Here is a 130,489-nt window from a genome sequence, read left to right as displayed (position 1 = left end):
CACAAGAAATGTTTCACGCCTGCTACTATCTGACTTCATGTTGATTCCACGTGCGCAATAAAAGTGTCCACTCAGCTTCTTCAACCCACAATGCATTTTCTTTGCTCACTTCCTATACTTGGGTCAGATTGAGGTCAGATCATGTTCACAGTTACCATGCACACGCCGTGTGAGACCAAGACCACCTCGTCATCAAGGTGTCAGTCTGGTTGTTTTGGTTATGAGCTCTTCATCCGCCATATTGAAACACACAGATCATTCAAACACAATCTCAAAACATGGTTAAGAAATAACTACAAACACATGTGAACACAAAAGCCCTGCAGAACTCTAACCCTATATGCTTACTTGTCCACATGTACATGTATGGTCGTATGTACCTAATATGTAGTATTATTGTTTGTACATTATTTTATTTCAGACTACCACTTTCAATGCAGGGTGCATCAGAGACAATCAGACATTTCCTTTTTCATGTGGGCTGCTTGGTATGTAACTTCTCCCTTTATCTCAAGGCTATTATGTTCAACCATAGAGACGAAGCTGTCATGCCGGTCGATGCCTCACTAAGGATGTGTTAGAGTAACACAGGGCATGTTCTGTGTCATACTAGCTCCCGCTCAGCGTCATATTGCATATATCTCGCTTCAGCGTATATACACTGAATACATTTCAAAATGTACCTCTACATGCCAGCATTCATCTGGCCACACCCCCATCCGCTTACCTACATAAGCGGGGATGGGACCACACACTCATCTCCTTCTCAAATTTCATCACAAACAACGTGCTGCTCACATGCCCACTTGACGTGGAGAAAAATATTTACTCTGAGGAAAGGAAGAACAAGGAGATACGTTGACATCATATCTTTATTTTCTCTCTCACTATTTTCGAGAAAATACGGCGATATTGTCTTCGTCACTGGAGTGTCTGGAAGATGGTGATCATTCTAAAAACCTCCACCGGTTTTCGTATTGGGAGTTCACGCCGCTACATGCCTCCCAACTACAGTCCTCCTTGCTGCGGCTGGACGGGGTGAAACCCTCCGACGGTGCAGCTGGACTGTAGTGACGCACCGACTGTTGTGAGAAGCGGTGGGTTCCAGGTTGGTGAGTAATGTTGCTTGCGAGCGCCGCTTGTCTGTTAGTGCTATGGGGGCTAGCTGACAATGTTTACGAAAACCGGCCCCAGATTAGGGTCCTTTGTTCAGCCTCTTAGGCAATGGCGGAGGACCTTGGTCTGAAGCCCATTATAGTTAACTAGTGGGCCACGACCAGTAACACTGGTGATCCCTGTGTTTTCTGGACGAGTGGATGTTTCCGTGTAGGCCCCGTCTTTCATATACAAATGAGAGTATACCCTCACGAGGAAATATGGGCATGGATGTTCGTTATCGGAAGATCCATGTTCAAGTCAGCTACAGCCCAGATGGGACTTGTGCTGGCTCCATCGGATGTTGGTAAAATCACCGTTGTAAAACTATGTTAACATCTCGTTTCTCTTCTCTCTTAAACAGTGAGGAGGGTTTCCTCAGTCGTGGGGTCAGGCCACGGTCTGCTCACCCTGTGCGTTGAGTTGCTTGAGTGCCTCTTCGCACGGTCGGGTCCGTCGCCCTCCTGGGAACCTCCAATAGGGGGGGTGCCCTCCATTAGGGGGGGTCGGGGGGGCTCGGTCCTCCCTGATCTGATGGTTGTGGGGGGCCTCAGCGGGGTTCATTTGTCGAGCTTCTAGCTCCCGCTCAGCTCCTGTTATGCAATATGACGCTGAGCGGGAGCTAGTATGACACAGAACGTTAGGTTATGTATATAACCAAGTTCTGTTAATACTAGTGACGCTCAGCGTCTAGACGCCGCTGCGGGCCTTGATTTTTCATTGTGGTTAAATTTGTTGCGAAGGAGATGAGTGTGTGGTCCCATCCCCGCTTATGTAGGTAAGCGGATGGGGGTGTGGTCAGATGAATGCTGGCATGTAGAGGTACATTTTGAAATGTATTCAGTGTATATACGCTGAAGCGAGATATATGCAATATGACGCTGAGCGTCACTAGTATTAACAGAACTTGGTTATATACATAACCTAACGTTATCCTTAACAAAACACAGACAGATGTGTTGAAAAGCAACAAACCACATGTTGATAGCAACAGTTAACAGTGTTGGCTGCTGTGAACTCTTCTTGTTCAGAAGAAGTTATTATCTAGCATCTAACATGTGTAACATAAGCCTCTAGCATGTTACATACATTTAATTTGAGCTTCAAATGGTTACAAATGGTTACTACTATGCGAGTGTGTGACTTTAAATTAAAACCTGTCAATATGAATGTATAGCCAGAGTGATTATCTATGTGTGCTGATCCATCTGTAACAGAAGTGTCTTGTGATAGTATAGTAATAATAATTGTCAATGTTAGATCGTCATATATATATAATTAACATTAGTCAGTTATGTAATGGTTATTTCGTTTGGTTACAGAAATCATTCATTAGTATTGTACGTTTCCTTTGATTATTATTATCTGTTATAATGAATAGTTGTACTGAGACCAGGCTTGTATCCCCAGATCCTGAAGTAAGCAATAAAGTCATCATTGAATCGACATCTGTGTCGTTGGAGTCCAACGTATTTATTGCACATCGTTGCGGGCAAGACCACCCGCATTTCATTGTATACCTGTATGCCGTGACAATTAAAACTCTTGACTTGACTTGACTTGACCATCATGTCACCGCCATCATCAAGCACAACGCAGAGGCTGTTGGCTGTTAGTAATGTAAAAGGAGATTCAATGGGTTAACTATGTACAGTTACATCAGATCCAACAATAAAATCTGCCTTAAGATCCCACATTCAAGACTGGGCCCCATTCCCCGTACCTGGTTCAACTAAGTCGATCAAGACGTCATTATCCAGCTTCAGTTAACCCGATGTTTGAAGCCGGGATTTTCCTGTTCCTCGAAGGTGGATTCAGTCTCGTTAACTCAAGCCAGACTTGCGACCCAGGCTAAATGCGCGCGGCCGCTTCAGTTGAAAAGCCAGCACGTATCGATAGCAGAGAATCTGATTCTCTAGCGGCATTGATTGATTAATTGATTTAGAACTTTATTAACATATTGCAGTACGGCTCAATCGCCTCGCCGACAAGTTAAATGCGAATTTCAAGTCCCTCATTACCTCAATCAATCAGATTATATTTCTTTAAACTTGCCTGCTGGATTGAATAATCAAATGAGATCTTGCTAGCGAAAATAATTAGTAAAACTGTTATACAGAATAACGATACGGCTCCCTTACCCATTGATTGATGTATGGTCGATCTTTTACTTATCTTCTCTGTGGTCTAACGGGTTGTTCTTTTGACTTTCACGCAGACGACCGGGGTTCGAGACCCAGTCGTCTCCTTCTTTTTGCAATATAGGAATAATTCAATTTGGTGCACGTTGAGAGCTATATAAAGAATGACATCCTCAATGCATGTAGATTTATAATATTTTAACTTAAAACTATGCTACCTTTGCGTATAATCATTAATATTATATTCCAAAAATGTATATTGGAAAGACGGGGTTTCGAACCCCGGTCGCCGGGTTGCCAGGATTGAGCACTACCGCTGAGCCACTGTGCCAGATGGGATAAATTCATTGTTTATACATTAATGAACGAGAGACCCGTGTTTAGAATATTCTTTGTTTTGAATGAAGTTTTATCTCTTTATCCTCATTCATTAATGTGACGTCAACGGCTCATTCAATTTCTCAAATCCGTCAAACAGCGCATCTCATCAGACATCTTAATCCCAGTTACAATTAAAATAACCACATAATGTGTACATCGCACGAGCGAGCGCCACGGTATATATAACGTGCATTATTTAGGACAAAGTGAATTTAGTATCAGCATTTTGGGTCTATTTTACATTTCAAAAGCCCCCTCTGGAAGAATGGAGCACAAAAACGTAATTCAGAATGGTATAATGCAGATCGTAGACTGTGGGAATAATTTCAGGAAACGGGCTGTCACTTCTTTGCGGGGGCGTGGCGATGGTTCAGGCTAACTTGAACTTAAACTCTGCTTTCGACCAGGCTCAAACTTTTGGATCTGTTGTCATGGTGATTTGGAAAATCCAGGTACGGGGAACCGGAAAGTCCGGCTAACTCAGTTATCCAGTTAAAGTTATCCGGCTAACTCAGTTATCCAGGTACGGGGAACGGGGCCTGGTGACGAAGGGAAACCGAGCATTTGCAGTCGCAGCGCTGAAACTCTGGAACAAGCTCCCACTCAACATCAAATCTGCAAACACTGCAAACTTTTAAGGCCATGCTCGAAACCCACCCTTTCGCCATGAAAATCCTTGAGCTCGTTTTATGTTGTAGTATGACAGGTGTATTATGTCTGTCTGTTCTCTGTCTGCTTGGTTGGCCTGCATGTATTCTTTTTCTGTTTTCTTATTGTTTCCTGTCTTTATGTTTTTATTTTTTTTCCCGGGCCGATGTAACTATTGGTTGAGAGAGGCGCAATATAAATAAATGTATCATATCATGTCATATCATACAGTATAGTACAGTGGCTCGGTAGGTAGAGCAGTCATCTGGTAATCCGCAGGTTCCCGGTTCGGTTCCCGCAGCATCCTGATAAGCAGGTCGCCACTGCCGCCGGTGTGCGAGTGAATGGGTCAAATGTGAGCAACAAATTGTAAAGCACTTTGGATAAAAGCGCTATATAAATGCAGCCATTTACACACACACACACACACACACACACAAATAAATTCAAGTTTGGTTTTACAACAGTTTTATTAGGTCAATGAACAATGAATTTACAATGAAATCCCGGCTGAAAACATAACTGAACTTAAAGTTATGTTGCATACAAGTACGATAAAAAAATATTCTAAATAGGTAAAGGGAGCAACTGCCTATTAGCGGTACCCTGCAGAGACATCGTATTCTCCAGAAAGTCACCCTTTCAGGAACTGGGAAAAAACTTTTGGATTTTTCCATTGACACTGATGTATTTTGTACATTTTCTTTTATAATTCATAGTTATAGTTGTCTTGCATGATCCCAGAGTCTTGAAACACGTCTTGAAACACGTCCTGCACACTGAGGACCAGTGACAGCAGCTATTGGCCAAGTTGTAAATACAATGTTTCGCAGGACAGCAGAGATATAATCCATCTACCGAATATATTTAAGACAAAAAGACGTATTTTACAGTCTTCAACGCCATTTTACAACATAATAAGCACTTTGTAGCGATAAGAATGGCTGAAACTCTCTTACCCTCTTTATTTTACATGAATGAATAAACCTTTAAGTCTTCATGAATGATACATTTAGCCTACAAATTCAAAAAGTGTGCCAGGCAGTTACCACAATACAACTCTTAATTGTGATACTCTTGTCCTTGTGAGCTGTTGCCCTTTTCGCCACATAGTGTTAATGGACCATATACTGTATATAACTGTAAACATGGGACAAAAATGTGAATAACATTCCTCCAAAGTTATTATTTTACCTCTATAAGTCACTGTACCAGAACAATGTCTCTGTGACCATTGGGGGAAAGCATCAACTATCATGAAAACCCATACCTTATAATATACATTTTATACAGTCTCCATCCACATGGATATCCATAGGGGTGGAGAGGTAAAGTCATTACAGACCAATTAATTCAAGTCTCTAAATTGATTGGACAGTGAGGTGTGACGCAAGGTAGACCTCCTGATTTAACTCTTGCTAAGCTCCATTTCAGGAGGTAGCAGTGGGGTTGCATTTACTTCCACCATTTTTTCAAGTCCCCAAGAGGGGATGCAAGATGGCTGCAGTAAATTGGCCACTGATGGCCATTAACCCTTTTACTACCACACGACGAAGGGTTAACTCTTTCACAACCACACTACAGACGGTTAACCCTTTCACTACCACACTACAAATGGTTAACCCATTCACTACCACACTACAGACGGTTAACCCTTTCACTACCACACTACAAAGGGTTAACCCTTTCACTACAATACTACAGACGGTTAACCCTTTCACTACCACACTACAAAAGGTTAACCTTTTCACTACCACACTACAGAAGGTTAACCCTTTCACTACCACACTACAAAAGGCTAACCCTTTCACTACCACACTACAGAAGGTTAACCCTTTCACTACCACACTACCGTCTGCAGTATGGTAGTGAAAGGGTTAAGTAAAAACAACAGTCGCCAACAGGTGCGTTTACCGACACTGCATTATAATTCAGTGGAAAATAGGATACAGATATACAATCTTTAATAGTTTTCACAATCAATACAAGAAAATGCAAGACAGCTAAATATCTCAGCCTACACGAGGCCAGGTGTCTCTCGCCGTCCTGGAGGCCTGATTGCTTTTACCAACGCGTTCGTGTTTCCGGGTTCCCGTTTTGCGCTCTGATTGGCCATGCACGTTTCTGGTCATGTGACATGTGCGCCCAATCGTGTGACGGCAAATTATTTCCACGGTTAAGCTTAGGCACTCTTTCGAAGTTGGTTAAGGTTAGAGTTTGTCTTAAGAGCATGGCGATAGAACACCAGGTAGTGCGGCGGTTAGGTGGTCGAGCGGAGATTGCGTTCGTCACCAGCCCCGGAGCCCCGGAGCTGTGAGCTTGGTTCGCCTGTTCGAATCCAGCTCACAGCTCCGGGGTTGTCACCAGCTTGGCTGGCCGTCTGCATTGATACAATTGGCTGTATCAGAGGGTGGGAGAAGCTGGCGGGGTGGGTCCGGGTCGTTGTAAACAGCGACTCCTACAGTTCGGTCGGGGCGCCTGCTAAGCGCGGATTGGACGTGAGGGGGATAGTGTGGTCCTCCCACACGCTACGCCCTCTCAATGAGAATCCGCGCTGCCAGGTGAAAAGAAGCGGTGATTGGCTGGACGTGTGTCGGAGGAAGCACGTGGTAGCCTCCACTCTCCCAAATGATCTGACTGTGGGGGGTAAAGCGCAGCGACCAGGAAGGGACTGGGAATTGGCATACGACTAACATTGGGATGGGAGAAAATCGGAGGGAAATGGAGGGGGAAAAAGACCAAAAAAAAAAAAAAAAAAGAACACCAGGTAGTTTGCAGGCTGTTCGACGTGGAAATGGGCAAAGACACAGCTCGTCACGCGATTGGGCAAACATGTCACATGACCATAAACGTGCGTGGCCAATCAGAGCGCAAAACTGGAACCCGGAAACACAAACGCGTTGGTAAAAGCATAGACGCATCCTGGAGTCCAGGGCCCTGGTGTTCTGAGCGGAGTGGCTGAACAGTGGATGGTGCCGTACGCTTCTGTCCCTCCAGCTCCCAACCCAAAACCGAGGCTCTGGTTTCAAACCCCTGTGTTCCATCTGTCTGAATCAAGCTGCCTCACAGACACCTCTTCTCCCCGTCTTAAGGCCTTCGCCAGATCTTTCAAAAGATTTATAAATAAATAAAATAAAATCGAGTTCCCTATATATAGGATATGAAAGCTAAGCCCCCCCCCCCTCTATCTCCATCTGATAACAAGGTTACTGTCAATGGAATTCAATTAGTTAATTGAATTGATAATAGGCCCATAGAAGACATTTGACTGTAGGTGGAAATTAGCCTCTGGCACATGAAGTGAATAGATAACTTGTCCACCGAAGAGAAAGTGCCTCTCAGTCGTCAGTCTGCCGGCCTTTGGTGCTCAGCTTGTTACAGGTCTGTCTAACAAAGAGCTCATCACAATCATTGACATGTGTTTTTACATTTATAATAGTAATAATAATAATTTATTCAAATGTATTGGTATAGTGTTAATTATTATTATTATTATTAATAATAATAATAATAATTTTGTGGAATTCAATTCTTTTGTAATTATAAAAGAATTCTGACTTTATCACAAGCGTTTTCCTTTGTATTCATATGTTTATGTCAGATACTAGCATTGCTGCTCTTTGTACTTTTATTCTCATGTAAAGTGTCTTTGAGTACCTTGAGAAACGCTACACAAATAAAATGTATTATTATCATCATCATCATCATCATCATCATCATCATCATCATCATCATCATCATCATCATCATCATCATCATCATCATCACCATCACCATCATCAGTATCATTTATATCGATAACATAAGCAGACCCTCATTTGGCCCCACACATGATCAGCCTCCACAACACATGACATCAGCCTCCCCTGGAATGGTTCCATCAGAGCAGGGTCTTGGGGGCCCAGAAGGCCATGTTGATTGATGTGGTAGACAGACGGCATGTTTTCATCACACCAATGTAGAAGAGCCGGGAATGTGGAAACAGAATTATTTTTGTTAAGACCGCGTGGATTTAATTAAAACATCAAAGTAGTATAGAGACAATACACAAATTAATCTACCATACCAGACCCCTGGTACCAATGTGTGAACTCCTTGAGTCGTACATTTCAGCAGCATTTAGGCTACTCTGCCTTCTAACAGTCACCCATCACTCCACGTGCTGCATGGTTCAGAGGGTTCCACACACAACAGAGTTATCTCCCTCGTTGTCATGGTGATCAGGCTGAGACTGTAGGTGGTGGTTAGAGCTACTCAAAAGTCCCAAGAGAGGAAGAGGTGGACATCTTATGTCCCTTGCATGTAGGCTTACAGTTTGCAGTTGTTTAAATTATTCAAGGTAACTTGTGTTTCGCCGCCACGTCTCTCCACCTGCCTCGAGATAACGCCATAGAAACCCACGGTGAAACCAGTAACCAAGCGTGGCGGCATGCCGAGGTCTATAACGGTCTCTTTGGCACCTCGTGTGCATGCGGCAGGCCTACGGGTTAGATGACGGAGTAGGGCTTCTCCACCAGTCTGAGAGCCTCGTGCATGCCTGCGGCCGACAACTTCCGGTTGATGTTCCGGTAGCGGCAGCGCAACAGGTTGCTGTAGGTGGTCCGCAGGTCGCGGTTGAAGAAAGCATAAATGAAGGGGTTAATGAGAGAGTTGGCGTAGCCGAGCCACAGGAGAGTCCGCTCCAGCCACAGTGGCACGCAGCTGCACTCCACGCCGCAGACAAAGGGCCTGGCGGTGGAGACCAGGAAGAAGGGCAGCCAGCAGACGGTGAAGGCGCCGACCACGATGCCCAGGGTGGCGGCGGCCTTCTGCTCCCGCTTGAAGATGGACTGGTTCCTTCTGCTCCTGCGGCGCTGGTGCTCGCCCGTCTTCAGGAGGCGCGAGACCCGCGTGCTGCACTCTCCCTCCACCTCGCGGTGGAGCTTCAACGCGGCGGAGACGCAGTCCAGGCTATCTTTGTCCTCCTCCTCATCCCCATCATCGGCCTCCGTCCCCTCTCCTCCTCCTCCTCCTCCTCCTCCTCCTCCTCCTCCTCCTCCTCCTCCTCCTCCTCCTCCTCCTCCTGCTGCTTCCCTCTGCTTCACGCCCTCCCCTCCTCCTCTCCCTCCTCTCCCTCCTCCCCCGTCCTCTCCCTCCCGGGGGAACCCGGTGATAGTATGCTTGAGGGCACTGAGTTTGGCCGCTCGGTAGATCCTGTGGTACATGATTAGCATCACCGACATGGGAATGTAAAAGGCCACCGCTGTAGAGTAGACGGTGTACCCGAAATCCTGACTGATGAGACAGACCCTTCCATCGTTGACGTTCTGCGCCCAGCCGAAGAGAGGGGGGAGGGTGATGGAGGCCGAGAGGAGCCAGACGGAGAGGACCATCTTGGCCATGCAGCATCCATTCTGACGCACGGGGTAGGTGAGAGGGTTGGTTATCCCCAGGTACCTGAGGAGAAACCATTGGATTAAAGACTCAGCAGTTTGAGGAAATCCCCTCAAATTCAATCTTGTGGTTTAAAAATGTGATTAATCCATTATGCAAATTGGGTTTTTACATAGAACCCTTGCTAGAATATCAAAAGATAAGGTTAGGAATTTGGATGAAATTTGATCATGTTTGCAAAAATGTTGGCCTATCAATATGGCAAATGATTCAAACATCAATCACAGTTTTAATTAAGAATCTCTACTACAGACTAAATCAATGACACGTGCACAAAAGGGAACAAGGTATATGAGGAGAGAGATGCCAAAATAAAATACCAAACCCTACATTTCTTTACAATGTCCAGTGGCCTTGAGGTGTGAACTATCCACACAGTAGAAGTGACCTCCCAGATTTCACCACACTAACATTTGACTCCAAAGATGGTCCACTCTCAACTTAAAGGTGCAACAACACAATGAGCCACTAGAGTTCCCACTAGAGCACCAGCATGTTGGCCTGTCTCAACTAGCAGCACGTTTATCCAATCAGGTGCATTCCTCATGGAGAAATGGGAAGTAGGGAGAGGATACAGAACAACATCCATTTTGGACCCCGCCAACGTTTTTTATGAAAACTTCAAAAATCAATCATTTATTTGTTGCAAAAGCAATACTCTGAACCTTTCCAAACTCTATGTGGATGTATTTTTTTTAATTATTAGTCTACATACATTTTTTATCTATAGCACCTTTAAGATTTAAATAAAACACAGATTCTCAATAACAACCAGGTCAAATCATCCTGCGAATTTAGCTCTGACTTCAACTTTACCAAAATCTGAATTCTTCCGATATTTATCAAATCAGGGATTATCTCCTGAAACAGCCAAACTGGGGTTAAGACCCCTCACACTTTTGGAAAAAAAATCCTAATGAATATTCAGAATGGAAAAACAAGTATCAAACAAATTACAGAGCTATATCAACCAATTGCAGTCCTGATACAATCCAATACAATACAATTGGGAATCTGAATTTGGGGAAAGTATTGATGATGAAATCTGGGAGACACACACAGTCACTCATTCAAACACATGGAAGGACTGAGTACGAGTGAAAAATCATCAGTAGTGTTATAACCCTGACAAATTAACAAAAATAAAACCTGTAATAACTAGTAAATGTTGGATAAAATGTGGGGTAAGAAGCGCATATTTACATACACATATTTTGGCCCTGCCATAAAATACGTATAAAAACTTTGGAAGAATGCGTTTGAATGTGTGAATGGAGTATTTTTTGATAATGACCCCAACAATCGCTATACTTGGGACAATTCCTGAAAGGTTTAAAAACCCTTAACCTCTTGAACATAATGTGTACAGTATGTTTCAGAGCACGTTAATAGAGGAGGACACTCCTACTAGAGGTACCTGTACATGGATTGACAGAGTGAGAGAAATCTATTTGAGGGAAAGGATAACTTTCAGGTTGTGAGAAGGCAGCTATCAGGTAGTTTGTCAGGTTGTGAGAAGGCAGCGTGTCAGGTAGTTTGTCAGGTTGTCAGAAGGCAGCTATCAGGTAGTTTGTCAGGTTGTGAGAAGGCAGCTATCAGGTAGTTTGTCAGGTTGTGAGAAGGCAGCTATCAGGTAGTTTGTCAGGTTGTGAGAAGGCAGCGTGTCAGGTAGTTTGTCAGGTCGTCAGAAGGCAGCGTGTCAGGTAGTTTGTCAGGTTGTGAGAAGGCAGCGTGTAGTTTGTCAGGTTGTCAGAAGGCAGCTATCAGGTAGTTTGTCAGGTTGTGAGAAGGCAGCGTGTCAGGTAGTTTGTCAGGTTGTCAGAAGGCAGCTATCAGGTAGTTTGTCAGGTTGTGAGAAGGCAGCGTGTCAGGTAGTTTGTCAGGTTGTCAGAAGGCAGCTATCAGGTAGTTTGTCAGGTTGTGAGAAGGCAGCGTGTCAGGTAGTTTGTCAGGTTGTCAGAAGGCAGCGTGTCAGGTAGTTTGTCAGGTTGTCAGAAGGCAGCGTGTCAGGTAGTTTGTCAGGTTGTGAGAAGGCAGCGTGTCAGGTAGTTTGTCAGGTTGTGAGAAGGCAGCGTGTCAGGTAGTTTGTCAGGTTGTCAGAAGGCAGCTATCAGGTAGTTTGTCAGGTTGTCAGAAGGCAGCGTGTCAGGTAGTTTGTCAGGTTGTGAGAAGGCAGCGTGTCAGGTAGTTTGTCAGGTTGTGAGAAGGCAGCGTGTCAGGTAGTTTGTCAGGTTGTCAGAAGGCAGCTATCAGGTAGTTTGTCAGGTTGTGAGAAGGCAGCGTGTCAGGTAGTTTGTCAGGTCGTCAGAAGGCAGCGTGTCAGGTAGTTTGTCAGGTTGTGAGAAGGCAGCGTGTCAGGTAGTTTGTCAGGTTGTCAGAAGGCAGCTATCAGGTAGTTTGTCAGGTTGTGAGAAGGCAGCGTGTAGTTTGTCAGGTTGTCAGAAGGCAGCTATCAGGTAGTTTGTCAGGTTGTGAGAAGGCAGCGTGTCAGGTAGTTTGTCAGGTTGTGAGAAGGCAGCGTGTAGTTTGTCAGGTCGTCAGAAGGCAGCGTGTAGTTTGTCAGGTCGTCAGAAGGCAGCGTGTAGTTTGTCAGGTCGTCAGAAGGCAGCGTGTAGTTTGTCAGGTTGTGAGAAGGCAGCGTGTCAGGTAGTTTGTCAGGTTGTGAGAAGGCAGCGTGTCAGGTAGTTTGTCAGGTATAAGGACACTCACCTGTCTATGCTGATTACGCACAGGGTCATTATGGACGCGGTGCAGCACATCACATCCATGGCGATGAAAACGTTACAAAAGAACTGACCGAAAACCCACTGGCCGCCGATTAAATCCGTGATACTGACGAACGGCATCACGGCCAGGGCGATCGACAGGTCCGCCACCGCGAGGGACACGATCAGGTAGTTGGACGGCTGGCGCAGCTTCTTGACGAAACACACGGAGATGACCACCAGCAGGTTCCCGCAGACCGTGGACAGGGTGAGCATGGTGAGAACGCCGCCGATCAGAACTTTCTCCACCCGGCCGTAGTTGAGAATCTGCTCGCCGCACCGGGTCCCGTTCGTCGTCTCCATCACGAGAGGCTGACTGGAGGCTGTCTGTCGGGGAGGAGGTCGCTGCAGCTGCTGCTGCCTCAGCCGCGAGGGGCGAGAGACATAGAGAGCATCACGTCGGTAGAACCCCCGGGATCTCTGCCACCGGCTCCCTCCTCCTCCTCTATCATTAACCCTCTGGATCCCATTGTTCCAAAGCTGGCCCTTGCAGAACCAGAACCTCATGGGTTTGTTATTACATATTAGTTACTTACTGGGCATTTCAAAGTACCTCATATTTGGTACCATATTGAAGATGACAACTAGGGCTTTCAAATGATATAAAATATGTGTATGATTATCATGATTATTATTGTGATTATTAGTCATGTACAGACATCTTTTAGAGTTGAAATTGAACTTCAAACAAACAAATGCAAACAAGACCACTTTACTGACATGGAATATTAAAAAGTAGAGGGTATGGGATTTAGACAATTTTGTGGGCAATCTATAACAGTTGACAGATTAGAAATCGAATGTATTGTTCAAAAGTTATGAATGAATGAATGAATCATAAATGTAAATTTTTGAAAATATACTTCCATATATATATATATATATTTAAATATATATATATATATTTTTATATATATATATATATTTATTAATCTGATCATTTAATGTGTGCGTCCGACCGGCTTCCGTTACTGGCTCCCGCAAAAACCATTGTGTAGCTGTTGTGTTTTATCCAGGGACTTGGAAAGCCTTCAGCTTCAGTTCAAAGGATGTCATTATAAACAAACGCACAGCTGTGCTGCTGTGGTATGAAGAATGAGTCATCTCTCTGACCCGTATCCACTCACAGCGCGCACTGCAGCCTGACATGCGCTCCCATTAGTCTTTCGCACTTCAAGGTCAAGTTTTGAGTTTTGTTTTATTTGTCACATATAATGTACATTACGGTGAAATGCTTGGTTCATATGAGCCTGAGAATGTGCTTCACACAGTAAATAAGTACAAAATAATAAAGTCCAAACACTATACAAAATATACATACAACCTAAAGTACTAAATGAAGTACAAAATAGTTAGTACTTTTTTTTAAATGCAAAAACGAGGTATGGTCCTGGATCATCAGCCTCAATATATATGTTCGTCATCATAACGCATGTGGCGCGAAAGCATGTTCCCATAATTGGGACCTGTTTTTTTTCTTCTTCTGTACTACGGGACACACCTCTGCTGTTAATGTACAACATTGAAAGAAGATGAGGGGGGGGGGGGGGGGGGGGGGTACCAGCATGCGCAATTACAGTAGTTGTTGAGACGCGACGTCAAAGCCAAAGGCATATAGTGGATAGGCTATTATTTAAGCCAGTATACTATTAGGTACGCGACTACCCGCAAAGCTTACGTCAGATCACAAATCATGTCGGCCTGCTTGTAATTTGGGGGAACAAAATGGTGTAAAAAAGGTTTTGGACTATAGTGTCTGAGTGAGTCACAGCCCAAAGTTATACTGTACGCATGAAGAGATGTCCTTTCTGCATATCTCTCTCTCTCTCTCTCTCTCTCTCTCTCTCTCTCTCTCTCTCTCTCTCTCTCTCTCTCTCTCTCTCTCATCACACACGCACACACATACACATACACGTACACAAAGCTATTGCATATTTGTCACTAAACTGATACTGTCATGATATTTTGGCAAGTGATATTTATAATATACTCACTCTGCCAATATATATATATATATATATATATATATATATATATATATATATATATATATATATATATATATATATATATATATATATTTTTTTTTATCCACTTTTTCTCCCCATTTTCTATTTTTCTCCCATCCCAATTTCGTATTTCCAATTCTTCCCTCCCCTGTCTTGAACGTTGCTAGACTATGCCTCCCACTGGTCAGCTGTAGTGAGGATAGAAGCCTTGCATCACGTGTCCCGTCCGGTACACGAGGAGGCAGCCTGTCGCATCTTTTCATCGCAGCAGCGCGATCTCTCAGTGGCGAGGAGTAACGCGTGGGAGGCTCATACTTGTGCCCCCGATACTTCCTGTTTCCGCCGCACCGGCTTCACCCAACCGACCTGTAGGAGTCGCTGTCCACAACGTCCAATCCCCACCCACCGGCTTTCCCACCCTCTAACACTGCCAATTGTGTTAGTATGAACAACCGGCGAAGCCGGTAGCAACGCAGAGAGCTCGGCTCGATACCAGCATATCCTGCGTTGGTGGCGAGCGCCTTGCCCACTGCGCCACTCAGCCGCCCCACTCTGCCAATAATTGTTATAGTGCTGGTTTGGTTCATTCAATGCATTGTTAGCGCTGGTTTGGTTCATGGTTTTATTGTTACAACCAGAGCAGTTAATTCTTCTATAGACAAGAAAAAATACAAATATTAATAGAATAAAATAGAATAGAAATAAAATAGACATGATAAAAGTACTAAGATAAAATACAAAAGGTAATGAGTCCTATACACCATTATACAATATACAGTTATACACAGGGCTAGATCCACAAAGAATGGATTGCACGGTGCTAATTGCACCCTTACTTACAATTCATGATGAATTGAAAATGGTGGACCCTGATGATGTAAACAAGACAAAAGTCTTTCTCTGGTCTGCATCCCCTTAACAATTGTGTGTATTGAGCCGTACTGTATTGTACCCATTCTGCAATGTACCGTACTGTATACACTACTATAGACACTGATGCCCCCATAAAAGTGTGTCTGATTAATGCAGCTGTGGATGAGTTCATGTTTGCTAGTTGGCTTGGAACTGTTTGCATTCACAGAGCCAGCCCCCCCCCCCCCTCTCTGTCACACACATGCACATTCACAGAGACAGCCCCCCCCCCTCTCTGTCACACACATGCACATTCACAGAGACAGCCCCCCCCCCCCTCTCTGTCACACACATGCACATTCAGAGAGCCAGCCCCCCCCCCTCTCTGTCACACACATGCACATACACAGAGATCACACAGTCTTTCTCCACTTTAAGTCAGCCAGAGCAAATGTAAACGCCAACATTGCATTCAGTCAGTGTACTAAATGTGTTCCTCTTTATCTTTTCAAGATGCACTTGAAAGTGACCAGGTTGATTCTCCTGCTTTTGTCCCCAATTAATCTGAAAATGAAGGTTTGTCAAACACACGCGAACACACACAATTATAATTCACTTTTCATCTGCCTACAGAGCCCTCCCTGGGCAAGCCCCCCCCCCTACATCAATGAGCTCATACACCCACTCTCCTCCAGTCGGTCACTGCGGTCTTCCCATCAGGAGCTCCTGGTGGAGCCCTGGACCAGGTCTTCCCATCAGGAGCTCCTGGTGGAGCCCAGGACCAGGTCTTCCCATCAGGAGCTCCTGGTGGAGCCCAGGACCAGGTCTTCCCATCAGGAGCTCCTGGTGGAGCCCAGGACCAGACTCAAGACAGAAGGGGGCCGAGCCTTTGCGGTGACTGCAGCCCCAAGGCTCTGGAACGCCCTCCCTTTAGCCCTGGAAACCGCTCCCTCAGAGCTCACCTTTAAAAGGCAGCTAAAAAAAAAAAAAGCTTAGACGTTTGAATGTCATGACATAGACGTCTACCAAACTTTCACTTTTCACCCCACTTTAGACTTAATTTAGCCTATATGTTCAAACAACGTTTGGTAGACGTCTATGTCATGACGTTCTAACAACGTCTAAGCTTAGACATTTAAACAACGTCTAAAGTGGGGTGAAAAGTGAAAGTTTGTTAGACGTCTAAGCTTAGACGTTGTTTGAACGTCATGACATACAGTAGACGTCTACCAAACTTTCACTTTTCACCCCACTTTAGACGTTGTTTAAACGTATAGCTAAATTAAGTCTAAAGTGGGTGAAAAGTGAAAGTTCGGTAGACGTCTAAGTAGACGTCTAAGCTTAGATGTTGTTGAAGTCTAGGCGGCATGGTGATGTAGTGGTTAACACTGTCGCCTCACAGCAAGAAGGTCCAGGGTTCGATTCCCGCTTGGGGACCAGGTTCCATGATGCCAGGTACTCAGGTGGGGTATCTCCCAGCCTCTCTGTGTGGAGTTGCATGTTCTCCCGGTGCTTGCAAGGTTTCCCCCCCCCGATAAGATAAACCCAATGGAAAAACATGCACAACAGATCGCTAACGCTGTGGCGTCTTTGACAAAGACAGACAGGAGCACTTGGATGGGTCCCCTGGGCGCGGCTCACGTTGACGCCCTATCTGCTCCCGGCTGCCCATGGGGGGAAGGACAACGGGATGGGAAAAGTGCAGAGACATTTCATCTGCGACTCAGTGCATGTGTGTGTGTGTTCCTGTGGGTCGCCCATCTCGCGTGTGTGTGTTAAACTGCATGACAAATAAAGACTTCTAGTCTTCTAGTCGAACCAATTATATTGAACGTCATGACATAGACGTCTACCAAACTTTCACTTTTCACCCCACTTTAGACTTAATTGAGCCTAGACTGCTATGGGCCATTTAGACATATTTTAAACATCTATTCAGCGTAAAATTGTTCAGTGGGTATTGTACCCATTCTGCAATCTGTTAATAAAGTTTTCATTCAATCAATCACCTGCACACAATTGTTAAGGAAATGCAGACCAGAGAAAGACTTTTGTCTTGTTTACATAAGGGTCCGTCATTTTCAATTCATAATGAATTGTAAGTAAGGGTGCAATTAGCACTGTGCAATCTATTCTTTGTGGATCTAGCCCTATGTCACTATGCTATCCTAACTATACAACAACCAAGAGAATGTACACAGTTCATTAGCCCAATTAACTTATATTCTCCATGGTTGTATAGACAAACTAACTATATATATATTCTCCCATGGTTGTCTATAGACTAATTAACTATGTATATTCTCCTGGTTGTCTATAGACTAATTAACTATGTATATTCTCCTGGTTGTCTATAGACTAATTAACGTTAGGTTATGACTATAACCAAGTTCTGTTAATTAGGGGTGACGCTTGGCATCACGCGCACTGAATAAATTCCACAAATGTACCTTTAATACCAGTATTAGTCTGACCACACCCCTCATCAGCTTACCTTCATAAGCAGGTGTGTGGTCACCTGCTCTCCTCCTTCCCAATCTTTCACCACAAGGTGAGGTCAAGGGCTGCAGCGGCTGTCGGATGCCAAGCGTCACCCCTAATTAACAGAACTTGGTTATAGTCATAACCTAACGTTCTGTCTCATTAGGGGCTCTGCTTGGCATCACTCTGCACAAAGGGAGGCCAAGCGGAGCCACTGGCCGAAAAATACACCCCGCTGAAGGCCCCCCACAACCAACAGAACAGGGAGGGCCGAGCCCCCCAGACCCCCCCTAATGGAGGGCACCCCCCCTATTAGAGGTTTACCGGGAGGGCGACGGACCCGACCGTGCGAAGAGGCACTCAAGCAACTCAACGCACAGGGTGAACAGCCGTGGCTTGACCCCACGACTACACACACGCACAACCCGCATGCCACCCGGGAACGAACGGAGGGAAACAACCTCGTTACTGCCCCCAGAATCACGGGATCAAGGGCAAACCCAACCCCGTGGCAAGGCCGTAGCAGCGGAGCGCGAAGGAAGACCCAGACCCACCAAAAGGACTGGACTCCCTGGAACGGGGGCCCGGAGAAGTCCATGATGCCAGCATCAAGACCCCACCAGGTGGGCACTTAGTGACCCCGCCCCCCACATTGCCAGCGTATTCGGACAAAGGCCCCTCAGCCGAGCGGGCCCTGTCCTCCCCAATAGTACACCGTCTGGCACACTGGCCCTGCAACAGGTAGACAGCATGGCCGTAACACACAAGAGTTAACCAACGGAAGCAGGCAGCGCACCGGGAAAAAAGACCAGGCAACAGGCTGTTAACCCTAGCCTGGAGACTGCGGACGAGACAGGCGCCAGAAAGGACAGCTGAACACAGCCGCCCCGGCGGAAGGGGCGTATGCTGGCGTTGTCGCATAACCAAGCCTCCACAGAGAAGGCTGACACGATCGGCAGACGTCATGAACGTGCAGGGGCACCCTCAACCGGTGAACCCGGGAGTTGACACTGCAGCAACACACCAGAGAACCAACCACCCAGGCGTTACCCCATGCAATGGTTGGTCCCATAACCCCTCAGGAAAAAAAAACCAAAACACACCTGCGGCACTGCCGCAGCCCGTGTTCCAGTTTCCAACAGGGTTATCCCGGGCCTACGGGTCAACGAAACATTACCCCGGACCGGGCCCGGTGATACGGGGAGCACAGGGTCCCCAGAGGAGGCTAAAACCACCCCAACAGGCCCCTCTTCGCCATGCGTAAGAGAAGAGCGCAAAAATGGAAGACCAGCCCCAGCACCCCGCACTCGGTAGTCCCAGGAGGTCACCCAACCAAGTACCAACCAAGACCAACCTGCATGGCAGCCGAGATCTGACGAGATCGGGCGCGTACAGGTTGGCACGGCCGTAAGCCATTACGACAGTGTAGAATACAATGTACCCAACAAGGGTTCCATAACGCTCAACCCTGTGACACCCGGACCGACCTAGCATATTTTCCCCCTGAAAAAAGCCCAAGTCCCTCAGGGTACCAGAACAGCAGATCTGCATCCCCGGCGGACAACGGGTGTAACTGATCTGGACCAGCGCGACCAGAACCAGTCCCGTGCCCTAACCACGCCGACCTGCCAACCCCAGGAGAAGGGGCAGATATGCGTGTTGATCCTAAAACATAAAAAAAAGGCGCCACCCAGACGTTTCGGTACGAACCGCGCCCGGCGGCCCACCCCCAGGGCGTGAGACCCTTCCCCATATGTTCAGATCCATTCCGTTATCATCCCCTGATATGAACGGGAACCCATCGACAACCACACAGGGTGTCGGAAGAGGAAAAAAACCCCATCCCAATTGCTTCATAAAAACGCTGTTTTAACCCCAAGCAATCAAGGCGCGCCAGTCAGCCAATGTCCAACAGAACATCTGAGCTAGCACTATGTGTGCGTTTTGACATACCCACATCAACAATAGGCTGTTTAGACCATCTTATTGAATCCCCAAGACGCCCAGGGGAACGACAAGAGGGGCGAGATGCAATCAACTCCATGAATGAATGAATGAATGAAAACTTTACCCAACAGATTGCAGAAAGGGTACAACCCAGTACGGCGCAATACACACAATTGGTTAAGGGGAGGCAGACCTGAGAAAGACGTTAGTCTTGTTTCCATCAGGGACCCTCATTTCCAATCCATATAGACACATCCAACTCTTTATAATAATAAAGAAAAAGCATCACCCGTATGACCCAACTGCACAGCCGGGAGTAAAAAAACTGTTTTCACATGATTTTAATCCAGTCACTCTTTTTAATCAGAGTGTAAGACCAGACCCTCCCAGAAACACCTTCCCACATGAGTTTATAGTCATGAAAAAGACATGCCAACTGTGAGTCACGTGACCAACCGACTCAAGTTTACACACAAATCGGGCGCAGCAGAACTGTGAGCCCTACGCCCTAACTCGACACCTTTAAAACACCATAACTCATGGAAGGCGTCGCCATAGCAACACCGCTACAACGGGCGGGGAATCCTGCCGGCTCCTGTCTTGTAATAGGAGTTTGGCAGAATAACCCTCCCCCCCCCCCCCCCCCCCTGCCAAGACGTCCCACCGGCTCGGCCCTGACTGGCTCAGCAGAAGAGATCAAAAAATCCCCTAAACCAATCAAGTGGGAAAGGAGGGGTTTATTCGACACCCCCTCACGAAAACACACTTCGTTCCCTACACACAGAAAAAACAACCGTAGCCATTTTGAAAACCTCTGGTAGAATGCAATGCATAGCATAAGCTAATACAATGCCCGCTACCCACAAAAATGTGAACAGGATTTTACAACAAAACACAAGTTGCATGTGTGTGAATCCTACACATGTTGACTATGTCGTACATAGCAAAAAACGCTGACCGAGAGTAACGGCTAGGCCGTGGAATGTGCGTGTACGAGCATTACTGCAACTAAACAACACAGCATTGTGAGACACATATACTTAGTTCAAGCAATGGAATAACACCAGTTTCTACCTGCATGTGGAGCATCAAGCTAATAGAACCTATTACTGAGTGTATGTTGCAGACCTTGCTTAACCTCGTAACACAACACGACTCATCTCACAATGTAAAAGTGCAGATTCATATATACACAACCCCACCATATGAATTGTTGAAGAAACACACAGTTTGTTCGGCCAAAACACAGTCCCCCTTATAACGGGGAACTTTTTTATTTACAATGTGTTCTAAGGCACAAAAACATAGAGGGGCCGGGGAGGGTGTAAAAGAGAGGGGATACAGAGGGGAAAAGTCACTCAGCGGCGTCTGCCACCTCGCGCCGCTCGAGTCTTGCCACCCCGAGGAGCCCCAGAGGAACGGTAGGTTACTGTCTGCTGGACACGACGTTCCCTACCGTCTCCTCCGGTTGTGGATGGGCCGGCGATGGCAGAAGCGCCGTCTCTTCCCCTGGCCCTCTTGGAAGGGCCAGCAGCGGCGGCGGAGGCAGTGGTAGCGGCGACGGAGACAGCTCGACGTCGCGGAAGCCTTCTGACTCCACCGGCAAAGACGGGAGGCGGAAAATGGGGTTGAAGAATGGATCTCTCCTCTGCCATCTCTCTGCATGTTGAGGTCATCAACCGCAGGGCCTTCCCGAACAGACCAGCGTCGGAGAGGGCGGCCGTCAGAAGAGGAGCTCTCTTCTTCTCTGGCACACGGGCCTGCTCCAGCCAAAGATGACGCTGGCCCAGGGTGGCCAGGGCACGCACTTTCCCCATGGCTATGGCCAGCACCTGGGTAAGATGCAGGACAGCTCCTGCAGCCTGGGTGATCTGATCGCATTTTACCTCGTTCAGATCCGTGCCGCCCGTCATGATCCCCGATACAAATCTAGCCAGGTGGGCGATGTTAGACGCCGCAGCCAGCGATTGTGTACCAGCGATGAATGACTGGTCACCCCAATAAGCCAATCGCCTAGCCGATTTCCCCTGGAGGACCGGCTTGCATAGGGGTTCCCACACCATATCCGGACAGAGGAGAGCGGCCATCGGACTGTCAAGCCGAGGCACGCCCTCCCCCATACCTTTGACTAACCCCGACACCCGCGTAACTGGTACGTAGGCGGGAGTTAGTCCCATGATGTTGGACACCGCCTGACCCCGACGAACATAGGCCCCCATCGAGGGGAAAAATGGGTAGACAGCGTCCACCCCTCTCACTGGGGGACGCTGCCATGGATGACCTATGAGATCATCAGGGACAGGTGCAGGCAATGGCAGCGGCAGCGGCACGCCGTTTGCGGCGGCGGCTACCGCCATGAGCTCGGGAAACAAAGCCTGCAGTTCCCCCTGCGGACCTTCCTCCACCGACCCCGCATCCCTCACATGCAGCAGGCTGCGACTGGTTAAGGAGCCACAGTCTGATGTGGCCGACAGTAGGGCATCCTGCTGATGAGGCCAAGGTGGTTCCTCGACCTCCTCGAACAGGGAGCCCCATGGAGCCATTTCCCCCCCCTCCGGGGTCTCCTGAGGAGGGATACTCTCCTCCACGGGACCATCATACAAGAACCCGTCCGCCTCTTCCATGAAGTCCTCAGTTTCCATCGGAAATCCAGAGCCGGACGCATCCTCGCTGGTCTCCAGCAGTTCCCCAAACCCAGGCCGTTCGCGTCTGCACGCTACCATCTTGCGACGTGAACGGGCAGACGCGAAAAGTTTGCGTCGCAAATCCTCTGGCTCCAAGACAACCCCCTGTTCACCAACGGGCGATTCCCCGGAACCAGAAGAACCAGAGTCGAGATCAGGCCATCACCGGAGCGACGGCACCGACTCCTCGGCTCTTCGGAGAGGCAAACTATCCATCGGCTGTCTCCTGGGCTGGGTCGGCAACCACGAAAGTGGCAACAGCCCAGCACCAAGGCGCACGACGGAGGCGGGAATGGAGAACCGCTGGTGAAGAGTAGGTCTAGCGGGTCTACTCTCCGCGGAATACATTATGACCCAAACTTTTTCTTTACAACAAATGTGAGAGAAGAAAAAATTAAGCACAATGTAAACTCGTCACAACTCTTTTCAACTAACAACACGTCAAGTGGGGTACTACCAGGCACTTCCTTGTGGTGAAAGCGAGAAGGAGGAGAGCAGGTGACCACACACCTGCTTATGAAGGTAAGCTGATGAGGGGTGTGGTCAGACTAATACTGGTATTAAAGGTACATTTGTGGAATTTATTCAGTGCGTGTGCACGTACGCGAGAGAGTGCAGAGTGATGCCAAGCAGAGCCCCTAATGAGACAGAACTATGTATATTCTCCTGGTTGTCTATAGACTAATTAACTATGTATATTCTCCTGGTTGTCTATAGACTAATTAACTATATTATCAAGTCAAGAGACAAGAGTCAAGAGTCACTTTATTGTCCCATCAGCTGGGATATTTGTCTTGGGCTTACACCCACACTACAGCCACAGACACATACATACAGACATGACACAACACAACTGACTCCAAACAGAGGAGATAAACAATGTAAAATATACAGTAGAGTACCTGCACAGCAGGATGTCTGACAACACCACATATATATAGAATAGTATACCCAAATATTGGTTATCGAATATCGATAATATACAACCAAATATTTATTATTCAATAATTGCCGGACATTTATCTGGCACTATTTAAAAGTTTAACTGAGATCGGAATAAAATAGTTTATATTACTATTAGGGATGCACCGAATGGGAAATTCTTGGCAGAAACCGATACCGAAAATAGGAAACAGTTGGCCGAAAACCGAATGCAGAAAGGCCGAAAATGATTAATATAAATATATATATAATGTATTTTAAAAAAAAATTCAGCTACCTGATTATGGCAAAATACATGATTATGGCAAAACTAAATAATATTAATAATCACTATTATGGGCCCATAAAACATTTATTCAGCACCTTTGAATGCATACATTAATTCCAGACTGACTGCTGAAAGATTGTGTAAGGATTCGTTGTTGGTGGTGTGGACCCAATCGCAATAATAAGAACAAGAGAGATAGATAGGCAGGACACACCGGGGTGTAGTTGGAAAAAGGCTTTACTTGGCTTCAACTACAACAACAAAATAATAAGTACCACAGCATAAGCTGGCAGATAAGGATAACAACGGATGTGACAAGAAACGTTTACGAACCGACAGGGGAGTGACAGGAACAGACAGAATATATAGGGACACTAATCACTAACAAGACACACCTGGACAGAACAAACAATGACAGCAATATCTAACATGACAGTAAGGAACAACAATGATACATACAAATACAACACTAAACCAGACTGGGAAACAGAGTGGGCAACACACACAGGAATACAATAAACACATTGAACATTGAGTTAAACATTGAGGACAACAGGAGATTAAACATATGAAAACCAACGAATAGAGGGAGTAACATGTTGAATCCGCTAGAGCAGTGCTTCTCAAACTTTTTCTGTCAGGCCCCCCTTTGACGGACCAAAATATTTTGGGCCCCCCCCCCCCCTCGCCCCAACAAAATAGTCATGAAATGGGCCATGTTTAAATTTATTGAAATAACACCAATATCGTGACCTTTCAAATTGGCCCTATATTTTGTTTTCAGAGCTGTCATGGATGAAAAGCCAGCTTCACACAGATACTGTATGTGGTGCTGAATGGTATCAACACCTTAACTGCTGCATCATGAGATACTTGGTGGGCCATGAGATGAGATACTTGGTACTCAGCACCACACTCTGAAACTAGCTCTCTAGGTGGTATCAGATGAGATTTCAAAGAGTTCTTCCAAGAGTTTGGATGGAGATGTGTCAGGAAGCTTTGTCTCAATGTTGTCTGTAACGTTTTTTTTTATCCAGAGTAACATGGTGATCCTTTTCTGTGTTTTATTAAATAATGATTTTCAGATTTTGAGAAATGGTATTTTCATGGAGAGCAGTGCAGCTGCAACAGATAGCACTTTAGTGAAAATGTTCTGTAATCCAAAAAAAAGAATAAATAAATCTCAAGGCCCCCCCTGTCATGCCTCTGCGCCCCCCACTTTGAGAAACACTGCGCTAGAGGGAGCTGCAGGACAGGCCTTCTGAGGCGGAGGGATGGTGTGACCAGCCTGGGCATGTGAATACTTTCGGCAACCAACATGCCCTTCCGCGTTGCTCTGATTGGCCAGCGCGTTGCTCTGATTGGCCAGCGATAATGCGCATGCGCGCGTTACCGGCGTAGGGGAAAAGTCACGTGAAACACTGCAGACCACTGATTGGTCAGAAGAGAGACGCGTCACTTGTTGGAGGCTCTCCACAAAAACAGAAAGCCGCCATCTTTAATGTCTCGCATAGGATTTCATTTGCAGCAGGAACAAGAGCAATAAACAAAAAAGGATACAGTCACTGTGTATTCTGCCTCATTTATTGATGAAACAAAACCGACATCAACACAATTTGCCACCGAGCGGAGAGTTTAGTCTCACAAAAAGATCGCTGACTTGTTAAGCTTGTTGTTAGGTTAGGTGCTAATGTTGTGCTAGCGTTTTAGCATGGCTATCGTACATAGCGTGATCAATATAACTCGCTATTGATTGTTTGTACTAGTAACTAATGGTTAATGCTAGTAGAATAGACACAACGTGAGGTAATCACCATCCATTTTAAACCGGTTATTACCTAATGCTAACGTTAGCAGATAGACGCGAGACTGGTGCCGTTACAGCTTGTTAGCCTAATGCTAATGCTAACGTTAACGTTAGCAGATAGACACGAGAGCCTAGGTAACGTTAAAGCAATGAGAGGTAGCGTTAGCAGAATAGACACAACGAGAGTCTCGTTAATGTTATTATTGAAAACTGTGTTTTACTCTGGCTTGCGCCTAGCTCGCGGACATAGCTATGCTGGAGCTCTCAGCTGTACACCAGCGGCCCCCGCCTCCCCACAGGGAGACAAGTACGAAATGCGCATGCGCGCGTTACCGGCGTAGGCAGAAAACGAGCGTAGAGGGCTGGCCGATCGCTGGCCAATCAGAGCAACGCGGAAGGGCATGTTGGTTGCCGAAAGTATTCAGGCAGCCTGGGCAGGAATCGAAACAGGCTGGTAGCGTGGATCCTGACAGATTGTACAATTTAAACATTTTCTCTTTGCATACAACAAAATGTGCATTAAAGTCAAGTGCATTTTCTTTTCTCTGTAGGATAACTACAACAAAGTGCATTCAGAACAAAGCCAAGGTGCTTTAAAACTGCATAAAGATCTGCATAAAGACACACACCTTCTAGCCTACATGGAAAGAGTTGTATTTACTACATCTCCTGTGACTCTTAGCGGGGGATGACGTAGCTTACGAGAGACGGGTCAAAGAGGACTGGAAGCATTGTTAGCTAGCTTAACGCTAACATTAGTTAAACCGGTTTTAACCGCGACAGGCATATAGTAATGGCGAGGATATAAAGCATGTTAAAGACGCATTTATTGGATGTGTTGCTCGCGGAGTTTACATAGAAACAGCGCGACTCCCAAGATGAGTTAGTTATCACAGGCTGCAGAACGCAGGAAGAGCTGCCAAGCTGCTCACGTAGCCGCGTTTTGATTACGTCATCACAACAACACTTTAGGTTACGAACGTTACGTAACCCTGTTCTTTGACATTCAGATATATAATTTCGGTGCTAAAACCCTTTTCGGTGGCCGAATATTCAGTGCATCCCTAATTACTATACTATATTATCCTGGTTGTCTAGACCAGTGGCGAATCCTTATGGAAGCCAACGGAAGCCAGGCCTCCCTATTAAAATATGAATTAATATCAAATGTGAAATATGAAAAAAAAAAAAATATATATATATATATATTTTTTAATATAGTTTACATTCTTTTTCATCTGTGCATCTGTGTTATAATTTTTTTTTTTTTTAATGTCTCCCTCTTCTCCTTCTCACTCCCTCTAACACACTGTCAGACTCACTGTGCTCACTGCAGCTATAGAGGAGAGGAGGCAGGGGGTAGGTCTCTTTCTCCAGCCTCAACCATGTGATTCATGTATGTAGAGTCCAAAACCGATCCTAGCCAATCAGATTCGAGCTGACTGCCACACCTTAAAAGTTTAAAACGGGGCTGTGAGCAGAATCATGAGTGTGTCATCCCCTCTGCACTCTGCACATTTTTCGCCCTGGAGGCGGGGCAGGTCAGAACGTTTCCACCTGACTACCTAACGTGACAACCATTAGTAGTATCAAACTGTCAATCAAACTGTCTGTCGTCACTCAGTCTACTACAGTGCCATTGTAAGAAAAAACACGTCTGAACGTCATCCCCTTGCGGGATTGATTGATTGAAAATTGTATTAACAGAGCGGGCACGTTCGAATCCTCTATTAGTGAATCTAACATTTAGCACTTTAATAGCAACTTATTTTCGCCGGCGGGACATTTACTGAGGACCAGCAGAGCACACCACTGTGGATATTATGATTTAACAAATCTATCTGTCCAAGAGGAGGACCACATTATTGACCAGGTAAGCACTGAGCAGCCTGACTAACTAACTTTCTAACTAACGTTATCAGGCAAGCTTGTAGACCCTTTCATGACTGCAATGCAAGCCAGGGGCTGGAATACGCAGTCACTTATTCCTCCGTAGTAGCCAGGTTAATGTGCACCATCAAGCACTGCTTAAAAGCTAGCGGTGTGTCCAAAATATATCGGATATAAATGTCAAAGGTACCCAGCGTTCCATTAGGGTTTCAAACACAGATGCGGCGGGGTTTGAAAGCTCGGCGTTGCTAATACACATTTTAAATCATTTTTATAAACGAGTAAAACTGAGGCTGAGCTAGCCTTCGCTAAAATGGCTGCTTCCGCATTTTACAGTAGGAGCGCTCTGATGGCTGGGCGCGCCGCGCAACAGACACGTGAATGAATGAATGAATGAATGAATGAATGAATGAATGAATGAATGAATGAATGAAAACTTTATTTAACAGATTGCAGAATGGGTACAATACAGTACGGCTCAATACACACAATTGTTAAGGGGATGCAGACCAGAGAAATACGTTTGTCTTGTCTTGTTTGTCTAGACTCTAGACGTTTGTCTAATAGACAGTCATATTCTCTCCCGGGCGTATGTATATTTCTCTCCCACCCACCCACCCCCTCCTAATGTACAGTCCCCTCCCCATCATATGTATATACTCTGTCAGGATCTATGGGTAACAGTACTGTATATTTGAATATCGTATATGTCACAAATGTAACCATACTAAATACCTGTATGTCATGTATGTCCCTATGCCATAAATGTCATGTATGTTGTGTATGTCCCTATGCCATAAATGTCATGATGTCTTGTATGTCATAAATGTCACTATGAATTGAAAATGGGGGACCCTGATGTAAACAAGACAAACGTCTTTCTCTGGTCTGCATCCCCTTATAAAATTGTGTGTATTGAGCCATACTGTATTGTACCCATTCTGCAATCTGTTAAATAAATAAAAATAAAGTTTGACTGGCCGCCGAGCCATACTGTACATGGTGACTGCTTGACAAAAAAAAAAAAAGAAAAAAAAATTAATACAAATGTTTAATACATAAAAAAATAAATAAAATAAAAGTGGCATCCCCTGTTATTTTACCCACGCGATGCCACTGGTCTAGACTAATTAACTATATTCTCCTGGTTGTCTATAGTATAGACTAATTAACTATGTTTATTACATGGCGTTTTAACATTCGCCAAAATGCTTGATTGCGATTGGTCAATAGCGCTCTGTTGCCCATAGCAGCGGTCAATTATTTCTCGATAATTCACCGCTGTCAGGGGCAACACGCAATAATGACCGCTGTTAGGGGCAACAGAGCACTATTGACCAATCACAATCAAGCATTTTGATCGCAGTCACGAAAGCTAAGCTCAGCATATGCACAGCTGCACTGCATCAGGTGCACTCAAGTCCACACACCTGCCGGCGATGGCAGAGGAGATACAACTGCGTCTGCATTTGACCTCGTCTTGTCGATGGTGTAAAATGAATTTTATCCTGGTTGTCTATAGACTGATTAACTATGTATATTATCCTGGTTGTCTATAGACTAATTAACGTAAGGTTATGTATATAACCAAGTTCTATGAATTATGGTGACGCTCAGCATCATCTGCACTGACTTCACTTCGTGCACGTGCACTGAATAAAAAATTCCACCATGTACCTTTACATCCCAACATTCGTCTGGCCACACCCCTATCCGCTTACCTTCATAAGCAGGTGTGTGGTCACCTACTCGCCTCCTTCCCACACTTTCACCACAAGGCGAGATCAAGGGCTGCAGCGGCGTATGCTGAGCGTCACCATAATTCATAGAACTTGGTTACGTTCTATTTCATTATGGCTTACGCTCAGCATCATCTGCACAATAGGAGCTGAGCGGGAGCCAAAGCTCGACAAATGTACCCCGCTTAGGCCCCCCACAACCATCAGACCAGGGAGGACCGAGCCCCCCGACCCTCCCTAATGGAGGGATACCCTCCCTATTGGAGGACGGGAGGGAGACGGATCCGACCGTGCGAAGAGGAACTCAAGCAACTCAACGCACAGGGTGAGCAGACCGTGGCTTGACCCCACGACTACGCACACGCACAACCCGCATGCCACCAGGGAACGAACGGAAGGAACAACCCTCGTTACTGCCCCCAAAAACACGGGGCCAAGAGCAAACTCAACCCTGTGGCAAGGCCGTAGCAGCGGAGCGCGAAGGAAGACCCAGACCCACTGAAGGGACTGGATCCCCTGGAAAAAGGGGGCCCGGAGAGGTCAATGACGCCAGGCATCAAGACCCCACCAGGCGGTCACTTAGTGACACCGCCCCCCACATCGCCAGCATATTCGGACAGGGCCCCTCCAAGAGCGGGCCCTTTCCCCCCATTAGTACACCGCCTGGCACACTGACCCTGCAACACAGGCAGTCAGCATGGCCGTAAGCATTCAAAAGGTTAACCAACGGAAGCAGGCAGCGCACCGGGGAAACCAGGCAACAGGCTGTAGACCCGAGCCTGGAGTACTGCGGACGAGACAGGCGCCAAAGGGGTCAACTGAAACAGCCTCCCCGGCGGAAGGGGCGTATGCTGGCGTTGTTGAGCACCATGACAAAGCCTCCATCAAAAAAAAAAAAACAGAGGGGTCGAGGCAGAGAAGGCTGACACGATTGGCAGATGTCATGAACGTGCAGGGGCACACTCAACCGGGTAACCCGGGAGTTGACTCTGCTCCAACACACCAGGGAATCAACCACCCTCTTGGTACACAGACGGTGGTTGTTCCTATAACCCCTCAAGAAAAAACTCAAACACACCTGCGGGTATACACCAGCTATACCGCAGTACAAGTGTTTCAGTTTTCAAAAAAGGGTTATTCCAGGCCTACGGGTCGATGAAACATTACTTCGGACCGGGCCCGGCGGCTCGGGAAGCACAGGGTTACCAGAGGAGGTCCAAAGACCACCCCAACAGCCCCCTCTTCGCCACGCGTGAGAGAGGAGCGAAAAGAATGGAGAACCAGCCCTAAGCTCACTGCACTTGGTATTCCCAGGCGGTCTCCCAACCAAGTACTAACCAGGACCGAACCTGCTTAGCGTGTACAGGTTGGTATGGCTGTAAGCCATTACGATAGTGCAGAGTACAACATGTACCCAACAAAGGGTCTCCATAACGCCTAACCCCGTGACACCCGGGCCGACCCGGCATTTTTCCCCCCGAAAAAAGCACAACTCCCTCAGGGTACCAGAACAGCAGATCTGCATCCCCGGCGGACAACGGGTTAACTGACCTGGACCAGCGCGACCAGAACCAGTCCCGTGCCCTAACCACGCCGACATGCCCACTCCGGAAGAGGGGGTAGGTATGCGTGTCGATCTAAAAACATGAAAAGAGGGCGCCACCCAGACGGTCCCATTTGTACCGCGCTCAGTGGCCCACCCCAAGGGCGTGAGACCCCTCTACCTATGTTCTGATCTATTCCGTTAACATCCCCCAGATATGAACGAGAATTCATCGAGACAACCTAGTAAACTGGCGCTCGGAAGAGACAAAACTCCATCCCAGTTGCCCTATAAAAACGCTGTTTTAATAACGAGCAACCAAGGCGCACTTAGCCCCTGCGTGATTCTTAACAGAAACACCCCGAGCCAGCACTATGTACTCGTCGAGACCCAAACACATCAATGAATAGTCTAGCAAGACACCAGACATTGTTCCTCCAAGTCGCCTGGGAGAACGACACGGAGCCGTCGTGCTTCATGTTCCTGCCTCTTTTTATTTAAAAAAGAAAGAAACACAGACTGACATGAATCCCACGTGACGCAGCTGAGGGTAAAAATAGTTTACATTTTTACATCCCGCCACCCTCGCCACAGGGAGGAGACGGTATCCCCAGAGAGACTTCACACGCGAGCTGTATAGATTGAAAAGAATATATTGCAACATTGAGCCATGTAACACTTGGGTTAGGGCTCTCCGAGGAGGAGGCACTGAACCAATACACACTCAATAATCGAATTGAATCGAATACACACAATAGAGCAGAACTCCCTTTTTTTGAAGTTCTACTCACCTTGACAATCTGAGGAGGAGGCTCTGAACTTTGAGGAGGCTCCCTCACTGGGAAGGAGAGTCCGAACTCACAGAAGGCACTTCTCTCTGAGGAGGAGCTTCGTGAGGAGGAGCTCTGACAACTCCCTGAAACAGATCCATAACATGGACCCGAACAACCCACAGAAGTCTTACCACTAGAGACCAGTGTTGGGACTAACGCGTTACAAAGTAACGCGTTACAGTAACGAAGTTACTTTTGGCGATAACTAGTACTCTAACGCATTACTTTTGAAATTCAGTAACGCTACTTACGTTACTGAATGGTTCGTCACTGCGTTATTTGCGTTATATACGGCGTAGATTGATAGCGAGCGGTAGTGATTATTATTATTATTATCCTCATATCCTGTCTGCCTGGCTGCGGGGAAACGCTATGATGGGGGCGTGTTTTGTTTACTATTCCTGAGATTCCTGACTGATAATGGCAGCGCCCAGGCAGCTACTCGCGTATTTCTCTTTTGTCGAGCGAAAAGAAAATAACGTTTTAGTTATGTCATTTGTGTTTTGGCTCAAAGATACTGGAGTCTAACGTTAACTACGAGGACTCATCCAAATCCACTCGCCACCCGCGTAGAATGATACGAGGCGACACACAGCAAATGGGACGGAAATCTTTTTTCAACTACTTGGAGAGAGAATATACAGTACAACATGGAAATGAAACAAAGAAAATGTTTAAGGGGCTGCTGGACTAACTTTACATCTCGATAGACACTGGTGAGTGCAGTGATGTGAATGTAAATGAATGGAAACTCAAGTTGATCAACGCATTTTGACTACAAATCTGCCAGGGAATCTCATCAATACTAATCAAACAATATAAATATAGTCCTTTCATGCACAATTGATATCCTAACTATTCTAACGTTGCAATGCACGATTGATATCTTAAACAACATTGCAAGACTGTTATAATGAAACGCTCCGGCGACAGATATCAAGGCTGTTCCTCAAGCACTTATTTTCAACCTAGAACCTAAACGTGCATGCGCTCAACCTAAACGTGCATGCGCGCAACCTAAACGTGCCTGCGCTCAACCTCCCCGAGCAATTAGGCACGGTGCATTTCTTATTACATTGGGACATTTGTGTTTGTGTCAGATTTGTGTTTGTATCTAGATGTATTGCTTAGCAGAGTTCAGTGATGTGAATGGAAACTGTCAAGTTGATCAACCGATTTTGAGTATCTGTATCTGGCTGCATGGGAGCAATTTCTTTCTTCTTCAAGTAACTAAATAGTTACTTTTCACAGTAACGCATTACTTTTGGGTGTAAGTAACTAGTAACGTAACAGAGTTACTTTTGAAATGAGTAACTAGAAAAGTAACTGAGTTACTATTTTTCAGTAACTTGCACAACACTGCTAGAGACGCACTGAATGACATACTCTATGGCGGGGGAATTTCCGCGGTGCACACGCCCAATCTTCCAGGGCGTGGGACCAGGAAACTCCCCCCCCCCCCCTCCCTCTTACCCTGTAACGTGCCGAACAGCAACGTGACAGGAACCTTGAAGGACAGGTGGTTTTAACCCCTGACCAACAGAAAAGGGGAGGAAAGGATTACCAGTTCACCCCTTTATGACCCCTCACCCATGATACGATGTAATGACAAGTAGAGCATGACACAGTCATAGCCTGTTACATGAAGCATCGAACAGCCTCACATAGCTCATGTGATAACCTGCTACCTGAGTTTTACTAAGGAAAAACACAGAACAGAGAGGGCCCCTTTAAGAGCCCCGGTCCAGACTTACACATGTGCTTCTGTGGGCCAAACCTAACCCAGTTGTAGATCACAAAGACACACACAACCCTTCATCACAACAAAAAATGGCACAGTACACTCCTACTACAGAGGAACGCCGTTTTTCATAACGAGAGAAGACAGAATCCTCGATTATGTATTGGCCACAGGCCTTGCTAAGCACACATGATAAGTGACCAAACAATCTTTTCTTTAGGAAAAGATTGTTTCTCAAGCGGAAAGCACAACCCCAGCAATTAAGCTGAGGGTTACATTGTATCCCCACAAACACAGTGACACAATATATTGTAACCAAACATGTCTGAGAGGAAGGGGGGAAGCCCCAGGGAACCGGGGGGACACCCCTCCTATCTTTACCCTTGATACGACCAAGGCAAACAGGCACCTCTGTTAATGTGTGAACATCAGTGATGCCACAGATTACTTGTAAAAGTAATCTGATTACTGATTACTCCTTTAAAAAGTAATCTTAGTTACTTTACTGATTACTTGATTATCAGAGTAACTTAGTTACTTTGAAAGTAACTAGGTTACGAAGTCGTAACATAAGAATGACAAAAAAATATTGAGTAAAATGTACTCAGTTTGAGTAAAATGTACTAATAGGGCAGGTAGGCCTATCTATAGATCTATAGATTTCACAAAAGATAAATGGTCAATAACACCACATGTAGGCTGATATGTAGCCTACCTTTGAGGCCTGCCCTATTCAGATATGGTTCTAATGTTCCTAGTGAAACAGGGGAGAGGGGTGAGTAAACCAGTGATTATATCTCAGTAACAGAATCTTCTCAAACCTCTTGTCAGAAAGTATGTTCCTTCTAGGAGTGAGCACCAACCCTCCCAGACTAAAAAAAGCCGTTCCACAGGAGCACTTGATGGGTTGGAGTGTTATACTTCAAGAACATTTTCTTTATGTTTGAAGGTCTATCCAGTATCTGAAGCTCATGCTCTTAAAAAACAGTCTATTAAACGGTACTGCTCCTCCTATGCTATTATTATTATTATTATTATTATTATTATTATTATTATTATTATTATTATTATTATTATTATTATTATTATTATTATTATTATTATTATTATTATTATTATTATTATTATTATTATTATTATTATTATTATTATTATTATTATTATTATTATTATTATTATTATTATTATTAATATTATTTATTATTGTGTGCTACTGACAACCTACATACTGCAAGTTTCTTTAATAGTTGTCATACAGAAGTACAGAATACTTTTATACAAAATGCTTCTTACTGTTACGCTCCAGAGACTGTGCAAGACAAGATAAGTATGAAATAAAATAACATAGTATAGCATGTAAATTAGAAGTAAAAAAAATGAGTGTTCAGTATAGACATATGTACAATGTTCGATGCAGAATAGACGTAACTGAGTTACCATATAATATACAATATACTATGCAGTGTACTAATATACAATACTATATAGTGCAAGGCAGAAATGGGATGAGGTGCAATTTAGGTACAATTTACAGTAGGTGTACGAGTTGTAGTGCAAATCCTTTATCAATAAATATAAAGTGTGTTTGTGTGATCTAAAATGTGGAGAGTGGGTGCTGCAGTGTGTTGTTTGTTTAAGTGAGTGTGTGCGTGTGGGTGTGTGTGCTGTGTGCATTTGATGGTTGTTGCATAGTGTTTATTGTTCGTTTAGCAGCCTGATGGCCTGGGGATAGAAGCTTCTTCTGAGTCTTTCTGTGCTCGCCTTAAGACTCCGGTATCGCTTGCCTGACCGCAGCAGTTCAAAGAGGCAGTTGTTCGGGTGGCTGGAGTCCTTGATGATTCTCTTAGCCTTCCCCCTGCACCGCTTGTTGTAAATGTTCTGGAGGGTGGGAAGCCCCCCTCCAATTGTGCGTTCGGCTGAACGTGTCACTCTTTGTAGTCTGCTACGGTCTTGTGCAGTGCTATTCCCAAACCAGGAGGTGATGTTGCCAGTCAGGATGCTCTCTATTGTACATGAGTAGAAGTTCCTAAGGATCTTCTGACTGACTTGGAACTTCCTTAGGCGCCTGAGGAAGTAGAGGCGTTGTCGTGCCTTCTTCACAACACTGTCAATGTGTGTGGTCCATGTCAAGTCCTCGGATATGTGGGCTCCGAGGTACTTGGAACTGTTCACTCTCTCAACCGGTGCCCCGTCGATGCTGAGGGGGCTGTAGTCCTTGACCCCCGACCTCCTGAAGTCCACAATCATCTCTTTTGTTTTGCTGACGTTCAGGGAGAGGCAGTTCTCCTGACACCACTGTGACAGATTCTCTACCTCTTCCAGGTAGGCCCTCTCGTCGTTGGTAGAGATCAGGCCCACCACTACTGTGTCATCAGCAAATTTGATGATTGTGTTGTTGTTCCGCTGTGCCACGCAGTCATGTGTGTACAGGGAGTAGAGGAGGGGGCTCAGAACACAGCCCTGGGGGGCCCCTATGTTGAGCATGATGGATGAGGAGGTGCAGTTGCCTGCTCTTACCACCTGGGGTCTGCCCGTCAGGAAGTCCAAGACCCACTGGCAGAGGTCATAGTTCAAGCCCAGGTCCCTGAGCTTGGCTATGAGTTTGGAGGGGACTATGGTATTGAATGCTGAGCTGTAGTCGATGAACAGCATTCTCACATAGTTCCCCTGCCTCTTGTCCAGGTGTGATGCTGCTGTGTGCAGCACATGGGCTATGGCGTCCTCCGTGGACCTGTTGGGGCGATATGCAAATTGCAGGGGGTCCAGGTTGATGGGGAGGGAGGAACAGATGTAGCCCTTCACTAGCTTCTCAAAGCACTTCATGGCTATGGAGGTGAGGGCTACAGGGCGGTAGTCGTTGAGGCAAGCGGGCGTAGATTTTTTGGGTACAGGGATGATGGTGGACTTCTTCAGACAGGTGGGGATGACAGCCTGTTCCAAGGACAGGTTGAAGATGTCAGTGAATACCGGGGCCAGTTGGTCGGCACAGACTTTTAGGACGCGGCCGGGGATGCCGTCCGGTCCTGCTGCCTTCCTGATATTCACTTTTTTAAAGGTCCGCCTCACCTCATGCTCTGTTACCCTGAAAACTGAGTTTTCGGCGGGCCACTGCTGCTGTTCAGCAATCCGATCCAGAGAGCAATCCAATCGGTACGTTTTCCTTAATCCAATGTCAATGATTGACTGACGGTCATACAGATATAATGCACCAACAGTTGGTGCAAATAAAACTCTTAAAACTATAAAAATTAACAAAAGTAAGCACAGTCTCGACGGAGCTAACAGAAAGGCGGCCGGTCGGAGCAGCGCCATTCTCACAGGATGCAGTATGGTGTTCCATGTTCATGAATAGTGCAATGCAAAAGATGTTTAACTCAAAGGTGGAACATACCTGCACTATGGCATCTGGAAGGCCTGCAGTCGTGTCCTGCAGGGTGTCCTTCAGAGTGCATCAGCACTTCATGTGTGGGTAGTAAAGTTTAAATCCAGTAAAGAAATCCAGCTTTTGCTGTTTGGCTGGTGCACCTCCGAGTCCTGTAGAAGTCGATGCTTCGGCTTTGGTTTTTTTTCTATCCGTTTGGTCGTGCTGTGCTGTATATTCCAGATGCGGTAGACAGTATTTTGTTTCCTCCACATAGTGAATGTTTTTTTCACCTGGCTTAGCTGACACAAACGTTAAGTAGACTAGTGACTGAACTTCCAGTGCAAGAAAGCGTTACCAGCGTGAGCGTCTCCCTGCTAGCTATGTTTAGGTCAGCCTGATAATAACAATAATAGCCACCGCCCACCAGCATGGTACAACACGTGAGGTTGCGTGCTGTGACGTCACTCCCCAATACAAGGAAAACAGCTCCAAACGTATTTTTGACTGTCGAAAACAAAAGAAAATACTGCATTCCGCCTGCATTATGATGAGATAGTAACGAAATAGTAACACACAGCCACTTGGACAAGTAACTGCAATCAGATTACTGGCTTGTAAAGATTAACGCATTAGATTACTATTTTCGGGGAAAAGTAATCAGATTACAGTAACGCGTTACTTAGTAGCGCGTTAGTGGCATCACTGGTGAACATACTGTTCATTGTCATCACAGGCTGAGAAAAAAATTCATTCCTCAATCACATGTCACTAAGCATAGCTTTACAGGTTTAATTAACCCTCTTAGTTGTGAGTTCACCCACGGTACAAGTACAACGTTACATGAACACACATGTTCTCATCACAACCAAACCAGTTCATTTTTACACACGTAAAAAACAACGCCGATTCACTACAGAGAGAAGCTATACCAGTGACAAGACAATTCACACACAACACGCGTCGTAACCTCAATGTATTGCAGCAACAATGTTGGAAACATTTGGAAACATCGTTATTACAAAACATTTAGAAGGGAAGAAAAGAAGAAGTGTTTAAAGTCCGGTCGGGACTCCTACCTTCACCCAGAACGCAGGCCGAAAGAACCGCAGCACTGGTTTAACGGGACACCGAGTTGAACCCAGCACCTCCTGCGCCGGTGACGAGGGTATGTCCGCAACGCCACCCAGCCGCCGTTCTCCATGTTGACGAAGTCCTCGCTGGCACTGGCAACCGGGTGTAGGGTCGACTAACATCCTCTGTCAAAGATGACGTCGTAGTCAGAGTGTTTTAAGGCATGTTATAGTCACAGTATCGTTTCAACAGTGTAGCATTAAGCTAACAGCCGTCCGACTGATAGCAACAAGCTAACGTTTACTAGCCTGGTAAACACAGCGAGCTAGCGCCGCAGCTAACAGCTGACTGGCCTACACAGTAGGCCACAACTAGCACGCCAGTTAAGCAGCTATCACCTGAACTGTACACAACGACATAACAAGCCACACTTCAGACAGGCCGCTGTCCAAGCCCCTCCCCATCCTAAGAGGGAAGAGAAAAAGAATGTCAAACACAGTTTTCAACAGTGATTTACCAGACATACAGCGGAGCCAGCACAATTCCCATTTCGGGCTGCAGCCGACTTTGAGCATGGAACTCCCAATAAAGAAGATCCTATGCCCACATTTCCTCGTTAGGGTGTACTTTCACTTTTATGTGAAAGATGGGGCCTGCACGGGACAGAGAAGCATCCGCTCATCCAGAGAATCCTGGGTTCACCAGGTCCTGGTCGCGGCCCACTAGATTGACCATCATGGGCGTCAGACCAAGATCCTCCAACCGCCGTTTAAGAAGCCGAGCAGAGGACCCCAGTCTGGAGTCGGCGTTTCGTTAAATTGTCAGATAACCCCCACAGCATCAACAACAACCAGAGCTCACAAGCAAAACAGTACTTACCCCACCCTGGAAGCCACCTCTTTCTCACAACAGTCGGTGCTTCCCACAGTCCAGCTGTATGGCCGGAGGGCCAAACCCATCCAGCCGCAGCAGGGAGGACTGTAGTTGGGGAGCATGTCAGCGGCGTGAGCTCCTAATACGAAAAAGCCGTTGAAGGTCAGAATGATCATCATCTTCCAGACACTCCAGTGACGAAGACAATATCGCCGTATTTTCTCGAAAATAGTGAGAGAGAAAATAAAGATATGATGTCAACGTATCTTCCTGTTCTTTCGTTTTCCAACTTTCTTCTACTAACAACCTCGTCAAGTGGGGATCTACCGAAGGCACTTCCTTGTGGTGAAAGTTTGGGAAGGAGGCGAGTAGGTGACCACACACCTGCTTATGAAGGTAAGTGGATAGGGGTGTGGCCAGACGAATGTTGGGATGTAAAGGTACATGGTGGAATTTTTTTATTCAGTGCACGTGCACGAAGTGAAGTCAGTGCAGATGATGCTGAGCGTAAGCCATAATGAAATAGACCTATATTCTCCTGGTTGTCTATAGACTAATTACCTATATTCTCCTGGTTGTCTATAGACTAATTAACTGTGTATATTCTCATGGTTGTCTATAGACTAATTAACTATGTATATTCTCCTGGTTGTCTATCTAATTAACTATATTCTCCTGGTTGTCTATAGACAAATTAAATGTATATTCTCCTTGTTGTCTATAGACTAATTAACTATATTCTCCTGGTTGTCTATAGTCAAGTCAAGTCAGTTTTATTTGTATAGCACATTTCCAGGCAGCGGCAGCTGACACCAAAGTGCTTCACAAGCAAGTTGATAAAAACAAATTAGTGTGAGGCAAGGTATAAGATTAAAAGAAAGAAAAAAAAACATAGCAAAGCAATGAAAGCAACAAAAACAAACAGTATGGTGCAAGATATAGGATTAAAAACATAATAAAGCAATGAAAGTAATAAAAACTGGTAGGACACAGTAAAACAAAGAGGATAGAAGGGCCAGGGGTCTAGTGGTGGTTAAGTAGGGGGGAAGGCCAAGGAGAACAGGTAGGTTTTCAAGAGTGATTTAAAAGCCTGTACGGTCTGGGCAGTCCGTACGCTGAGGGGGAGGCTGTTCCACAGTCTAGGCGCTGCGGTGGAGAAAGCTCTGTCTCCCCTAGTTTTGAGCCTGGTTCTGGGTACCACCAATAGCATCTGGTCAGCTGATCTGACCAGACTAGACTAATTATAGACTAATTAAATGTATATTCTCCTTGTTGTCTATAGACTAATTAACTATATTCTCCTGGTTGTCTATAGACTAATTAACTATGTATATTCTCCTGGTTGTCTATAGACTAATTAACTATATTCTCCTGGTTGTCTATAGACTAATTAACTATGTATATTCTCTTGGTTGTCTATAGACTAATTACCTATATTCTCCTGGTTGTCTATAGACTAATTAACTATATTCTCCTGGTTGTCTATAGACTAATTAACTATATTCTCCTGGTTGTCTATAGACTAATTAACTATATTCTCCTGGTTGTCTATAGACAAATTAACTATATTCTCCTGGTTGTTTATAGACTAATTAACTATGTATATTCTCCTGGTTGTCTATATGCTAATTAACTATGTATATTCTCCTGGTTGTCTATAGACTAATTAACTATATTCTCCTGGTTGTCTATATACTAATTACCTATATTCTCCTGGTTGTCTATAGACTAATTAACTGTGTATATACTCCTGGTTGTCTATAGACTAATTAACTATGTATATTCTCCTGGTTGTCTATAGACTAATTAACGTTAGGTTATAACTATAACCAAGTTCTGTTAACACTTAGTGAACGCTCAGCGTTTCATGCATAATCTCGCTTCAGCGTATGCACACTGAATAAATTTCAAATGTACCTTTAAATGCCAGCATTCATCTGGCCACACCCCCATCCGCTTACCTACATAAGCAGGGATGGGCCACACACTCATCTCCTTCCCAACAAATTTCATCACAATGAAAAATCAAGGGCCTGCAGCAGCGTCTAGACGCTGAGCGTTCACTAGTGTTAACAGAACTTGGTTATAGTTATAACCTAACGTTCTGTCTCACACTAGCTCACGCTCAGCGTTTCATGCATAATAGGAGCTGAGCGGGAGCTAGAAGCTCGACAAATGTACCCTGCTGAGGCCCCCCACAACCATCAGACCAGGGAGGGCCGAGCCCCCCCGACCCACCCTAATGGAGGGCACCCCCCCTATTGGTGGCTTCACGGGAGGGCGACGGACCCGACCGTGCGAAGAGGCACTCAAGCAACTCAACGCACAGGGTGAGCAGAGCGTGGCTTGACCCCACGACTACACACACGCACAACCCGCATGCCACCCGGGAACGAACGGAGGAAACAACCTCGTTACTGCCCCCAGAATCACGGGGTCAAGGGCAAACCCAACCCCGTGGCAAGGCCGTAGCAGCGGAGCGCGAAGGAAGACCCAGACCCACCAAAGGGACTGGACCCCCTGGAACGGGGGCCCGGAGAAGTCCATGATGCCAGCATCAAGACCCCACCAGGTGGGCACTTAGTGACCCCGCCCCCCACATTGCCAGCGTATTCGGACAAAGGCCCCTCAGCCGAGCGGGCCCTGTCCCCCCAATAGTACACCGCCTGGTACACTGACCCTGCAGAACAGGCAGTCAGCATGGCCGTAAGCACACAAAAAAGGTTAACCAACGGAAGCAGGCAGCGCACCGGGGAAAAACCAGGCAACAGGCTGTTAACCCTAGCCTGGAGACTGCGGACGAGACAGGCGCCAGAGGAGACAGCTGAACACAGCCGCCCCGGCGGAAGGGGCGTATGCTGGCGTTGTTGCATGACCAAGCCTCCATTCAAAAACCCCCACCCAGAGGGGTTGAGGCAGAGAAGGCTGACATGAGTGGCAGATAGGGATGTCCCGATCGCCTTTTTTTGCTTCCGATCCGATCCCGATCATATGATTTTAAATATCTATCGATCCGATCGTTTCCGATCCGATCTTTCACATTAGTAATCAATTTTGACGCATTTTTGTCAGAAACTGGCAGAGTGAGACAAGCCCATCTGTTGCCTATAATAGGGCGCGAGAGCGGAGGCTTTTGTTATTACATTCACCCTGAGAAATGTGCTTCTGCTTCATATGAGAAATATTCAAAGTTTCAATATATGTTTGCACATTAGTATACATTCAGTGTTCGACTTACGTAATGGTCCATTCTGGTCTGAAACGCCGACGTAACGTTATCCTCCAGTTGAAAAGTTAGTCTGAAAACTTCGCCTCCAGCCTGCTGCTTCATGAGTTTTTCCTCCACGCGGAATCTCCTCCTTGCAAACATTGCAACTTGCTTGTATTTCTATTTTAAAATGCTTAGTTCCAAACCTCTGACATTAAGTCTAGCTGCTCAAGTCAGTGGATATTAACCGTGTTTCGGGAGCGACGTGTTGTTGTTGTGATGTGGTCGCGACTCGCGTGTAGCGTGTAGCGTCTAAATTAAAGGGAATGTTTGTTGCAACGGTGAAAATTAAAGGGGAATGTGTTTGTTGTGGATAATTATTCTGCTCTGTGTGACAATAAATACATTAATGATGATATATTATATGTAATTTAAAACCAAAACTAAGGCCTCCGTATGAGTTTAAGACGTGGACATGGTCATGTTTGTTGAATAAAATTTTTCTTTTTTTGACTGCCGATTTTTATTATTATTTTTTCCCGATCCCCGATACTCTGAAAAGCACGTGATCGACGCCGATTCCGATCACGTGATCGGATCGGGACATCCCTAGTGGCAGACGTCATGAACGTGCAGGGGCACCCTCAAACGGTGAACCCGGGAGTTGACACTGCTCCAACACACCAGGGAAACAACCACCTTGGCGTTACCCAATGCGGTGGTTGTTCCATAACCCCTCAAGAAAAATACCGCAGTACAAGTGTTTCAGTTTTCAAAAAAGGGTTAACCCAGGCCTACGGGTCGACGAAACATTACCTCGGACCGGGCCTGGCGATACGGGAAGCACAGGGTCACCAGAGGAGGTCAAAGACCACCCCAACAGGCCCCTCTTCGCCATGCGTGAGAGAGCAGCGAAAAAGAATGGAGAACCAGCCCCTAAGCACACCGTACTTGGTATTCCCAGGCGGTCTCCCAACCAAGTACTAACCAGGACCAACCCGTGTAGCGGCCGAGATCCGACGAGATCGAGCGTGTACAGGTTGGCATGGCCGTAAGCCATTACGACAGTGCTGAGTAAAAACGTACCCAACCAGGGTCTCCATAGCGCTTAACCCTGTGACACCCGGACCGACCTGGCATTTTTCCCCCTGAAAAAAGCCCAAGTCCCTCAGGGTACCAGAACAGCAGATCTGCATCCCCGGCGGACAACGGGTTCAACTGATCCGGACCAGCGTGACCAGAACCAGTCCCGTGCCCTAACCACGCCGACATGCCTACTCCAGGAGAAAGGGCAGATATGCGTGTCGATCTTAACATGAAAAGAAGGCGCCACCCAGACGTTCGGGCGAACCGCGCCCGGTGGCCCACCCCAAGGGCGTGAGACCCCTCTACATATGTTCAGATCCATTCCGTCATCATCCCCCAGACATGAACGAGAATCCGTCGATAACCAACCCAGGTCGTGAGATGTGGTCGTCGGAAGAGGAAAAACCCCCATCTCAGTCGCTTTATAAAAACGCTGTTTTAACCACAAGCAACCAAGGCGTGCCAGTCAGTCGCCTGTTTACAGCGAGCTAGCACTATACGTGCGTCGGGACACACCCCCATCAATGAACAGGCTATTTAGACCTGTCATTGAATCCCCAAGGCGCCCAGGGGAACGACAAGAGGGGTGTGACACTTCCTAACTCCAACACTTTTTGAATAGAAAAGAAGGAAGCATCAACAGTATGTATCCCAGTCTACACAGCCGGGGGTAAAAAAAATTCCCATTTTTACATCCCACCATCCTCCCATAGGAAGGAGACGGGGATCCCCAGAGAGACTTCCCACGCGAGCTGTACAGATTGAAAAGAATATATTGCACCTTGAGCCATGTAAAAAATTGGTTATAGGGCTCTCCTCGGAAGAGGCACTGAACCCATACACACTCAATAATCGAATTGAATCGAATACATATACAATAGAATAGGACACCTTCTAGAGGGTCCACTCACTTTGACAATCTGAGGAGGAAGGCTCTGTACTCTGATGGAGGCTCCCTCACATGGAAGAAGGAGTCCGAACTCACAAAAGGCCCGAATAGGCGCTTGGTGAGGAGGAGCCCTGACCACCCCCCTGAAACAGATCCATCACATGGACCTGAACAGCACACGGAAGTCCTACCAACAGAGACGCGCACGGTGACGTACTCTATGGCGGGGGAATTTCTGCGGTGCACACGCCCAATATACCAGGCCGTGGGACCAGGAAACTCCCTCCCCCCCCCCGTAACGTGCAGAACCGCAACGTGACGGGAACCTTGAAGGACAGGGGGTGTACCCCTGACCGACAGAAACAAGGGGGAGAGGAAAGGTTACCAGTTCACCCCTTTACGACCCGACACCCATGATACGATGTAATGACAAAAAGAGAATATGACACAGTCATAGTCAGCTCTATGAAGTGTTTGACAGCTCCACACAGCACATGAGCTAACCTGCTATCTGATTTTTACTAAGGAAAAAACACAGAATAGAGAGGGCTCTAAGAGCCCCGGTCCAACATACACATGTGCTTCTGTGGCCAGTCCAACCCAGTTGTAGGTCACATGACACACACAACCCATCATCACCTACAAAAAATGGCAAAAACACTCTACAGAGGAACGCCGTTTTTCATAATGAGAGAATACATAATTCTCGATTAGTATCGGCCACAGGCCTTGCTAAGCACACACGACAGCGACCAAACAATCTTTTCTTTTAGGAAAATAAAGTTTCTCCAGCAGTTTTAGCACAACCTCAGCAATCAAGCTAAGGGTTCATTGTCATCACAGGCTGAGAAAAGAACATTCTCTTACTCACTTGTCACTAAGCATAGCTTCATAGGTTAGTTACCTTAGTTGTGAGTACACGGTACATATAAACACACATGATGTTTCTCACACAACAACCAGATCATTTTCACATCTGTAACAAACCGATTTGCACGGAGAAGCTAACTGCCAGTGACAAAGACAGTTCACACATAACTTGCGTCGTATCCTAAATGCATTGCAGCAACACACGTTTTGGGAAAACATCGTTATTCACAAAACATTTAGAAAAGTAAAACCAGAAGACGTGTTATAAGGTCTGGTCAAACCTTGTCCTATCCGGAACGTAGATCAGCGAAGTGCAGACTCAAGACCCCGTAGACAACACAGCCGATCCTGTGTTGCTCGAACTGGGCAGCGTCGTCGCTCCAACCAGTCGCTACAGTCCTCTTTGTTGACGTAATCCCCGTCCAGGCTCAGGGCAGGGTCGACGAACATCCCCTGTCAAGGATGACGTCGTAGTCAAGAGTGTAAAACACGTTATAATCAAAGCACGTTCAACAGAGTAGCATTAAGCTAACGGCCGCTCCAACCGTTCGGGCGCTACATTTACATTTACATTTACATTTAGTCATTTAGCTGACGCTTTTATCCAAAGCGACTTACAAGTTCTGTGCAACAAGACAGCAAGAAGGGTATAACTCTATCAGCTGAGTAACAATGTTCATCAAAGTGTTGCGTGTTACAGTGTAGGTTAGTTTATTAGGACAAGTGCATGACAGTAAGGTTAGTCGGGGTTAGATTTTTTTTATTTTTTTTTTTTTTTTATCATTTCAGATAATGGTTGAAGAAGTGAGACTTTAGTCGACGGCGAAAGATTGGACGGGATTCGACTGTCCTAACTGGGATGGGTAGTTCATTCCACCATTGTGGGGCAAGGACTGAGAATAGGCGGCTTCTCTTTGATGACCCTCCGGGAGCTTGGATAGGAGTAGATCTGAGGCGGCCAGAAGACGCAGAGCGTAGGGGTCTTGAGGGTGTGTAGTTAGAGACCATTGACCGGAGGTAGGCGGGAGCGGTTCCCTTTGCCGCACGGTATGCTAGGTCGAGGGCCTTGAAGCGGATACGTGCAGCAATGGGGAGCCAGTGCAGGTCCCTAAGAAGTGGGGTGACATGGGCTGACTTCGGTAGGTTTGAGATCAGGCGGGCCGCTGCATTTTGAATGAGTTGAAGAGGCTTGGTGGCAGTGGCCGGGAGGCCAGCTAGCAGTGCGTTGCAGTAGTCGAGGCGGGAGATGACTGTTGATTGGACGAGGAGTTGGGTGGCTTCTTTTGTCAGGAAGGGGCGTATCCTTCTGACGTTGCTCAGGAGGAATCTGCAGGTTCTGGTTGTCGCTGCGATGTGAGCAGAGAAGTTCAACTGGTCGTCGAGGACAACACCAAGGTTCTTGGCGGTCGGCGACGCGGTCACAGCTGCATTCTCGACTGTGATGGAGAGGTCGGTCAGGGGGGAGGATTTGGCCGGCAGGTGGAGCAATTCTGTTTTGCTTAGGTTCAGTTTGAGGTGGTTGGTCGTCATCCAGGCGGAGATGTCGGACAGACAGGCCGAGATCCGCTCAGAGACGTGGATATCTGAGGGAGGGAAGGAGAGGAAGAGTTGAGTATCATCGGCATAACAATGATATGAGAAGCCATGAGATGTGATAATGTTACCCAGTGATTTAGTGTAGAGGGAGAAGAGAAGGGGTCCTAGGACCGAGCCCTGGGGGACACCCGTCCGGAGGGGGCGGGTGGCCGACAGAGTCCCTCTCCATGACACTTGGTAGGAGCGGTCATTGAGGTATGATGTCAGCCATGTCAGCGCAGATCCAGCCACTCCCATTCCTGCGAGGGCCGCAAGGAGGATCTGATGGTTGACTGTGTCGAAGGCTGCAGATAGATCTACTGCCCCTGCTCGCGAGACGCCGAGCTAACGGCGCACGTGACCAGAAGCGAGCTTGCGGCGGCGCGCAAGGAGCTGAAGCTACCCCGCGCCAGGCCTTGGCCTATAGCAGCAAGCTAACGTTACCTAGTGATCACGACATGCTAGCGCCGCAGCTAACAGCTGACTGGCTAACAGTAGGCCCAACCTAAGTAGGCCACGCAGCGATCCCAGCAGGCTAACGCAGCAGCTAACAGCTGACTGGCTAACCGTAAGCTAAGCAGCTATCACCTGAACATGTATACAATGACATAACACGCACCCAGACAGGCCGCCGTTCTGAACCTCTCCTCACTTTTTAAGAGAAAAGAGAAACAAGATGTCAACACTGCTTTACAACGGTGATTTTACCAACACCCGACAGAATCAGCACAATACCAAACTGGCCTGTGTAGCTGACTTGAACATGGATCTGCCGCTATCGCACATCCATGCACATATCTCCTCGTGAAGGAATACTCTCATTTGGATATGAAAGAAGGGGCTTAACACGGGACAGAGAGATATCCACTCGTCCAGAAAACACAGGGATCACCAGTGTTAATGGTCGCGGCCCACTAGTTAAACTAAAATGGCTTCAGACCAAGGTCTTCCGTCGTCTAGGAGACTGAACAAAGGACCCTAGCCTGGGCCCGGTTTTCATAAACATTGTCAATTAGTCCCCATAGCACTAACAGACAAGTGGAGCCTGCCAGCAAAACACTACTCACCCAACCTGGAAACGCACCGCTTCTCACAACAGCGGCGCGCCACTACAGTCCCTGCACCGCCGGAGGGTTTCACTCCGTCCAGCCGCATCAAAGAAGACTGTAGCTGGGACTCTGAGGTATGTAGCGGCGTGAACCCCCAATACGAAACCGGTGGAGTTTGTGGAATGATCACCATCTTCCAGACACTCCAGTACGAAGACAATATCGCCGTATTTTCTCATTTTAAAATAGTGAGAGAGAAAATAAAGATATGATGTCAACGTATTCTCCTTATTCTTCCTTTCCTTAGAGCAATATTTTTCTCCACGTCAAGTGGGCATATGAGCAATACGTTGCTTGTGATGAAATTTGCGAAGGAGATGAGTGTGTGGCCCATCCCTGCTTATGTAGGTAAGCGGATGGGGGTGTGGCCAGATGAATGCTGGCATTTAAAGGTACATTTGAAATGTATTCAGTGTGCATACGCTGAAGCGAGATTATGCATGAAACGCTGAGCGTGAGCTAGTGTGAGACAGAACTTTATTCTCCTGGTTGTCTATAGACTAATTGACTATATTCTCCTGGTTGTCTATAGACTGATTAACTATGTATATTCTCCTGGTTGTCTATAGACTGATTAACTATGTATATTCTCCTGGTTGTCTATAGACTAATTAACTATATTATCCTGGTTGTCTATCTAATTAGGCATCCACCTCCACAATAGACTGAGCCTCCGAATCGTGGCGGATTAATACAGGGGCGGAGGTAAACCGACGTTTGAGGTCGCAGAAGGACGACTCTGCCCGCGCCGACCATTCAAAGCCAGGGAGAGAGGCCTTAGTGAGAGCTGTCAGAGGATTGACTAAGGCGCTGAAATTGCGAATAAAACGCCTGTAGAAATTTGCGAAGCCCAAAAACCGTTGTAATTCTTTGAGCGACGAAGGACGTGGCCAGTCCAAGAATGCACTCACCTTGGCCGGATCCATGCGAAGATCACCCTTCGTCAACACAAAGCCCAGGAAAGACACGGTGTCAGTGTGAAACACACACTTCTCTGCCTTAAAAAATAGTTGATGCTTAAGGAGATGTTGAAGCACCTCACAAACGTGCAGTTGGTGTTGCACCATATCGCAAGAAAAAATTAGGATGTCATCTAAGTACACAAATACAGACACCCAATTAAATCCTGCAGCACGTCGTTGACCAGGTCTTGGAAAACTGCTGGAGCATTAGCTAAACCAAAAGGCATGACTATATACTCATAATGCCCATTAGGAGTATTAAATGCAGTCTTCCACTCGTCTCCTTCTCTAATCCTGACCAAATTGTATGCATTACGTAAGTCAAGTTTAGAAAAGACCTGCGCCCCCTGTAAGTACTCAAAGGCGGCGTCCATGAGAGGTAAAGGATATCGGTTCTTGATGGAAACGTCATTCAATCCCCTATAATCTATGCACGGCCGCTGACCCCCATCCTTTTTTGCAACAAAAAAGCCAGCACCTGCAGGGGATGTGGACGGTCAAATATGCCCCGCGGACAGTGCCTCTTCAATATAAGTGTTCATGGACACAGTCTCGGGGCGAGAGAGAGAGAAAACATCCGTCTACGGGGTGGAGAGGTACCAGGTAGAAGATTAATGGGGCAGTCGTAAGGTCTATGAGGCGGTAGTGCGTTAGCACGCGTCTTACTAAAAACGTCCGCAAGGTCAAAATAGACCGCAGGTACTCCTGCTAAATCGGGGTTGGGAGAACGTTCACCGTCATCCTGGAGAGAGACACAAGAGGGGGGGGGGTTCCCATGGAGAGTTCACCCGTAGCCCAATTAATTCACGGGTTATGCACAGCAAGCCAGGGGTGACCTAGCACAATAGTGGAACAGGGAGACATCACAACAACAACAAAAAATAATCCCACCCATTGCCTACCACCTGCACCCGTAGCTGCTTGGTGCGCTGGGTAATGACTCCACAGCCCAGAGGTTGGCCATCTAACGAGTGGACCGGGATAAGCACCTCTAGGTCTTCCAACGGGACCCCCCACTCAAGTGCCAACCCCTCATGGATTAAATTGCCTGCCGCTCCCGAATTCACCAAGGCCATGTTATTCATAATCACGCCCCCCACCCAATAGTAATGTTCAAGAAAATACGATTGTCATCAGTAACCGTGGAGGAATGCCCACCTGCTATCACTCCTCCAGAGTTTAGTGGGCCCCCCCGTTTCCCGAATATCCCCGACAACTGGAAAACCGATGCCCCGTGCGGCCGCTTCGGAAACAGTGCTTCTCTTCAATGCGCCTCAGCCTCTCTGCCTCGGAGAGGCTGAGGGCACCCAGTTGCATCGGTTCGTCACTCAGGCTCTCTCTTATGTGCGAAGGTGGGGGGTGTTCGATACCATAAGAGGTGTGGAAGAGACCTTGAGATGAGGCTCCCCTCTCGCGCTCCCTCTCCCGATGCCTATTATCAACTTTTATTGCCAGGTTGATGAGGAAGTCCAAGCGCTCGGGAAGCTCACGGGTGGACAGCTCATCCCGCATGCGCACTGAGAGCCCCTGTGCAAACAGTACGCAGCAAGGAATCTCCGGCCAGGCCGCCTCCCGAGCCACAATGCGAAAATCAATAGCATAATCTGCAACAGTGCGAATGCCCTGCCGGCAGGACATGAGTCGACTGCCGGCCTCATAAATGGAAATCACCCAGGAGGTGTCAAATACATGACGCATCTCCCGGGTGAAGGTATCCACACTGTTACAGATTTGCGATGCATTCTCCCATTCGGCGGTGGCCCAGGAAAGAGCCTGGCCAGTAAGCAAGGTGATTATATAAGATACCCGAGACACATGTGTGGGAAAAGTGCGGGGTTGTAGCTGAAAGATGAGAGAACACTGAGTGACAAACTCACGACAACCTTCTGGTGAACCTCCATACCGGTCCGTAGGTGGTAGTCTCGGTTAGCGGATCTCCTCTCTCTGTCTGGAGGTCCCAGCTCTCCTTCCTCGCTGGCTGGCGGCGTTCCAGCTGCAACTCCCCTCTCGGCAGCGGTGGACCAGGTGTTGTTGACTGCCGCTAAGGCCGAATTCGCCGTCTCCTGGGAGGATAGGGTCAGGTCTCCTAGCCCAGCGGTTCTCAACAGGGGTGCCGCAGAGAGCTGCCAGGGGTGCCTTGAGATAAAAAAATATTGGATTACAGAAAATTATCACTAAAGTGCTATCTGTTGCAGCTGCACTGTTTTCCATGAAAATACCATATTTGGAAAAGTTTGACCATTTCTCAAAATCTGAAAATCATTATTTAATAAAACACAGAAAAGGATCACCAAGTTACTCTGGATAAAAAAAAACTTTACAGACAACATTGAGACAAAGCTTCCTGACACATCTCCATCCAAACTCTTGGAAGAACTCATTGAAATCTCATCTGATACCACCTGGAGAGCTAGTTTCAGAGTGTGGTGCTGAGTACCAAGTATCTCATGATGCAGCAGTTAAGGTGTTGATACCATTCAGCACCACATATCTGTGTGAAGCTGGCTTTTCATCCATGACAGCTCTGAAAACAAAATATAGGGCCAAGTTGAGCCTTGAGGATGACATGCGTGTTGCCTTGTCAAAGATCTCCCCACGTATTGACCGTATTATTAGCCAGCAGCAGCAGACCTCGCATTGAGCTAGAAATGTCCACTGAGTGAACGAGTGCTTATTTTCTGTATTTATTTATATTTTTTGAGAAATGGTAACTTGGTGATCCTTTTCTGTATTTAAAAAAAATACATGCATTTTCTGTTTTTGAGAAATGGTCAAACTTATCTAAATATGCTATTTTTATGGAAAAGTGTGCAGCTGCAACAGATAGCACTTTAGTGATGATTTTCTGTAATTTTATTTAAAGAAATATGCTATTTGATTTACTACTACAAGCAGTGTAATGTCAACAGTACTAAGCCATTTAGACCTGAAACACCTGTTAATAATATAGGCATATACACACAAATGTGTTTCCCGGTTTTTTAAATAAACATTATTTTGAAAACAAGCACTTTTGTCATCATTGTAGCAAAAAAGACAGGACCGGAAAAGTCTTTATCGTATGTAGGGGTGCCCTGGAATATTTTATTGAACACAGGGGTGCCTTGGCAGCAGAAAGTTGAGAACCCCTGTCCTAGCCGACCCAGTTCCACATTGACTGCCGACTGACAGTCGCGTACAGCTCTCAGCTGTTCCCGCTGGGCGATCATTTCGTTTCTTATTTCCTCCATGGAGCTCATGATGGTAGAGGCTTCTGTTACGGTTGGAGTGCAGGTAAGCAATTGTGAGTCCAGTAGAGGAGGAAATAATACGAGTCGGAGAATGATTGCTCTTTCTTAGTGGTGCCTTTTTAATGTAAGAACACAGAGCACAGGGAATCCAAAGAAAGACGCCGGGCATCAACTTGAGAACAAGGTAGATACATGAGAATAATTGTAGCGGCCTCTACCTGGGTCCGCTTCCTGGTAGTCGGGGAGTGATTCCGTACGCGCTCCATCCAAAGAATAGTCTCCACACCTTGAGTTCCGTTATCAGATACCAACGTGATATCCGATTTATTTAGAAAAGATATAGGTTACATGGGAGAGGTGATCAAAGCGATCCTATTTCCTATAACCGTGGTTCTAATTGTTCAAAGCGTTTCTTAAGATAAGACTATTCTAAGTGTTACCAAAGCGATCCTAAAGCGATCCTAAAGCGTTACCGAAGCTGGCTAAAGCGATCTAAAGCGTTACCGAAGCGATCTAAAGCGATCTAAAGCGCTACCGAAGCGATCTAAAGCGGTCAGAAAATATTATGCTTTCCCCGTGCTACAGCCCAACAGCTGATTCCTATCACCTATTTAATGATCTCCGCCGCGCTGTGGCTGATCCACCTGACAGGTGCAGGTGATCCACCCACAGTACAACAGAGTCCACCCAACTGGTTACACAGATAATCATAACATTCCCATAAATCATAACCTTCTATTGGTAATAATAATAATAATAATAATAATAATAATAATAATAATAATAATAATAATAATAATAATAATAATAATAATAATAATAATAATAATAATTATAATAATAATAATAATAATAATAATAATAATGATAATAATAATAATAATAATCCATAACAAAAACACTCAAATGGCCCTTACAATAATCAAGAGCGAGAAGGTCAGCAGTATCTCCAGCTCCTTCCACACGAAACACGGTCTGAAGCCTCGACAGGGATAGAGAGATCAACAAGTGAATATATAGTCAAACACCAACATTCCAATGCGTCAATTAGTGACAGGGTAATTGACAGCAAAGTGACAGCGACCAGTGGTGACAGAACAGGGAGTGACACATCAGGAATGGGGCATGACCAACAGTGAGTGCAGATACCAACCACCAGGGGAAATAACTCCAGAATGACAGTTGGGTTCCTAAGACAGAACCCTGAACATTACAACTACCGGTATGTATATTCTCCTGGTTGTCTATCTAATTAACTATATTCTCCTGGTTGTCTATCTAATTAACTATGTATATTCTCCTTTGTCTATCTAATTAACTATATTATCCTGGTTGTCTATCTAATTGACCCTCTTGCGCTGCCCCTGTGCCTCAAATAGATCCGCTATCAACTCTATCTTTAATCTTTCAAAATGTTCAGTTGCTATCGCTTTTAGCTATATCTTTAATTTTTCAAAATGTACAGTTGCTATTGCATGCACTCATCTGTGTTTCACTACACACATGAGTGCATGCTTACCAACTGTCCGTCTGCAACACTACTATCACCGACATCTAAGAAGGGAGATCCCCCCTTGAACGGCCCTTCTAAGGTTTCTCTCCTCCACATTGCCTGTGGAGCTTTTTTTCCCTATTGTTAGGTTTTAGTGAGTTTTTCCTTACCTTCGCGTGGGGTATGTCTGGGAGTGCTTGCATTCTTTCATTTATTTGCATTCATCTAAAAAATGTTTGGACCCTATGGTGTTCTTGTTCTGTTCTTGACTTATTGTTATGTTGTCTTCTTGACTTGTTTAAAGAAGACCTGTACGGCCCATGGGGACATTAACGTGTGTTGTCGGGCCCTATAAATAAATTTGATTTGATTTGATTTGATTTGATTTAATTAACTACACAGTACATTTAGCTGAGTAAATTTTACTCAAACTGAGTAAAGTTTTACTCACTTGGGCTGAAATGGACTCAGTTTGAGTAAAATTTGCTCTGCGAAATTTACTGTGTATGTATATTCTCCTTTGTCTATCTAATTAACTATATTCTCCTGGTTGTCTATCTAATTACCTATGTATATTCTCCTTTGTCTATCTAATTGACTATGTATATTTTCCTGGTTGTCTATAGACGAATTAACTATATTCTCCTGGTTGTCTATAGACTAATTAACTATGTATATTCTCCTGGTTGTCTATAGACTAATTAACTATGTATATTATCCTGGTTATCTATAGACTAATTAACTATGTATATTCTCCTGGTTGTCTATAGACTAATTTGCTATGTAATTAACACAACACTTCACCTTCCCCGCCACCCCTCTGTTAATATATGAACCAAACCAGTGCTAACAATAATACCTTCAATGCAGTGGCGGCTGCTGACCAAATTCTTTTGTGAAGCACAAATTATTATATTATATTATATTATATTTTTAAAACATCCCCCAATGTGTGTGGCAGTGGTGGCTGTGAGTTAAAAATATTGGGGAGGATGGGAGAGATAAAAAAAATTTAATAAAGAAGCACAGACACACAGTGTGGTTATGAAGACAGCAGACAGACACTACAGTTAAAGACAACAGGCACTAGTAATAAATACCTTGGAGTAACTCTTGACACACACGCCTCGCTTACAAACATCACATCAATAGCTATAGGAGAGAGGAGGAGGAGGAGGGGAGAGGAGGAGGAGAGGGAGAGGAGGAGAGGGGAGGAGGAGGAAGAGGAGGGGAGAGGAGAGAGGAGAGGGAGAGGAGAGGAGGAGAGGAGGAGAGGAGGGGAGAGGAGGAGGAGGAGGAGGAGGAGGAGGAGGAGGAGGAGGAGGAGGAGGAGGAGGGGAGGAGAGAGAGGAAGAGGAGGAGGAGAGGAGATGTTGAACGACACACACACACATGTGCACAAATCCTAAGATCAACCCGTGCAGTTATTTTGCACTGAGTGATTGACAGCTCGCCATTACTATCAGGCCAGATCAGAGAGCTCAGAGCTGTCACTTGGCCATTTTTGAAGAAAAAAAGAATTCACTGGAATTTTTTTTACAGAGGAAAACATTTCTAATAAAAATAATAATAATAATAATAAAAAAATAAATAAAAAAAAAAATATATATATATATGTAAATTAATAATAATTATGAGTGAAGTTCTGCCTCACGTGTTGTCATGGAATAACCTCCACTGCTTCAATGTTATATGAACCAAACATGCACAGGGGTCTGTAGGACATGTCCCTTAGAACTGGTATTTTCCCAGATGCCTTTAAAACAGCAGTTGTAAAGCCATTACTAAAAAAACCTAACTTGGATAGTAATGTACTGGCAAACTATCGACCAATATCTCCTCAAACAGAGCTTAAAGTCTGGACTGTCTATCGACAGACAGAGATTCACGCATGCTAGGAACAAGGTCACACAGACCCTCAGAAAGGCCAAAGCAAACTTCTTTATTAGTATAATTGAAGCAGGAAAAGGGAACAGCAAAAAAATCTGGCAAACCTTGAATAAACTCCTAGGCAAACACCACAATCGGGAAAAATACCCCCTAGAACTGAATGTGAATGACATACTAGTTAAAGACCCCACAGTACTGGCCTGCACCCTCAACGAACACTTCTTAAATAGTGTTCTAGACAGCACCAAACACTTTGCCCCCTCCAGTATCCTACCAAACCCAGTAACCAACACCCAGCCCCTCTTTGAACTGGAGGAGATAACAGAGCCTGAAGTGAAAAAGATCATTCTGGCTCTGAAAGGCTCCAAAGCCAAGGACGCCTACGGGCTCAACACTGATTTCCTCAAAACATACTCTGATGCACTCATTAAACCCATCACTCTACTAGTGAATCAATCAATCACCTCCAGGGAAGTTCCATCATCCTGGAAGATGGCCATGGTGACCCCTATCTTTAAATCTGGCAACAAGGCACTGGTGACCAATTATAGGCCCATCAGTATACTTCCTGTCATATCCAAAGTTGCAGAGAAGTGGGTGTTGAATCTCATGACTAAACATATCGACTTGGGCCCCACCCCACTTAGCCCAATGCAGTTTGGATTCCATGCCCTTCACTCAACAGAGTCAGCCAACTGTCTGTTTGTTGAAAAGGTCAAGAGTGCACTAGATAGCAACAAGTATGTTGGTGCTCTCTTCTTAGACCTTAGCAAGGCTTTCGACTGTGTCAACCATAATATCCTCCTAACCAAACTAACTCACTTCAATTTCTCAGCTGCTACAATAGAATGGTTTAGATCCTACTTATCAAACCGAAAACAATGTGTCACGGTCAATGGCGCCAAGTCCCCATATCTAGACAACCCTGTAGGTGTCCCTCAGGGATCAATCCTTGGGCCCCTGCTATTCTCCCTGTATATCAATGACCTGCCAAATGTGTGTCCCGAACTCAATGTACAGATGTATGTCGATGACGCAGTCATCTACACACAGGGCAAGAACATAGAGTTGATTACATCTAGGCTCACATACGCACTAGACAAGGTACAATGCTGGCTAAACAGCACCTGTCTCCTACTTAATGCGAAAAAGACTGTGTGCATGTTCTTTAGCAAGCGTCCAGAAACCATCAATCGGTCCAATGTGTTTCTGAGGAAGGAGGGAAGGAAGGAAAAACTAGAACTTGTTTCCCACTTCAAATTCCTTGGGGTCATCTTGGACTCAAACCTGACCTTTAAGAAACACATAAAGAAAGTGAGGAACACCATCAACTTCAACATTTCCAACTTCAAACAAATACGGCCCTCCCTAACACTTGAAGCCGCAAAGACATACCTACACTGTATGGTCTTCTCTCACATTGAATATTGCCTTCTAAACTGGTCATTTACTGGGGCCACAGCCATGAAACCCATAGAACAACTTTACAACAGAGCATTGAAGGTATATGACAGGAAACAGTACTCATACCACCACTGTAAAATCCTGGATAAGCATCAAATAAAATAATTTGAAAACCTCAGACGTTATAAAAGTTCCTGCTTTGTATATAAATGCCTGCACAGATTAGCCCCTCCCCCTCTCAAGGAGTTTATCCACGTGAAAAGGAACACTGGATTAGCCACTAGGTCAAACACCAGAGGGGACTGTGAGGTCCATTTTAGAAAGACCGCCTTCAGCAAAAATGTTCTATCGATAAAGGGAAGTGGAACATGGAACAGCCTTCCGGTCCCCTTAAGGGAATGTACCACCCTGTCCACCTTTAGGGGCCAACTCAGGAAATGGCTGTTAGACAGCCAAATATGCACTCATTAGGGATGTTAGTGATGTTGTACTGACTGAATGTCATGTTAGTGTGGTCATGTCAGTGATGTCAGTTTTTATGAATGAACGTTGTATGGTCCGTTTTGTGTTTGTTTTATGTTAGGACTACGGGTCGAAATTAGCCCTGTGCTATTCCCGGCATATTTATGTCCTTATCATGCTGTGATGTTATGCATACACATGTAAATGATGTTCATTAATTTGCATTGTCCTTAATAAACAAATCTTAAATCTTAAATCTACAGTAACCTACCATTCATTAGTAAAGTACTTGAAAAGATAGTTTCAGGTCAAATTAATTCCTTTCTCGAATAAAACAACATCTTAGAAGAATTTCAATCGGGATTCAGAAAATATTATAGCACTGATGAGAATAAGTTATATTATCGTATAGCTTACGCTCTGCTCGTAGTGGAACTTATCCCTTTCAATCTAATTCTGAATAACATTTCTCCACATGTACACACCCATCCGCCTGGCCACACCCACATCCGCTCCTCTACATAAGTGGGGACGTGGCCATACTAACAGCTCCTTCCCTATTTTCACCACCGACAAGTGTCTGTATACACCACTTGAGTTTAGTGCCGAAATAGTTGTTGGAAAGGAGCTAGGTGGTCATTGTATCTTATTTTTCTCTCTCTCGCCAATTTACGAGAAAAGCTAAGACATAATGTCTGCATTTTCGGAGGGTTCGAGCGCTCACAACGTCACCCTTCACCAGCACTTCTCCATTGCCGCGTCCGCCGTGCGTCGTGGGGCGGCTCTGACTCCGCGGCCGTGGCAGTCAGATACGCCCGGGCGGCGCCCGGTGGTGAGTCTGCCTCTCCGAGGGGCAGTTGAGCCGCCGTCTCCCGTGAGATGGCCTGGTTCCGGCCTTGGTTCCCCCGCCAGTGGACAGTCGGCCGATAGGCCAACGGCTCCTCTGGTGGCTGGGGATTTGCGACGCAGACTCTTCGCCTCTGCTCTCTCCCGTCGTAGGGCGGCGAGCTGCAGGGGCGAACGGCCAGGCTTTGAGGTTGTGCTGGAGCCGGACGAGAGTGCTCTTGCCTTGTCTCCATTTCCGATGGAGACTGAGGACCACATGGAGGGGGCGAGAGCGCTCTTGTTCAATGCCCCAGTGGAGGCGTATCATTCTCCCCCTCGGGGTGTGGCAGGGAGTGTTGCGTCTCCTTGGGGTCCCTTGTTCTCCGGTGTTGGGTTAGAACCTCCGACCCTGAGACAAGATGCCCAGCTATCTGCCGCATCGGATGGTGGCGCCCGACATGGCAGCCTCCCGTACTTGAGGGACGCGAGTGACGTGGAGGGAGGTACGCAAGGGGAGTTGCTTGCCTTGTTCCCTGAGCTCATGGCGGCCGCCGCAGCCGCTAATGGCGTGGCGTTGCCGCAGCCTCTGCCTGCACCTGTTCCTGATTCAGATTCAAATTCAGATTCAGATTCCTTTATTGAGCCATTTGTGTAAAAAAACATTGGTAATTGTTGCAGCAATACAGTGTATGCATTTTCTTTTCTTTTTCCACAGTAAACAACACCAACACAGACACATGACAAGAAACGAAACAGTGCAGTGGAGGATTAATCAATAAAATACATATATATATATAAAGTGAAGAGTGCAGAGTTCCAGTATGGACTAGTGCAGTGCAGTCAGTGTCATTGTGATGTGCCAGTGTCACTTGGGGGCAGAGGGGGGGGGGGGGGGGGACCTGAGGCATTGATCAGCCTGGCGGCTGAGGGGAAGAAGCTCAGTCTGTGACGAGCTTTCACAGCCTTTGGCATCCTCAGCCTTCTCCCAGAGGGGAGCAGGGTGAAGAGGCTGTGACCGGGGTGGGATGGGTCGGCCATGATCTTCCTCGCCCTCTTCAGCGCCCTGGAGTCGTGCAGGGACCTGAGAGAGGGCAGGGGACAGCCGATCACCCTCTCCGCGGAGCGAATCACCCGCTGCAGCTTGGCGAGATATTTTGCCGCTGCAGCGGGGAACCAGGAGATGATGGAGTGGGTAAGGATGGACTCAATGATGGCCATGTAGAATTGGGCCATCATGGTCCTCGGCAGTTTATATTTGTTTAACTGCCGGAGGAAGAACATCCTCCCCTGGGCCTTCTTGAGCAGGCCTGTGATGTTGAGCTCCCACTTCAAATCCCGGGAGATGGTCGTGCCTCCCAGTATGATGGGAAAGGGGCAGGGCTCCTTTCTTCCTGAAGTCCACTACCATCTCCACTGTCTTTTGAGCATTGAGCTCCAGGTTGTTGCAGCTGCACCAGCTCTGCAGCCTCTCGATCTCCCTCCTATAGGCCGACTCGTCCCCCCTGGAGATGAGACCCACCAGGGTGGTGTCGTCAGCGGATTTCAGGAGTTTGACCGAGGGGTGCAGAGAGGCACAGCTGTTGGTGTACAGGGAGAACAGTAGTGGGGACAGGACGCAGCCCTGCGGGGAACCGGTGCTGGTGGACCTAGAGCTGGAAATGCTCTTCCCCAGCCTCACCCGCTGAGACCTGTTGGACAGGAAGTCCGTAATCCACCTGCGAGTGGAGGCCGGCACCTGCAGCAGGGATAGCTGGTGCTCCAGGATGGGTGGAAGGATGGTGTTAAAGGCCGAGCTGGAGTCCACATACAATATCCCGACATAGTTGCCAGCGTAGTACAGATGTTCCAGCGTGTAGTGCAGAGCCATGTTCACAGCATCCTCTGTGGATCTGTTGGCTCTGTACGCGAACTGCAGCGTACAGAGCCTTGATAGGTCATCTCTGGCAACACCGTCCTGTGAGAGAGACAGGCGTTGTCTGCCCATTCTTCCCGTCAATGGAGGCCTACGTGAAACAGGGACAGGTAATCTCCCGCATCACTGGCCTTACCCCCGCCTACATGCCAGTCACGCTGGTGGCGGGTTTGGTCCAGGGGCTAAAGGACGGGGTGCCTCGGCTTGATAGCCCGATGGCATCCATACTTTGTCCCGAAATGGTGTGGGAGCCGTTGCGGAAGCCGGTTCCCCAAGGGAAATCGGCTAGGCAGATGGCTAATTGGAGTGACCAGGCGTACATCAGAGCCTAGCTGCGAATTCTAACATTGCGCAGCTAGCGTGCTACATGTCGCGGATGATGGCGGGCGGGTCGGTATTGGATGACCATTAGCAATATCTTCACACCCAGGCGGCTGGAGCCATCCTGCACCTTACCCAGCTGCAGGCGATAGCCGCCGGGAAGGAGCGCGCCCTGGCCACTCCCAGCGCCACCTTTGGCTGGAGCAGGCGCGGGTGCCGGAACAGAAGAGGATTCCCCTGCTCACGGCCCCCCTCTCCGATGCTGGGCTGTTCGGGTCGGCCATGCAACAGATGACGGCTGCCTGCAGAGAGATGGAGGAGGAGCGCTCTGTGCTCCAACCCCATTTCCCCTGACCCGATGCCACCGGTGATGGCCGAAAAAAGCAACGCTGGCAGAGGACCGCGACCGTTGCCTCCGCCACCACCGCCGCCGCTGCTGGGCCTTCATCGAAGAAGGCCAGGAGTGGATGGAGTGCCTTGTCCGCCGCAGCCAGCCGCAACACGCCCGGAGGTGACGGTAGGGATCGACGTGACCAGGCTCCCCAGAACCGTCCCTCCGGGCCGACTCCCTGTGGGGGCAAACACCGCGCTGCACACGGCAGGCGCCGCTAGTGACTCCCCTGTTTACCCCTGTCCCCTTCCCCTCCCCAACATATAATTTTTTTGTTACTAAATAAAAGGTCCCTCCTGGTGAGGGACTGTTTTTTGTTACAAACTGTGTTTATTCACTATTATATATTGGGGATACGATGTGTAAACCCTCACCTACCTGTGGGGTTGTGTGTTTGCTTAAGAGAGTAGGACAGTTTCTTGTAAATTGTTCTGGTCGCTATATATATGTGTGCTTAGCAAGGCCTGTGGCTAGCACTCGGTCAAAAGACTTGTCTTCCCTCATCATGAAGAAGACTGTGTTCTTCTTGCAGTAGTAAGAGTGAACTTTACCTTTTTTATCTGAGGGGGTTGTGTGTTGAGTGTTTGCCTACAGAAGTATTCATATATGTAGATTGTACCAAGGTCTTGACCCTCTCTTTAAACGTCTGTGTTTTTTCTTTAGACATAAACACAGGTGACGTGTTCGCACATGAGCCTAAAGCCTTGTATGTAAAACCTGTTCGCAAACGAGTTTATTGTCTGTGGCTGGCGTGCAGTTGGTTGAGCTTATCCTAGTGGATATACGCTTTTTCATGTAGCATGCTAGGTAAACTGGTATCATTGCTGCTGGTTTGTTTTCTTCGTATCTGGGGTGTGGGGTCATGAGGGGGTGAACTGATAAACCCCTCCTCCCCTTTTTTTCTGATTAGTCAGGGGGTTGGACCTCCTGTCCTTCGGGCTTCCTGTCACGCTGTTGGGTCAGCGCGTCACAGGGTAGGGAGAGCGGGGGGGAGTTCCCTGGTCCCATGCCATATTTGGGCAGGTGGGTCACGGAATTCCCCCCACCATAGAGTACGTCACTGGGTGCGTTTCTATTGGTCGTGAGACTTCCGTGAGTTCTTTTCAGGCTCCATTGTGGACCACTGTTATTGTCAAGATTGGGTTATGCGGTGCGTGATAACTTTGTTTTCTGTTCTGCGCTCTGTTGCATATGTATTGAGCTTTTGGTCACGTAGCTCAATGTTACATATATCTTTTCAATTATTACTCACGTGGGAGGTCTCTCTGGGGGTTCCTTATCTCCTCTCTTTTATACAGAGCAGGTTTTTAACAGGGGTGTTTTCCCTCAGATGTGTCATATGGGACCCATATCTGTCTTTTGGCCAGCTTCCTGCCGCTCTACCAGGCCGCTTGGAGGGAACGTTGTCTGGGTTCTTGCTAGAATTACCATTGATGTGTTTTGGGTCTCGACGTGTACATAGTGCTGGCCCTGGGTGCTTCTGTGTGGAACCACGCATGGGCTGGCGCTTTGGTTGCTCATCATGGAAACGGCATTTTTTATGGAGCAACTAGGATGGAGTTTTATCTCTTCCGAGCGCCAGTGTACTAGGTTAGTCTCTACGAATTCTCGTTCATCTCTGGGGGGAGATGACGGAATAGATCAAAGCATTGGCGGAGGGGTCTCACGCCCTTGGGGTGGGCCACCGGGCGCGGTGCATTCATGTTCTGACCGTCTTGGTGGCGCCCTCTGTGATGTTTTAGATCGACACGCGTACCTACCCCCCTCTTAGGACTGGGGATGGTGGTGTGATTAGGACATGGGACTGGTTCTGGTCGCGCCGGACCAGGTCAGTTAACCCGTTGTCCGCCGGGGCACAGATCTGTTGTTCTGGTACCCTTGTGGACTTGTTCGGGGGGAAAATGCCGGGTTGGCCCGGGCGTTAGAGGGTTTGATGTTATGGAGGTGTTCGTGGTTATGTCACTGTGTGCTTGCTTGGTCCATATTGTGTTGTACCTTGCGCTGTGCTAAGGAGCCTGGACCTTCTCCATTCTTTTTCGCCCCTCTCTTCCCCTGCTTGGTGGGGCTGGGAGGGGGCTGTTGAGGTGGTTCTTTTGTACCCCTCTGGCGTCCCTGTGTACGTCCCGGTCCGCCGGGCCCAGGTCCGGACTCGTTCTCATCTACCTGTTGGCCTGGGTTAACCCCTTCTTGAGAACTGAAACACTTGTACTGCTGTATAGCCGGTGTATACCCGCAGTTGTGTTTCAGAGTTTTTTCTTGGTGGGGTTATGGGAACAACCCCCTCCTGTTAAACTAAACATAGGGAGGTGGTTGGTTCCCCGGTGCGTTGGTAGCGGAGTCGACTCTCGGGTTAGGCCGGGCTTGACCCCGTCTGCCTGCGAGTGTGCCCCTGCACCTTTCATGACGTCTGCCAATCATGTCAGCCTTCTCTGCCTCGGCCTCTCTGGGGGGGTCGGTTTTTTTGTGGAGGCTGCGACATGGTGCACAGCATACCGAACGCCCCTTCCGCCGGGGTGCTGTTCTCAGCAGACCCCTTAGGCGCCTGTCTAGTCCGCAGTGCTCCGGGAACAGGTCGAGTTATGCTTTTGACCTGTTGCCTGGATTGAGGGATCAACCTCTTTGGGGGTTGTCTCCCCGGTGCGCTGCCTGGTCCCACTGTGTTGTGGGGGTGTAGCCTCTTTGGAGTGCTTCAGGGCAGCGTGATGTAGGGGGGAAGGGCCTGTTCTTGGATGGGCCCTGTCCGATACGCTGGCGATGTGGGGGTGGTGTCACTAGTGACCATCTGGTGGGGTCTCGATGCTGCGGCATCGTTGGCCTCACCATGCCCCCTTTTTCCAGGGGGTCCTGACCCTCAGGCTGTTCCTGGGGCTGGGTCCTCCTTCGCGCTCCGCTGGTACGGCCTTGCCACGGGGTTGGGTTTTGACCTTGACCCCGTGTTGTTAGGGATTGTAACAGGTTTTTTTTTCTTCCCGTTTGTTCCCTGGTGGCATGTGGGATGCGCGCCTATGTAGTCGCGGGTTCTTCTGTGTGAAGGTAAGTCCCACGATCTGCTCACCCTGTGCGTTTGAGTTAGGGCTGGGCGATATAACGATAACGATAAATATCGCGATATATTTTAATAATCTATATCAAATATCGGAAAGAAAGAAAAAAACGATTTTTTTTTTTTTTTTTTTTTGACCTGCAACAGGGCAGGTTTAAAACCAGAGACAGTGGACAGACTTGTCTTTTTTGCCTGCAACTTAAAGTAATGGCTTTGCTTGTCCAAATGACAATACTGACCAAATTGAGATTTCTTTTTCTCTTGTCCATTTATTTTGTTTGCTTTCTAATTTAAAATACAGTTTGAAACCGTCTGTACACAGTAGGCTATGTGTGCTAGCAGAACTAGACTGGTTTGTCCACCAAAAAAGCGCCAAAAGATCGAAAATAAACTAGCAGAGCCAGAACTGTTCAACTCCCCTGGAGCCACAGCCAGCAGAGAAGCCTGTTTACTTTCGCTTTTAAACCAGCTGCAGCCTGATAACTGGAGTGTGAGGGGATGTAACACTAAAGATGGCGGCAATGACAAAGAATTGCTGCAAAATAAAAAATAAAGTAAACAGGCTGAAATCTTTTAATACGATTCGATAATTATCGGTATCGAGAAATATGATAACATTATCATATCGTTATCGCGATATGATTTTTTTCCATATCGCCCAGCCCTAGTTTGAGTTACTAAACCCACTTCGCACAGTCGGATCCGATTCCCTCCCGTCCCCCTCTAGGGCGGTCCGGGAGTCTCGGGTCCGCCCCGGTTCTGATGGTTGTGGGGGGCCACAGCGGGTACATTTGTCGAGCTTCCGCTCTGCTCAGCTCCTGTGTTCCACTACGAGCAGAGCGTAAGTTATACGATAATATAACATACGGTTATCCTATAACCATAGTTATATGAGTATAGCGAGCGCTCTGCTCGGACTCACTGAGGACCCTGTGGTCTTCGCCTTCGGTGGTGAAAGACTGAGATGCATCCAGCTGCAGGACCGCAGAACCCATACAAGGCTCCTCCCACTAAGACACTCTCAGGACCGCAACACTCTCAGGACCCATACGAGGCTCCTCCCACTAAGACACTTTCAGGACCCTCGCTCCCATTGGCTGATTTGGGTCACGTGACCGTCACAGGGTCACGTGACCGTCCCACCCAATGGCTAAATTGGAGTATTGCACCGTGTGGGATTGATTGATTGAAAACTTTATTAACAGATTGCAGAATGGGTACAGTGACCGTCACAGGCCCGGATTGATTGATTGATTGATTGATTGATTGATTGATTGATTGATTGATTGAAAACTTTATTAACAGATTGCAGATGGGTACAGTGACCATCACAGGCCCGGATTGATTGATTGATTGAAAACTTTATTAACAGATTGCAGAATGGGTACAGTGACCGTCAGAGGCCCGGATTGATTGATTGATTGATTGATTGAAAACTTTATTAACAGATTGCAGAATGGGTACAGTGACCGTCACAGGCCCGGATTGATTGATTGATTGATTGATTGATTGATTGATTGATTGATTGAATGAAAACGTTACACTTTGATCGCCATGGGTTAAATTCATAATTTACCATCCCTCGCCAGCTCTATTTGTCTATGGAGAAGTTCACCTTCTTTGCAGGGCTATAACTTTTTAAATTCTATTGCTACATTGCCATTATTATGGCCCATTCAATGTCCTATATGTATTGTTCAGGGTGTAGCAACGTTAAACTTTTTCATTCACATATTCATACTAAAATATGGTCTAAAGTATAAGTATGTTTTTATCGTTTTCTGAAGCTTTCTTCAGAACGTGATTTATAGCCCTAATTGCATTATATTGATGATGAAATACAGTTTGGTAGCGATCGGCGCGAGATGAAAAATTTCAACTGGACGTACTTCTAGAATGATCTACGTATGATCTGATGATGACCGGATGGGCGGGGGATCGTTTATAATTCCGTGGGCAGCGTTAGATGATTCATCCAGAGTGGGTCATATGTTCATCATAGCAGTTTATATGGAACACGTTAGAAAATAACGCTGAATCTTACCGTATGTTCCTCGCGCCGTTGGACGATCAGCGTGGAGTAGACCGTTTTCGATTATGGGATGTAGAAATGCCCGATCCATTTCCAGGTTGTATAATAGTATATACGTCCAAATAACGTTGTTTATTGAGTTAGGGCGAGCGATCTATTATCCAGTGTTTCAAGATGGAGTCGCGGGAGCTATAGAGAGTGGCCGGACCACATTTGGATGAGTACTACTGGTTCAAAGGTTAATATCCGGTTGGCGATCTGCCGATCGGCCACCAGATGGCGCTCTTGAACCGCTAGAGAGTTGAGAGGAGATCAGCACTGTGTCTCAGAGCTCCGGAAAGGAAATATGATTTCGATGACAGATTTTTGAAATATTGACATCAAAGACGAGTTAAGGCGTCCTCGGCGGAATGAGCATGGCGGGGAATGACGAGTTCCGGCGTTTTCGGCGGTTAAAGTGTTAACAGATTGCAGAATGGGTACAGTGACCGTTACAGGCCCGGATTGATTGATTGATTGATTGATTGAAAACTTTATTAACAGATTGCAGAATGGGTACAGTGACCGTCACAGGCCCGGATTGATTGATTGAAAACTGTATTAACAGATTGCAGAATGGGTACAGTGACCGTCACAGGTCCGGATTGATTGATTGATTGATTGAAAACTTTATTAACAGATTGCAGAATGGGTAAAGTGACCGTCACAGGCCCGGATTGATTGATTGATTGAAAACTTTATTAACAGATTGCAGAATGGGCACAGTGACCGTCACAGGCCCGGATTGATTGATTGATTGATTGAAAACTTTATTAACAGATTGCAGAATGGGTACAGTACAGCTCAATACACACAATTGTTAAGGGGATGCAGACCAGAGAAAGACCTCAATGCAGTACTGTTACATTTGTGACATACAGTAAATATATACAAGGGGGAGGGAACTGTACATTTATGATGAATTGAAAATGGGGGACCCTGATGTAAACAAGACGGAAGTCTTTCTCTGGTCTGCATCCCCTTAACAATTGTGTGTATTGAGCTGTACTGCAGATATATTTCAATTGCCTTACTTATTTACATAAGTATTATAGGCCTACAGCAGTATTGTACAGCCAGTAACTATACTTTTGCTCACACAATATCTTGAATGAATGAGTTTATTTATTTCGAACATAAATTGAAAATAAATAATAATAAAAAACAAGAAATAAACAGATAAAAAAAAACAAGCTGTTCATGTATAATATTGTAAAATAGCTTAGACATAGCCTACTTGCATATAATAGTCATGTATAATAATTCCTTATTTCATGGCGATCCATATTTATTATGAAACTGGCACCAGGGCGCCATATGACCGATGACATGTACTGTGTGGTTTGTTTGGTAATTTAGATCCCCCAGTATTTGGTGGCTTAGCCAACTGCTGCTCTCTGGGGTCAAACATAAGAAACATTAAATTGAGAATAGAATAAACACAAGTACAATAAAATAAAATAAGAATGTGCGGGTGACTTCAAAGATTTGTGAAGCCCCATCTACAGTGTGACTTCACAATCCCCCAATTAATTAATTAATAATAATGGTAGTTTTCTCAGAAAGGTTGTTCATCACTGGGTAGCTCATGACAGTCTTGTTTCTCATACATGGACCCGCTTTTAGCAACCCAGCACAATATCCAGCCCAATAATAATAATAAATAATATTTGTATAGCACATTTCATACAAGAACTGCAGCTCAAAGTGCTTCACAGCAGTACAAAAATAAATAAAAAGACAGGCATAAAATGAGTTCAAGTTCTTTATTTGTCAAATACACAACGCATGTAATGACATTTTTTTATTTCAAGCTCAGACTCAACAGTGCACAACAATGAAAACAAGAATGATAACAATAAGTAGTAGCAGTAATTGTAAATATAAAATGAGATAAGATGAAATAGTAAATTATTTGCAAAATAAATGAATCCAATGCGAACACTCCCAGACATACCCCATGCGAAGGTAAGGAAAAACTCACTAAAACCTAGCAATAGGAAAAAATGCTCCACAGGCAGTGTGAATGAATGAATGAATGAAAACTTTATTTAACAGATTGCAGAATGGGTACAATACAGTACGGCTCAATACATACAATTGTTAAGGGGATGCAGACCTGAGAAAGACGTTTGTCTTGTTTCCATCAGGGTCCCCCATTTTCAATCCATATATGTGGAGGTGAGAAACCTTAGAAGGGCCATTCAAGGGGGGATCTCCCTTCTTAGATGTCGGTGATAGTAGTGTTGCAGACGCACAGTTGGTAAGCATGCACTCATGTGTGTAGTGAAACACAGATGAGTGCATGCAATAGCAACTGAACATTTAGAAAAATGTAAGATAACATTTTGAAAGATTAAAGATAGAGCTGATAGGGGGCGGCTAGGTGGTGCAGTGGGCAAGGCGCTCACCACCAATGCAGGAGACGCTATCAGCTTGGCTGGTTGTTCATACTAATACAATTGGCAGTATTAGGGGGTGGGAAGCTGAATCAATCAATCAATCCGGGCCTGTGATGGTCACTGTACCCATTCTGCAATCTGTTAATAAAGTTTTTAATCAATCAATCAATCAATCAATCCGGGCCTGTGACGGTCACTGTACCCATTCTGCAATCTGTTAATAAAGTTTTCAATCAATCAATCAATCAATCCGGGCCTGTGACGGTCACTGTACCCATTCTGCAATCTGTTAATAAAGTTTTCAATCAATCAATCAATCAATCTGGGCCTGTGACGGTCACTGTACCCATTCTGCAATCTGTTAATAAAGATTTCAATCAATTAATCAATCCGGGCCTGTGACGGTCACTGTACCCATTCTGCAATCTGTTAATAAAGTTTTCAATCAATCAATCAATCCGGGCCTGTGACGGTCACTGTACCCATTCTGCAATCTGTTAATAAAGATTTCAATCAATCAATCAATCAATCAATCAATCCGGGCCTGTGACGGTCACTGTACCCATTCTGCAATCTGTTAATAAAGTTTTCAATCAATCAATCAATCCCGCATGGTGCAATACTCCAATTCAGCCATTGGGTGGGACGGTCACGTGACCCTGTGACGGTCACGTGACCCAAATCAGCCAATGGGAGCGAGGGTCCTGAGAGTGTCTTAGTGGGAGGAGCCTCGTATGGGTCCTGAGAGTGTTGCGGTCCTGAGAGTGTCTTAGTGGGAGGAGCCTTGTATGGGTTCTGCGGTCCTGCAGCTGCATACTATTGGAAAGACTTGGGAAGGAGCTGTTAGTATGGCCACGTCCCCACTTATGTAGAGGAGCGGATGTGGGTGTGGCCAGGCGGATGTGGGTGTGGCCAGGCGGATGGGTGTGTACATGTGGAGACATTTTATTCAAAATTAGATTGAAAGGGATAAGTTCCACTACGAGCAGAGCGCTCGCTATACTCATATAACTATGGTTATAGGATAACCGTATGGTCTCCATCCTTATCCTGCTAGATCTCAGTGCAGCATTCGATACAATCGATCACGATATTCTAATCAATCATCTTCACTCTTCTCCCTTTACATGTTACCGCTTGGTGATATCCTCAGAGAACATAATGTAGGTTTCCATAGCTATGCGGATGATACACGACTCTACATATCTGCTGAACCAAATGATACAGCTATTAACTCCATCACAGACTGCTTATTGGCAATAAATAAATGGATGAGTAAGAACTTCCTGAAACTAAACGAGAACAAAACAGAAATTCTAATTATCGGCCCCAAAACAAAAAAAGAAACGTTAATAAAGAACCTGGGAGGACTAACCCCTTGGATCAAATCTGAGGTCACAAGTCTCGGGGTTATCATAGATTCAGAACATACGGTTATCCTATAACCATAGTTATATGAGTATAGCGAGCGCTCTGCACTCTAGTGGAACCACATCCCTTTATCAATCTAATACTGAATAATTTTCTCCACATGTACACACCCATCCACCTGGCCACACCCACAACCGCTTATTCTCTAGCTTACTGCACCTGGTATTCCCAGGGGGTCCCCCATCCAAGAACTACCAGGGCCGAACCTGCTTAGTTTCCGAGATCTGACGAGATCGGGCGTGTCCAGGTTGGCATGGCCGTAAGCCCCAAGAGGCTGTGGGGCTGTGAGGCTGTGGGGCCAGACGGCGCGCCGGGGAGACAACCCCCAAGGGGGTTGATCCCTCAATCCAGGCAACAGGCCAGAACTCGACCTGTGCCTGGAGCACTGCGGACTAGACAGGTGCCTAAAGGGTCTACTGTAAGAACAGTACCCGGCGGAAGGGGTGTTCGGTATGCTGTGCACTAGGGCTGCAACTAATGACTAATTTGGTAGTCGACTAATCTGCCGATTATTTTTTCGATTAGTCGACCAATTTTTTTTTTTTTTTTTTTTTTTTTTTTATTACCTATCTTTGTGAAAGTGGCTTCTCAGCTCTGGTCCAGCTGAAGACGGAGCAGAGGAACAGATTGGACATTGAGCATGACCTCAGAGTTGCTTGTCTACCATCACCCAAGACTTTGAGACTCTTGTCAGGACCAAACAACAACATCATAACATGATGATCCCATAGCAAATTAAAATAATGACTCATGAAACATTTGAATTTGGATCTTTAAGCCACTTTAAATGAAAATGTATTTGAAGAACAATACAGCAATCACTCATAACAAGATAAATAAATTAAATAATACAAATTAAAGTGGAAGTGTACTTTAAATAACTTTTGTTTGCTGTGCGTGAGAGGAGTCCGTGTGTGTGTGTATGTGTGTGTGTCTTACTCTGATCGCTGTGTGAGTGAGAGGAGTGTGTGTACTGTGTAATTTGTGTGTGTGTCTTACTCTGATCGCTGTGTGAGTGAGAGGTGTGTACTGTGTAATTTGTGTATGTGTGCTGTGTGTGTCTTACTCTGATCGCTGTGTGTGAGTGAGAGGAGTGTGAATGTGTGTGTGTCTTACTCTGATCGCTGTGTGTGAGAGAGAGGAGTGTGAATGTGTGTGTGTCTTACTCTGATCGCTGTGTGTGAGTGAGAGGAGTGTGTATGTGTGTGTGTCTTACTCTGATCGCTGTGTGTGAGTGAGAGGAGTGTGTATGTGTGTGTCTTACTCTGATCGCTGTGTGTGAGTGAGAGGAGTGTGAATGTGTGTGTGTCTTACTCTGATCGCTGTGTGTGAGAGAGAGGAGTGTGAATGTGTGTGTGTCTTACTCTGATCGCTGTGTGTGAGTGAGAGGAGTGTGTATGTGTGTGTGTCTTACTCTGATCACTGTGTGTGAGAGAGAGGAGTGTGAATGTGTGTGTCTTACTCTGATCGCTGTGTGTGAGTGAGAGGAGTGTGTATGTGTGTGTCTTACTCTGATCGCTGTGTGTGAGTGAGAGGAGTGTGTATGTGTGTGTGTCTTACTCTGATCGCTGTGTGTGAGTGAGAGGAGTGTGTATGTGTGTGTGTCTTACTCTGATCGCTGTGTGTGAGTGAGAGGAGTGTGTATGTGTGTGTCTTACTCTGATCGCTGTGTGTGAGTGAGAGGAGTGTGTATGTGTGTGTGTCTTACTCTGATCGCTGTGTGTGAGTGAGAGGAGTGTGTATGTGTGTGTCTTACTCTGATCGCTGTGTGTGAGTGAGAGGAGTGCGTGTGTAATGTATTGTGTGTCTAGTCTGATCATCATCTCCTGCAGGGGAACAATGTTTTCAATGTCCAAAATTTGCAATGGGATCATCATGTTATGATGTTGTCTGGAACCCTGAGAAGCCACTCTCACAAAGATAGGTAGTGCAAAAAAAAATAAAAATAAAAATAATAAGCAGCCCGACTGCTTACTAGAACCAAAAGGAGAGCCCATTAGTCCAGTCTTAGCTGCTCTACACTGGCTTCCTGTAACATTTAGAATTTACTTCAAGGTCCTTCTCCTTACATACAAAGCTCTAAATGGACAGGGACCTAGCTACATCGCCAACACTCTAATAAATTACAGGCCAGCAAGAACACTGCGATCATCAGCTGCTGGACTACTAGAGGCTCCCAGAAACAGTCAAAAGAGGATCGGTAATGCAGCCTGTATCAACTATGCCCCAAAACTATGGAACAAACTACCCCAAAACATCAGGGAAGCCAACTCGCTAGACATCTTCAAAAGACAGCTTAAAACCTATCTCTTTGCTCAGGCATTTAAATGAAACATCAGGGATATCCTGACACAAATTGTACTTTACCTGCACTATTCTTACCCTACCTACACTTCCTATCAAATTCATGTGTCGGTTCTATGCACTGTAATTTTAAGAGCACTGCTCTGTTGTAATTCAAATTTTAACTATTTTATCACACTTTTTAGTTCTTACTGATGCACTGCTCTGTTGTATGTTAAATACCCTGTTGTATGTCCGTTCTATTTTATAATTTTTTGCCTATTTTTAAACTGAATCCAACCGCACTTTGCTTTTACTCTGTCTATTCTATTTTTATTATTTGTATTACTGAATGAAACTGTAAACAGAAAGGCCTATTGGGATGCTAGATCCTAATGTGAAACACTGTGATTTACCTTACCTTGCTACCTCTCTATATCTTTTTATGCTCGCTTATGCCTGTATTTTTTACTGTTGTGAAGCACTTTGAACTGCAACTTCTGTATGAAAAGTGCTATACAAATAAAGTTTATTATTATTATATTATTATGTCTGTCCTTCCCGTGTCAGGGGTCTGTAGGACATGTCTGTCCTTCCTGTGTCAGGGGTCTGTAGGACATGTCTGTCCTTCCTGTGTCAGGGGTCTGTACATGTCTGTCCTTCCCGTGTCAGGGGTCTGTAGGACATGTCTGTCCTTCCCGTGTCAGGGGTCTGTTCATGTCTGTCCTTCCCGTGTCAGGGGTCTGTTCATGTCTGTCCTTCCCGTGTCAGGGGTCTGTTCATGTCTGTCCTTCCCGTGTCAGGGGTCTGTACATGTCTGTCCTTCCCGTGTCAGGGGTCTGTTCATGTCTGTCCTTCCCGTGTCAGGGGTCTGTAGGACATGTCTGTCCTTCCCGTGTCAGGGGTCTGTAGGACATGTCTGTCCTACCCATGTCAGGGGTCTGTACATGTCTGTCCTTCCTCTGTCAGAGGTCATCCAGCACTGAAAGATCCGTTATAACTGTAGTCTATAGGCTACTTATGTGTATGTGAGAAATGTGGTCTGGTTATGCTACTTCAGAGGCCTGGGCAAGCCTTCGGCAATATTACCACCGTGTGGATGAGGCCAGTCACTGCATGTGATTATATCCTGGTGTGGCTGTGAATTTATCTTAGATCATAGATGAGTAGTGTGTGCATGTGTGTGCGTGTGTGTGCGCGTGTGTGCGTGTGTGTGCGTGTGTGTGCGCGTGCGTGCACGTGTGTGTGCGTGTGTGTGTGTGCGTGTGTGTGTGCGCGCGCGTGTGTGTGTGTGTGTGTGTGTGTGTGTGTGTGTGTGTGTGTGTGTGGGTGGGTGGGTGGGTGGGTGGGTGGGTGTGGGTGGGTGGGTGGGAGTTTGCATGCGACCGTGCGTGCATGTGTGCATAGTGTTTAAGTAGCTGAATAATGGCATAATAATAAGTACCCTTGAATGAGTGCTCCTGTTAGTCTTCAAGGTGTTCTTGTTTACCAGAGAGGAGATCCGGTACAAGAATCTTGTTCGTTGGTTGACTTTTTTGATTACATTGGTTGCATTTTGTCACAGGAAAGATTTGCCTCTAGGATAGAACCCAGGTAGGTAATTTCATCTTTCCTTGTGACAATATTGTCACCCACTGTAACAGAGAAGCTGTTGGCCTTGCTGAGTTTGCTATTTGATCCAAAGAGAATGGATTCTGTTTTACCCAAGTTTGTTATCAGCGAGCCAGGTTCAGATTCTGCAGAGTTCAGAGCTTTTGTACCTGCTTTAGTAGAAATGTGATATCATTTACATTTACATATATCACATACACATGCACATACCTCCATTTGAAGTTCCTGGCTGAGCACACCAACCTCCATCTATCATACTCACTGTTCTGCACGCTTCGCCCCTACTGGATTGTGCATCCAACATTGGCAGATTGTGAAACCTGCATGTGCAAACAAAATGAAAATCTAGGCTTTATTGCCAAAAGGCTTCACCAGATGCACATCATTGACACATCCAATTTGGAGAGCCTGACACAAGCCATCATGTGTGACACCACAAGCAAGCAATGTATGTATGGGGAATGTGAGAACTGCAGCAACAATACCTATACACTCACAAGCCACTACAGAGCCACCGATCGTGTCTCCTACCTTCAGTGGGCCACTGTGGACAAAGAGCACACAAATTATCCTGGAGCAGCCTCAAAGGTCACTTTGAAAAAAGAATTTGAATGCTCCCAAGAAGAGCTGGTGGAAACTTTTCAGATTTTGCTCCAGAAGTTCAGGCGCCATCTCTACAACATCAGGCAGCAATATGCTTTCTCACGGGCCCTGAAGCTGAACCTCCCTGCAAATGAATGTGCAGTCCATATCGACTTCTCAGAGAACTACAGCTGCAAGTACAGCACTGAAGTACAGGCTGTCCATTTTGGTGCATCACACCAACAGGCCACTTTGCACACTGGGGTTTACTATGTGGGGGAGGCATCTGCCCCTACCTCCTTCTGCACTGTATCAGCATCCAGACTGAAGGGACCACCTGCCATATGGCAACACCTGCAGCCCATCCTGAGGGAAATCAGAGAGAAACTCCCAGATGTGAAAACCATCCATTTTCTTAGCGACGGACCCTGCACACAGTACAAGCAGCGTGGCCATTTTTACCTGTTTTGTACTGAAATCTTCAAAAGGGGGTTTACAAGAGGATCATGGAACTACTTTGAAGCCAGCCATGGAAAAGGTGCCGCAGATGGTGTGGGTGTCACATTGAAGAGGAGGGCCGACAGGCTTGTCACCCAAGGAGTTGATATCCCTACGGCACTGTCCCTGTACCAAGCTCTGAGTAAGGAACAATCAAAAGTGAAATTGTTTTACATTCAGGAGCAAGCTGTGGATAATGCAGTGAAAGAAATGCCAGCTGACCTTCCAGCCGTACCGTCCACTATGAGGCTCCACCAGGTGGTCACTCTTTCACCTGGGAAAATGCTCTACCACGATGTCAGCTGCATATGTTCTGCAACAGGGAATCTGGAGTGTGAGAGCTTCAGCTTTAATCCCACAGATGACCACACAGAAGACCCCATACACAGCACACGTGTATGTGAAGAAGTGCAGTGGCTCAGTCCAGGCGTTGTGGGGAAATGGTGTGCCCTGCTGTACGACCACACCATCTACCCTGGGATCATCCAGGAGGTGAATGAGACCCACTGCCAGGTGAAATGTATGCATAGAGTGGGGGCAAACCGTTTTTTTCTGGCCATTGAGGGATGATCTCCACTGGTATCCCTCAGAGGATATGCTGACCCTCATTCCTCCCCCAGAGAACGTTACCTTGCGCCACATGGCTATAGCAAGAGAGGTATGGGATACTCTGGCCAGCCACGAAAAATGAAATCTGAACATAAAATCAGCTTTCTAAAAGATTGATCAGTTCATTACTATTGTTGATATGCTTATTCAGGTGAGGAATGCAGCAAGAATGCCAGGTTGTTGGCCTGTTCTGATCCAGTTTGTGGTTTTGTTGACATGTTTATTTTGTATCATTCCCAATATATCAGTTCATTACTATTGTTGATATGCTTATTCAGGTGAGGAATACAGCAAGAATGCCAGGTTGTTGGCCTATTCTGATCCAGTTTGGGGTTTTGTTGACATTTATTTATTTTAGTTTATTTTGTATCATTCCTACTCATCCTGTTGAGTCCCAAAATAAAATAATATTATTAAACAACATACCTGTGGTCCTGAGTTTGTATTTGTCACATATGTCATGATCTACAATCAAAAGTAAAGTAACTGTTACTTAGCGCAACCCTGTTACTCTAATTTGAAGGCTGTTACCATATCATTTTTATTTAAATAATCGTACATGATTTTCTCAGCTCACAGTGGTTTAACCTATTGTAAATGTAATAGTTTGCATGATTAAATGCATAATGTATTTGAACAAATATTTGAAATGAAATACTGAAATTAGTAAAAAGAAAGATGTGACTATTGAAAAGTTGGGCAAGATCGATTTCAAAGTTGCTTAAATTAATATAAGTGAAGTCTTATCTGAAATTAAATCAGTATTCAGTAAGCATGTGACTTTCTTTACTTAATTGTAAAGGATTTATTGAAAATATTTTAAAATGTACTTTTTTCAGCTTCCTGAGTATTTGTAACAGGGTTGCGGCAAACATAGCACACAACAAATAAAACATATCATAAAAAGTGTACCTTTGATGCCTGAGCTGGACGAATCCAATTATTTGATGGTTTAATACCTGTTTTTATGAAATACATAACAGAAAATTATCAAATAAAAGGTCCAATTTCAAAAGTATTGATGCCTAATTGTCCTCCAATTCTGGAATGTCATTATGTCAATATGAATTGAAAATGGGGGACCCTAATGTAAACAAGACGAAAGTCTTTCTCTGATCTGCATCCCCTTAACAATTGTGTGTATTGAGCCGTACTGTATTGTACCCATTCTGCAATCTATTAAATAAAGTTTTCGTTCATTCATTCATTCTGACGTGACGACCCTTCCTTCTTTTTATAGTATCCTAGTTTATCAGTGAGCTGGATACAATCCTACCTGGAGGGGAGGGAACAGATGGTGGAAGTAAACGGTACACTATCCCCCCCCCTCACAGTGAGCTGTGGTGTTCCACAAGGAAGCATACTAGGACCGCTACTATTCCTAATTTATGCAAATGACATGTCGTCAGCTTGTGACTGCAACTTGTTCCTGTTTGCGGACGACTCAGCCCTGCTGGTCTCTGACAAGAACAAGTTACAGGTTGAAAAAGCCCTCAGCTCGGAACTAGGCAAAATCTGCATATGGCTCGCCGACAACAAACTATCATTACACATGGGCAAAACAGAGTCCATTCTCTTCGGTTCAAATAACAAACTCAGCAAGACCGACGGCTTCTCGGTTACAGTGGGTGACAATATTATCACAAGGAAAGATGAAATTACCTACCTGGGTTCCATCCTAGAGGCTAATCTTTCCTGTGACAAAATGGCATCCAATGTAATAAAAAAAGTCAACCAACGAACGCGATTCTTGTACCGGATCTCCTCTCTGGTAAACAAGAATACCCTGAAGACTCTAGCAGGAGCACTCATTCAAGGGTACTACGACTATGCTTGCACCTCATGGTACCAAAGCACCTCAAAGGCACTAAAAAACAAATTACAAACATCTCAAAACAAGCTAATCAGACTACTACTTGACCTGACTCCTAGAACCCACCTCACCCCTGCCCACTTTGACAACCTAGGATGGCTTAGAGTAGACGACAGAGTACAGCAACTTGCAATGGGCCTGGTCTACAAGATACACTACGCGACCAAGGTACCCATGTACATGTCAAAATACTTCCCAAAGGTCAGTGAATACCACGATCACAACACCAGAGGGAGCTCCACAAATCATGTAAAACCCAGATTCGGCTCAAACAAGGGACTAAACACGTTTCGCAATTATGCCACATCAATGTGGAACGCCCTACCCAAAGCTGTAAAGGAATGTGGATCACTACCCACTTTCAAAAACACTCTCAAAAAACACCTACGTGAGACTGCAATTCGAAACTGGCCCCTACAAATGTCCTAACCTAGTTGTACAGTAAATGACCAAGTAAGGCTTTGTCAATATTCCAATGTACAGTGTAAAATGTGTGTGTGTCCCCTTCCCAACCCCCCCCCCCCCCCCACCTCCAATGTACAGCCCTCACCCAACCCACCCAACCCCACCCCACCCAACCAACCTCCTCCAATGTACAGTTTCTATGCCAAATGTATATACACTCCTTTTCTGGACACTTTTGTATCACAAACAGTACTGTATTTGCAAATCTGATATGTCATAAATGTATAGATGTAGCAGTACTGTGTATCTGTATGTCATGTACTGTATGTCATATATGTTATGATGAATTGAAAATGGGGGACCCTGATGTAAACAAGACGAAAGTCTTTCTCTGGTCTGCATCCCCTTAACAATTGTATGTATTGAGCTGTACTGTACTGTACCCATTCTGCAATCTGTTAATAAACTTTTCAATCAATCAATCAATCTCTGGGTCACGCTGCATAATATGGGATCGTCACGACTGACGTCATCACGTAACAACACACGTAACACTACGTAACCTTACGGTGAGGCGCGTCGTTCCTCCGCTTCTCGTCGTTTCTCAGATGAATTGTTTTTCTTCTCGGCAGGAAAACAAAGCAGCTCTGCGGGAGAACAGTGATATCATAACTATTCTACACCCAACCAACAACACGAAGCCAGAACACAACCACACCGCAGGTAACGTTCACATTACGGGACCTCCATGTAGTCTATATGTTTAGTTGCTCCCCTATCTGGCGTTAAGCTGACGTTTTGTCGCCGAGCCGAACAGCTGGGGCTAACGTTAGCGTCAGTTAGCTTCGGCTAACATGGATACTAGGCCACTAGCTAACGTGGCTACTAGCTAACATGGCTACTAGCTAACGTGGCTACTAGCTAACGTGGCTACTAGCTAACGTGGCTACTAGCTAACATGGCTACTAGCTAACGTGGCTACTAGCTAACGTGGCTACTACACCCACCCACCCCATCCTAATGTACAGTTCCCTCCCCATCATATGTATATACTCTGTCAGGATCTAGGGGTAACAGTACTGTATATTTGAATACCGTTTATGTCACAAATGTATCGGTACTAAATACCTATATGTCCCTATGCCATAAATGTCATGTATGTTGTGTATGTCATAAATGTCTATATGAATTGAAAATGGGGGACCCTGATGGAAACAAGACAAACGTCTTTCTCAGGTCTGCATCCCCTTAACAATTGTATGTATTGAGCCGTACTGTATTGTACCCATTCTGCAATCTGTTAAATAAAGTTTTCAATCAATCAATCAATCAACAACATGGCTCCTTGTTGTGATTGATTGAAAGTACAATACAGTACAGCTCAATACACACAATTGTTAAAGGGGAACTCCAACATTTGGGGAAATTAGCTTATTTAACATCTTTTGATTGATTGATTGAAAACTTTATTAACAGATTGCAGAATGGGTACAATACAGTACAGCTCAATACACACAATTGTTAAGGGGATGCAGACCAGAGCCTGGAGTTAGCCAAGAAGATACATACCTTTTTTGTCTCTGTGCGTGCATTTAGCTTTGGGAATAGACGCTCCGTTAGCATAGCTTAGCTTCATCACTGGAAGTGAGGCATTACAGTGCCTTACAGTGTATTGTAAGGTCTGACATTGACCAAATTTGATATGCATGACCTTGGTGGGCACTAGGTCAACTCCTGAAAAGGGGGTCAATGTCAGACCTTGCAATCAAAAGTTAGGGGGCGCACTGAAATTATGGCAAGGGTTATTAGCCCCCTAACTTTTGATTGCAAAGTCTGACATTGACCCCCTTTTCAGGAGTTGACCTAGAGCCCACCAAGGTCATGCATATCAAGTTTGGTCAATGTCAGACCTTGCAATACACTGTAAGGCACTGTAAGGCTACGGATCTGCCTCACTTCCAGTGATGAAGCTAAGCTATGCTAACGGAGCGTCTATTCCCAAAGCTAAATGCACGCACAGAGACAAAAAAGGTATGTATCTTCTTGTCTAACTCCAGGGAAGATGTTAAATAAGCTAATTTCCCAAAATGTTGGAGTTCCCCTTTAAGGGGATGCAGACCAGAGAAAGACTTTCGTCTTGTTTACATCAGGGTCCCCCATTTTCAATTCATCAGGACATAATATGACATGCATGACATACAGATAGACAGTACTGCTACATCTATACATTTATGACATACCAGATTTGCAAATACAGTACTGTTTGTGATACAAAAAGAGTCTAGAAAAGAGTGTGGTGTAGTGACTACAGTATTGGTTCGTGTTCATCTTCTGACTATGTTGTGTAGTGGGAGGGAACTAATGATCTGGCACCGGGCGCCAGAGGGGACATCTATTTAGGTTGCACTGGTTGTTATTCATTCATGGCTGTGCTGGGATTCATGTGCTGGTGTTCTTGTTTACTGACGTGGCTTTGTACATTAAACAAGCATTACGTTACCTCCGTTTATTCCTCTTTCCTCCGGGCACTACAGTATATACATTTGATGTAAAAACTACATTGGGGGAGGTTGGGTGGGTGGGGGGTGGGCTGTACATTGGAGGTGGTTCGGTGGGTGGGGTGGGGGTTGGGTAGGAGGGGTGGGTGGGGAACACTGTAGAACTGTACAAGCAAAGCTGTACATTTGAATATTGACACAACCATACTTGGTCATTTACTGTACATTGGAGGGGGTTGGGTTAGGACATTTACATGGGCCAGTTTCGAATTGCAGTCTCCCGTTAGGTGTTCTTTGAGAGTGTTTTTGAAAGTGGGTAGTGATATATTATTCAACGACAAAGAATTGCTGCAAAATCAACATACATCTGTTGTTTAATTTTAATTTTTTTTTGTTATACTTATAACAATTTCGATAATTATCGATATCGAGAAATATGATAACATTATCATATCGTTATCGCGATATGATTTTTTGCCATATCGCCCAGCTCTACAGCTGGCAGTATTATACTGTAGGTCTAACACAGGCATTCTCAAAGTCCTGTCTAAATGATCTAATCTAATCTTAGAAATTAAGTAAAGTGAATAGTACTGGGTGTTGAGCATAACAGTATCTAAGTTAATTTACTTACTTTACTTACCCTAAAGTATTTTCCTATGAACTGAAACTTATAAGATGTTCTCAGTGTTCAGTTATCTATGAAGCACGATGGCTAATTAGCCAACAACTGCAAAAGCGAATGATGTTATAAGACATTGATATCAGGAGCTATCTGTAACTACTGCTAGCCAGCTAGATAACGTTAGGCAATGCCTCATGCATTAAACTAAAGTGAATAGTTGACTGGGTCATTTTGTTTAAACAGTAACGTTAGCTCGGTAGCTAACGTTAGCTCGGTAGCTAACGTTAGCTCACGGAACTAGATAACGTTAGCCAATGCCTCGGTAGCTAACGTTAGCTCACAGAACAACACTAGCCAACTACTGCGTTAGCCAATGCTCGGTAGCTAACGTTAGCTCATGGAACTAGATAACGCTAACCAATGCCTCGGTAGCTAACGTTAGCTCACGGAACAACACTAGCCAACTACTGCGTTAGCCAATGCTTGGTAGCTAACATTAGCTCACGGAACTAGATAACGTTAGCCAATGCCTCGGTAGCTAACGTTAGCTCACGGAACAACACTAGCCAACTACTGCGTTAGCCAATGGCCAATGCCTCGGTAGCTAACGTTAGCTCACGGAACAACACTAGCCAACTACTGCGTTAGCCAATGCTCGGTTGCTAACGTTAGCTCACGGAACTAGATAACGTTAGCCAATGCCTCGGTAGCTAACGTTAGCTCAAGGAACAACACTAGCCAACTACTGCGTTAGCCAATGCTCGGTAGCTAACGTTAGCTCACGGAAATAGATAACGTTAGCCAATGCCTCGGTAGCTAACGTTAGCTCACGGAACTAGATAACGTTAGCCAATGCCTCGGTAGCTAACGTTAGCTCACGGAACTAGATAACGTTAGCCAATGCCTCTGTAGCTAACGTTAGCTCACAGAACAACACTAGCCAACTACTGCGTTAGCCAATACTCGGTAGCTAACGTTAGCTCACGGAACTAGATAACGTTAGCCAATGCCTCTGTAGCTAACGTTAGCTCACGGAACAACACTAGCCAACTACTGCGTTAGCCAATGCTCGGTACTAGATAACGTTAGCCAATGCCTCCTTAGCTAACGTTAGCTCACGGAACAACACTAGCCAACTACTGCATTAGCCAATGCTCGGTAGCTAACGTTAGCTCACGGAACTAGATAACATTAGCCAATGCCTCGGTAGCTAACGTTATCTCACGGAACAACACTAGCCAACTACTGCGTTAGCCAATGCTCGGTAGCTAACGTTAGCTCATGGAACTAGATAACGTTAGCCAATGCGTCGGTAGCTAACGTTAGCTCACGGAACTAGATAACGTTAGCCAATGCCTCGGTAGCTAACGTTAGCTCAAGGAACAACACTAGCCAACTACTGCGTTAGCCAATGCTCTGTAGCTAACGTTAGCTCACGGAACTAGATAACGTTAGCCAATGCCTCGGTAGCTCACGGAACTAGATAACATTAGCCAATGCCTCGGTAGCTAATGTTAGCTCACGGAACAACACTAGCCAACTACTGCATTAGCCAATGCTCGGTAGCTAACGTTAGCTCACGGAACTAGATAACGTTAGCCAATGCCTCTGTAGCTAACGTTAGCTCACGGAACAACACTAGCCAACTACTGCGTTAGCCAATGCTCGGTAGCTAACGTTAGCTCACGGAACTAGATAACGTTAGCCAATGCCTCGGTAGCTAACGTTAGCTCACGGAACAACACTAGCCAACTACTGCGTTAGCCAATGCTCGGTAGCTAACGTTAGCTCACGGAACAACACTAGCCAACTACTGCGAAAACTATTGCCAAAATGATGATATCAGGAGCTATCAGTAGCTAGCCAGCTAGATAACGTTAGCCAATGCCTCATGTATTAAACTAAAGTGAATAGTTGACTGTGTAGTTTTGTTTAAACAGTAACGTTAGCTAGTATCACTCGAGGTGCACTCGAGTCTTGCCGGAGCGTTTGTTGACATGGGCTCTGGGAGGAGGAGGAGGGGCAAGGCGTGCAGCAGGAGCTGAGCAAGAGACGGCGAGTGAGAGACTCCGCCTTGAGCCATCTAGTGTTTTATATCAATGTGACTGGCTGGCTCTGGCGATTGTCTTTACTCGCCAGATTGGCGAGTGCTCTTCATGAATCACTCGCCAAACATAAAAAATACTCTCATTTGGCGAGTCAAATTGCCTAATTTCCTCCCCTGACAGCAGCGCATCTCTGAAAAAGGCGTGATAAACAAACAATATATTTTTTGAAACGTGAAATAGTAATCAAAACATTGGGCATCCGTATGATGCTTCCGTCAATTAATTATTCAATCTGTTCAGTAAGCCTACAGTAGCCTTTATACTTGATTCATGTTTTGTTTACATTTACATTTAGTCATTTAGCTGATGCTTTTATCCAAAGCGACTTACAAGTTCTGTACGACAAGTTATTAGGAAGGGCACATTTACATTTACGTCATTTAGCTGATGCTTTTATCCAAAGCGACTTACAAGTTCTGTACGACAAGTCATCAGGAAGGGCACAACTCTATCAGCTGAGTAACAATGTTCATCAAAGTGTTGAGTGCTACAGTGTAGTTTAGTTTATTAGGACAAGTGCATGATAGTAAGGTTAGTTAGGGTTAGATATCCTTTTTTTTTTTTTTTTCAGATAATGGTTGAAGAAGTGCATCTTTAGTCGACGGCGAAAGATTGGACGGGTTTCGTCTGTCCTAACTGGGGTGGGTAGTTCATTCCACCATTGTGGGGCAAGGACTGAGAATAGGCGACTTCTCTTTGATGACCCTCCCGGAGCTTGGATAGGAGTAGGTCTGAGGCGGCCAGAAGATGCAGAGCGTAGGGGTCTTGAGGGTGTGTAGTTAGAGACCATTGACCGGAGGTAGGCGGGAGCGGTTCCCTTTGCCGCACGGTATGCTAGGGCCTAAAATAATTTATTTTTTTTATTTTTTTACAATAAAGTTTCATAAAAATCTTAGTCAAACCTTTACTATTATGGATATTAAACATGATGGCAGAGTACATGCATCCATGTTGTCCTGGACATTTTAATTAAATAAAGAAATTCCCTATCCATAGTCGCCGTGGGAATTTTTTTTATAAATTCCCTACCTACCCATGGCCTTAACTGACAACCAACAGGAACCAAAGAATATATTTTGTTATGCCTAGGTCGAGGTAGAGCCATATGAAATCCATTTTATTATTTTCCAAATTCCATTTTATTTTTTCCCAAATTCCGTTTTTTTCCATTTTAATATTTCAGAATTCTGTATTTTGCCTTTTACGCCCATTTTACCATCAGAAATAGTGTCTAATAAGTGGGAATGAATAAATGTCCACAATTTAATAAGATATAACAGTCCATTTAATGTTTTTAAGTGCTGCAACTTAGAAATACAGTTCAATTTTACACAATATGCTTCAAATAATATTGTGACAAAATAAAAATACACATTTCAAGTGTAAACAAGATACAGCTAGCTACTTTTATCACAATGTCAGTAGCCTTGCTATATCTATTCTATTGTGATGGAATATAGTAATTAGAGCTGGGCCGTTAACGGCGTTAACGTGCTGCGTTAACGCAAGACTAGTATCGCGCGATTATATAATTGACGCCGTTAATCTTTTTCTCAACGTTGGGTCTGTATTGTCCTTAAATATTTGCCGTAGTTCACAGCTCTGGTGCCCGGAAGTGATTGCACGTATGTACCGGAGCTGTAGTCAGAATAATGTGTTAAACTAAAGTAACTTTAGTGGTCCGGTAATCATTGTTATACAGGTGAGGTTAAGAAGTCCTCAGGATATAACACAATTCGGCGATGAGGACGTCTGAATCTGCGCAATGCAAGAAAGAAGAAGTCCGTTGAGAGCTTTGTTTACATTATTAACGTTACCTTAGCGAGTTAGCATGTTAGCTCACGTTAATCGGACGGCACTTGAAAACATCTACAAGAGGAGGAAATCCACTTTACACACTAAAGGAAGGATCGACTGAACTATCGTGAGTGTTTACAACAGAAATGGCTTGGGTTATTGGAAATATTGGACCGTATCAATGTGGAGCAATATGAAATGAAAATGGGAGACCCTGATGTAAACAAGACAAATGTCTTTCTCTGGTCTGCATCTCCTTAACAATTGTGTGTATTGAGCTGTACTCCGACTGTAGTAGCTGTTCAGTGTTCTCTTGGAGGTGGACCTGAGACTGTAGTAGCTGTTCAGTATTCTCTTGGATGTGGACCTGAGACAGTAGCTGTTCAGTGTTCTCTTGGAGGTGGACCTGAGACTGTAGTAGCTGTTCAGTGTTCTCTTGGAGGTGGACCTGAGACAGTAGCTGTTCAGTGTTCTCTTGGATGTGGACCTGAGACTGTAGTAGCTGTTCAGTGTTCTCTTGGATGTGGACCTGAGACTGTAGCTGTTCAGTGTTCTCTTGGATGTGGACCTGAGACAGTAGTTGCTCAGTGTTCTCTTGGATGTGGACCTGAGACTGTAGTAGCTGTTCAGTGTTCTCTTGGATGTGGACCTGAGACTGTAGTAGCTGTTCAGTGTTCTCTTGAAGGTGGACCTGAGACTGTAGTAGCTGTTCAGTGTTCTCTTCATTCATGGAACCGTTACACTGAGCTTGCACTGAATTTGTTGAGAAACCTGCTTCTGCAGCAGTCTGTGTGTGAGCAACCAGTCAGCAGCATTGTGAATTCAGAGATTCAATAAAAGACACATTGAGAGACTGGTTTGTGTGTGGATTAAGAAATGAAGGTGCACAGAAGAAACTACTGACAGAGTGATTTGACACTGGAGAGAGCTGTCAATATCAGTGTAACAATGTTAATGGCATCAAAGGAAGGGCACAGAAAATTACGATAAATCTGGTTTTAAAAGAAACACTGGAAATTACAAAAAGAAGAGACATGTTCATGCTGTTGAACAAGGAGATAGAACAGCTAGTGACTCCTCACATGAAGAGGAGAGGATAAATCTCCTCCTCTGGTTATTATTTGGGTAGAACACACATTTTGAATGCATTTGGCAGATTTTTTTTTTTTTTAGCCATTTTAATCTAGATTAATCTAGATCAATTCCAGGATTGCAGGTAGATTAATCTAGATTAAAAAAAATTATCTATGCCCAGCTCTAATAGTAATGCATAATTTATGCACCTTTAGTTTATTTCATTTATAAAGGACAGTGTGTAGGCCTACTGACCAGCGTTTCCGTTAGCCGGTAATTACCGGTATTTGACCGGCAAAATCTGTTGAAGTCCGACATATTTAATCTCTCCGGTCTTAATGTCCGGTGAAAATAATTCCCTCTAAGCACAATTTGATTATTTGAATTGTATTAAAATAGGCAGCCCTAGCCTATGCGATGAACGAAACAATCATTACATTTGTTTCATCGTTGCTTCTAATAATGACAACAACGTTGTCAGCGAGAGCTTAGTGCTGGGTTTGGGAGTGCATGTGAAGCTGCAGAGCCGGAGCAGCAGCGGCACAGTCGGGGAGCGAAATTAACTTTTTGACTCACCGGCCAGTGGCGGGTAGATGGGAAGAATCTACCCGCCAAGCATATTTCTTACCTGCCAACTTTTTTTTGATACTTTTTTTTTTTTATTATTATTTTATATGATTTTTTTTAATAAAATATATATATTATATAATCATACTTGTGATTGTGTTATCTGCGAGACATCGCCACCTCGCTGTCTGCAAACAGCTCCACTGTCTGTGTCAGGGTTTCCGTTAGAATTTTTTTTTGCAGGTCTGAGTGTCCGGTAGATTTCAATCTACCGGACAAATGGGATAAATTCCGGTCAGAGTTTATTGAGCTTAAAAACAATTGATAGGCCTATATAAAGAATGACATCATCAAGGCATTTATAATATTTTAACTTAAAACTAGACTACTTTTGCGTATATACAGTCATTAATATATTCCAAATAAAATAAGTCCCTCGAGACTGCGTGCTGCTGCCGACTTGAGGTGTCGGTGGGCAGTCTGCCCGACCTTAATAAACAGCAGTCTGTTATAATCACATTTTTATGAGCTAACGAATTCCGTTATATTGGACATTTGTATTAATTATATCAAGCGAAGAACTGAGAAATTTGGCAGAGAGACGGCAACATTATCGTGGGTTTGCGCCGTGATGTATATCTCCACCTCCCAACGACTTGGTGCTGCTGCTCATAATGTCCGGTGAAAATAATTCCCTCTAAGCACAATTTGATTATTTGAATTGTATTAAAATAGGCTAAAATTAAATAGCCTATGCGATGAACGAAACAATCATTACATTTGTCGTTGCTTCACCAAGCAGCCGGTCAATGACATCCTGTGTCAGCGAGCTGGCAGCTGATATATTTACGTGAAGCATGGAGCAGGAGCAGACAGAGCAGAGCAGCGGTGTCAGCAGCGCCCCCACCCAACAGCTGAATTGCCAATGGCTGAATTGGAGTACTGCACCCTGCCAAGCCATGCTTCACGTTAGGCCTGCCACGATAACACATTTTGCTGGGCGATTAATTGCCCCCGAAAATATCGCGATAAGCGATATTATTGCGACCGGTTAGAGAATTTTTTTGAGAAATTTATTTCCCAAAACTTTTATTTTGAAGCCCACCGCTCCGTCTTTTCCGGTGTTTAAGACTTTTATTTTGAAGCCCACCGACCGGACCGGAAGTATTGTTGTGATTATCCTAGCCGACAACTTGTCTCGTCCGGTTGTGTTTTTTAGTTTTAACGTTAGCTACTAACGTTAGATGCAGCTACTACAGGCAATCAACGATGAGGAGGAAGCGTCAAAGCAGTATTATAATAGAATAGCTGTGGTGCGTAGGCACTGCAGCACGACTCGAAAACGACCTGCTATAATAAATTCATTCATGTTTAACTTGTCCCCGTCTCCAGTCCTTTGACTAGCCCCACCCGTTCATTGTAAACAATGATGCATGTAATTGTATTAACGTTATTCTGTGTTATTCTAACGTTACACTACAAATAACGCTACTTGGTTAAAAGGAGCAACACTATTGAGAAATGTAGTTAAGCTATGTGGTGTTGCCCCACGGAGCTCCTGTGCTGTGCTGTAGTAAAGCCAGCGGCCCGCCTCCCAACACGGACAGTGACTGACAAGGGGCACTGGTTCCGCCTCAATAAAACAAACAAATTTTTATTGCGCAAATAGCAATTAATCGCGCCCGTCAAAATCATTGCATTCATTTTAATTATCGCGGCAATTAATCGATTTATTGCTTATCGCGGCAGGCCTACTTCACGTAAATATATCAGCTGCCAGCTCGCTGACACAGGATGTCATTGACCGACTGCTTGGTGAAGCAACGACAAATGTAATGATTGTTTCGTTCATCGCATAGGCTATTTAATTTTAGCCTATTTTAATACAATTCAAATAATCTAATTGTGTTTAGAGGGAATTATTTTCACCGGACATTATGACCGGAGAGATTAGATATGTCGGACTTCACCAGATTTTGCCAGTCAAATACCGGTAATTACCGGCTAACGGAAACGCTGGTCTGTGTGTATACTCGAGTGGCCTCCAGCTCCAGCAAGGATTCTCCGGCGCTGCAGCTGGACCCTAAACGCTACATTCAGCATGCAAAAGGATTCTCCTGAGCTACAGCTGGACCCTATTCAGCAGCCCTCACTCATGCAATGTAAGCCAGGGACTCGAATACGCATGTTGTTGTAGGACATTGATGCCAGGAGCTATCTGTAGCTACTGCTGGATGGCGTTGGGACAACGCCTCAGTGAACTATTTAGTTTACTGCGACATTTCGTAGTGACTAGTGAGCTACCTAGCCAACGGAGTTATTATGCACTGGACTATTGCTGGAGGATTTGTTGATGTCTGGAGCTATCAGTAGCTAGCCGGCTGGATAACGTTACACAATGCCTCATGTATTAAACTAAGTGAATAGTTGACTGGGTCATTTTGTAACGGTAGCTAACGTTATCTCACGAAGGTCCCACACTGACTAGACTAACGTCACGGTGACTCGGAGGCAATAGCCTCTGTTTACATGCAGGCATACAGAAACAGGTGGGGAGGGGGTAGGAGCAGCAGCAGCAGTGCGCGGTGCGCTGCATGTCTGTGCTGAGACAGCGAGTGAGAACACCGCTAAAGAATTGGATAATGATTTTCGGTTTTCACATGACTATTTGATTGCCCGCCACACGGCGGTCAGACCTCAGTGGGAGGCGCCAAACGTAAAAACTGAGCGCAAATGGCGGGTGGCGCTCTCTAGTTTCGGTCCCTGGGCACAGTGCAGTACTCCAATTCAGCCATTGGCAATTCAGCTGTTGGGTGGGGGGCGCTGCTGTGCGGTCCCCAGATAGAGCCAGAAAAGAGCCAGAAAACAGCTGAATCTGCTGCTCTGCATCGACATACTCTCGCAAATAAGTCGTTGGGAGGTGGAGAGAGAGAGAGTCGTCACGCAAACCCACGATAATGTTGCCGTCTCTCTCTGCCAAATTTCTCAGTTCTTCGCTTGATATAATTAATACAAATGTCCAATATAACGGAATTCGTTAGCTCATAAAAATGTGATTATAACAGACTGCTGTTTATTAATGTCGGGCGACTGCCCACAGACACCTATTTGATTTAAAGTCGGCAGCAGCACAGAGTCTCGGGACTTATTTTATTTGGAATATAATGACTTTATACGCAAAAGTAGCCTAGTTTTAAGTAAAAATATTAAATCTACATGCCTTGATGATGTCATTATTTTGTTTTGTTGTCATTCTTTTGCCTATCAATTGTTTTTAAGCTCAATAAACTCTGACCGGAATTTCTCTCATTTGACCGGTAGATTGAAATCTACCGGACACTGAGGCCGGCAACAATTTTTTCTAACGGAAACCCTGCGGGAGGCCAGCGAGCAGTGCGTTGCAGTAGTCGAGGCGGGAGATGACTGTTGATTGGACGAGGAGTTGGGTGGCTTCTTTTGTCAGGAAGGGGCGTATCCTTCTGACGTTGCTCAGGAGGAATCTGCAGGTTCTGGTTGTCGCTGCGATGTGAGCAGAGAAGTTCAACTGGTCGTCGAGGACAACACCAAGGTTCTTGGCGGTCGGGGACGCGGTCACAGCTAGGGGTGCACAGATATCTCGGTCGGGTATCGGTATCGGCCGATAAGCTCAAATTTGCCGATGGCAGTGGCCGATAAATATTCGTCAATTTGTCGCGTCAAACTGGTCCACACGTTCAAACTCTGAAAAAAGTTTCAGTCAAGCGACCTGCACAACCCCACCCCCACACACACATGCTACTGCATCTAACCTCGTTCCCAGCTTTATCTCGAGAGATAAAGCCTGGTAAAGCACTACGGCCGAAAGTGGGAATCAGGTAGGAAGTCCCACCCCTGAAATCACGACACTGTGCTCATGAAAATGTATTCCCCCCAGAAACAACCTCGTTATCGCCTCCCTCGACAGGCTGACAGACCGGCTTGTTGTTTGTTTCGCTGGGGACTATAAACGGATCAGGGGGTGCCCGGAAACCGGAAAGCCTGTAGCCGGTATTTCTGTATTTCCGATTCACATTTTAGGAGGCATAGCTTTACCAGCCTATACTGCATCAAAGTTACTTATGATGAACAAAGGCATTAGTTTTGTGGCATTAACGTTATAGTTACACGTTTTTGTTACACATCAGCATATTTACCCGACCATATAGCTTGTTGGTCATTCATATCTCAGTTCCTTCCTTTGCTCAGAGAGCCCGTACTGAATTGTACCCATTCTGCAATCTGTTAATAAAGTTTTCAATCGGACAAATGTATAGAAAAGCTTCTATTATAACATTTGTTTAGGGATGCTCGATTTTGGCTTTTTTACCTATTCCGATATTGTCCAACTCTTAATTTCCGATACCGATATCAACCGATACCGATATATGCAGGGTTTCCCCGTCCAAAAAACGGAATAATTTCAGGTAACTAATAATTTCACTGGATATATACATAACAAATATTGTTATTGTTTTAAAAAAAAATTAAACCGATACCGATATTTTCCGATATCACATTTTACTGCCGATATCGGCCGATAATATCGGTCGGCCGATAATATCGGACATCCCTACATTTGTTGCAGTAAAATCATCATGCCTCGTTTGGTACTCCTGCGGAGCGCTGGTAATCTACTCGTGGCCGTCGGGGAGCTAACATTATTAGTAGGGATGCCCCGATCGATCGGCCACCGATCGTTATCGGCCGATAATCAGTATAAATATGCGATCGGTGATCGGTGATAATGCTTTATTTTCGCCGATCGTCAAACCCGATCTCACTCGCTGTCGCTGAGTTCAGACACCGGGTGGTGCGGCGTCTGCTCATCCCTCCAGCCCCTCCCGCACGCATGTAAACACGGGTCTACTCTAGTGGGACGGGACACGCGAGGGCGGCGTCTCCCTGAGCTAACGTTAGCTTAGCTACCGTTACAAAATGACCCAGTCAACTATTCACTTTTAGTTTAATACATGATGAGGCATCGTCTAACCGAACGGTATCTAGCCGGCCAGCTACCGATAGCTCCTGACATCAGCAAACGCTCCAGCAAGTATAGTAGAGATGTGTATGATACCTGTTAGCTGTTAGCTCGCGTTAGCGCAAGTTAGTTCACTGTTCAAACCGAAATGTCCCATTGAACTAAATAATTCACTGAGGCGTTGTATTAACGTTATATATCCGGCTAGCAGTAGCTACAGATAGCTCCTGATATCAATGTCTTATAACACTGATTCGTTGCGTATTCGAGCTGAGGGCTTGCTGAGCACAGTTAAGTAACGTTATACCAATAGGGTCCAGGTGCAGCGCCGGAGAATCCTGGCCGTAGCTCGAGGCTACTCGAGTATAGGTCCAGCTGCAGCTCTGGAGAATCCTGGCCGTAGCTGGAGGCTACTAGAGTACACACAGACAGTGGAGCTTGTTGCGTGGTGGCGATGTCTCGCAGATAATACAAGTACAAGTCTAATTATATAATATATATAAAAAAAAAAATATTTTAATCAAAACCGATCGGGATCGGATCGGTATCTGCCGATATGGCTCACGACGATCGGTGATCGGTATCGGTGGCAAAAAACGTGATCGGGGCATCCCTAGTTATTAGCTACGGTATGTTTGTTATTGATTCTCTCGTGTAAATCAATGGCGGACTTCCCGGAAGTAAAAAACGAATAAGCGCTTGCCGATTGGTGGTAAGAACAGCAGAGGCTGGTGCAAGCGGTGTGACGTAATTGGCAGAATCGACTGTCGATCAAAATTGTTCTGTTGCATTCTACCTGCATTACTTTGGTTGAGATAGATGGTGCTCTCTTATTAAAACTCATAAACAAATCTTGAGCAAGACAAGTTAGTCTGTTAGGTTATGAAAGCCAGTGAGTATTGTATGACTCGGACTTCAGCAATAATCATGACTCATGAGCATTATAAAATAAAAACATACATGGCATGGTGGAATACCATAAAGTACCATAAGTAAGTAAAGATAAGATAAGATATTCCTTTATTGATCCCCTTGGGCAAAGTAAAATATATTGTTGGTTTCCTGTTGGTTGTCAGTTTGGCCATGGGTAGGTAGGGAATTTATTTTATTTTTTTATTTTATTCTTTCCCACTGCGACTATGGATAGGGAATTTCTTTATTTAATTAAAATGTTCACAACAACATGGATGCATGTACTCTGCCAGCATGTTTAATATCCATAATACTAAATGTTGTTTAATATCCATAATACTAAATGTTTGACTAAGATTTCTATGAAATTTTATTCTAAAAATAATATTTTTTTTTAAAAACTCATAAAATATATTGGGTCGCACCTAAATCGGCAGGGTCGGTCGGCAACCGGAAACCAACTATTAATTTTGTTAGGCCTTGGGGGAAATTCAGGCATCATAGCAGCATGGGGGAAGGGGGGGGGGGGTACAGGTAGTAAAAACAACACAAGCAGTGTAAACAAATAGGTCAATGTAATTTACTATCTAACTTACTGAAAAATATATTCACAGTATTCAGTGTCACATAAGGTGCAGTATGCATAAGGTAGTGTTATAATTTACTGTCTACTGAAATATACATTATTCACAGTATCCACTGAAATATACATTATTCACAGTATCCACATAAGGTGCAGTATGCCTAAGGTAGTGTTATTGTCCTACTTGGGTTCCTATTAGTCCTAGGTCAATGTCTGGCAGCAGTTGCTGCCCCCTGTTGTGGAGCCTGGAGGCCGCTAGTCGCTGCCCACTGTTGTGGAGCCTGATGGCCGCTGGTATGAAGGACTGTCCGAGGCGGTTAGTTGAGTGTCGGGGGGGTATGAGTCTGTGGCTGAACGTGCTTCTCATCTTGACTAGCTCGTCGTAAAGGGGGTGGTAGGGGTTCTCCATGATGGCAGCCAGCTTCCTTCTCATCCCCCTCTCTGCCATCACATCTAGTCTAGGTAGCTCGACTCCCACCACGGAGCTAGCCTTCCTCACCAGCTTGTTGAGCTTGTTGGTGTCCCTTGAGTTGATGTAGCCTCCCCAGCATGCCACAGCATAGAAGAGGACGCTGGCCACTACAGACTGGTAAAATGACTGCAGCAGTCTATTGCACACGTTGAAGGACCTGACCCAGATAGCAAAAAATCGTTGAATCAACATTGTGTTTTTGTCAGGCTGATGATTGGAATCAACATTGATATCAGACATAGAAAATGGCATTGAAAGTGCTCGCTATGATCAACATGGAAAGAACATTGGATTTTCAACCAACATTTTTAAATTTCAATTTGAAAGCCGACAATGAATCAACGTTGATTCAACTATGATATGATCAACATTGAAATAATGTAGCATTGCATCAACATTGATTCAACTATATATATATATATTGCATTATACATTGAAATAATGATATTATTGAATGACCATTTCAGCACTTTTTCAACCTTCCTCTGTATGCTTTTAATATGCCTCATTAATAAAGAAAAATAATCACTTTACATCTAAATTATATTATTAGTTGTAGTTCCACCGGGAGCATGCTAAAAGGTGTCTACTAGTGACATTACTGCCATATGCCTGAATGGCAGTGATGTCACTGATAGACAGGCTTGGAGCAACCCCTGCAGAACTTTAAAACACCAAATAGAGTAAAGTGATTATTTTTGGCTTAAATGAGACATATTAAAAACATACAGAGGAAGGTTGAAACATGCTGAAATGGTCCATATGCTTTACTGCAGTGGTTCTCAACCTTTTTATACAAAGACCTCACAGGAAAAATATTTGGGGACTCCAAACTTGATTATAATTATGCCATTCTAGGTGAATATTCGAAAATATGTTGCAAGCTTGTAGATCGGCTATTTCGAATTTTTTTCTTCTTCAAGAAACCAAGGTTGAGAACAGCTGCTTTACGACATGCTCTATGAACAAAGAAACAGACAATTTATTGCTTTAACCATTTATTAAAGCCAATTAATTCGCACATACATATTCTTTGAAATGCCTCTCTTTCTATTAGACTTCGATGCCAACTATGCACGTGGCTCCAGATCAGCTGACATTCAGCTGACTCTCCCATACAAAAATGACAGAATAATAAAGTTATTGAAAATATTCATACAGAACTCTGAACCTTCGCACATACATATTCTCTTTGAAATGCCTGAGTTCAATTTGGATTTAGTATCACCAGGCGTGCATGAGAACAGATAATGAAATCTACTGTAATGTACAGTAGCTTTTTTATTTTATCAGGGTGGCACCATTGAAACTATTTAATGATGCGTGTCCCTTCTCTTTCTATTAGACTTCGATGCCAACTACGCACGTGGCTCCAGATCAGCTGACATTCAGCTGACTCTCCCATACAAAAATGACCGAATAATAACAGTTATTGAAAATATTCATACAGAACTCTGAACCTTCGCACATACATATTCTCTTTGAAATGCCTGAGTTCAATTTGGATTTAGTATCACCAGGCGTGCATTAGAACAGATAATGAAATCTACTGTAATGTACAGTAGCTTTTTTATTTTATCAGGGTGGCACCATTGAAACTATTTAATGATGCGTGTCCCTTCTCTTTCTATTAGACTTCGATGCCAACTACGCACGTGGCTCCAGATCAGCTGACATTCAGCTGACTCTCCCATACAAAAATGACAGAATAATAAGTTATTGAAAATATTCATACAGAACTCTGAACCTTCGCACATACATATTCTCTTTGAAATGCCTGAGTTCAATTTGGATTTAGTATCACCAGGCGTGCATGAGAACAGGTAATGAAATCTACTGTAATGTACAGTAGCTTTTTTATTTTATCAGGGTGGCACCATTGAAACTATTTAATGATGCGTGTCCCTTCTCTTTCTATTAGACTTCGATGCCAACTACGCACGTCGCTCCAGATCAGCTGACATTCAGCTGACTCTCCCATACAAAAATGACCGAATAATAACAGTTATTGAAAATATTCATACAGAACTCTGAACCTTCGCACATACATATTCTCTTTGAAATGCCTGAGTTCAATTTGGATTTAGTATCACCAGGCGTGCATGAGAACAGATAATGAAATCTACTGTAATGTACAGTAGCTTTTTTATTTTATCAGGGTGGCACCATTGAAACTATTTAATGATGCGTGTCCCTTCTCTTTCTATTAGACTTCGATGCCAACTACGCACGTGGCTCCAGATCAGCTGACATTCAGCTGACTCTCCCATACAAAAATGACCGAATAATAACAGTTATTGAAAATATTCATACAGAACTCTGAACCTTGAACCCCTATAGAATCTTCCAGGAAGTGTTGTTTTCCAAAATTCCAACGCAGAATCAAATCTAAAAGTTAAATCTATCTAAAAACACTTTTACCTATTGCTAAACTAAGTATAATACTTCAGAGTATTATAGAGACACATTAGAGATGTACATCTATATAATATATTCACATCCACACTATAAATAGCATCCATTAATCCATCATTAATCATCACTCCATTCAGACTACCGACTACTGACAACCTTCTGAACTTGAATAAGCATGCAAAACCAACAATTAGCATTTCAGGTGGCAGACTGCCTCTCCCGGGCGCACGTCAGCCCTGTGCACCCGGGCATCGACTATGCTGCCATGGCTGCTGACCAGCTCACCGACTCAGACCTTCAGGCGTTCAGGACGGCTGTGACAGGACTTCGACTTGAGGATGTGGTGTTTCACGACAGCGGCGCCACGCTCCTCTGTGACGTCTCCACTGGCCAGCCCCGCCCCATGGTTCCAACTGACTGGCGCCGCCGGGTATTTGACACCATTCATGCCCTTTCACACCCTGGGGTAAAGGCGTCGGTCAAGTTGGTAGGGGCCAAGTTCGTCTGGCCGGGCCTTAGGAAGGACGTCAAAGTATGGGCGGCCTCCTGTGTGGCGTGCCAGCGTGCCAAGGTACATCGTCACACTAAGGTCTGGAGGGGGGCTGAGTCTAAACTAGGGGGTGGTCCTGAGGGGGGCTGAGTCTAAACTAGGGGGTGGTCCTGAGGGGGGCTGAGTCTCAACTAGGGGTGGTCTGGAGGGGGGGCTGAGTCTAAACTAGGGGGTGGTCCTGAGGGGGGCTGAGTCTCAACTAGGGGTGGTCTGGAGGGGGGCAGAGTCTAAACTAGGGGGTGGTCCTGAGGGGGGCTGAGTCTAAACTAGGGGGTGGTCCTGAGGGGGGCTGAGTCTCAACTAGGGGTGGTCTGGAGGGGGGCTGAGTCTCAACTAGGGGTGGTCTGGAGGGGGGCTGAGTCTAAACTAGGGGGTGGTCCTGAGGGGGGCTGAGTCTAAACTAGGGGGTGGTCCTGAGGGGGGCTGAGTCTAAACTAGGGGGTGGTCCTGAGGGGGGCTGAGTCTCAACTAGGGGTGGTCTGGAGGGGGGCTGAGTCTAAACTAGGGGGTGGTCCTGAGGGGGGCTGAGTCTAAACTAGGGGGTGGTCCTGAGGGGGGCTGAGTCTAAACTAGGGGGTGGTCCTGAGGGGGGCTGAGTCTCAACTAGGGGTGGTCTGGAGGGGGGCTGAGTCTAAACTAGGGGGTGGTCCTGAGGGGCTGAGTCTCAACTAGGGGTGGTCTGGAGGGGGGCTGAGTCTAAACTAGGGGGTGGTCCTGAGGGGGGCTGAGTCTCAACTAGGGGGTGGTCCTGAGAGGGGCTGAGTCTCAACTAGGGGTGGTCCTGAGGGGGGCTGAGTCTCAACTAGGGGTGGTCTGGAAGGGGGCTGAGTCTCAACTAGGGGTGGTCTGGAGGGGGGCTGAGTCTAAACTAGGGGGTGGTCCTGAGGGGGGCTGAGTCTAAACTAGGGGGTGGTCCTGAGGGGGGCTGAGTCTAAACTAGGGGGTGGTCCTGAGGGGCTGAGTCTCAACTAGGGGTGGTCTGGAGGGGGGCTGAGTCTAAACTAGGGGGTGGTCCTGAGGGGGGCTGAGTCTAAACTAGGGGGTGGTCCTGAGGGGGGCTGAGTCTAAACTAGGGGGTGGTCCTGGGGGGGGCTGAGTCTAAACTAGGGGGTGGTCCTGAGGGAGGCTGAGTCTCAACTAGGGGGTGGTCCTGAGGGGGGCTGAGTCTAAACTAGGGGGTGGTCCTGGGGGGGGCTGAGTCTAAACTAGGGGGTGGTCCTGAGGGGGGCTGAGTCTAAACTAGGGGGTGGTCCTGGGGGGGGCTGAGTCTAAACTAGGGGGTGGTCCTGAGGGAGGCTGAGTCTCAACTAGGGGTGGTCTGGAGGGGGGCTGAGTCTAAACTAGGGGGTGGTCCTGAGGGGGGCTGAGTCTAAACTAGGGGGTGGTCCTGAGGGGGGCTGAGTCTCAACTAGGGGTGGTCTGGAGGGGGGCTGAGTCTCAACTAGGGGTGGTCTGGAGGGGGGCTGAGTCTAAACTAGGGGGTGGTCCTGAGGGGGGCTGAGTCTAAACTAGGGGGTGGTCCTGAGGGGGGCTGAGTCTAAACTAGGGGGTGGTCCTGGGGGGGGCTGAGTCTAAACTAGGGGGTGGTCCTGAGGGAGGCTGAGTCTCAACTAGGGGGTGGTCCTGAGGGGGGCTGAGTCTAAACTAGGGGGTGGTCCTGGGGGGGGCTGAGTCTAAACTAGGGGGTGGTCCTGAGGGGGGCTGAGTCTAAACTAGGGGGTGGTCCTGGGGGGGGCTGAGTCTAAACTAGGGGGTGGTCCTGAGGGAGGCTGAGTCTCAACTAGGGGTGGTCTGGAGGGGGGCTGAGTCTAAACTAGGGGGTGGTCCTGAGGGGGGCTGAGTCTAAACTAGGGGGTGGTCCTGAGGGGGGCTGAGTCTCAACTAGGGGTGGTCTGGAGGGGGGCTGAGTCTAAACTAGGGGGCCTCAGGCTCTCTGAGCGCCGACTCGACTTGACTCCTCTCGGGGGTAAATCCAACACTCACAGGCGTCGGCGATTATCCGCTCCACAAATCACAGTACCAAAGCAAATATATATTCCAGCCGCACAGGGCTATGCAGTCGTCGGGTAGGTAATCCAGTGTACATGTCCATTCGGTCCTCGCCTAGATCTCCTCGGATGAAAGCGCCATGTGGTCGGCCCAGCCTGGATAAGACTCTAGATAACACGAGGAAGCGTTGGAGATGCTGGTCACTTTAGAACTCTAACCGCACAATGCACCATACACAATAGACTATTATTAACTTAAACTAGGGGGTGGTCCTGAGGGGGGCTGAGTCTCAACTAGGGGTGGTCTGGAGGGAGGCTGAGTCTAAACTAGGGGGTGGTCCTGAGGGGGGCTGAGTCTATACTAGGGGGTGGTCCTGAGGGGGGCTGAGTCTCAACTAGGGGGTGGTCCTGGAGGCTAAATTAGGGGGTGGTCCTGGAGGCTAAACTAGGGGCTAAACATATGCACGCACGCATGCACGCGACAGCTGCAACCAGAGATACTGGAGATAAATGTTGCCCCTGGATCAGCTTCCAATGATCCAACTCCCATGAAACCCACTGTCCTCCAAACCATTTGTCCTTTTAAGTCTTTGTCTTTCTTCGTATCCCGCCATTCCTCTCAGGTGCATAACGCAGCCACTTCTGCAGTGCATCTCTGTATATCAAGTCAGTCAACTTGCGGTCAAATTGACGAGCAGCCGCTGGGAAAAAAGAAAAAAAGAATACTTAAAGATAAACAAGAAAGCTGCAGTGGGCATGTTCCATTCCAAAGTGAACAGTGTCCTTTTTAGTGTACTAGATTTTCAGGTGGCCTTAGGTGCATTTTCAACCCCATAGTCATATAATTGATCCACATTAATGCTCGTAAAAAATCGTATTGTGAGCATTACAGAGGACCACTTATATGACGTTAAGGTTGGAAATGGGTGAGGTGTTTCTTTAAGAGTGGTTGCATGTTCCATCAGGCTCATTCCATGGTGATAAAAATGCATCCATTCGTATTTACTTGAGATAAAAGTGAAAATACTTAATTAAATGAAATATCCATCATCAAAATAGCTAAATCCACTGTAGTAAACCTAGTATTTTGAGGTGCAGATTGACTCACCAAACATGCAGTCCTGCATCAGTGTGTCCTTGAAGGCCCTCTTCGGTCCCTTTCCCGCCCAGTTGAAGATGCATGCTAGACAGTTTGTCATGGTAGCGGATAGCATTCGCCGGATCATATTTTCTGAGTTGGTCCCTCCGATTAATGCCAGGCGGGTTGTCTTAACAGATTGGAGAGGAAAAAAAGTGAGTGTGCTAAAGTGTACATTGTACTATGTCAAATGGACAGAATATGATGTTTTAAGTACACATTTTAAGACTTTTTTTTATTAACTCTAAAGAAAGACCATTACTGTGTCAAAACTCAACAAACAATACCATCAAACAAATTAGCTAAATGAATTGTCAAATATTGACTAAGAAATAAATATCATCCCGCATATCATTGCAAGGCTATTTTCACAATATTTCTATGCCAAGCACACATCCAAGCAAAAAACTAAATAAATGCCTCCACTCCTACAATTCAGACATTATAAACACTTAGATTTCAAACAATAAATTTTTAACAAAATACAAAAATGTTCACCATCTTTCGACTGACTGTTTCGTCCTTCAGTGCAGCTTCAGCCTCATCAAACTGCTCCTCATTGGTGAGTGGCAGCACGATGGGGAAGTTCTCTTCTCTCTGTGATTCAGGTCCAGCTCCGTGATCGTTAAAGGTGGATTTAGCCCATGCATTAAAGCATTCCGTCTCCAGACGGATTTCCGTCAATTTGATTGGGGAGATCCTTCCATTTGATTCGCGGTCTGACGGAATTGGCTACCTGGTATAATATGATTTGTAGATGCATACACATTTAAACAAAATTGAGCCAATCAGAGGCGCCAAATATGAAGAAAAAAAAATCGCGCCGCGCCAAGCAGAGTCATCGAGAGACAGGACGCTGCTCGCTCCGGAGGCTCGCTCCGCGGTTGCAGCTGCAGTCTATTGGGCGAGTTACACATTTGCGAGGTCTGAGAAGTATGTCCACCACATGGCAGGGTAACAAGATAGTCATGTAAAATAATTAAAAACTGCGTGTTTTGGTTTAACGAGTCGCCTTTTTTGCAGCCTCGCGCGTCAAGTCAACTCTGCTTGTTGACCTAGTTTGTTTGTTTGTTTGTTTATTTGTTTGTTTATACCACGCTGCTTGCACTCGCTGCTATACCGATTAGCTAACGTTAGCTTAATAGCGTCGGTTAAATGGAAGGAGTAAGCCGGCCACTAAAAAGAGAACCCACCGCGGGGTTCTCAGATGAAAAGGATGAGCGGCACCACCTAACAAAAGAAAGTTTAGAGAGGAGAGGACGTTTGAAGAGACTGGCTAGGCAGCGCTACTGGGGGCTGTAGTGGTGAGTTGTTAACTTGTTCCGTCTGCCGCAACTATGTCAAAAACAGAAACAACACTTTTGTCATTGTCGTGTTACTTCACAGTACAATACGTGAGTCCCCTGCTGTGGTTGTGAGTATAAGTTTATTAGCTTAACTCCGTAGCAACATCACACAGGTGTATACAGTCTCCCCCCCACCATATATTCTCTCCCCACCGTATATCTTTTTTCTACCATCCCCTCCTAATGTACGGTCTCCTCCCCATCATATGTATATAATCTGTTAGGATCTATGGGTAACTACTGTATATTTCTTTCCCACCCCCTCCTAATGTACAGTCTCCTCCCCATCATATCATGTATATAATCTCTGTTAGGATCTATGGGTAACAGTACTGTATATTTTCTCCCACCCACCCACCCCCTCCTAATGTACAGTCTCCTCCCCATCATATGTATAATCTCTTGTCAGGATATATGGGTAACATTACTGTATATTTGCATATCGTATATGTCACAAATGTAACAGTACTATATACCTGTAGACTGTAGTATGTCCCTATGCCATAAATGTCACTATGAATTGAAAATGGGGGACCCTGATGATGTAAACAAGACAAACGTCTTTCTCTGGTCTGCATCCCCTTAACAATTGTGTGTATTGAGCCATACTGTATTGTACCCATTCTGCAATCTGTTAAATATTGATTGATTGATTGAACATTTTATTAACAGAATTGCAGAATGGGTACAATAGAGTACGGCTCAATACACACAATTGTTAAGGGGATGCAGACCAGAGAAATACTTTTGTCTTGTTTACATCAGGGTCCCCCATTTTCAATTAATCATAACATATATGACACACATGACATACAGATAGACAATACTGCTACATCTATACATTTATGACATACCAGATTTACAAATACAGTATTGTTTGTGATACAAAAATAGTCTAAAAAAGAGAGTATATACATTGGAGGAGGTTGGGTAGGTGGGGTGGTACATTGGAGGTGGTTGGGTAGGCGGGGTGGGGTAACTGTACATTGGATTATCGACAAAACCTTACTTGGTCCCAAGAAGAGGGTCTTGTGTATTAAATAAAGTTTTCATTCATTCACTCTGGATCTGGTAAATCCAGTAGCAATACACACAATTGTTAAGGGGATGCAGACCAGAGAAAGATGTTTGTCTTGTTTACATAATCAGGGTCCCCCATTTTCAATTCATAGTGACATTTATGACATACACAACATACATGACATCATGACATTTATGACATGGGGACATACTTGACTTACAGGTATAGTACTGTTACATTTGTCACATATATGATAAGCAAATATACAGTACTGTTACCCAGAGATCCTAACAGTAAATATATACATATGATGAGGAGGAGACTGTACATTAGGAGGGGGTGGGTGGGTGGTAAAAAATATATACAAACGGTGGGGAGGAGACTGTCCATTGTTGTTGTGGCATAATTTGCTAAACGTGTTTAGTCCCTTGTTTGTATGATAACAAGCCGTTTAGTTCATGGTTCAAAGTAATGGGAAAGGGGTGCTAGCTCGCCATCAATCAGAAGCTAGCCACAAGACTTGCATTCACGCTCTCCAGCACACAGCCTCCCTGCCTGGCACAACAACCACAACAGTAGGGTATATAGTCACAGTCAGGACAGTAGGCTCTACAAGTAGGCTCCCTTAAAACGCTAACGCTATTAAAAAAAATAGTGGAGATTAAAATAAGAATATGACTTGGCCTGAAAAAAAGTTCAGTCAGGAGATTTTTTTTTGCTTTAATCCCTGATTTAGCCATTTCAGTCTTCAGAAACTGAACGTCATGTGAAATTTGCTTCACCTCCACGAGTAGCTCTGCAAGCATCCTGGTGTTTTTGTTGGCAGCAAGGTCTTGAAGAAAAACAATTGGTTTTACATTAAATTTCAAGGATAGATTCACCATTTCAATCATTTAGAATGACACTAAGCAATAAGGGCCTTCAGCACATTCAAATCACGTCTAATTAAAGGGATCATCACATGACAACAACGTTACTATTTACATTTAAATGTGACGCTTAAGTCTTTGCACCCCTAACTTATAGTAACCATTAAGTGCTTAAATATTAAGCCTATAAACACCATGACAAATTACATGAAAAAAAAAGTGACAAAGACTGTAAAGTCACAAGGGACATATGTTTCTCAATGCATCAGAAAATGATACTTGCCTTGTAACATTTGACTGGGCTCTCCATGGAATCTTCCCCGCGGCGTTTCAGGAGCTGAAGCTGAAGAAATCAACATGGCATCAGCATTGCACATTAGGTAATTGTGTATGGGGGAGGCGGGGGGTAAAGTGGAATATAGGCATCTTTACCCAGGCGATGTGAGTTGAAGTCAGCTGATCTGGAGCCACGGCTATAGTTGGCATTGAAGTCTAATAGAAAGAGAATAAAGGACACACATCATTGTTTACATTGAACACGAATTATGGAATTTTACCCAAAAAAACAACATTTAAGATGAGAAATGCATACCATTCCTTGCTCGCTCTGATGGCACAGTGTGGTAGGGGCTGGAGTTATACATTGGCTTTCCTAGAGAAAGAGCGACAGAATTAACAAAATAAGGTAAGCACCATCAAAGTATCAATGAGCACCATATACAGTAGCAAGCAAAAGACATACCATTCCTTACTTGTCCAGTGTGGTTCCCTCCTGAAATGGATTAAAATAACCGTAATTAGTCACTGTAAAATACAAGTTCTCATATAATATCATGCCAACATTAACGGCTCATTGCAAAATAGTGAGACACTGAATAAGCTACTCATATATGCACTCAACTTTACATTTCCACCCATTTAACTAACATTTCCAGTCAGTAAGGTATCCAGTAAGGCAGGACTAGTAATCCAACCGCCACCTATTGAAACAGACTGGAGACACAAGAGTGGCTGAGAGAATCACATAGCTATATCTAGTTTATTAATCTACTTACCATCATTGCAGTGGTCCATTGACTCCAACTGTGCCAAGAAGCTTCCACCAAAGCCTAAAATGAGAGAACACAACAAAACATGAACAATGAATGCTATCAAAAGCACATTTACAATCTGTCCACCGGCTCCACCCTGACTTAGTAGTGTGAAGTGATTCACTTACCCTTATTAGGCTGGTTATTCTCCGAGCAGCTTCCTCCAGAGACCGAGCAGCTTCCTCCAGAGACTAAAAGAAGGGAACACAAGACATGAATAGTGGACACTGTAACTTTTGAACACATAACCTGACTGATATGTTTGGATGTATTGACAGAGGAACTAAATGCTTGTAAAGCTCTCATGCAACTACATTTTGTTCTGCTATGTTAGTAAATAATGACATACCACTGCTTGCATTTGATGTTGGCACCGAGGGGTACTGGCTGGATTCTGGCTGCACTGTATTAATAAATAAATGGAATTATACATGGCAATACTTAAAGTAGGTGTAGCAGTTAGTGTCATAACTGACAAGTGTCACCACTATACCTGGGAAATTAACATCAGGTGGCTTGGCATATCGTCGCGTCACCCTGCTGTCTGGCTCTTCATCTGACTCCACTGCGTGCATATGATTTGTCCTAAAAAAAAACATTTAACATTCCCAGGCTCCCAGGATAATTCAATTAATTGAGCAATCCTTGAGACACTGTTCAGGAGCCAGCCCATGGCCCATTTCTGTTTAACCAAAAACTATCACGAGGAATTCAACTGTACCTTGCTCTTCTTTTCCGACGTACATCTGCTTCCTCTTCAGATTCCAAATCAGTGGTTAGACATCCAGTAGTCACGTACTTGTCTTCATGTTGCTTGGCCTTTAGAAATGAGTCTGTAAAAGAACAAGCAGAAAATACAGCATGACATTAATAAGAAGTATGAGGAACAATTCACATCAGACAATAGCAGTGACTATACTTACCACAAGTAATTAAGAGCCGAATTTTGTCATATGTGGTCCATCCTTCACAGGGCATCATGTTTTCTTTAAGGGCCTTTGAATAATTTGTGTTTTTTGGGGGCCATAATAATGTACCTTCCGTTGGATTGAACCAGCTGGAAAGAACTGTTGCAGTTCCGCCATTTGGAAACAGTACAACGCCCCAGAGCACCACCTCACTTTCCATTCTGTGTACAATAAATTAAATTAGAATATTAATGATAAAAAAATTATAATGACAAAAACATGAATCATAAGATGTCTACTGCAGATGAGCTATTGGAATAGCTATGAGGCTATTTCCCTCTGGATACAGAACACATTTACGTTTAATAAAGCTAATTTTACCAACCCCGATCTCATCACACAACTCTCTAACCTTGTATGTACCTATGAGGGAGGACTCGCAGGGATAAGTGTAATATAATTCTTGGTGTCTGAACTTTCTGTAGATCACATAGACCTCACCTTCTTCCTGGACTATATTCTGCACTACTGCAATTGTATCTCCCACCTGAATACAATTATCCCCCTGCTTTGTAGACAAGGTAAAACGACAACTGGAGACCTTTGTGTACTGTAGAGCAACACTGAAATGTTGAGGAAGTGGACCATCAGTATGAATGTGCTTTAAAACTGGTTGATCTGTTGCTAATGGAACCTCAACATGTGGCATTTCTGACAGCCTTTTGACTACCTGTTGTAGAGGTTGGTGTGGCTTGCGTAAAAGATGCTTTATTTGGCCAAGATAATTCTCAAAAGGGAACCCTGAAACATTATCTAAAGGTCCAAATTGTTTGTATTCATCTGCTAAATGTATAAGCTGGTGGACACTGAACACAATCTCACCCGTACCATACAACTGTCCAAAGTGGCCCACAAAGGATATCATTAATCTATGTGCAAATTCAACCATTTGGCCAGAAGTTCCAGGAGACAAAAACAAATACATGGCCACTGAAAACAACATGTAGTTGTCATAAAACTCACTGGGAAGGCAATCCTTCAGAACTACAGGACCCCAGTATAACATGAAGGATCGGAGCTCAGTAGCTTTCCAACGATCAAGCTCATTCAAACCTCTTGGCTTGCGATTGAATTCAACAGGGGTGTGGGAATGTAACACCAGCAGTTTGCTTGATATACTGTTAACTGTTTGTGAAGGAAGCCTAGTGGCTAGCTTGCCCTTTAACCACATATGCAACAGTTTTCTCATCAACCCAAGACAACAGAGGTGCATATAATCTATTGGGAATGAAGAAACCATCTTTACTATCCCTGTTAAAGGACTGAGTTTCTGTTTCAAGTGGTGTTCCTCATCAATCATATCACAATAACTCGAATCCGTCCTGAGCCTGACATTTGTTTCTGGATACGTCATTTTGTTCCTCCACACACCCTCTTGGTCACACTTGTCACACCCTGAATAACCATTATGTGACTTAATATTCTTAACGTAGGCCCTAGCAGGAGCATCACACACAAATGAGGAAACCTGTACATTCAATTTCTTACCATTATGAACAATGCCATTAGCCAGCACATTTTTAAGGTCGCTAACAAATTTCTGCAGATACTCAACAACACACTTTGGCTTGCTTAAACCACTAAATATACCGACAATAAATGGGGACTTAGTGTAATCACAATTCAGGATTGCAAGTATAGGCCAGAATTGAAGTCTTGAACTCCTAAAGAGGGGGAGACCATCTATATTGAACTGTAAAGTAAGAGTTGTGAGGTTCACTGGTAAACTTAAACATTTTAATCGTGAAAGTATTCCTCGCACCAATCCAAAATGATAGTACTCGCCACCTTGCATTTGAGTGGTTGCAACATGAGATTGTGTTCCAAGCAGAGTCCTTCCATTTTTAGGGAGCTTAGGGTGAAATAGCTTTAAGATGGACAGCAGAGCAGACAAAGCAACAAGACTAATGGAGTAGGATGTTGCCCAATATCTTAGGCTCCTTATAAGCAGATCCTGACTAGGCGGCTGCTCCTCATCGCTCTCATAGTGAGAATCTGATTCATCTTCATCATTGCCAGCTTCATCGTCTATATCAGGGGTTCCCAAACTTTTCAGGCCGGGGCCCAGAAAATAAGGCGTCAGAGAGCCGCGGCCCAATGCACATCGTCTGGCTTTTTTTATTATTTTTTTTGCCAGGCGACCGATTTTTTAAGCCAAATATCACTTCAATCCTATTAAGTTAGTTCAAGTTAGTTATTCATTTATATGTGCTATTTATGAGAGGGCTAACTTGTTGCAAAATAATAATGATAATAATAATAGCCTCATTAAAATACTATTGTTGCTTCGGTTGTTTTCAGCGTTTTATGTGCATAATCTGTTATTTAGTTTGAAATGTTCGTTGAAATAAGTAGATTTTTCGTTTTTGTTTATTTATTAAGTTAATATAAAACCATATAGTCACATTTTAGAATACAATAGAATAGAATTTTAGAATACAACTAGAAACACTGTCCTGGCATGCTTCTAAGTTCAGTGGCCTGACCAAAAAAATTTAAATAAATTTTTTTTAAATTTAAAAATAAATTAAAAAAATATTATTTTTAATTTTTTTTTATTTTTTTTTTATTTTTTTTTAATCATCTCGCGGCCCACCCGTGGCTGCTAGCGGCCCACCTTTGGGTCGCGACCCCGACTTTGGGAACCACTGGTCTATATCATCATTTTCCATTTGCACATGATCAACTTCATTTCGAGCTACTGCACTACCATCAGAATGATCATTTTTCATTTGCACATCGGACTCAACTTCATCATTGCCAGCTACACTGCCATCTATATGACCATTTTCTATGTCTACATGTGAAGCTGGTAGTGCATCTAGTTGGGAAAAGTGTGAGCTTGTGAAGGCAGGTTCCCTATTCACACAGGGGTAAATATTTTCTCTTTGATTATGCAGAGATTCCTCATATTCCTTAAGGATATCTTTCTCTATGCCCCTTACAGTCCGAATGACTCTACGTCTTTTAGCCCAATACGATTCATAAGAAGCCATCTTAACCCATTAACTCCCGGATTGAAAGGTATATAATAACGTATAGGTTACAACAGGTCTAAATAGAAAAGAGGTGGTGCTGATTATAATTTTTTTGTTATTACTTGGCCTTTTTTTTGCAGTGAACCCTCCAGTCCTCTTCTCTTGTAGCACAACCCTGAAAATAGAGGGGAAAAAATTATTAAAATAATATATGCATAAAACAAATATATATCAGCCAAATTATTAATTTATCAGGTCCTTCCAACATATTTTAAAATATTTAACCTCTTCCACCCGGAGCCTATTTTCTGAAAATCCGCCTAAAATATATACCTAGGTAAATGGAATATTGCTCCACTTCTACAAGGGCCATTTGCATATTCTTGTATAGCGTCATCTATCTATCTAATGTATATTCACAGTGTCAGAAATATTGTGTCTATTACTAGGCTTGCTTAAATTGTGATGAAACAAAGGAGAATATTAATTATGATTTTTCTTTGCATCTTTGACAGTGAATAACACCATGCTAATAATGACCAAACATTAAAAACTGCCACTGATCTTGTTCAATACCTTCTTGAGTGTAAAATAAATAAAGGGAAGATTATTAAACAGAAGGTTCTGTAGATACTGTACTGAATTCTCCCATCCGGACCAATGTAATTTGAAATATTATCATAGAATATACAATAGCAGGCTCATAAATTACCTTATTATAGCCAATTCGCACATTTATATATATACATATATTATCTTTCAAATGCCCGAGTTCAATTTGGATTTAGTATCACCAGCGTGCATGAGAACAGAATGAAATCTACTGTAATGTACAGTAGCTTTTTTATTTTATCAAGGTGGCACCATTTTGAAACTTTTCAAATCTAATTGTTGCTGAATGCTAACAATAGGGAAGATAAACTAACTATGTTTCAATATTTGTCATAAACGTTACCTTTTGTGGTAGAATGATCTCGAATAATAGCAGTTATTGGAATCATTCTCGAAGTCAACTTCCTTTCCGTTTAACTTTCTGTCTAAGTGCATGTCTATGGCTTGGGGGGGAAACATACACTTTAGAATCACCAGAAAGGCTTTCGAAATAGTGAAATGCCATGTTGGCCTCAATATTTTCAAAACAAATTATATGAAAAGGTTATGAAATCAACAAGAATGTGGTAAAATATGTAATAAAAACAGAGCTCAACGCAGACATTTGATCAGTAGAAATCCATTTGTTTCCCCCATACAAAGATGGCGCCGTTCTCGTGACGTCAGAGTGTAGCTGACGTTAGCTTGCTAAGCTATCAGATTTGCATGGTCTGTATAGCTGGCTAAAGCTAGCAGACTCGCATGGTCGAGCTGACGTTAGCTTGCTAAGCTATCAGATTCGCATGGTCTGTGTAGCTGGCTAAAGCTAGCAGACTCGCATGGTCGAGCTGACGTTAGCTTGCTAAGCTATCAGATTCGCATGGTCTGTGTAGCTGGTTAAAGCTAGCAGACTCGCATGGTCGAGCTGACGTTAGCTTGCTAAGCTATCAGATTCGCATGGTCTGTGTAGCTGGCTAAAGCTAGCAGACTCGCATGGTCGAGCTGACGTTAGCTTGCTAAGCTATCAGATTTGCATGGTCTGTGTAGGCTAAAGCTAGCAGACTTGCATGGTCGAGCTGACGTTAGCTTGCTAAGCTATCAGATTCGCATGGTCTGTGTAGGCTAAAGCTAGCAGACTCGCATGGTCGAGCTGACGTTAGCTGGCTAAGCTAGCAGACTCGCATGGTTGAGCTGACGTATAGCTGACGTACGTTAGCTCGCGCTGTTATAAGTTAACGCTACTTTCCAGGCCGGGGGTTTTGACATTTTCAAACCGTGAAACCGGTTACCGGCACATGCCTAATGTGAATAGCATAATACATTATATTGTCAAGGACTTACCAAAGACGTGTGCGCACTTGACTAGTCACGCTGAATGAAGACACCATGGCGCCAAGTTTTTCTTTTAATGCCTCAAGTCCCGTGAGATCTTCTAGCTGGCCTCGCGAGTTGCTTACGACCTACCCCCTCGAAGGGGAGGGGGGAGGGGAGGGGGGATTATCAGCACTACGTTGTAACCATGTAATTTCATTGTTGGGCATTTCAACATTGAAAAACAAGCATCTATACTAAATCGATTCAACAACAGTTTTTCAAATGTTGAAATGGTGTCTGTAATTTAGATATTGAATAAACATAGCTTTTTCAACCTCAACCAAAAATAACCAATCTGACCAAAATCCAACATTTAATTAATGTCTTTTGCTATCTGGGGAGTCTCTTCAGGAAGAACAGCCTTCTCTGTCCCTTCCTGTAGAGGGCCTCTGTGTTATCCGACCAGTCCAGTTTATTGTTCAGGTGTACCCCAAGGAACTTATATGAGTCCACCACCTCCACCCCTCGGATGGTGATGGGAATCGGGGGGGGCCTCTTCTTGCCCCTCCGGAAGTCCACCACCAGCTCCTTGGTCATACTGGTGTTGAGTTGGAGGTGGTTGCTGTTGTTCCACCCCACAAAGCTTTCCACCAGGGCTCTGTACTCCTCCTCATCATTGTCGGTGATGTAGCTTACGATGGAGGAGTCGTCTGAGAACTTCTGCAGGTGGCACCCGCTTGAGTTGCGACAGAAGTCTGAGGTATAGAGGGTGAAGAGGAAGGGTGACCGCACAGTTCCTTGGGGGGCGCCGGTGTTGCTCACCAGTACGTCAGACTGACTGTCCTTTAGTCTGACGTACTGCGGTCTCTCAGTGAGGTAGTCCTTGATCCAGGCCACCAAGCCGTGCTCCAGCTGCATCGAGCTTCTCCGCTAGCAGTGACGGCTGGATGGTGTTGAAGGCGCTGGAGAAATCAAAGAACATAATCCTCACTGAGCTGCGCGGCTTCTCCAGGTGCGTGTATGCTCTGTGGAGCATGTAGATGATGGCGTCCTCCACCCCGATGTTTGCCTGGTATGCAAACTGCAGGGGGTCGAGGGAGTCACGCACCAGGGGCTTGAGGTGTTGCAGGACCAGTCTCTCAAACGTCTTCATGACGTGTGACGTCAGAGTGACTGGCCTGTAGTCGTTGAGGGTGCTGGGTCGTCCCTTCTTGGGCACCGGGGCCCAAGAGGCCTATGTTCATATCTGTGAGCACAATTTGTAACACAATTTATTATTATTATTATTTTTTTTTATTATCTTTCTTCCCCTCTTTTTCCTGATTTTTCTCCCATCCCACCCTTCCTGGTTGTTGCGTACTTTCCCCTACTGTTGGTCCGGGAGATGCTCTCCTCCGACGCATGTGCAGCCTGCCGGCAGGCCAACCTGGCCGCGCAGGTTCTCACCGGGGAGAGTGTAGCGTGTGGGAGGCCACACTATCTCTCCTTAGTTCCAACCCTTGCTGAGCAGGTGCCCCGACCGAACTGTAGGGGTCGCTGTCCACAACGCCCAGGACCCACCCTTCAGCTTTCCCACTCTCTGATACAGCCAATTGTATCAGTGTGAGAGGCCAGCCAAGCTGATAGCAACGCCGGGAGCTGGATTCGAACAGGCAAATCCAGTGTCTCCCGGTGTTGGTGACGAACGTAATCTCCGTGCGCCACCTGCCCCCCCAACACAATTTATTTAATATTTTATTAATTCATTTTATTATTATTATTTTATTTGTTGCCATGCCTAAAATAATAGTCAAGCATAGGGCTAAAACATTTTCATAAACAATAATATAATTTTTTGTTATATGGTTATAATAAAAGCTTTTCTATACATTTGTCTGATTGATTGATTGAACACTTTATTAACGGATTGCAGAATGGCTACAATACAGTACAGCTCAATACAACAACAGTGGACTGGAGGATGAAGACCAGAAAAAGACTTTGGGCTTTTTTACATAAGGGTCCTCCATTTTCAATTCATCAAAACATTTAGAGACATACAAATATACAGTAGTTTCATTAAAAAAAATATTATAAAAAAAAAGAATTATAAATTTTTTTTTGCCACAAGTATCGGTATCGGCCGATTGTGTTAGTTGAACTATCGGTATCGGCGGCAAATTTTCATATCTGTGCATCCCTAGTCACAGCTGCATTCTCGACTGTGATGGAAAGGTCGGTCAGGGAGGAGGATTTGGCCGGCAGGTGGAGCAGTTCTGTTTTGCTTAGGTTCAGTTTGAGGTGGTTGGTCGTCATCCAGGCGGAGATGTCGGACAGACAGGCCGAGATCCGCTCGGAGACGTGGATATCTGAGGGAGGGAAGGAGAGGAAGAGTTGAGTATCATCGGCATAACAATGATAGGAGAAGCCATGAGACGTGATAATGTTACCCAGTGATTTAGTGTAGAGGGAGAAGAGAAGGGGTCCTAGGACCGAGCCCTGGGGGACACCCGTGGCCGACAGGGTCCCTCTCCATGACACTTGGTAGGAGCGGTCATTGAGGTATGATGTCAGCCATGTCAGCGCAGAGCCAACCACTCCCATTCCTGCGAGGGCCGCGAGGAGGATCTGATGGTTGACTGTGTCGAAGGCTGCAGATAGATCTAGGAGAATCAGAACAGAGGAGAGGCCCTTCGCTTTTGCTAAGTGAAGTGCCTCTGTGACCGCAATGAGGGCCGTTTCTGTGGAGTGGCCAGTCCGGAAGCCAGACTGATTAGGGTCTAGGAGGTCATTCTGTAAGAGATAAGCAGTAAGTTGGTTGGATACAGCACGTTCAAGTGTTTTAGAAAGGAAGGAGAGAAGAGAGACAGGACGATAGTTGCCTATGACGGTGGGGTTCAGGGTTGTTTTTTTATGAGCAGCGTGACTGGCTTGTTTTAGGGAGGTGGGGGACCACCCCCGAGTTGAGTGAAGAGTTGATGGTTGCAGTTAGGAATGGGAGGATGTCCGGTGCTATGGGCTGGAGGAGTGCGGAGGGTAACTGATCCAGCTGGCATGTAGTCGGACGGTTCGACGTTACCAGTGTCAGGGTCTCGGCTTCTGTAATGGGAGAGAAAGATGACAGAGTGAAGGATGAGGTTCTCGATTCAGTATTCAGTTTAAATAAAATGAAGGCACACAATTTCTAGAAATGTGAGTAAACAACGTTGTTTTGCCCTGAGGGATGATTTACAATAAAGTGCTATTAAAAACGGAAAAGTTAGGGTACTTAAATTCTTGACGCTATAACTCTCAAAACGCTAGCGTTAGCACTTAGCACAAAAAAAGATACAAGTAACGTAGCTGACTTAACGCCAACTGGTTCAGCTGCCGGTAGACCATCGCCGTTCTTTAACCCTTCCAGGCGCTTTGTGGTCCGAACTTTCCATGAATCAGCCGTAAGATCATTGGGAAGGACCAGGAGCCACTCAGCAGCATCCACAAGAAACGGACAGTAAAGAAGGCCTCCCAAATAGTTGAGAACAACACACACACCCTTCACACCCATTACAAACTAATGCCCTCAGGCCGTCGATACAGAGCTTCATCACTGAATAAAAGGGGCTTAGGTAGCTTCGTGCCAACCTCCATCAGACTGCTGAACACCTAGGTCTGGTGGAGGCCGGACTGCCCCCCCCAAGGACTTTGGACTACTTAAAAGTAGGGGTGCATGATATTGATTTTTTTAACCCGATGTCGATACCGATAACTTTCTGCTCCTCAAGGTCGATACCGATACCGACAGGGTTCGAAATTAATGGCGGCTTGGGGCATAATGCCCTTGAAAATGGACAAAATGCCCTCGAAAATCAGTTAAGGGGGGCACTTAATGCCCCCGACAGTTTACTAATTATATATATATATTTATCCGGTAATGGAGCGTCTGTGTATCGTACGGTTCAGATGACGCGCAAATAAAAAAAATCATTTGGCGGAGCCGGTGTTCTGCACTGGCTGCAGGCAGCAGCAGCAGCAGTAGCACTGCAGCCCAATAGGGTCCAGCTGCAGCCAGGTGCTAGTCAGTTTGTGTAAAAATGGCACGCACAATATAAATCAATCTTCATTACGACTTTAAAAACATAGCCATTAACATTACATAGGCATAAACACATCTTGCCATAGCGGTAGCAGTTTGTACAAAACAACGCACGTTTTAACTATGGTAGCCCGACGCAGCCCGCAAGCTAATACTGTACAGTCAATGAAATGTCACCGTAGCTACTACTAGCTACTGTAGCAGAGGAGGAAATGGGAGTCTGAGAGGCGGGGTGTTTAAAGACAATGATAGGCGTTTATTCAACATCCAAGAAGGCTAACATACAACTGTTTTACTAACTCCAACCGGGACTATTACCGCTGTCCCACTGCATGTTGATGTTATGAACTCCTCCTAACGTTACCGGAGCTGAAGGTGCCACACGCTAAAATGTCCGTGGGGACCCGCGCCAACCCATAGATAGTTCCAACTCACCGAATTACGTAATCCACCACAGTTGCACTCAATATTTAAATAATGTTAGTCTAAATAAATGTAGACAGAAACATAATAATTTCAAGCAGAAAACGAATCTTTCCATTAAGAACTGACAATCAGGGAATTTAAACATGGTTGACATTGTTTTTGTGTGTTTATATTAAAGAAAGGAAAGTCCAGTGCTGGCTGAGCATATTGTTTGTTTGCACTAAGTTAATACTTTGACTATATATTTTTCAGTCAGTTCGGTCTTTGTGTGTCAAACATTATTTAAGGCTGTAAACACTGTAAACCTTTTATTTTATTTTTAATAAATGAGAAGCATGTTTAGATTTGAGTGTTAAATTTTTTTTAATAAAAATTAACGTATATCGAACTGAAAACCGTGACCCCAAAATCGTGATATGTTTGTTTGCAAGGTTTGCTGGAGCCACTTCATCCAGAACGGCACACCCCGGTCAGAGAGCGGACGCAGACACAGAGAACAGTCCTTTCGTATTTTATTAAGGATTCTGTTGTTGAGTGATATCTCAAGAGTGCTTCCATCCAGGTCGTAGGGCTGGATGGAGCAATCAAAGATTTGAGTGAGTGGTGTTCTGCAACAGATAAGCAGAACACACAATAATTAACAGAGGTACATGCTTATTAATCATAACCTGAACTAGGGCTGGGCGATATGACCAAAAACGTTATCGCGATAAAATTATAAAATTATTTTCATATAATTCGATATCGATAATTATCGTCGATATAATGTCTGTCAAGTTTAATTAACTTCTAATATGCTGCTGCGAATGTCTCAAGTCGAGTTGATGTCGTCATCAGTCCTCGCACGTTAGCAGTTAGCCGACAAGAGGAGTATCTCATGACAATAAATATGACACTAAAATACTCTCTTCCGCCACAATATATTGAAACGACGTCCACTCCCACACTATTATAAACGTGGCCTCAGAATTCAAAACACACACATACTCGGCACGTAAATATATAAAACAGTGCCGTGCAAGCTAGTTAACCTAGCCAGCCTGTTGCTTCTACGCGGTGTATTCCATGACAATGTGCTAAATATCACACTAAAATACTCTCTTCCGCCACAATATATTGAAACGACTACCACTGTATACCCCCACTACTATAAACGTGGCCTCAGAATTCAAAACACACACATACTCGGCACGTAAATATATAAAACAACGCCGTGCAAGCTAATTAGCCTAGCAAGCCTTGTTGAGTGTCAGTGAGTCCTACCGCTCTGGGTCTCCTTCCGGGTCTCCGTCGATCTCGGCCATCTCCTTCACTGATTGGTTGTTAGCTGTTGTGCGTAGCACGTCATCACGTAAGGTTGGTTGTTGTTAGTGAGTGAGCTGAGCCGAGGCTGAACGGAGCCAAGCTTGGAAAATCGATATATCGAAAGTTTGCGACCACGTTTCATGTTTATTTCGAGGAAATAATTTATCGCGATAGTTATCGTTATCGTTTTATCGCCCAGCCCTAACCTGAACACACACAGCAAAAGATGCTATCTAGCATATTAGCATTGGCCGCATGGACCAAACATAATGCACACAACTGAAAAGATGCTATCTAGCATATTAGCATTGGCTGCATGGACCAAACATAATGCACACAACTGAAAAGATGCTATCTAGCATATTAGCATTAGCATAGCTCAATTAGCAGCATGAATTAACACAACGTAGCAAACCAAATCATAGTCACACATGCATGTCACAGCATCTCAACACATAAGGCAGGCTACATATGACATGTATCTATCATTACCATAGGCACTATATTTGTAGGCTATTGGTGACTTACTTAGTTCATGAACGCACTCTCTCACTGGGAAAGCAGACAGCAATGGAACACATGGGCGGCAAGATGGCCGCTGTATTTAAACCCATTAGGACCCCTGGGCTGTCCAGAGAGATGCCGGACTATAAATAATAGGACCCCTGGGCCATCAAAGAAGTGCCTGACTGGAAATATCAATACACAGCATAACAAATAATGGGGAATTTACAACAGCCGCCCCAAGAATAGCATAGCTATTATGTAAACAGTCAAATTCCCTTAGTGGCTACCGAGGTCTATGGATTGTCTACATCGTGTGCCACAGTCGGGTCGGGAGCGTAGGACACTTGTGGCAGGGAGGCGTCCCGCCGCCCCATCAGCAACCTGTTTGGTGTCACATAATGGCGGCTTAAGGGGCCGCGACCGGGCAGGAGGCAAGTCTGCCACCACCGGCTCCCACCTCCACTTCCTACATCCTGTGCAGGTCCTCTGATGATGCTTGATGGCCCGTCTTCCCCACAGGACCCAGTACTGGTGCCTGGTCTCTGCGAAGACCCTATCGGGCCCTGGGTGGAGTAGGCGGGCATCTACATCCTTGATGAGTTTCGTCACTGCATGGCCAGGATCGAGAACTATGGGGTGGATGTCAGTAGAACAGGAGGTGTCCAGGTGACAAGAGCGTCCACCAATTTGGAGAAGACTCATTGTGTGATCCATCTCTGGTGAGAGCGTACTGAGCTTACTACTGGGCAGTACTGGGTTTCCAGATCTGAGACACTTAAATTCCTCTGGGAAGCAGTCCGCCTGGCTGGTCTTCAGCAGGAAGACTTCGGTGTCATGCAGGTTAGGTTGAGGTAAGGAGGAGTCGGCCGCCGCCCCGTGATGGGTGAACCATGACTCGGCTTGGCGATGGCATGGAGAACTCTGAGGTGGACCTCCTGGCACTCACTGCATGCTTTCTTCAAGGTGCAGGCATCTTGCTCATGGCTGGTAGGACCGCAATTACGACAACGTTTGCCATTTGCTATCCACTTCTCAACCTTTCCCGGCGAGCATTGGACAATGTCCGGACACTGCGATAGGTAGTGCTTGGCACTCCTACAGAAGAGACACATCCTCTTGAACTTCTGCTTCTTGGCTCCCGATTGAGATGTCTCAACAGGCTGGTGGTTGTCTTGTTTAGGCTTGGCGGAGCCATAATAAACCGAGAAAGGCTGGTTGCAAGGTCTGGGTGGGGGAACTTGCTTGTCTCTGTTAGAGAACTGTGTCCCTTCCATCCGATGGCGCTGTGCCATTCTCTCTGACAGTCTTTGAGCTTCGGCCTTTACCCTGAGCCAGTCGGCGAGGTCTCGAAGGTTGTACGGGTTTAGGCTAGTTGTGTTGAGGCGACCTTGAGCCAGTAGGTGCTCCACAAAGCCGTCCCTCACTTGCTTAGGGAGCTTACTAAGGAGCCGGTCCACATGGCCGGTCGACATGACTTCCATCCCGTTAGGTCCTTCCAGCGATGTCAGCATTCCCACTAGCAAGTCGATGCTAAGGGCGAAGCTCTGGAAGGCTTTGGTATCTCCTGCTTTGAGATCAGGAGCGTTCAGTATTGCGGCAATCTCGCTTTGTGCAAGCTGATGTGGCTGTCCATATTGCCGCTGCAAGGCCTGCATGACGGCGGTGTAGGGTTGCGCGTAATGCCTGCAGGACTGGGCTATTAGCTTAGCCTCATCCAGAACCAGCTGCTCCATAAGTACACGGTACTTGTAGTGCTCAGAAAGTTCAGTGTGGGCATCGAGTAGGTGGTCCAGCGACATCTTAAGGTCAGTGAATTCTCTCTCGCTGTCATGGACCAGGTTAGGCAGTTTAGGTACAGGGACCGGCTGCCGTGGAGGCTGGAGAGCGTATGAATCCTGTAGTGATGTATACAGAGGCTGACGGACATACTGGACCGGTGGAACTGGTACAGAATAGTAGGGTGCTGGACCAGGTGTTGGATGCACCAGCTGATAGGCTGGCTGAGTCGATGCAGCAGGCTGAGGCTGATACACTGGTTGTGGATGGTGGCTCAGTTGGTGCGGCAGTGGTTGATACATTTGCTGAGCAGGGATGATTGGTGGAGGCTGATATGATGATTGTTGATGGTGGCTCAGCTGGTGCGGCAGCGCTTGATACACTTGCTGAGCAGGGAATGCTGGTGGAGGCTGATATGCCCTCGCTGCTGCGACAGCGGTTGTGAATGGTGAAGGCGGCGCTGTCCAGGAGGGTAGTTGATAGGTAGACTGCTGAGGTGCACCTGCTGTATGTTGGCCCACTGGCTGGAGAGCAGCTGCAGTGGGTAACCATCGTGCAGGGTAGAGTGCTGTTGCAGTCTGAGGTTGATAATTAGGCTGTGCAGGCATAGCTGTAGTATATTGATGCACTTGATATGCATATCTCATTGGTGTAAGCTCATACCGGGTCTGTGCGGCCGCTGGTGTGCTGCCATGCATTCTCTCCACAGTCGATGACACAGGCTGGTTTGACTGGTAGGGAGGCTGGTAACTTGGTACCGTTGGCATTTGCTGGCCCACGTGACCCACTGCTTGCATCACCTGGAAGTCAGACTGTGGCATGACCCGACTCATCGCGGTGGGGGCTGGGGGCCTCGGAGCTGCCCCGAACAGCGGTGCGGAGGTTACTGTCGGCGGTAGAGACTGAGTCGACATGTAGGCTTGCTGCCTTTGGCCCGGTGTACAGGTTGTGGCTTGAGACTGTAACGTTGCAGTTGGGCACAGCAGCGGTATTAGTGGCAGCGAGCTCAACCATGGTGAGCAGTTGGGTGGGACGCTCAGACTATGATGTGACAATGGTGGTGGAAGGCGTAGGGGCATGGTAGAGCAAGGTCCTCTTGCGTCAGAGGTGCCACTTGTTAGGCTCCGACTGTGGTGGCTCTGCTCTGATGGGGATGGCGATGTGAGCCCCACACACACTTCCCGCTGGTCAGGCCGGGTGTTAGCATACGGTGATAGGTCCCAGTGTCATGTCTGATCGACTGCTCCCGGCAATGAGAGGCAGGGAGGTGGCCCGAGCGCAGTGTGGAGCTGGTCACCTGTAGCTGCAAACTCGGTCTGCAGGCTGAGTGACCGCAGCTGCTGTACGGTGGCACCTTCGCTGTCATCTGGTAGAGGCGGTGCAGTATTAGGCATGAGGGACTGTGGTAAGCTAACCAGATAGCCTTGCAGGTGTGCTGGAAGCTGTCGCAGCCTTCCTCCTCGTCTTCCAATTTCATCTGCTGCTGTGCTCTGCGTGTCCATGGCGCTGTTGTGGGTGAAGTTCTCCGGCTCGAAGGACCAATATTTAAGATATAATGTTTGTTTGCAAGGTTTGCTGGAGCCACTTCATCCAGAACGGCACACCCCGGTCAGAGAGCGGACGCAGACACAGAGAACAGTCCTTTCGTATTTTATTAAGGATTCTGTTGTTGGGTGATATCTCAAGAGTGCTTCCATCCAGGTCGTAGGGCTGGATGGAGCAATCAAAGATTTGAGTGAGTGGTGTTCTGCAACAGATAAGCAGAACACACAATAATTAACAGAGGTACATGCTTATTAATCATAACCTGAACACACACAGCAAAAGTTGCTATCTAGCATATTAGCATTGGCCGCATGGACCAAACATAATGCACACAACTGAAAAGATGCTATCTAGCATATTAGCATTGGCCGCATGGACCAAACATAATGCACACAACTGAAAAGATGCTATCTAGCATATTAGCATTGGCCGCATGGACCAAACATAATGCACACAACTGAAAAGATGCTATCTAGCATATTAGCATTAGCATAGCTCAATTAGCAGCATGAATTAACACAACGTAGCAAACCAAATCATAGTCACACATGCATGTCACAGCATCTCAATACATAAGGCAGGCTAAATATGACATGTATCTATCATTACCATAGGCACTATATTTGTAGGCTATTGGTGACTTACTTATTTCATGAACGCACTCTCTCACTGGGAAAGCAGACAGCAATGGAACACATGAGCGGCAAGATGGCCACTGTATTTAAACCCATTAGGACCCCTGGGCTGTCCAGAGAGATGCTAGACTATAAATAATAGGACCCCTGGGCCATCAAAGAAGTGCCTGACTGGAAATAACAATACACAGCATAACAAATAATGGGGAATTTACAACACCTACCGTTTATCATAAAAATTCAGTGCCCCCGAAATACAAAAAAAGCCCCCGAAAATCAATTAAGGGGGGCAAAAAAAGCACTTGAAAAAAAATGTTAATTTCTAACCCTGGATACCGATAACCGCTAATATATATATTTATTGTATTATAAAAAAATCTTTTTAATGTATATTCCTGTAGTTTTGACCTAACCAGATTTATCATGACATGAGCGTTCCTAGTTCCTACTATGAACAAAACAAAGCCAAGAGAACAGTTTTGACTCTTCAAATAAAGTGACTATTTATTTGTCCAAATAAATATAATTTGAGTCAATCACAAAATTCACAATCCGTCAATGTCATTAACAATGTGTTTCCCTGAACAATGAGTGAACTAAAAACCAACAGGTATTGTGCTTTGTCAGCAGATAAAACATTTGACGCTATAGGAGAGGAGACTGTTGTGGTCTTGGTGCATGAAACAACTATTACTTGGCATTTATAGGACAGCACGCCTCAAAAAGAATTAAATAAACCAAACAAATCATCTCTGTCAAACGTCTTTAATTTTGCAAACGCCTCGTCAATAGGTACAAGCCGCACCGGTTCGCGAACTGCAAGTTTGTTGGTAAAAGACGACACGCCGCCGGCTCCTTTGCAGCTGCTTTGGATTCGCAGCAGCTTAGCCTTTAGCTGCTCGCGCGCCGTCGTTGGATTTTAATACACCATCGTAGCGGTGGTGATGTTTCAGGTGACTTATTAGGTTGTTGCCCCTTTCCCTCCTCGTGGAACTTCTGCATTTGTTACAAATAGCAAGCAAACTGTTTTGCTCTGAAACTTTGAAAACGTCCCACACTACCGACGACGCCATGTTTGTTTACCATCTGTGCTGCTTCTGAAACGACGTCACAGCCAGGCATGAGAAAGGGAGCGCTGGATTTGTGAAAAACTCCCTCTTCCTAAACCACACGCCATCAGCCGTACCACAGTACTGGCAAAACGGGAGGAGCCTACAGTGAAAACAAACGCCCTTCATCCCAATCCACCCACACCGCATTTCTTTTAACCAAAACATTTATTATATATTATCGGAGCTATCAATAATGTTATCGAGTTTATCGGGTTTATCGGGATGACGTCATAATTGCTGATATCGGCCCGATAATTATCGTGCATCCCTACTTAAAATAGACTCCCCCTTCCACCTGATGGACATATATCACCTGTACTACTATTATTTATTATTTATTTACACATAGAACTGCTCCACATGGATTTGAATATATCATGCTTTAAGTACTGTAGTTTTAATGTAGTTGGTGTTTTTTTTATATAGTGGTCTTTAGGGATGGGAATTGATAAGATTTTATCGATACAATTCCATTATCGATTCTGCTTATCGATCCGATTCTTTATCGATTCCCTTATCGATTTCTGATCAATTTATAATTTAAATAAATAAATTGGAAATGCAACAGAACTAAGCTGGTTAGAATAACAACATGCAACTTGACATTTCTGATTGTCATTTATTGTTGAGCCCCCATGTCAGAAAAATACAAAAACTGTAAAAAAAATAAAACATTAACTATAGCCTACACTTAAATAAAATAATGTATTTGAGATTCTCTTAACTTTTTTTTTTTTTATTCTTAAACTAATTTAATCTATTGAATAACGACCTGTTGAATGTAACTAACTACAGTTCAATATCTTAAACTAATTTAATCTATTGAACCGTAGTTGCATTCAACAGATCGTTATTCCTCTGACTTCTCTGTCTCTGGTCTTTCAGACACACACACACACACAGAGCTCCCTCCCCGGGCCCCTGTCCTGTAAGGTATTGGCTTGTGTTGCTACACGGACATGTTTGTATGTTGCACGGTACTTCCTGACTTACATTAGTAAACAAACAGTCAACGTGATCACACGCTCTCCGTCTCTTATTATATGTGACCTAAAGAGTACAAGGTTTACACAACAGCCCCCACCCCCTTTTTTTATTTTATTTGTACCTGTACTACCTGCTGTCGGCTGTTATCTCTCTCTGTGAGCTTGATTATCTAGCGTTAGCTAGCGTTAGCTCCGCGGCTAATCTTAGGTTACCCTGAATTAAATCAATGACTAGGTTCTAAAACATTGGAGTAGTTTTCACTGCACATAGAAGCAGCCAAACAGCGGGAGCATTTCGGGAGCACATGACCAAAACCCAGGCAATTTCGAGCCCTTAAGGAATCAAATAGTCTAGGGATGCCCCGATCGATCGGCCAGCGATCGGTATCGGCCGATATTCAGTATAAATATAAGATCGGTGAATTCCGATAATGCTTTATTTTCGCTGATCGTGAAAACCGATCGAAAAACATGATCCAATTCTTAGCGGAGATCTCACTCGCTGACTTCTCTCTCAGACACACAGAGCTGCAGCGCACGGCCCCTCCTCCTCCCCTTGCCCCTCCCTTACCCATGTCAACAACAGAGGCTCCCATTGCCTCCGGCAGTCTGCTCTAGTCTGGTGCATGGGACCTCTGTGAGCTAACGTTAGCTACCGAGCTAACGTTAGCTACCGAGCTAACGTTACTGTAGCTAAGGGGCTACACAACCCGGACTGTATTGAAATGTTTAGATGAAACCACTACCAAAGAATGTTAATGGCCAGACAGTAGAAGTACACAAAATGGCGGACACTCTATTAACGGCGCGGGGACAGAGATACTGGTCAAACAACATTTTAATGTTGATAGTAAACATACATGTTATATATCACAGCTATCTTTTAATAATAGAATGTCAGTGCATAAACGTCAGAGGTAACGATAGTTCCTATGCTACGGGTACCCGACCGGTGGAGCTCTGAATGGAGTGGATTGAGACGAAGCGGCACAGGGAAAAGCAAGATGGTGGCTGGAGACGATAATTCTCTCTGGAGCTCCGGCTCCAGAGAAACTGCAGACTGGTGGGATAATCCTGTCGTCGCTGGGAAAAGGGGTCTCGTACGGACCGGGTCCTTGTATTCCTAGCGCCCGATGGCAGGATTAATAGCTATTAGTCCAAGAAGGCCGTTGGCATGGATGATAGCTAGTTAGCTCCGTTTGTACTTAAAGCTAACCCGCATGAGGTCTTCAATGAGTAGTTATGTCCAGAACGTCGCTGGGTTCAACTATAAGTCTCTCCACGTTACTTCGCTTCCACAAGTTACTATACTGTGCCAGTAGTGGCTCGACAATATTATAGTTGTATCTGTAACTGAGGGGTACAATTCCCTGACTGTATTGATAAGTATGGTATCATTAAACCACTACCGCTTTATGTACTTTAATTACTGGCCATACAGTACATGATATATGAATATGATGAACACTTCCCACAATGAAATCGGTTCCACACAAAGGTATAATCAAGTATTTAATGGAGCAAAAGGTACATAATATACTTTCTATTATACTTTGAATGCACTTGTAAGGCAAAGGAATGTGCGTAGGCAAATCAACAATGAATGTCCATTCTCTGGTTACGCAGGAGGTAATTATACAACCTGAATCTTAGGGAATTATATCTATGGTACACTAGTAATATAGCGGGAGATACTGGAAGGGTCCCCCTGGTTGTAAGCCAGCAGGGGTAGAAGATCTGTCGGTAGTAGAGAGTCTGGTCAACGATGACTAAGGAGACTCCAGGTACAGGAGCCGGTGCAATAGCCTCTTGATCCACAGACAAATACAGCTGTTCTCCGTAGACTGTAGCTCCACAGTGAAGAAAGCTAGCCGGCCTCAGGCTCTCTGAGGCGCCGACTCGACTTGGCTCCTCGCGGGGTAAATCCAACACGTGCAGGCGTCGGCGATTCTCCGCTCCATAAATCACAGGACCAAAGCAAATATATTCCAGCCGCAAAGGGCTATGTAGTCGTCGGGTAGATTAATCCAGTGTACATGTCCACACGGTTCTCGTCTAGGTCTCCTCGGGTGAAAGCGCCATGAAAGCAGCCCAGCCTGGATAAGAACTCTAGCTAATACGAGGAAGCGTTGGGGATGCTGGTCACTGTAGAACTTTAGCCGCACGATACACTATACACAAATAGACTATTATTGACTTAATAGAAATATGTTGCACTCGACGGTATAGCGCCAAACTCTGACAATTCAGTTATTAATTCGCACGCGGTCTCAATGCTCTATTCTGGGGCCAAACAGGCCATACTTCACCGCACGTTGTATCGTGGGTGAGGCTTCAACTTATTGGGTAACATACTTCTGTATTCACCTGCGCCGTATTTATATGCACGGTGAACAAACTAGTGCCAATCTCATTTCTGTCGCGTATCCCTGGGCAAGGCCGGGCATGCACAGACATGTCTTGACGGTGACTTTGAACCTGACTCCGGAGGCGCGGCTCTGGCGCCGGTGGACCGCTGTCCAATAGGAGAATGAAATATTATGGTCTGGGCTAAAGGGATATTCCGTGTATATGTACAAGGAATATACAAGGGATATCAAACGATATACAAATACTATGCAATATATATCAATCAATAAATATATATATTCGGTTTAATCTGATCCTTTGTAACAGCCGCCCCCTAATTAGTCCCACCTAATTAGCTAAGCAGAGACAGATTAACCGCACTGTCCACTACTCAATGTCTGTTGTGAGGGGTCGGTCAGTTCACAAAGTCATGGGGTCATGGTCGTCATCGATAGTATCGGGGAGCCTTGGCAGTTCTATTAGCCTCGCCACGGGTCGGGTGTAGATCCGCCCTTGGACGAGCACTTCGGCTGCTCGGACCTTTCCGTCGGCACCGGTGATCACTTTGCTTACGCGGCCAGCCGGCCACATAGCTCGGGGTAGTGACTGGTCGATAATCATGACGACTGTTCCTTCTGTCAAATTGTCTCTCTCTTTCACCCATTTCTGGCGGGTCTGTAGAGACGGTAGATAGTGGAGTAGGAAGCTGTTCCAAAACTTGTCAGCCAATACTTGACTGTACCTCCACATTCTTCGGCCGTTCGCTTCTTCAGGCCTGTACATTGTCTGTGGTAGCGCGGGGTCCAGCCGCCCCATCAAGAGTGTGTTGGGGGTGACTGGGTCGACATCTGCTACATCACTTGAGACGTAACCGAGGGGCTTTGAGTTCAATACTCCCTCGATCTCCGTGAGGACTGTCATTAGGACTTCTTCCGCCACGGTCTGGGCCCCAAGCACGGCGTACAGGGCTGTCTTTATTGAACGTACTTCTCGTTCCCAAGTTCCACCGAAGTGAGGTGCGTTCGGGGGATTAAACTGGAAGTCAATCTGGGATGGAGCGAGGTGGGTCTTAAGTTCTGGGCCCATAGCTTGGAAGCTCTCTCTCAGCTCTCTTTCTCCGCCTTTGAAGTTTGTCCCGTGATCAGACAATAATATAGACGGTTTGCCTTTCCGCGATGTGAATCTTCGGAAGGCCATAAGGAATGAGTCTGTGCTCATGGTTGGAAGGAGTTCTATATGCATCGCTCGGGTGGTCATGCATTTGAATACAATACCCCACCGCTTCTCGGTTCCTCTTCCTTTCTTTATATACAGCGGGCCGAAACAGTCCATACCGGTGGAGTGAAAAGGCTTGTCGCCGAGTCGGAGGCGACAGGGAGGTAGGTCAGCCATCCGGGGTATACTGGGCTGCGCTCGCCACTTACGACAGTCTAGACAGGTTCGCTGGAAGCGCCGCACTGCTTCTCTCCCTTGCAGTATCCAATAACGACGTCTGATCTCCGCGAAGACTCTCTCTGCCCCGGCGTGATGCACATCCTCGTCGTATTTCTTTATGATCAGCTCTGTGACCTTGTGTCGGCTGTTTAAGACTATCGGGTACTTGACGTCATCCGGTAAGTCTGGAGCTCTCCGCAGACGACCACCCACTCTGATGAGACCATGGGCGTCGCTCTCGGGGGCTAGGTGGAGCAGTCTGCTGTCTGATGGGACGGGCTTTGCTCCCTGTAGACAGTCTAGCTCATCGGGGAACGAGTCTCTCTGGGCTCGTTGTAGTAGAAGAAGTTCTGCTTCTTCGTAGTCAGCTGCTGTAATGTCAGTAGTGAGCTGAACCTCTGGGTGGTGCCACAGGAATGTCTTTAGCTGCGCACTCTCTAGGGTGAGGCAATCGTCTATGTCGGGGTCTGTGGAGACGAGTGTGTTCAATCCACAGAACATAGATTTCTTGTTTTCTGCCTCCTCTTTACTCGCTTCCCGTGGGGTGGGTGTAGGCCACTCTTCTTCCGGGAGCTTGAGGAACTCTGGCCCGTCACTGTATAGGTTGTGACGGGTGAGGTCATCCAGGGACATTCCCCGGGTGATGACGTCAGCTGGGTTGTGTTTTGTGTCCACATACCTCCAGCTTGCTACTTCTGTTAAATCTTGAATCTCTGTGACTCTGACTCCCACGAAGACCTTGTATCTGCACGAATCGGACCGGATCCATGTGAGTACTGTCGTGGAGTCTGACCACAAGATTGTTCTTTACACCGGAATGGTGAGTTCACGTTGGATTAACGTGGCGAGTTGCGCTCCTGCTAGGGCTGCGCAGAGCTCTAGACGCGGGATAGATTGTTGCTTTCGTGGGGCTATTCTTGAGCGAGCCAGGATGAAAGCAGTATGTATTTCTCCTCCCTCCTCTCGGGCACGCAAGTAGGCCACCGAACCGTAGGCTACTTCGGAGGCGTCGCTGAAGACGTGCAGGTCCATCTGGCACGTCTCCGGCCTCACTGTGGGTGGGAAGTAGCTGCGGCGTATGTTGACACCTGGGAGCGAGCTGAGTTCCGTCTCCCACTCTCTCCATGTGGATGCAAGGTGTTCGGGTATGGGGTCGTCCCAGCCCTGGTCCTTGTCCCATAACGCTCTTACAATCATCTTTGCCCTGGTGGTGTAAGGTAGAATACATCCCAACGGGTCATATTGTCTGGCGAGTGTTCTGTATACACTCCGTCTGGTGGTCGGTAGTGCAGTCGACCTTCCCTGCTCCTTGGTCAGGGGTGTGTGTTTATAATGGAGCGAGTCTGTTTTGAAGCGCCAGACTAGTCCTAATGTCATTTCTTGGGCTTCTCCTGGGATGGTCGCCATCCAGGTCTCGCTGCTTGCTGCCTTGTCCTCGGGGGAGAGGCTGCGCAATACTTGCGGGTCGCTGCTGGCCCACTGCCTGAGATCAAAGCCGCCTTTGATCAGGGAGGCGCGGAGCTTGAGTAGAAGGGCCTCGGCTTCTTCTGGCGTCGAGACGCTTTGCAGACAGTTGTCCACGTAGAAACTGTTTCCTACACTTTGTCGGACCTCTTCATCTGCTGCTGGGTCCTCTGCGACATGTTTTTGCAGTGCAAACGTAGCACAGCATGGGCTGCATGTGGTTCCGAAAGGGAGGACTTCCCATTGATAGATGGCTGGTTGCTCATCCCCGATCCTCTCTCTCCATAGGAACCGCAGCAGGGGCTTGTCCTCTGGGGAGAGGCTGCGCAATACTGGGGGGTCGCTGCTGGCCCGCTGCCGGAGATCAAAGCCGTCTTTGATCAGGGAGGCGCGGAGCAGCGCACGACGTCGCCAGTCAATTTTCTTTATGTGTCCCGCTGTGATTCGCTTGTTAATCTCAGCGCGGTACACCGTCTCTTGAGCGGGGTCTCTGGCTAGGCGCCGCTCTGTTCAATAGATACCGCTCCGTCGCTTCTTTTGGGGCGTGGAAGGTAGGCATACCCTCTCGCCTCAGGAGTGGAGTTGCGTATCTCATCACTCCGTTGACTTTGACTCTCTTTGTCCCTTGCTCGAGGAGGGCTATAGCGTAAATGTCTTCCTTGGAACGAATGTCTTTCTTTTCGTTCTTAAAGGGCATTGTCTCTAGTGTCCATAGCCTCTCGACATGCTGTAGGAGGGTGGTGTCTTCTTCTGTCACTCTGGAGTGGAGGCAGCTAGTGGCTGCTGTTCGGTTAAGAGACTTAGCGAGGGGGCCTTGTAATGTCCATCCTAGGCGGGTCTCGACTGCTGCAGGACAGCCTCTGCGCCCTGTGTGGACCCGGTCTATCGGGACTATGAGGTCTGCATGGTCGGAGCCTATCAGCAGGGTCGGGGTGGCACCGTCTATGAGCGGGATAGGTAGTTGACGCAGGTGCACATATTTATCCATCAGCTTGGCGATGGGGTAGGTGTACTGCGACAGGCCTATTTCTTGGCTGGTGAAAGCATTAGTAATCCTATACCGTCTCTCTGGCTGCCCGCTTGCTGCGATAGTGAAGGAGACATTCTCGCCCTTTATCGTCTTTAGATCTCTTCTTATTGTCCGAATCGTCATCTGGTTTTCGCTCCCCCGCAGCCCCAGCTGGGCCGCAGCGGACGCGAGGAGAAGGGTCTTCTCTGACCCGTCGTCAAGGACGGCGTAAGTGTCCATGACCTTGTCTTGGTAACTCAGTGTTACGCAGACCACCTTTAAGAGCACCCGGGCGCCCCCGCTGCTGGCGGGGTCAATGTACATAACACTTGCCTTTGTGCTGCTTGAGGGTGCAGGCTTTCTTCTGTTACTGTCGTGTAGGACATCTAGGTGGGCTCCGTCACACCGACTACACCTCTTCTTTAAGCGGCAATCGGCTGCCATGTGCCTGCGCGCACATCGGTAACAGCGTCGGTTGGAATTTATCCATTGACTCACCTCGTCGGCGGTCATCTTCTTGAACGTGTCACATTGTGACAACCAGTGTTCTTTTTCGCAGTACGGGCACACCATCTTCCACTTCTCTTTCATCGAGGGGGTACTGTGGTTCTTGCTGCTCGGTACTGATTCTGATTGGTGCATAACGGTCACCAATCTTCGGCCATCGTTTGCTCTCCTAGGTCCCTCTCTGGAGCTTGGGGTGCTCCGCATGAACGTATCCAATCGTAGGCTGTTGACTTCTCTCGCCAGGAAGTCGGCTAGGTCTAGGAGGGATGGCTCGGGACCGTTAGGATCACGGTGGTCTCTTTGCCGCCTGAAGCGCTCTTGTCGGGCGGGCGGAAGCTTCTCTAAAATCCTCTCGACATTAGAGTTTGCGTACAGTTCGTGCATACCCTTTTCTCTTTGCGCCCCCAGCATCCCTACCAGGGATTGTACCTTGATAGACAGGTCATCTAGTGAGCGATTGTCTGTGGCTGGGGGTAGGCGGTCAATATGCCTTATCTCTTGTATTACGTAGTCCCATATGCGTCCATATCTTTGGTCGAGTGCTGCTAGAGCCGCTGTGTATGGGGTAGTAGAGGTGGCATAGGCCAGCGCTATATTGTGCGCTCGGGGCACCTTGAGGTGCTTCAGTAGGATAGCATACTTGTACGGTTCATCAGCTACATCGGACATCATTGTCTCTAAGCACATTCGTAGCTCCGTGTACTGTGCTCTGTTCTCGTGGGTGAAGTCCGGAAACGTCGGTGTGCCAATGTATGATGCCATGGATGGCTGGCACATCGGTGAGCGTTGGAAGAGAGGCCTCCTAGGCGAGTCTCCTCTTACGCCTCTTGGTGGGCTGGTACCTGCTGGGTACCATGGCCCGCGTATCCAGGTGCTATTCCTCGGGGCTGGTCGTGCATCAAGCTCACCCGTGAATTGAGTCGGGGGTCTGTAGCGCAGAGCCGCGGGGGTAGAGCCTGGGCTGTACTGGACCTCCTGGTCCTGTGGAGTACTGTGCTGCTGTCGGGCTTGACTCTCCTCCTCTCCCTCTTCTTCTTCCTCTGGCAGGTCCTCTAGATCCTGTAGTCGTCTATTTAGCCTCTCCGCGGTGTAGACCGTTTCTTCCTTGTAGCTGGGTCTCGCGTGGACCGGTCGGGGAAGGAGTTCGGAGGGGGGTATAGGCTCTCTCTGGTGGTCGGGCTCAGGGTCGCTTGATCGGGTAGGGGAGGGTGCCCTTGACCCTTGTCTTGACGAGGCCCTGGAACCCCGTGCGGAGGGGGGGGGGTGTTGCCCTGGTGATCAGCTGCTCCATTATCTGCGCTTGTAATCGGTCGCGCTCGGCTTCTCTTTGGGCACCGGCAGCGGCGCGCTGGGCGTCGGCCCGGTCCCTTGCCATATTCTCTTCCGTCTGAAGGCGTCTAATCTCTAGACGTATACAATCTTCGTCGCTCCGTTGCTGCGCCTGAAGGCGTTCTCTTTCCATGGAAGAATGTTCGCGCTCACTAAGCGTCAGTGCTTGGAGTCGATCGCGCTCTGTTGAGGCTGCTAGGCTGGCGAGGAATGCCTGTGCCAGCATCTTGTCCGCCTCGCTGGGGGAAGACACTGGTTGAGGTGATCCGCTCCTGGCAGTACTCGTTGGAGATCTGTTCTCCTGTGGCGAGTCCTGGAGATCCATCTCCGGGGTGCTCTCCTCTTCTTGTAGCGGGTAGAGTTCCATCCCTGGAGAGCTGTCTTTATCCTGGAGCTCTCCGGGGACTACTTCTTCGGTCTTGGCGGGGGGTAAAGTCGTGTCAGGTCCCTCCTGGTCCCTACCGTGAGCTTGGTCAGTTACGTTAGAACCCACTAGGGCCTCTATTGGCGGGGTAGCCTGGGCGATAGGGTCGGACATAATTTTACTATCTACTTTTTCCGCGTTTACCGTCTGTAGAAGGCTAGGTAGTATATTGGCAACGTAATCCTCTAAGTACTGAGGTGTCTGCCGTCTACGCTGCGGGCGATCTACTTTAGGAGAACCGTTTTGTGGAGTGTTCATCATAGGCCATGTCAATATTAATACCACTATATTAATATTACACTAGTTACCATCCGGCTCGAAGGACCAATTGTAACTGAGGGGTACAATTCCCTGACTGTATTGATAAGTATGGTATCATTAAACCACTACCGCTTTATGTACTTTAATTACTGGCCATACAGTACATGATATATGAATATGATGAACACTTCCCACAATGAAATCGGTTCCACACAAAGGTATAATCAAGTATTTAATGGAGCAAAAGGTACATAATATACTTTCTATTATACTTTGAATGCACTTGTAAGGCAAAGGAATGTGCGTAGGCAAATCAACAATGAATGTCCATTCTCTGGTTACGCAGGAGGTAATTATACAACCTGAATCTTAGGGAATTATATCTATGGTACACTAGTAATATAGCGGGAGATACTGGAAGGGTCCCCCTGGTTGTAAGCCAGCAGGGGTAGAAGATCTGTCGG

At 45.7% G+C, this 130,489-nt stretch overlaps 1 protein-coding gene across 1 annotated transcript; it reads right to left on the bottom strand.

Annotated features, from left to right (window-relative positions):
* Nucleotides 1-8,812: 8,812 nt before the first annotated feature.
* Nucleotides 8,813-51,505, bottom strand: LOC311234554 (5-hydroxytryptamine receptor 1A-like; the record flags this gene model as incomplete). The annotated part of the gene is given in 7 exon segments (XM_084321803.1): nt 8,813-9,761; nt 12,468-12,850; nt 12,852-12,884; nt 49,002-49,008; nt 49,492-50,039; nt 50,144-50,352; nt 51,409-51,505. Coding segments are annotated over 7 exon segments (2,226 nt in total).
* Between the last annotated feature and the right edge of the window lie 78,984 nt (nt 51,506-130,489).

Source organism: Notolepis coatsorum (genome assembly GCF_963971535.1).
Source record: "Notolepis coatsorum genome assembly, chromosome: 9".
Classification (NCBI taxonomy): domain Eukaryota; kingdom Metazoa; phylum Chordata; class Actinopteri; order Aulopiformes; family Paralepididae; genus Notolepis; species Notolepis coatsorum.
The sequence above is the reverse complement of the archived record's forward strand: the minus strand, read 5'-3'. Positions and strand labels throughout refer to the sequence as shown.